The 144,179-nt window shown below is 45.8% G+C and overlaps 2 protein-coding genes across 12 annotated transcripts; one reads left to right on the plus strand and one right to left on the minus strand.

The window, feature by feature from the left end:
* Positions 1 to 39,563: 39,563 nt before the first annotated feature.
* Adra1d (adrenoceptor alpha 1D) lies at positions 39,564 to 69,789 on the plus strand. The gene is made up of 2 exons (XM_004840767.4): positions 39,564 to 41,692; positions 60,179 to 69,789. Exons 1-2 carry the CDS (start codon positions 40,576 to 40,578, stop codon positions 60,760 to 60,762), a joined length of 1,701 nt encoding a protein of 566 aa, XP_004840824.1. The 5' UTR covers positions 39,564 to 40,575; the 3' UTR covers positions 60,763 to 69,789.
* A 16,516-nt stretch (positions 69,790 to 86,305) lies between these two features.
* Positions 86,306 to 121,067, minus strand: Smox (spermine oxidase). 11 transcript variants are annotated; one of them, XM_087188698.1, is made up of 9 exons: positions 120,907 to 121,061; positions 99,162 to 99,181; positions 98,816 to 99,049; positions 95,080 to 95,306; positions 90,914 to 91,087; positions 90,008 to 90,767; positions 89,540 to 89,595; positions 88,938 to 89,098; positions 86,306 to 86,761 (listed from the first exon to the last, which is right to left on the minus strand). In XM_087188698.1, the coding sequence occupies exons 3-9, from the start codon at positions 99,021 to 99,023 to the stop codon at positions 86,512 to 86,514; spliced, it is 1,836 nt and encodes a 611-aa protein (XP_087044824.1). In that variant the 5' UTR covers positions 99,024 to 99,049; positions 99,162 to 99,181; positions 120,907 to 121,061; the 3' UTR covers positions 86,306 to 86,511. The 11 variants fall into 11 exon arrangements, with proteins under 11 accessions (XP_087044824.1, XP_004840817.1, XP_087044823.1 ...); XM_087188703.1 differs by lacking the exon at positions 99,162 to 99,181 and adding an exon at positions 87,169 to 87,258 and having other exon boundaries at positions 86,590 to 86,761; positions 120,907 to 121,067; XM_004840760.4 differs by lacking the exons at positions 89,540 to 89,595; positions 99,162 to 99,181 and adding an exon at positions 87,169 to 87,258 and having other exon boundaries at positions 120,907 to 121,067.
* Between the last annotated feature and the right edge of the window lie 23,112 nt (positions 121,068 to 144,179).

Below are 144,179 nucleotides of genomic sequence, written 5' to 3' on the forward strand. Positions count from 1 at the left end.
CAGCCCTCAAGAGCCCAGAACTGACACAGTTTATTCCATCACTACTGCTTCCAAATCTGAACCATGACCAAAGGGGAAAAAGCAGGAGCAGCAGGATGAAAAGCCATAGGAACAGGACGTCCTTTTCAGTGGCCTCTCCAATTCTGTCAGCAGCCTAGTCCAAAAGAGGCTTTAATTGGTCAAACTATGTGTTTTTCACTGAAAGAAAATGCCATAAAATAAAATATGATTCACATTTGGCACAGCGAGGTGGGGGTTGTCAGGCTTTTCAAGGGGAACTGAGAGAAGGTGGAGTGGGGAGGGCCCAGAGCCTCTCTCCCAGGGAAAGGGGGCCCAGGGAAACCAGGAAACATCCCAGGCCTGGAGCCTGTGCCTTGTGTCAGGCTACAGTGGCCAGTGCCACTGTCAGCTCTAAGCTTGCGAGCTGGGTGCCCAGGTTGACCTCACATGAGCTGCCTGCACCCATGGGTGAAGGAGAAGGTAAGGCACCTACAGCCTGGGAGCTGGGGCCATAAGCAGAGGAGGCCAGGGGGAGCTTCTGTCCTACCCAAACCTGGCCTCAGACCTCCAGGTCCCCATCCATACTCTACTTCACTGGCAATGGGGCTTGAAGACCAGGGAAAGGCTTGTCCCTTCTCTAGGAGGTTTTGATAAGAAGAAACAGAAGTGACCATGAGGACACAGGAAATCCACTATATGTATCAGATGACAGAGATGGGGTTGGGAGAGAAGGAGAGCAGGAAGGTGGATGGAGAATAGGTGGAGAGGAAGGCTTCAAAGAAGTAGAAGGGAGCTAAATGAGCTGGAGGCCATATGTCTCTGGTGACAGTGATCCCTATATTGTGTAATTCTCTCCAACAGCCTAGTGATGGTGTAGGAGTGGAAGTGGGTGTTTGAGTGGTTAGATGATTTTAGAATGATTTAGTGGAGGGGAAAGGAGACTAAGAATTTTTGAAGCCCCTCAACAGGGAGAGTGACCAAAAATATGTGATTCCCAATGACTTGGAGGAAGAGCAGACGGTGTGTATCTCCAAGAAGGGGGAAATTCTTTTCAAGAGAATTATAAAGTAAGTATACAAAAGTAAAACCTGGAAAAATCCAACACAAGTATTATTTTGGGTAAAAGTGACACATTACTCAAGGCAAAGAGGTGGAACTTCCTTAGAAGAACCTGAAGGTTAGCAACAATGGGTGTTTGCATGGGAACTAGGCTCTGGAAGACAGAATGGAAAAGCAGAGATTGAAACAGCTGAGTGGCAGGTGTGGGACAGGTTAGGGAAACCCCAGCGGCATTATCCTTGAGCACAGCTCCTGGCGAGTAAACTGACACCCAGGGCAATAGCTAGGAAGAAATCAGAATTCTTTACAAGTATATTTGGGGGAAATAATCATTTGGTCTCTTGAAAAAGTATGCTCCCCTGTTATTAGGTGAAAATATATAAGGTTCTTATTGGAAGACAATGAAGCACTTCACAGTTGTTATAAAGGAGGGAGGAAAGAAGTCAGGCATAATGTTCTCTATATCACAAGCCATAAATGCACACAAAATACCACTACAAAAAGACAGAGGAGAAAGAGGAGGGAAAGAAGGAGAAGGAGGAAGGAGGGGGGAGGAGGAGAACCCAGGGGCCACAACCCGATCAATTCAGCTTCCCAGTACATCACAAAAACCCAAAGTCAGTGTGAACCAGAGCAATCAAGAGCAGCTTCCCGGGGGAGGCAGGATTTGAGCAGATCATCCAAAGAAACATCAGGAGAAAGCTCACATCTCTGGTTAACAGCTTGGGCCAAGCTGAGAGGAGACACCTTCCTAAGTGTGAAAACAAATGCATTTTACCTGAGGTCTGAGGTGCTGTCCTCTGACAAGCAGCTTGTTCCATTCATAGATCCCAGGGAGGGGAGGTAGGGAGAGAGACCCCCGGGAGATGAAGCAGATGGAAATCTTGGGCCAGGGAAGAGGAAGAGACCACTAAGATGAAGCCAGAAGGAGCATGTCTGGGGCCAAAGAGGAACAGAAGATGTGCCTTGGGCCAGTGGGAGCTGTTACCCCCACAGCAGAGCAGGCAGCCCAGACGGGACACTGACGACCAAGTACACCACCTCACAGCTGTGCCTGAGGCCAGCCCTGGGAGAGGAGGCAGCTTGCCCTACACACTTGTTAATGTGTGGTCCCCTGCAAGTCCCAGAGCTGGCTCAGATCTCCTGGGATCTTGTCCCATCCTGATGTTTGCTTCACTCTTTGAACTTGGTTCTATAGCGGGTCTTATCCAAGCAAATGTGAAGAGGCTCTGCCCTAGCCCTCTGCCATGTAGACCTTATCAGGCAGTCATTCTCTCTCTCCCTCTCTCTCCCTCCCTCCCTCCCTCCCTCCCTCCCTCCCTCCCTCACTGGATGAGGAGTGCTAATTTGATCAGGGCTGGAGACAAGCCAACATCCATCTCCAGGCCTCCTCTGTCCACCATCAGAACAATGGAAGCCATAATGACAGTCCTGTCTATATCACAGGGCATGTTAGGATGAAACAAGGTAAACGTTGGGGAAAGCTCTTTGGGAACTTTCAAATGTTGTGAAGGTTTATTATGATTATTATTCATGTCTGATTTCGCAGCCTCTGTGGAGCCCCAGCTCACATTTTGTGCCCACGCGATGCCAAAACAACCAGTCAAATCCATCAAAAAGTCACTCAATTGAGTGGGAAAAAATGCAGACAGCTCTGTTGTACATTATCAACAAAATAAGCCACAGGCAGATCACTCAAGTTTTTGAGATCATGCAGTGAGTTTGTTCTAGGCACTGTTTTGAGTTTTTCTAGGGCTTTCACCTCTCATGAACCAAAAAAAAGTGGCAATGGAAAAATGAAGGTCCCCAATTGTTTGCCAGAAGTGAGCAAGGCCTCAGGATGCCAGGTTTATGGCAGGAGGCAAATACAGAAAATCTTGCAGGGGCCAGTGTCTCTCTCTGGACCCCTTGCTCACAGCTGGTCATAGGCCAGTGAATGTTGTCCTCTTCCAGAGAGGTCCTTTCTCCAGTAAGAAGCAGCTCTGGGAGGTCACTCCACAGGATAGAGGGGAAAGGACGGACAGCCAGCAAAGGCTGAAGGAAATTTCCCTGACTACATGGGGATGGCATCCAGAAGATAAGAACCTATGCATGAGGGGTTGGCATCTGGGGACATGAATGTCCCAAGAGGGTCACTTCAGAGTGACAGGGGAGAAACCCAAGCCAAGCAATCTTGCTCCATGTGAGCAGTTCCACTAAGCATTTTGCTGGAGGAAAAGATAGGATCTAATTTTTAAGAAGAGGTTGGCTGTCATCCATGAGCTTTATTTATCTAGGCCTCCCTGACACACCATTTTCATCAGTAGGTTTCTGGCTCTAAAATGATATTTCTGGATGAAGATGGAAATATATGTGAGTGAAAAACCACGTGGCATACTGAATTTAATTCTATCAGCTAACAGGTCCTTCCCCAGCACCTGTGCTTCCTAGTCCCTTGCCAGATGGGAGATGTGGAAGGCGAAGGAGAAGAGGGTGTCAATAATGATAAGACCAACAAATACCAGAGGGCCCAATGAGACCAGGCCATGAGGTAGTCATCATCAAGTGCGGGCTGGAGCTGTCCCCATGGTCAAGGTAGGTCTTGAGAGAATATTTGGAAGAGATTTTGGTAAGCATCAAAGCATCTCTATTTGAACATGTATTTTGCCAATGACTTTGAGTACAGTGTCTGTAACATAGTACATGTCGTCAGCATTCCACTTGTATCCCCTTAGAACCAACCATTTCCATGACTTTCAACTGCTACACCTGCAGCCCTCTCCCCAGGGCTCCCATTAGGGTGGCAAACCAATGGCATGGATGCCACAGTGGACTGTTTGTACCACGGAAAACTCTAAGAGGTCCACCATCACTGCAGGCTGTTGGGGCTCTCCTGAATGAGTAGGGTGCAGGATAGAAACGACAGGGAATTAGCACCCACTCCCAGCAGCCCACACCAGTGACTAATGAGAATGAGTGTGTAGATACCCCACTTCCATCACCCCATCAGTAGGAACTCGGAGGTGTATGTTCTGTACTGGGTCCCAAGAGCTCTTTAATGGGATTACTCATAGTAGTAACTGGCTTGAAAACACAATTTTATTTATTCCCTTCCCTTCCTTATTTTACATCCCCTCTTCTAAGCGGTGTTTTCTGGTACCATAACCTAAATAAACTGCTAGTACTTGAACTCTTGTCTCGAGGTCCACTCTTGAGGAACTCAAATTGAAATAACACACACTGGTATGTTTTTATTATTCTCTTGATTTTAATTTCCCTTTTTCAGACTATTTCCTCCTCCAAGAGGTTTAGGAAGTAGAAAATATTCTCATTTTTCAGATGATGCAGTTGAGACACTAAAAGTTAAGATAACCAGCTGAACCATCAGAATCACAGCAAACTTCTCAACAAAAACCCTCAAGGCAAGAAGAGCTTGGAGTGATGTATTTCAAGCCCTAAAAGAAAACAGTCTCCAACCAAGATTGATGGACCCTGCAAAACTATCTTTCAAAATTGATGGAGAAATAAGATACTTTCATGATAAAGAGCACCTCAGGAACTTCATGAATACCAAACCGGCACTCCAAAAACTTTTAGACAATACCCTAGGAAAAGACAATGAGGATCACAACCCCAGGAAAACCAGCAGAATGAATCCATTGGGTGTGACAAATTAAACACAAAGGGGGAGAATCCAACAACAACAAAAAAGTCATGACAAGGCTTTTAAAACTTTTGACTTCATCTCCCTAATGAGTGTATAATTCAATCTTATTATTGTACTGATTAGTATTTTTCTGATTCTAGACTTGCACACATTTCCTTGTGCTATGCTGGCTATTTATCATCTTCTTATGTCTACATTTTAATTGGGTTGTCTATTAATGAGCTCTAAGAATTCTTTATATATTCTGCTCATAGGTTATATGCATTGTAAATATGGTCTGTTTAAGGACTACTTTTCATTTTAATGATGTCAATTAAAGTTCTAAATTTTGATGGAATCTCATTTATCAATTGTTTTCTTTTATACATCATGTTCTTTGTATCCTAGGTAGTTCTTTCCTACACTGAATTCATAATATTTTCCCTTACAATTTCTTCTTAAAGTTTTATACTTTTAAGCTTTCTTATTTAGGTTCATAGATCCCTTCAAGTTATTTTCATGTATGGAAAAAAAGGGTTGAGGTTAATTTTTTATATACAGATACCAGGTGTTCTAGTGCCATTTGCTGAAAACACTTTCTCTTCCTCAGCTCTTGAATTGAGTTTATGTTCTATAAAATGTTAATGTTAAATAATCTTTCAAAACTCAGTGGATCAGATATGTGTGGTTCTATTTCTAGATTCTCTGTTTTATTCCAATGATCTATATGTCTTTCCTTACACCAACACTGCCTTGATTACTGTAGCTTTAGAAGAAGTCTTAAAATCGGGTGCTAAATGTCTTCCAACACTGTTTTTGTTTTTGGCTTTTCTGGGTCCTTTGTACTCCTACATTACTTTTAAATTTCAATATCCAGTTCTTCATTTATAGCAAGTATACACAGACCTGAATTTTTATATATACTTTGTGTTTTCTAATCCTGCTAAATTCAAATACAAGTTCTAGGGGCTCCTAGAGATTTCTTAGTATTTTCTCTGTAGATGATCATTTCATCTACATATAAAGATTTTGCTTCTACCTTGACAATCCTATCCTAGTTGTGTCATTTTATTGCCAGACTATTTTGGTGGGGACTAGGGTTCAAAGTTTAATGGACAGATAAAGAGTAAGCATATCTGCCCTTGTTCCCCACCTTAAGGAGAAAGCATTGTATCTTCTCCATTCATATAAGGCGTTCTCGCTGGAAGTATGGAGTACATGTCTTTAATCTGTTGAGAAGGTTCTGTTCTACTTCTAGTCTCCTGATAGCTTTTACCATGAACAGCTGTAGAATTTAGTCCAATACTTTTTCTCCAACTAGTGACAGGATCATATGGCTTTTTCCTTTCCTCTGTTCAAATGATGACTTTTGGGGGTGGATCTTCCAATGCTGAACCAACACTGCCATCCCTATAACAAAACCACTTTCTACATCCTGCCAGATCTGACTTCTAAGAGTTTGTTTTGTTAAACAAATTTTTATCTATGTTTATACTTTTTTCTTCTATTATCTTTATCCAGTTTTAGGATTAGCACAATGTTGATTTCCTAAAATGAGGGGAGAAGTGTTCCTTCTTTTTTCTGCTTTAATTGTTTGATATAATCTATCAGTTCAAATGTTTATGAGCCTGCTGTTGTCATATAGGTAGGTTTTCAAGCTAGGAATATACTTTCTTAATAGGTGCTATTCAAATTTTATATTTCCTCCAGAGTCAGTTTCACTAATTTGTCTTCTAAGTTACTTCTTAGAAGTTGTCAAATTTATTTCAAAAAAGATTTTTGTAATGTGCTTTCTATATCCTTTTAAATTCTATAAAATTTGTGGTAATGTCTCCTAGATCTGAATATTGTAATTTTAAAAATGTATAACTGATTTTGTGTAACAGGAAGAAAAGGTCTAAAAGAGCAGGGGAATTGGGAGGGGTAGGGGAAGGGAAAAAAGGGAAAGGAAAAACTATGAGAAGAGGAAAAAAATGGAAACAAGGTCTTTGCAAATAGGGAAGGGTGGAGGGGGTGAAGGGAGGGCAAGGGAAGGGGAAAAAAAAATAAGAACCAAGAGACTCATGTAAAGGTACAAGATCCCAATGATAAATGTAACTATATTTTATACCTAAAATGTACCAATAAATTTAACAGGGGGGAAAAAAATAACCAGCTGAAGATCATCTAAATAGTAAACAATCCACCTTGGGTTGCTGCCTCATGTATTTCTGTACCACACACCACTGCCTGTGGTCCTATCCATCTTTCTAAATAAGCTCTGCATACTAATTTAGCCCTAAGGTTCGTACTGCAGTATTCTTTGATTCTTTTTTTTTTTTTTGGTACCAGGGATCGAACTCGGGACCTTGAGCAGCAGGTGCCAGAATCACTGAGCTAAATCCCCAGCCCTGTATTGCAGTATTCTTAAAGGAGGGGTAGCTTCCTGTGGTGGCCCAGCCCTGTAATCCCAGCACTCAGGAGGCTGAGGCAGAAGGATCACTAAAAGTTCAAGGCCAGCCTGGGCTACATAGTGAGTTCCAGGCCAGCCTGAAGTATATAGAGAGACTGTGTCTCAAAAAACAAAACAAAATTTTAAAAAATGTGTGTAGAATGATACTTTCCAAGACTTTGTATCAAGATATAGATAATATATTCCTATTACCTCTACAGATGAACAACTTAGTGGATTAGGATTCTGGACTTCTCTGATTGAATAATTTTCAAAGTAGCAGAACACAAGGCACTTTCCTGTGGAGATTAATAAAGGCATAACATTTGTTATAGGGAAATACAGGTAAGCTAAGATAAATAGTTTATTTTTTACTAAGTTCATGAGCTTTGTAAATTCCCAAAGAAAGTACAGAGTCTATAGCACATCCCAAGAAAATGTGATTAAGGTATCTTTCTTTTAAAGAATATCCATCAGTCCTTCTTAGTCGCTTTCTCCTCACTGGGATACAATATCCAACAGCCACAACTTAAAGAAAGTGAAGTTTATTTTGGCTCACATTTTTAGTCCAAAGTTGGCTCCATGGCTGGAAGGCATGGTGGAAATCCCTGGGCGGAGGACAGCTCTCCTGTTCTGGCACCCAGGAAGCAGCTAATGAAGGGCAGAGCCAGGGAAGGAGATTCACTCTTCCAGGTCAGGCCCCCAGTGATGTGCCTCTTCCAATCAGACCCTGCCTCCTAGTGGCACCTATAAACTCCCATAAGTCAAAATACCTCCCAAAAACCCTACCAACGCTGAGGGGACATCTAGATCTAAACCCTAATAGTCTCCTAAAACTATGTTGAGTATAACATTCATTTAAGGAATGATGGTGCAGCATTTTCCCCACTTTCTTTATCAGGGAAAGATCTAAGTCCAGACCAAATTTCTCCTCTTGATACACATGAACTATGAACCCTTCTCCAGGATGCAATGAATTACCTTGCTACTTGTTATTATTTTTACTAAAATGCAGCTCAGCTCTTTGAATTATTTCTCAACCCTGGAAAGCATTAGTTTATGCCTTTGATTATTGCTTCCATCCCTCTGTGGTGATGGGCTCCACGCTTCTCTTCAGGAGAAGTTATTATCTTCTCTGTCACTAGTTGCAGCTCTTTGACCCATTCCATGGGCACCCTAGGAGATCTTGTTAAGTTTGCTCTCTCCATCACTAACTTTATTTTCTACAACTTCACTTAAGTTTTTTACTATACTCAATACATATTTTAACTCTGCTACTCCATTCTTGTCCTATTGGAATACATAGATGATACATGCTCAAGATGCAAAATTATAAAAAAAGGCAAACAGTGGAAAAATAATAAAAATAAATAATAAAGTAAGTCTCCCTTCCAACCTTGCCCCTTACCATTTATCTCCACGTAGGTATTCCTTCTAGAGATAAAATAGACATGAGTGTATGCATGTGCACACAAACACACACACACACACTATATATATATATATATAGTATCATCATATATTGTATATATATCTTTATATATGTACACACATATATCTTTATATATGATATATATAAAGATATTTAAAGATATATATGAGTTGTTGGAGATATAATATTTCTAGCAAATAAGTACATTTCTCAACCTCCTCCAGTTTCATGGTGTTGATTATGACATTTAGGTATGCAAATAACTGATAAAAGCATTTGTTATTTTTTGTGGCAAAATGGCAGCTCCAGGGCTGGTTAATTTAGTAGTTCGATGCAAGCAGCAACAACTCAATTCCTTTCATCTTTTTGTCCTTCCAGCCCTAGCATGTCCACTGGTCAATCTGGGTAACCTCATGGTCCCAAGATGGCTGTAGAATTTAAAGCATTACACCAGAAACAACTATTTCTAGAAGCAAAACAGTGATTGTCTTTTCTTTGTGTCTTTTTTGAAGAATATGAAGATAAACCTTCCTTAAGCCCCAGCAGACATACTTACTTTCCCTTGGACAGAATTGCATCTCTTGTAATTTTAAACCTAACACTGGATAGAAATACAAGATTTTCTTAATGGCTTTAAATAATCAGGACCCATTCCCTAGGGCTAGAGAAAGGACAAGCACAAGACTTGAAGATAGATGCCACAACCACCCCAAGGCTCTTTTAGCTAGGAATGGGGCAGGGAAAGAGGAGATGTTATACATCTGCCCCATGCACCCATGTTCATATCGGTTAGTCTCAGCCTTCCAACGGTGCCCAAATCCTCAGCTCAGTACTTCAGTATACCTCCCTTCTGGTGACACAAACCACTGCCTCCACACACCATCTCAAACCATTTTCACTGCACACTCCTACTCCTACACTTGCAAACTCCTCTCAAACATTCCACTTACCTCTTGCCTTTAAATTTAGCCGGCCCCTAGGACATTCCTTCCCCCAGAGCCCTCTTACTGCTTGCGCCCCCTCCTCTTTCAGAATCTCTCTCTCTCCCTTCCTCAGAATCCCAGTCTTAGGTAGTTTTCCTTGCTTTCTAGCCCTGATCTCCCTACTGGCTTGTTGAAATGCCAGATCCTTTGTGTCATGTGGCTTTACCACCTTCTCCTGTTCCTCACTACTATCATTCATTAACCTCCTGGTCACTTCAATTCATTGGTTAACAACTATAGCACCTAATGACATCTTTCCCTTGTCCCCAGTTCTTATGATTTCAACATCCACAGATAGAGCCTTCTTGAAGCCCTAGTATTGACACTAACACCTCCTTCTCTCCTCTTTCTTTTACCCAACTGTCCTCCAAGGTCACACTTTGGACTTTGGCATCTTACAAATAATCTCTGATAACTAGCTATTTTTTAAAAACTCTCTCACTTGATAATATTCAGGAAAATCCACATGTTCACTTGCTCTTTGATGCAGAAAGGTCATTTAGGATTCCATCCCAATGCTGCCCTAGCAAAAATATAAGAAGAGGTATGAACAAAGTAAGTTGTGGCAGTATTACCTGTTCCAAGGAAATATTAGAAACAACTCAAATACTCAACAATGGGGACACTATTAAACTACTTGCTGGAGTAGTATGCTGTTGTAAAAAACAACAAGGAAGGCCTCTTTATTTTAAAATAATCTCCAAAATATTTTTAGTTTAAAAAAGCAAAGTGCAAGAAAATGTATATAGCAAACTATGCACAGCAAAGGAAGGTAGGCCAAAAAGACTAATTTTTAAAACAGTTAACAATAAGAAAAAATATAGTAGACAGAATGCAAGGTTGGAATTCTGTACATATTCCATGTATGAAGAGCAGAGGTGCTAGGGATTGAACTCAGAGCCTCTGTGCTCTACTGTATATATACCCTTAGGCTCTCCGTGTAATTTTAAATACTTTAATTCTAAAAGAAAATTAGCAGTTTCTAAAAATGAACTGAAACACATGGTCTTGCTGTGTATAGTGAATAACCACTGTTATAGTTTATCTAAAATGTCCCCCAAAGTCTCTTGTGTTTGGAAGGTGATTGGATCATGAGACAGCTTTTCTCATCAGTGGATTCATCCATTGATGAGCTCAATAGCTGAATGTGCTGTTAGGAGGTGGGTCCCTGGGGTGTGACCTAGAAGGATATATTCTTGTATCCAGCTCTTCCCTTTCTCTCCTCTCTCTCTCTCTCTCCCTCTCTCTCCCTCTCTCTTTCTCTCCTTCTCTCTCTCTCTCTGTTTCCTAGTTGCCATGGTTGAGCACCTGCTCCTCTGCCATGCCCTGTGCCATCCTATTTCTGCCTTGGAGCCAGGCAACCACAAATGGAAACTGTGCACCAAACTAGACCTCTCCTGCTCTAAGTTGTGGGTGTTGGGTATTTTGTCCCAGTACTGGGAAAGTGATTAAGATAGTCACGTAGAGGATAGTTAATTAAAATGACTTAGAAACTGTATTTTGACCATGCATCTGAGTCACATCCTAAGGACAAAGAGAACACAAAAAAATCTTAAGCTGTACATAGTAGCTTTATGTTGGCAGTCAAGTTACTATGTAGTTTCCTATTGCATCTGTAACAAATTACCGCAAACAACAAAAATTTATAATCCTGCAGTTTTGGAGGTCAGAAGTCCAAAATGAATCTTACCACATTAAAATCAAGGTGGTACCAGGGCTGTGTCCAATTTTGAAGGTTCTAAGAGAGACTTTTTTTTTTTGGTATGGGGATCGAACTTGGGACCTTGTGTTTGCAAGGCAGATGGTGGAACCACTGAGCTAAATCCCTGGCCCAAAGAGAGAAATTTTTTACAGGTTCTAAATGCTACCCATAATCATTAGCAAGTTAATAATCAATAGCAATCTTGCATCTTTGAATCTACCAATAGCCAGTCTAGTCTTTCTAGTGCTACCCTCTCTCTGGTTCTCACTCCTGCTTTTGTCTCCACTTAAGGAAACCTATGATTATATTACGTCCACTTAGATAATTTTTGTCTTAAAGTCAGTTGATGAGCAATCCCTGTTCTATCTGCAATCTTAATTTTCCCTTGATATGTAACATAACATATACATAGGTTCTGGGCATTAAACATGGACACGTTTGGGGGCCTATTATTCTGAAACATATTCATATACATACTAGAATAAAGCAAATAACAAACTATGTTGAGGTTATAAAGGATAAAACTGATTTTTTAGGCTAAAATAAAAGAATTAGAAAAAGTCTTCTAGACCTAATTGACAGATTCAGTAGAGTAGCTGGATACAAGGTCAACACTCAAAAAACAATATCCTTCTTATACACAAATAGACTCATTGAGAGAGAAATTTGGGAAACAATTCCTTGCACAATAGCATTCAAAAAAATGAAATATCTAGGAATCAATCTAACAAAGGAAGCAAAAGAACTCTACACTGAAAACTACAGCACTGTAAAAAAGGAGATCTAGGAGGATATAAGAAAATGGAAAGACATCCCTTGTTCCTGGGTAGGAAGAACCAATATAGTGAAAATGGCCATACTTCCAAAACTACTGTATAGATTTAATGCAATGCTGATTGAAATTCCAACAATATACTTCACAGAACTAGAGAAAACAATCCAAAAATTCATTTGGAACCAGAAGAGACCTAGAATAGCAAAAGCAATTCTAAGCAACAGAGACATGGCAGGGGGTATCACAATCTGCAACAAAGCTACTGTGATAAAAACAGCACAGTACTGGCAAAGAAACAGACCTGAGGATCAGTGGAATAGATTAGAAGATGCAGAAACAACTCCAGACATACTCAGCCACCTCATCTTTGACGAAGGAGTCAACTACCCTCATTGGAGGAAAGACAGCCTATTTAATAAATGGTGTTGGAAAAACTGGATTTCAACCTGCCAAAGAATAAAACTAGACCCATATCTATCACCATGCACTAAACTAAGATCGAAGTGGATTAAACATCTAAACATTAAGACAGAAACACTAAACTTGCTGGAAGATAAGTTAGGTAGAACTCTTGAAGACATTGGCATAGAAAAAGATTTTATGAACAAAAACTCAGTAGCAAGGGAACTAGCAAAGAATCAACACCTGGGATCTCATCTTACTAAAAAGCTTCTGCACTGCAAGAGAAACCACCAACAGAGCTAAGAGACAACCTACAATGTGGGAAAAAAATTTTTAGCAGCTGTACCTCAGACAAAGTTCTACTATCTAGAATATATAAAGAATTGAAAAAAATCAGATCCTCCCAAATTCAAAGACCCAATTCAAAAATGGGCATCTGAAATGAACAGACATTTCTCAGACAAAGAAGTAAAAGCAGCAAATAAATACATGAAAAAATGTTCAACATCACTGGTCATTTGAGAGATGCAAATGAAAACAATACTGAGATGCCACCTCACCCCAGAAAGAATGGCTGCTATCATGAAATCAACCAATAACAAATGCTGGCAGGAGTGTGGGGAGAAAGGAACACTTCTCCATTGCTGGTGGGAGTGCAGACTGGTACAACCACTGTGGAAATCAGTATGGAGATACCTCAAAGAACTAGGACTGGAAGTCCCTTTTTTTTTTTGTATTAAATTCTTTTATTGGTACATTGTAGGTATACAACACAATTACATTTCTCATTGAGAATTATACCTTTACATAATGCATCTTGGTTCTTATTTTTTCCCCATTCCTAGCCCTCCCTTCACGCTGGAAGTCCCTTTTGACCCAGCTATTCCCCTGCTGGGGATCTTCCCCAAAGAATTAAAAGAATCATACAGCGATATATGTGCACCTATGTTTATAGCGGCACAGTTTGTAATAGCTAAAGCTTGGAAACCGCTCAAGTGCCCATCAACTGGAAACTGGTTAAAGAAAATGTGTTTTTTTATAAAAGGGAGTACTACTCAGCCATAAAGAACGAGAAACTGGAGACAGTTATATCTAAATGGATGCATTTTGAGGCCATACTTTTAAGTGAGATAAATAGGACACACGTGTAAATACCAAACAGTTTCTCTGGTGTGAGAAACTGAAAGTGTAAATAAGGATTAAAATTATTAAAATGAATAATTAATAATTTGAAATAGGAAAAAGTCCAAAGGTGTAGGGGTGGTGGGAAGGGAAGGGAAAAGGAAAGGAGGGAAAGGAAAAATTATGAGAAAAGAAAAAAATGGAAATGAAATCTGTGTAAATAGGGAAGGGCACACAGGCAATGGGGAAAAAATAACTAAGATACATCATGTACAGGTACAAGCACCCAATGATAAGTGTAAATGTATTGTATACCTAAAATGTACCAATAAAAGAATAAAAAAAGAATTAGAAATATAAAATCAAATAAATTTAAATAAAACTCTGCAATCTTTAACTTAAACTGGAAATTTCACATTAAACTTATGATTGATTTTTCTCTTCCCAATATTACATATGTATTTTCAAACTCCATCTACTGGAAAGGCATATGGTGGTAGTTTAACATATCCACAAATGTCTGAAAATGCTTTGACACTCGTTTCATCAAGACACTGGGTCTAAATCTCCTCCCTCTTTGAACCTGGGTTGAGAGATTCCCTGCCATCATCAATGGTGGAATATAATACAGTAGAAGTAATGCTTTGTGACTTCCAAAGCTAAAATAGAAAATGCCATATAGTTTCAGTCAGTTTCTCTTGGGACACTTGCCCTGGGAGCCTTCAGTCACACTATAAACCCAGGTGTGGTAAGGCTGCCAGGAGTAACGAACACAGAGAGGGTGAGGAAGACAGGGATGCCCAACAATCCTCAGCCATTCTAACCCTCATAGGTTTGAATCTTTCCAGTCCAGACAATGGACATGTAAAGAGAAGACATGAAAAGATCCCATACATCCTCACTAACTCTAGTCATGTGAGAGATCCCTCAAGTGAAAACCATCAGAGTTCAGATCAGCTACCAGAATTGTTATGAGGCATACAATAGTAAATTATTTGTTATTATTTTAAGTTTCACACTTGGGGTGGTTTATTATCTAGTGATAGATAATTAGACCAAAGCAATTAGCAGCTGCATTGTGATCTGTAAAATTAAAGCTAACCAGGACTCCTTGGAGAAACAACTAAATTCAGGCCTAAGGCAAGAGGTGTATGTAATGATCTTGGTATAATTTGGGTTTGCTCCATAGTAACAAGTTGGCACCAGAGCCAACATAAAGAATCCTCACTGCTGGCCAAAGACAGGACAATGACTAGTGTTTTGAAGCACATCAAAAAAAATTTAAGAACCCATGAATACTTAAAAAGTTTCTTTTAAAACTAATGGGATTAGGACACTATGTTAGCTGTAATAAAATACTTTCAGGAGGATGATGGAATGCTGAGCAGCAGAAAATCAGCCTCTCCAAGATTTGTGGTCCAGATACTGGAATACAGCAACACATGGAAGAGAAGAAGGAGGGAAGTAGGTCCTTGAATCCCGGCAAGGATCTGAAGCAAGAACTGGAGCCCACAGGTAGAGCAAATAGAGCGACCTCAATGCAGAAAAGGGAAATGGCAAATGGCATTTCTCCCTGAGCCCCAGCTCATGTAATGAGAAAGGTGGCTTGAGCATTCAGAAGCACGGTGAGTACAGGTGACTCCAGAGGCCTCGATGGAGAAACACACCAGTGGAACGGAGCAATGGATGTTGAGACCTGCAATGGCTGGTAAGTGATTCCAATTCAAATATTCAAACATCCCCAGAAGAAGGCTATTGGCCAGTTGCCATTTTGGAAAGGGGTCAACTGAACCCAGGACTCAGACCAGCTGTGGGTTGGCTCCATCTCGGGCCTCCCCGTATCAAGGCTAGGCACAGCCATAGGAGACACCCAGGGTCAGTGAGCCAAGTTCAAGCCAGCAAAAGGCATCTGGAGTGTTGTGGGTTGAACAACTCGGGTCCCAGCCTCACACCCAGAGACCAGGATCAGCCTGAAGCTTAGTGGAGTTGAAAGCCCAGACTTACTGAGATGTCCACCACCCTACCATAAATCTACTGCCCACTTACAGGGATCAACCAACATGGATCTAAGATCTGTCTGTACCCTTTGTCTACCAGTGACAGCAGAGACACACCCTGAATTGCTTTATTTTTCTTTTCCTTGTTCTTGGTTTTTTTTGTTTTTTTGTGGGGTTTTTTTGGTACCAGGGATCGAACTTGGGTCCTTGCGCTTGCAAGGCAGGTGGCGGAACCACTGAGCTAAATCCCCGGCCCAGTCCTTGTTCTTGTTTTTATATGAATGTGAACATTGTTTCTAGCTTTCTTTGTTGTTGTTTCATTCTGTTCTTGTTTGTTTCTTCATTCTTTCCCTCCTGTCTTCTTCACCAGTTTCCCAAAGCTTGTGTAATCTTTTGTTCTTCAACCTTGCTTCTTTTTTTTTTTTTTTTTTTGGCACTGGGGATCGAACTCAAGTCCTTGCACTTGTGGGGGCAGGCAGCAGAACCATTGAGCTAAATCCCCAGCCAGCCTTGCTTCTAATCTCTTTCTCTTCTTCTATTACTCTGTTTTGTCCTCTTACTCCTTTTAAATTTTCTTCCCTGAGGGTAAAATCACTCTACTGAGAGGATACTAGTATACTATATATAATTTCCTGGTTTGTTTTAGATTTTGAAGTATAACTACAAATCTTGTTCATATGGTTAAAGGTGGCAAATTAATAGCTACCACAGTTTGTCATTTCCTAGGCTGTGTGTGATGTTATTGTTATTACTGATTGTACTGTTAGTCAACGTAACATAGGTATTCTTATCAGTTGTTCTTCCTTGTATGCCAAGACTGAGGTTGCCTGAGGTTCATAAACAATATTATAGGTCAGTACCAAAGAACAAAAGGCTAGGCCAAATAGGCAGAAACTTCTCATCCCCAATAAATTAAAGAGGTAGAATCTTGCAACAGATTCAAAACCCAAAAGCCAACTACACTTGAAGACATCTCTGAGAAATAGTCATTTCCTAAGGAGTTCTCAATACTAGCGATACAGCTACCTACCATAAGCAATTTACAAGCATCAATGCAGAAATTAAACTTTAAAAAAAGTAGAAAATGAGAAGACACTGAAGCAAGATGCAACCTCAGACTTCCAGCTTGCCCAAGGCAAATCCATGGGGCAATGAAGTGGAACAATTCAAATGCAACCCACCTGAACTCTCTGAAATGGTAACAGCAGAAGTAACAAAGCAAATGAATGAGGTGTTGGAAAAATTAAATTACAAATAATTTCTCAGATAACTAAAGAAATGATGACCATAATGAAGGACATAGTGAATTTAGAATAGATACAGTTTTTTCAAAAATGAGTGAGCTTAGGAAAATGATAGAAACCATGAATCCTCAACATAGGAAAGAAGTGGAATCCATGAAATAGATTCAAACAGATATCCAGGAGGTTAAAAATTCTATTGAAAGTATACACAGCAGAATTAACCAAAGTGAGGACAGAATATCAGATCTAGGAGACAGGTTTGCAGTTAGAGATCATGAAAAGAAAATTTCGTAAAATAGCAAGTGAACATGAAAAATCAATTCAACAGCTGCTAGATGATGCAAAGAATAATAACGTAAGATTGATTGGAGTCAATGAAAAAACAAGAGATACTACAAATGACATTTTAAAAAGTTCACAGAAGTAATGGCAGAAAACTGTCCAAGAATGGAAAAAGAAGTTGACATACAGATAAGTGAGCCATATAGAACTCCAATTAGCTGTGATCAAAAAAAAAAATCTACCTCAAGGCATATAATAATCAAGATTCCAGAAATTCAACACAAGAACAGAATATTAAAGCTATTAGAGGAAAGAAACAAATCACCTATAAAGGAAAGCCCATCAGAATCACAGCAGACTTCTCAACACAAACCCTCAATTCAAAGAAAGACTGGAATAAAGTATTTCAACACCTAAAAGAAAATAACCTCCAACCTAGATTGATGTACTCCACAAAACTATCTTTCCAAATTGATGGAGAAATAAGATACTTCCATGACAAAGAACACCTGAAGAAATTCATGATCATCAAACCAGCACTGCAAAATATTTTGAAGGTTATTCTAGAAAGAGATAATGAAGACTACAATTACATGAATCCCAATAGAATGAATCCAGCAGGTAAGCAATTAAACAGAGGAGAATGAAAGGGAACCAACAAGAGGAAAATTATATGACAAGGATAAATCAATCTATATCATTTATAAACATCAATGTAAATTATCTCAATTCATCAATCAAAAGAAACAGATTGGCAAAATGGATCAAAAAACAAGATCGAACAATATGCTCTATATAAGAAAAACATTTAACTCAAAAATTCATAGACTGAAATGCAAAGCATGGAAAACAATACTCCATGTGACAGGAATCCAGAAAAAAGTAGGGGTAGCTATTCTATTTGCAGACAAAATGGATTTCAAGCTAAGACTGATCAAGAGAGACAAAGAAGGTCATTATTTCCTTGTTAAGGGAATAATCCAAGAGGAAAAGATAACAATCATAAATATATATGCTCCAAATACCAGCACACCCAACTGCATAAAACAAATATTAATAGATATAAAAATCAAATAAGCACTAATACAATTTAATGGGGGACCTCAATACCCCACTGTCACAAATAAACAGATTAAATGGACAAAAACCAACAAAGAAATATCAGAACTGAACCAAACCTTTGATCAAATGGACTTAGTAGATGTCTATAGAGATCCCCACAACATCAGAATACACATTCTTCTTGGCTGCACATGGGATGTTTTCTAAAATAGTCCCAATACCAGCTCATAGAACATGCTTAAGTAAGTGCAAACATATTGAAATTATCTTATGCATATTATCAGACGACAGTGTGATGAAATTGGAAATCAATGGCAAAAGAAACCACAAAAACTACATAAACACATGGAAATTAAATAACACCCTCCTAAATAACCAATGGGTCACAGGTGAAATTAAAGAAGAAATTAGGCAGTTTCTACAATTAAATGAAAATGCCAGTACAACATATCGGAACTCATGGTATGCAATGAAAGCAAACCTATGAGGCAAATTTATAGTGATGAATTCTCATATCAGAAAAACAGAGCAAGCACAAATAAACAACCTAATGTTGAACCTCAAGCTTCTAGAAAAAGAAGAGCAAGTCAAGCTCGAATGAAGCTTGTACAAGGGAGGAAATTATAAAGATCAGAGAAGAAATTAATGAAATTGAACCTAAGAAAACAATACAAAGAATTGATGAATCTAAGAGTTGATTCTTTGAAAGATTAAAAGAAACTGACAAACCCTTAGCCAACGTTATCAAAAAAAGGAAAGAAAAGACTCAAATCTATGCAATTAGGAATGAAAAGGATGAAATCACAACAAATCCTGCAGAAATCCATGAGGTCATCAATTCCTACTTTGAGAACTTGTATTATAAGATGGAAAACATGAAAAAAATGGACAGATTCCTAGATACATATGAATTTTCAAAGCTGAATCAAGAAGATATAAAAATTCTAAATAAACAATTTATCAGTCAAGGAAATGGAAGATGTAATTAAAAACTTACCAACAGGGCGGGGGATTTAGCTCAATGGCATTGCACCTGCCTCACAAGCACAAAGTCCTGAGTTCAATCCCCGGTACCAAAAAAAAAACTTACCAACAAAGAAAAGCCCAGGTCCTGATAGATTCACTGCTGAATTCTATAAGAAATTTAGACAGAATCTAATGTCACTACTCCTCAAACTCTAATGAAATTGAAAAGGAATCAATACTCCCAAACTCATTCCTGGAAGCAAGCAGTACCCTGATACAAAAACCAGAGAAAGATCCAACCGAAAAAGAGAACATATAAGCAAAAATCCTCAATAAGATATTGAAAAACAGAATGCAGCCAATCATCAAGAAGATTATATACCATTAACAAGATGAAGAAGTACAAACAGCAAATAAATATATGAAAAAATGTTAAACATCACTAGTCTTTGAGAGATGAAAATGAAAACAACACTGAGATTCCACCTCACTCCAGAAAGAATGGCTGCTATCAAGAAATCAACCAATAACAAATGTAGGTGGGGCTATGGGGAAAAAGGAACCCTTCTCCACTATTGGTGGGAGTGTAGACTGGTGCAACCACTGTAGAAATCAGTGTGGAGATTCCTCAAAAACTAAAACTAAAAGTTCCATTTGACCCAGATATTTTCCTTATTGGTATCTTCCTGAAAGAATTGAAAGTGTCATAGCACAGCAATATATACACACTCATGTCTATAGCAGCACAATTTGTAATAGCTAAATCTTGGAAACAGCCCAGATGCCCATCAATGGGTGAATAGATAAAGAAGATGTGGAGTTTTTTATATATACAATGGAGCACTACTCTGCTGTCATAAAGGATAAACTTGAGACATTTCTAGGTAAATGGATGCACCTTTAGACCATACTCTTTCGTAAAATAAATTGGACCCACATGTTGAAATATCACATTGTTTCTCTGGTGTGAGAAACCAAAAGGGTAAATAGGACCAAAATGTATAATAGATATTGGGAAATGGGAAGAAAATGTTCAAATGGTGTCTTAGTTACCTTTCTCATTGCTGAGACAAAATACCCAACACCCAAAGTTAAAAGGGGGAAAGGTTTATTTAGCTCACAGTTTGTAGAGGCTTAGGTCCATAATTGGCTGGCTTCAAGGCAGTGGGGTGGGGGTGGGGGCATGGCAGAGGGGCAACAGTTCATGGCAGATGGAAGGTAGCAAGGCATTAAGGGGCCTTAACAGCATCTTTCTGCCCCTTTTATTTTATCCGGACTACTGGAATTAGGGTGGTGCCAAATCAATCAGTGGACTGATTTAATAATCACACACCCTTAATCCCAAAGTCACACACTCTAGATTCAGCCACCTCCCAAAAGCCCTGCGACTGCATGAGGCTTTGGGGGAACATCTAGACACAAACCATAAGATATGGGAAGGGGAACAATGGAGGGACATGGGGGCAAGTAAGAAGGGAAGGGAAGAATAGAAGGAAAAATGGAAACAAAGCTTTTGTAAATAAGGAGGGAAAGAAGGGTTGAAGGGGGAGGAGGGGATTGGGAAAAAGAAGAATCAAGATGTATTATGTACAGGTGCAGATTCCCTATGATGAATATGATCATTATGTATATCTAAAATATACTAATAAAATTAATTTTTTAAAATACCTGAGAAAAGCAACTTTAAGAAAGAAAGGCTTACCATCCCAAGCTCCTAGGGCAGAGAAGCTGAGCTGGTTCCAGCACCTAGAAGGGAGCTCCCCCATCGCCATCCCAGGCTCCTGGGGTAGAGAAGCTGAGCCGGTTCCAGCACCTGGAAGGAAGCTCCCCCACCGACATCCCAAGCTCCTAGGGCAGAGAAGGTGAGCCGCGTGGGCTCCAGAAGCACCCCCCCCATGGAAATGAGAAGACACATAAACAAGCCTCAAAAACAGACTTCCAGATCACCTACAGCAACCCCGAAGGGAAATGAGGTAGAACAACCTGATACTCAACCACCTGGACTCTCTGAACTGGCAACAAAAGAGGATCTGGGAAAAATGAAATCAGAAATAATTACTCAGATAACAGCAAAGATTTTGCTCATGGTGCAAGACATAATAAATCTAGAGAGGACACAGATAAAAAAATAGAGGATCTGAGGAACATAATGGAATCCCAACATAGGAAACAAATGGAATCCATAAAACAGATACAAACAGATTTCCAGGAGATTAAAAACTCCATCGAAAGTCTGTGCAGCAGAATGAACCAATGTGAGGATAGAATTTCACATACAGAAGATAAGATTGCAATTAGTGAGGAGGAAAAGAAAAATTGCTTTAAAATTGTAAGGGAACATGAGAAATCAATCCAGCAGCTGCTAGATGATGCAAAGAAGACTAACATAAGGCTGATTGGAGTCAATGAAGAAAGAGGAGAGAATGCAGATGACATGAAAAAACTGTTCACAGAAGTGGTGGCAGAAAACTTCCCAAGGAGGGGAAAAGAATTTGACATACAGATAAGTGAGGCATATAGGACTCCAGCTAGTCTTAATCAAAAAAAATCTACACATAGGCATATAATAGTTAGGATTCCAGAAATCCAACAGAAGAACAAAATTCTACAAGCAGTGAGAGAAAAGAAACAAATCACATACAAAGGAAAGCCCATCAGAATCACAGCAGACTTCTCAATGCAAACCCTCAAGGCAAGAAGAGCTTGGAGTGATGTATTTCAAGCCCTAAAGGAAAACAGCCTCCAACCAAGATTGATGGACCCTGCAAAACTATCTTTCAAAATTGATGGAGAAATAAGATACTTTCATGATAAAGAGCACCTCAGGAACTTCATGAATACCAAACTGGCACTCCAAAAACTTTTAGACAATACCCTAGGAAAAGACAATGAGGATCACAACCCCAGGAAAACCAGCAGAATGAATCCATTGGGTGTGACAAATTAAACACAAAGGGGGAGAATCCAACAACAACAAAAAAGTCATGACAAGGCTTTTAAAACTTTTGACTTCATCTCCCTAATGAGTGTATAATTCAATCTTATTATTGTACTGATTAGTATTTTTCTGATTCTAGACTTGCACACATTTCCTTGTGCTATGCTGGCTATTTATCATCTTCTTATGTCTACATTTTAATGGGGTTGTCTATTAATGAGTTCTAAGAATTCTTTATATATTCTGCTCATAGGTTATATGCATTATAAATATGGTCTGTTTAAGGACTACTTTTCATTTTAGTGATGTCATTTAAAGTTCTAAATTTTGATGGAATCTCATTTATCAATTGTTTTCTTTTATGCATCATGTATTTTGTATCCTAGGTAGTTCTTGCCTACCCTGAATTCATAATATTTTCCCTTATAATTTCTTCTTAAAGTTTTATACTTTTAGGCTTTCTTATTTAGGTTCATAGATCCCTTCAAGTTATTTTCATGTATGGAAAAAAAGGGTTGAGGTTAATTTTTTATATATGGATACCAGGTGTTCTAGTGGTGTTTGCTGAAAACACTTTCTCTTCCTCAGTTCTTGAATTGAGTTTATATTCTATAAAATGCTAATGTGAAATAATCTTTCAAAACTCAGTGGACCATATATGTGTGGTTCTATTTCTAGATTCTCTGTTTTATTCCAATGATCTATATGTCTTTCCTTACACCAACACTGCCTTGATTACTGTAGCTTTAGAAGAAGTCTTAAAATTAGGTACTAAACGTCTTCCAACACTGTTTTTGTTTTTGCTTTTGTTTTTAACTTTTCTAGGTCCTTTGTACTCCTACATAACTTTTAAATTTCAATATCCAATTCTTCATTTATAGCAAGTATACACAGATCTGAATTTTTATATATACCTTGTGTTTTCTAATCCTGCTAAATTCAAGTACAAGTTCTAGGGGCTCCTAGAGATTTCTTAGTACTTTCTCTGTAGATGATCATTTCATCTACATATAAAGATTTTGCTTCTACTGTGCCAATCCTATCCTAATTGTGTCATTTTATTGCCAGACTATTTTGGTTTAGACCTATGTTTCAAAGTCTAATGGACAGATGAAGAGTAGGCATATATGCCCTTGTTCCCCACTTTAGGGAGAAAGTATTGTATCGTCTCCATTCATAGAAGGAGTTTTTGTTGGAAGTATGGAGTACATGTCTTTGATCTCTTGAGAAGGTTCTGTTCTACTCCTAGTCTCCTGATAGCTTTTACCATGAACAACTGTAGAATTTAGTCCAATACTCTTTCTCCAACTAGTGACAGGATCATATGGCTTTTTCCTTTCCTCTGTTCAAATGATGACTTTTGGGGGTGGATCTTCCAATGCTGAACCAACACTGCCATCCCTATAACAAAACCACTTTCTACATCCTGCCAGATCTGACTTCTAAGAGTTTGTTTTGTTAAACAAATTTCTATCTATGTTCATACTTTTTTCTTCTATTATCTTTATCCAGTTTTAGGATTAGCACAATGTTGAGTTCCTAAAATGAGGGGAGAAGTGTTCCTTCTTTTTTCTGCTTTAATTGTTTGATGTAATTTATCAGTTAAAATGTGTATGAGGCTGCTGTTGTCATATAGGTAGGTTTTTCAAGCTAGGAATATACTTTCTTTTTTTTTTTTTTTTGGTACCAGGGATCAAACTCGGGTCCTTGCGCTTGCGCAGCAGGCAGCAAAACCACTCAGCTAAATCCCCGGCCCATGGCATATATTTTCTTTAATAGGTGCTATTCAAATTTTATATTTCCTCCAGAGTTAGCTTCATTAATTTGTCTTCCAAGGTACTTCTTAGAAGTTGTCAAATTTATTTCAAAAACGATTTTTGTAATGTGCTTTCTATATCCTTTTAAATTCTGTAAAATCTGTGGTAATGTCTCCTAGATCTTAATATTGTAATTTAAAAAATGTTTAGCTGATATTGTGTAACAGGAAGAAAAGGTCTAAAGGAGCAGGGGAAGTGGGAGGGGTAGGGGAAAGGAAAAAAGGGAAAAGAAAAAATATGAGAAAAGGAAAAAAATGGAAACAAAGTCTTTGCAAATAGGGAAGGGCAGAGGGGGTGAAGGGAGGGCAAGGGAAGGGGAAAAAATATAAGAACCAAGAGACTCATGTAATGGTACAAGATCTCAATGATGAATGTAACTGTATTTTATACCTAAAATGTACCAATAAATTTAATGGGGAAAAAAAGAAAGAAAGAAAGAAAGAAAGAAAGAAAGAAAGAAAGAAAGAAAGAAAGAAAGAAAGAAAGAAAGGCTTATTTTGGCTCACTGTTTCACTGGTTTCAGTCCACAGTCTCTTGGCTCTGTTGCTTCTGGGCCTGTGTTAAGGCAGAAAATTATGGGGGAGCATGTAGTGGAACAAAGCACCACTACCTCATGGAGTACAATTGGCAGATTAAGAAGGAACCAGAAAGAAGGAACCAGGACAAGATATACCCTTCAAAGTGACAACCCCAGTGACCTACTTCCTCCAATGAGGTCCTACCTCCTAGAGTTTCCACCACCTCCCAACAGTGCCATCAGCTGGGGACCAAGCTTTCAACACATGAACTTTTGGGGGATATTTAAGATCTAAACCATTATAGATGCTAAACTGTTATTCTGGAAATTGATAAAGAAAAAAAATGAAACTTTGCATAAAGGCAAATGAATAGGCCAATTAAATATAACAGAGAGCCCAGAACTGAACCTATAGGTATATGGTCAAATGATCTTTGATTAGGCTGCCAAGGCCACCTACTGGGGAAAGAACAATCTCTTCAAACAGTGTTTGGAAAACTGGATATCAACATGCCAAAAAAGAAAGTAAGAACATTACATCTCACATAAATTAACTCAAAATGGATTACAGGCCTAATGTAAGACCCACAACTGGGGGCCGGGGATTTAGCTCAGTGGTTCCACTGCCTGCCTTGAAAGCACAAGGACCTGAGTTCAATCCCCAGTACCAAAAAAAAAAAAAACCCACAAGACCCACAACTGTAAAATTCCTGGAAGAAAACATAGGGAAAGAGTTTCATGATATTGGGCTTGGCAATGATTTCTTGGATATGACACCAAAAACATGGGCAACAAAACCAAAAATAGACAGCATTGTGCTTAAAGAGCTTTGAGGATCAAAAGACACAAAGTGTTTAAAAGCAGCCTAAAGAACAGAAGGAAATATTTGCAAGCTACATATTCAATAAAGGGTTAAAATCCAGAATGTATAAAAAAAACTTCTAGCACTCAACAAAATAAATAAATAAATAAAGCCAAATAACCCAATTTATTAAATAGGCAAAAGACTTGAATAGATATTTTTCTGAAAAAAGATATATAGATAGTCAACGGGCCTATGTAAAAATACTCAAAATCAGTAATCATCAGAGAAATGCAGAACAAAAATACAATGAGATACCACTTTATAGTCACTAGGATGACTGTTACGGTTTAGAGCATGAATGTCCCTGAAAGGCCTCATACTGTCATAGGTGGGGCTTTTGGAAGATAATTGAATCACAGGGTAATATAGCTGAACCACTTTTAGGAGGTGGGAAGAGGCAAGTCAGTGGGGGGCTGACCTGGAAGGGTAGATATCCCTTCCTAATTCCACCCTTCTTTCTCTTTTTCCTGGCCACTATGACCTGAGAAGCTTTCCCCTGCAGTAGGTCCTTCCACCTTGCTGGTTCTGTCTTGAGCCAGCCAACCATGGACTGAAAATGTGAGCCAAATAAACCTGTCCTCTTTAAGTCAGACTTGTCAGGTATTGTGTCTCAACAATAAGAAAATGACTAAGACAATGACTACTGTCAAGAAAACAAACAAAAATGAAAACAAGTGTTAGCAAGGATGTAGAGAAATTGAAACTCCTGGACCATGTTGATGAGATTATAAAATGGTGCTATCAATATGAAAACAGTATGGAAGTGTCTCAAAAGCTAAAAATAGAACTACTGTGTGATACACCAATCCCACTTCTGGATATACATTCAAAAGAATTGAAAGTAGGATTTTGAGAAGATATTTTCACAACGAGGTTCTTGGCAGCACTATTCATAATAGTTGCAAGGTAGACACAACCCAAGAGTCTGTTAATCCATTACTGGAATACTACATTTTATTTTACTTCAATGGAATATTACTTAGGCTTTAAAAAAGAAAGAAAATCCTGTCATATGCTACAACATGTATGAACCTTGAGGACACTTTATTAAATAAAATAAACCAATCACAAAAAGACAAATACTGAATTACTACACTTATATGAGATAATTAAATTAGTCAAACTCATAGAAATAGAAAGAATGGTGGTTACCACGGGCTAGGGAAAACAGAAAGGGGCGTAGAAAGGGGAGCGGTTATTTAATGGGTAGAGAGTTTCATACTTACAAGATGAAAAATTCCTGAAAATCCATTCCATGACAACTAAATATACTTAACACTACTGGACCATATGCTAAACTCATAATAGTAAATTTTATGTTATATTTTTACCACAATAAAAAAATGAGAAAAAAATTTTAAAAATAAAACTTCTACTTTGCTGCTCCTGTATAACTATATTTGAGAATAACCAAGCAATTGATGGAAAAAGTTCTTCATACAGCAATCACAGCTAATAAATCCAGAAGGAAAGACAGATTTAGAAAATCATGATTTCACACCCCTGATGAAATAATTAAGTAGGTGACTAAAGGCCACTCAAACCATTATGTAAAATTTGTGGGGAAACTTTATAGTAGGTTTGCCAGGCTGACAATTCTTGAATTCAGGATATTCTTAATATCTTAAAATGGGACAACTAGGTATCACAGAAGTCCTAATGTGATAGGAAATAGGCCTATGGGGTATACTTGCTAAAGAAAAAAGAAAAGGAGGAAAAATGAAAACAACAAAAAAATAAGCAAAAAATGAAATGTGTTCAGATCTGATGATGACACACATCTGTAATGCCAACACCAGCATGCAGACCAGCTCTGGGGGCTAGATCTAATCTGCGAGTGAGTGTGGGCAATTTGGTGATTGGGTGTCTTGGTAATTTTTATCTAGTAGGTGGGATGATTGAAGCAGAGCTAAAGTGTTGTCACTAGGAAAAAAAGAGTAAGCCAGGTGTGGTGGCACACACCTGGAATCCCAGCACTCTGGTAGGCTGAGGCAGGAAAATTGAAAGTTCAAGCTCAGCCTAGGCAACTTAGCAACTTAACAAGACTCTGTCTCAAAATAAAAATCTAAAAAGGAATAAGGAGTTAGTCCCGTGAAAAGGAACTGGGTCCAATCCCTAGTAGTAAAAAAAAAAAAAAAAATTGGAAAATGTCTAGACCAATATGCTAAATAACATCATGGGGTTGGGGGTGTGGCTCCATGGCAGAACACCTGCCTAGCATGCATGAAGTCCTGTGTTCACTCTCCAGAACCACAAAAAGTTAAAACTAAAAAATAACACCATGATAAAATGACTTCAGCAAAGGTGCACAGGACAGATCTCTGGAAATTCTCTCCTGTGGAAAAGTAATGAGGAAATCAGCAAAAACTTAAAAATTGACAGAATTAACTTTTTCAGAACTCCAAAAATTAATCAGTGTATTATTGACAGTATTTTTTCAAGAAAACGTTTTGAATCTCATTAAGAACATCAAGCTTTGTGACATTTTACTTGTGCTCATCCCATCTTCACTCTCCAAGTCCCCAGCAGTCTTAAAAAAGAAGAGGCCACATTCACCATGAACAGTACCAATCTGAAAACCATGAGGCATAGAATAGAGCTGGAGCACTTTCAAAACCTCAGTCCTGAAGAACTCATTTATTGACCTGTCTGGTAATTCCTTGGAAGATCCCATTTGCAAAGCTGTCTGTATTTGACTTGATTCAGTGCATTTCCAAGGTGAAAAGCTTTTTTTCCTGGGGAACATTAAAAACAACTAAACAACTAACTCACCTTCCAGGTTTCCCAGGTACCTCGCCAGCAGGTCTTCCTCTTCTGTGTCCCCACAGCTGGGTACGAACAGCTGTTTTTCTCTTCTCTATCTGCACCATCTTCCCAAGTGATCTCATCCATTTTTATCTGTCTGCTATCTACACCTAGATTAATGTCCCTCATACCCCTACTCAGGACTCCAATCTGCATATTAAAATACTTCCTCATGGATATCTCAGAGTATCTCAAACTTACTGTACTCATCCAATCTCTAGCCCTTTCTTACTGTTTATTTTTGAGACAGGTCTCAGGAAGCCATTAAGTTGCCCAGGTTGGGCTCAAATTCACAATTCTCCCACCTCAGCCTTCCAGAGTGCTGAGATTATTACCACCATGGCCAGCCCAAACTGTAACTCTTAATTTTCCTTCCAAAACTCCTCTTCTTCCCCAATAATATTCATGGGGGGGGTGAATAGCACCCCCCACTATGCAGCCAGTTATATAAGTCAGAAATTCAGAAGCCATCATTGAACCCCCCTTTCCCTCAATCATCCTTCATGTCCAACCCATCTGAAGTCTTATCAGATCACCTCCAAAATACATCTGAAATCTGTTCACTTCTCTTGCTGTGGAAGTTGCCATAGTCCTTCCCCAGATATATACAAGCTCTCTCTGGTCTTCAGTGGCTTTCCCTCAACATCTGGAACAAAACACAAGTCCTCAAACATGACCCACAAACTCTCCATGACCTGACCTTGTCACCCACTCTAGCTCCTATCTCAAAGCCTTAGCCTCTCCCCCTGTCTCCTTCTTGTGACTCTATCACAGCTCCGAGGTCATCTCTTTAAAGAGAGATTCTGTAAGTATGAATCTCAAGAAGCTGCTTCCACACTACATCAGCATGTTGGGTTTTCTTCAGCTCACTCATTACCAGTTAAATGCACTTTGCTTCCTTGTCTCTCTGTGCAAAAGCAGGAACTTCTCTGCTGTGTTTGCCACCACCCTATAATCTGAGAAGATAGCTAGACAGCGACTGGAGATTATGGATTGTTGTTACTCCCTACTCAACCTCTTAAGAAGAAGAAAATTCATTAAACATTTCAAAGGAACAAAGCCCCTAACATTCTTACCATCCCCTCATACATGTGACATCATAGCAGGTTGATTCTTAATACAATGGCAGGGGGCAATTCTGGCTGATTAGAGGAGGTGACACTCAAAGCAGCTTCTTCCCAGGTGGGATGACGCTTTTGTCACACAGCAGGAAGAGACTGCAGGCTATAATTTCTTCCTGAGCCCCAGTTATCAAAGCCATGCCACTTCCTTCCCAACCCTAGAATATGCCTAAAAGCACTCCCCCAAGAGACCAGGTGCAGCTGACAGAGGTCTCCTAATGCCATAGGAGATATTAGGAAAGTAGGAAGAGCATGATCTTAAACCAGACTGGCTAGAGGTGGGACTCACTGGGCCAGCATCACTGAGTCAGCCCTACATAGGTAACTCACCTTCAGAAAGAAGCTGCTGGTCAACCTCTTTGCCCTACTCTGACCATTTACCTGACCACCATCCAACCCTACACCTAACTCATTGCAGCTTGACTCTCATCCTGGTCACTGTCTGACCCTTGCCCTGCCCACAGCCTGGCCCCTCACCCTGATCTCAGATGGGCCCCTGTACCCAGCCACAAACAGACTTGTCCTTAAATATACATCTTATTTCCTTACCCAGACTGTAAATGCTCTGGGGCAAGATGCCAATATCTCCTCAGAGATATTGCAAATAGGCAATGGCCAGACCATATACAATCACAGAATTCTGACCCACCATGTGTCGCAACCAGCTCAGTAAGTCAAGCCCCTGTAGTATTCAGCCCAGAATAGTCACATGTTGTCAATAATCTCCATCTTCTCTATTTTTGCATTTGCTTTCAACTCAGGACTAGCCAGAGAAAGCCAAATGTGCTACTGAAACCAATCACATGGGATACCACTCTTCCCATTAGCCACCTTGGGGGTCTGCATGCCAACAACCCTCACTCACAGCATACTTGAAGCTTCTGACTCCCTGCCAAATGCAAGTGCTGGTAGCTGACTCCCTTACTATAGCAAGCTCTGAATAAATAGCTTCTGTCTGTTCTCATTTGTGAGGTACTCATTTATTTTTACACTCTCCCTGGATGTCCCACTGAGATATACTGCCCATTACCATGGACCACAGCCTTCAGCCAGATGTGGAAATTGTAGAGGATCCTTGTCCTTTGCTGATCATGTCTTATGAAATCCACACCAAAGTGTTAAGTCAGTACCAGTTTCCTTTGCTTTAGGTTCTCCACTATTTATTATATTTAGATTTTGTTATTGGTTCCTATTTGTCTGCATTTGCTGTCGAATTCACCATTCCTTTTAATCCCTTCTGTTCTTCCACTTTGTACTGTACTGTCAAAATTGTTTACCATGAGAAGAAGAATCACAGGGTAGAACACAGCCATAGACCCCACAGGAGCCCCACAAGATGGCCTCATAGACCAGTAAGTTTGTGATTCTTACTAGACTGGAATCTATTCAGAAAACTCTGCTGTGGGTCACCAATAAAATTGGGTAAGGTTCTCTTTCTATCTCAATCTTGTGTCCAGAGTCTTCTCTCTGGTTTTTTCAATCTCTCTGGTTTTCTGTAGGACATGCAAATTGTCAGGTCTGCATTTGGAGACAGTCATCTGTCAGGCTGGGGACCCGAAGCACCTGGGTCATCTGAATCTAAATCTCTTCTAAGGAAAACTCTCGAATCTTAAATATAAACTCAGAATCCCAATTATTGTGCCTATCTTGCTATGTGGCTTAATTTCAGCAAAGATTGTCTGGGGAATATGTGACTTGAACAAAATAGCAAGAGAATCTCCTGTTGGTCCCCTTCCTCTGGGAGAAGGACAATAGAGGAACCTGACTATTAGAGCCTTTTAGATCAAAGAGCTAAATGTCCCACTTCCCAACTGACCACCTTTATTAACAAAGACACATTTATACATCATAAACAGCAACAACACTGGAAAAAGATAACACCATTTTGCAAAAGAAAAACCAAGACAAAGAAAAGTCTCTAAATTTAGATCAAATGTCAGTTTTCCAATGAAGGAAAAATCACCCAATTTCCTGTCTTACACTTATACATCTAAGTAAATTACCTATAAATATAGATGATCAGCTTCATGAACCTAGTAGATACAGGTGCTACTCTTTCTTCAATTAACCCTACCACTTTTGCACAACTTATTCTTCCAAGTAAACACACATGTAGTATACATATGGCAAAAATTTCAAACAGCACATATGATTTCCCTATCTCCAAGCTCCTTCACTATAATATTTGGGCTCTTCTTAAATGACAGCCCTGAATCAATTGTTGACAATCTTTGCTGTCCTAAGACATGTCAGAGACACAACTTATATTTCAGAGTTCCCCCTTGGAATCATGCTAAAGCTACCCTCTGTGGGATGTTATAGAAGACAGCACCCTTGTTTGCTTCCTACCTTTCCTTGTGTCACAAAGCTTGCCAGTTTCTCCTGGCAGAATCACTGATTGTGGGTTCTTGTCTCAGGATCTGCTTCCAGGAAGCTAAAGATAAACAGAAAGCTTTTCTCCAGCTCAGTCCTATAAGAATTCCATTCCCAGCCAAGATTGCTTAAAAAGGACCAGATTTACTTTCCAAGTGAAGCAAATAAAACACTGGCCAAAATATATGATAAAATAGCTTTTGAGACACTGGGCACTAGGTAACTATGGACAATGACTCTGAGAGATAGAAAATAAATTATGAGTCCTAAAATTGCCCCCATATTATTGCCTTGAGAAAGTTTCCAAGCCAACAGTAAAGGCACCTGGGTAGAACCCCAAAAAGTCCCCAAGAAAAGAAGGCAGGTTATGGAGCACAGAGAGACCAGTGAAGCCAGGGTGTAGGGGAGAGAACACCAGATGTGAGTGCACAGAGAATCCCTATCACCATTCTTTCCTCCCTTTTCATCCCCAGCAACATCCTGCCTCTGACTGCCATTCCCTCCTCAGCCTCCTGTGATGGACTGAAGGAAGCTTGGGTTATTTGCAGCTACTGGCATATGAATGAATCTGCCATGAGCATTTTATGCATGTCAGTTGGGGAACATAAGCCTAAATTTCTAGGTCACAGCCTATTCGCCTATTAAACTTTAGTATGAGCTGCCTTGCAGTTCAAAATCAGCAAATAATTTCCTCAATTGCCAATGTCAACTAGGCCTGAAATCAAAATGACTCATTTCTCTTTGTATCAGTCAGTTCTGGCTACATAACCAACCACCACAAAATCTCAATGGCATGCAACTATACGTGTTTATTTCTCACTCACACATCTGCTAGTTGCTGGGGGTAGCTTCTTCACTCCAGGTATCTCATTCTGGTGCATAAGATGAAGATATAACAATCTCCTGGAATGTAGTATTCTCATGGTGATGGCAGAAACAAAAAGCATAAATCTAACCTAACCACACTAGCACATCCCAACCCTCTGGTTTCATCACTCAGCTAATGTTCCATCAGCCAAAGCAAGTTAGATGGCCTAGCTTAACACCAAGAGGCAGCAGAGACATTTATTCTTTCCACCATAAGGCCATAGAAAGAGTGTGGACGTACAATACTACTACAGGAGAATGAAACTTAGTGACCAATAATTCAATCTTCATACACTTATAGACAAATCTTTGCCTCAGTAACAATTGCTTATGGAAAACTCACACATGTAGTATGCTACAGCCACCTCCTTGATATAAAAATCCAAAGTTTGTTAGAATCCAGCTTCTGTTTAATCTCAGACCCCTGATGCAGCCTAAATTAACCTGTTACTTGAGCCCCAGGATTAGGTAGATCTATCCACCCACTGATGGGCCACACCATACCTAGGCAGACCTACCTACACAGAGATAGGGGTCATCCCATGAAAGGGCTTCCCAGGGAAGGTTCATGGCATACAAACTGAGAAGTTCTACTCCATGGACAAGTCACTAACACTGGGAACAAGAGTATGAACCACTGTATTCCAGATCCCTGTAGATGCCTCCGAGAAGTGCTCCTCCTAGGCAAACGATGCCCACTCCACCCTAGAAAGAAGAGGCTCTTGGGACATGTGAAAGCCCAGGCATTTCTTGCAAAAGGGCCAGCACCCTGAGACAGAGACATATGTTCTAACCCTTAGTAACACTTGGATGCACAGTCTTTTTTCATTCATTCATTTGTTTGAGTCATGCTTTTACTCACTGACTCAACAAACATTCACTGAGCAACTCCAAGATACCAACACTGCACTGACCACTGAGTACTAAAAGATGCATATATCACAGTCACTGAAAAACCTGAGCAGTTCATTACCTCCAGGTAAGACAGGTAAACAAATCATAAAATATCATTCTACAAATGAATAAATCAAAGACAAGGAGACACAAAGGAGGAGGTAAATGGGATTTTTGTGGACTCTAATCTCCATCCAGAACCAGATTATTATCATCATTCTACAAATGGAGAAAGAAATATCAGAGAATTATGCAACTAATCCACACAGGAAGAAGGAAAGGAGAATTACTGGAGTCCAAGGGATAAGTCAGGGACAGCTCTAAAGAGGGAAGGCTAGCCTCACTTCCTAATTTTTTTTTTCTGGGACAGTTGGGATCTTTTGCTTCCTTTATCCTTCCATTTCTCCTGGGAATCATTATCAAGGGAAATCCTCCTTTTTCACTGTCTTCTCCAGAGATTATATCTTGGCCCAGGAGAAAGGAAATGGAAAATGGCTTTGGGCCATTTTATTCATGAACTGGTAGGGTAACATCCTAGCAAGAGCTGTCTCAGACTCCCTAATTGGGATTGGAGTCATGCAATCCTGCCTGACCTCTCAAGTTGATTATAGACCACTTCCTCTAAATAGACTAGCTTATTTTAATTCTGTCTTAGGAAATCTCCTCATTAGCATTTGCTGCTCTATTTGGGGGTCAAAGAACTTGTCAGGTTAGCAAGATGTGTCCCTGAACTTTCTTTCCATCACCACAGAGATTCTCATATGATATCTTCCTCACTACTTCCTCACTTCTCCTAGGTTCCTGTTCCACAATGGATAATGGGATCTCAGAGGCCCAAGGAGATAGTAACTTTGTAGTTCACTTCTACTAGGAGGTATGAGAAATCTGTCATGTAAAAGGAAACACATTGGTTCATGGGATTAGCAGAATTACAAAGGGGGGGATTTTAGACACTGATAAAGGAAGCTGAGAGATTCCCAATGGCATAGGTTGGATCCTATAAAGAGAAATTCCTCATTTTCTATAAAGGTTAAATCAGTGGTAGCTGAGTCTCCAGTGCCATCCTTAATTTTCCTATTGCATCCCTCGTGCTGTCTTGTAATTAATTGTCACTGTCACCAGTATATTCCCAAACGGCATGCCATGCTGGAAATGTACATATTGGGCTCACCCTAGAAGAAATAGCCACATGAAAAGTCACCAAAGTGACTTTGACCCTGGGTAGAGTATTAACTGGGTGTTCAGAGCAGTCAATTTAGCCATTCTTTTCATAATGCACCCAGCAGGCATTGCCTAGCTAATGCCTAAATCAAGTCTTCCTAAGACTCTTGCTTTCCTGCAGCATAGACAGGCTGGACTGTCACCAAATCCATTCTCCATTCTTGGGAACTTGACTAAACCACATTTCCCTCTTGTATCTAAGTAGAGACATGGGACTGGTGGGCTTAGGCACACATTTCATGCTTGGCTTCTAAAATAGCCATATAATCCTCCACACTGTCCTTTTGTTCTTTGGACCCCAATGTAGACAATTTATATGAGGCCTATAGGGCTCTGGGAGAGTCTAAGTCTCTAGGAAGCAGTGATACCACTGCAATCTGGATCCCAGTCCCTCCCTGGAGGAGTTCTGCCAAGAGAGCTGCTCAAACAGGTATAATTGTGTTGGATTTTGACTAAATGAGAACGTTTTATTGACCTAAGCCACTGAAATTTGGAAGACTTATTATACCGTAATTAACCCCTGCCCTTAGAGTTTTCCACTCTAATGAATCTTCCAACTTCGTCCAATATCCTGCTTCCCAGCTATTCTCTCTACTGAAAAACATAAAAAGAAACAAAAGAATATCTCTTAGGAGCAGAAGAAAACACAGCTGCAAAGCAAAGAGTCCCCACCCAGCCAAGGGTCTCCAGAGCAGTGGGCTGCTTGCCAGGCATTCAATGGGAATATCATTCCACTGCTGCCCTCTACCATTTCCATTATAAGAAGAGTTACAGTCACTAAATTCCAACTCCATTAAGTCTGGCAAATATTAGTAAAAACAATCAAATCATAACTGGCCTCAAGTTTCCTCTAGCTTCTGTTGACATAGAGATGGGGCAGGGAGATGGATTACCTGGTATGTCCTTCCTGCAGAAATGACATCCTGATACTAATGCCCCAGGTACTGGGACAGAGTGGAGGCTTGAGCACCAAATTGCTGTTCTGAAGATGCAGGAAGGTTTCACAGAGTTCTTACTCTTCATTTAGTGCCCTTGTTGATTAAAGCATGTTTCTGGGAAGAATGGCACAATTAAAGAGATCAGGAAGGCTTAGGTTATGGGCCAGTCAAGGATATGGGTCAGCCAAGGTTATGGGTCAGGGTGTACCCATGGTAAGGTTAAAGGTCAGGCCAGGGCTGGAGATCAGTTTGTTGCTGAAGGATAGAACAGATGTCTATGTTCTTCACAGAGTCTGATTCCAGGAAATGGCAGCTTAAGCAAAGTTATCCAATGACATGGATGAATTTGTGTCATATTACTCTCTGTGCTCAACTCCCTGCTGAGATTCTGAGGTGGAGAAGCAGTAAGGGGACTCCTTTGGAATTAGATCCTCTTTGAAAATTTCATTGAAAATAATATCTGGGACCTCAGATAGCAAACCTAGATCAAACTTTTCCCCACGGCAAAGAGAAATTCTTCTTAGTGGGATTTTTACCATTTAGATGTGAGTGCCAGAATGGCAGGAACTTTGCTTTATTCAACAGTATATCCTCAGTACCCAGAACAGTTCCTGGCATATATCTGATGTTCCATTAACTTGTCTTGAATGAGAGAAGGTGGCACTGGTGGTTGGCCAGCTGGTGCCTACAAACGAGATATGTCTGTCACAATTCCCCTCTCCATTAGCATTGTTTCCCATTCAGCATCCTGACTCTGACAGTGTCAACCAAACTGTACCATATGCACAAGACAGAGATTGGTGCAGAATACCTTGATGTCCTCACAATTTCTTGTAGGCTTCCTTCAAGTCTGCTCCTTAGGGGCTAGAATCAGACTAGACATTAATTTATCAGTTGCAAGACAACCATTCCTTTTTCTTTATTATCACTTCAAAAGGGTCCCAAGAGGGAGAAAAGATGAATAGAGGTTCTTGGTGTTCCATCTTTAGCTAGGAGCTATGCTGCTGAATCACAAAAAACCCAAGGGCCAACAGCATCTTCAGACACAGGGCACCTGAGCTCATGATGCTGTGGGAGTGCCTTAGGGACCAGAGGGAGGCTTACAGGAAGGCCAGTGGGTCAGATCTAGGGTTTCATCCCTAATCCAACTAGAGCTTCTCCACAAATACCTGCTTGTTTGCACTGGAAGACTTCACTTGAAGCAGAAGTTCTTGTGCTCTGATCCCTCTTGTCATCCAATCCTATTTGCCTTGTATTATAAAGAAGACAACTTGGTCCAGAAATTTGCCAAAGGTTAGACTGCAGGTAACTGCAGAGCCTGAATACCAGTGTCTGCCTCCCAGGTAAGAGTTTCCACCTACATTACTGCTGATTTCCCCTTTGTGCCCAGGAAGGTTCTGCCATTAGAAGTCACACTTTGCCTTCCAAGGGCTCAGCTCTGATGGGCAAAGTTCAGTGGAGGGTTGATGAAAGGGAAAGGAGTTCACATCATATCACAATTAAGGCCACAACTGCTCTTCCCCATTCTTCTATCAACTGTGGCAAATAGTTCAACCAAAGGAATAAACCCGATAGCAAGTACTCTTCAGGTGAGGGCACTGACAGGTCACATTCAAGGCAGTGACAGAGACATCCCCAACATTTCCATAAAGAAGGATGGCCACGGGCCTGGGGATTTAGCTCAGTGGTTTCGCCACCTGCTGTGCAAGCGCAAGGATCCAAGTTTGATCCCCGGTACCAAAAACAAAAAAACAAAAAAGAAGGATGGCCATATGTCCATAGGCCAAGTCAAGGTAAGGAATAAAGAAGAATGGAAGATCATTCTTGACCCAAACTGCATTTAAACTCTCCTGAAATGTTCTCCAGGAAGCCCTTGAGCATGATTGTAGAACAGACTCTTGATGTGAATGCAGTGAGGATGCACCCGAGAGTCTGAGTTTCCAGACCCTGAGGAGGTCCTAGCCATTTAGGGAGGGAATGTACATCTGGACAGTGTCTATTCATGTATGAGATGCTCAAACACAAATTTCATGTGAAAAACGTTCCAGGTACAAAAGCCTCAGTCTTATACTCATTCACTTGTAGCACAAGTAAATCCTAGAGTTCCATGTGGCCCAGTCTCATGCTTCCTGGCATCACCTCCCAAACTAATCACTTTGAGAACCACCATCCCAGTAAAAAATAATAGAAGAAACAGGAAAGAGTCCAGCCCCACCAGACCAAGTGTTCTATGATCTTCAATCATTGGTGAGTCATCAATGAAATATTTTTAAAAGAGTAAAATGATTCTACTTAGGAAGAGCCGACATACTGGAAAAACTGGAAACATACTGGAAAAAGGCATTATTGGAGCAGAAATGAAAATTGGAATGAGGAATGATCAGGGCCTGACCTTAGGTACAAACTACAAAGAGAAGAGATGAATTCACAAAGTAAAATAGGCAAAAACTAATCAACAAAACTTTAAGATTGGCTAGTTTGGGGGCAGAGATGACCCAAAGGAGGAATTTAGGTTTCTAGCTGTAAGCAGCTGCCTGGAGGGTGGTTTCATTTTCATAAGGTAATAGAACAAGTTAAGGCTTTGGCTGTCCAAATGGTGAGTTTAATTTAGATCATATTTAATTTCAGGTACCCATGAGGCATCCCATGAAGCAAATACATGGATGTGGATGGTGTACTTGGAGAAGCATTGGGCTTTATTCTAGCCCCTCCAGTACTGAGACCTCCCTTCAGAGATCAGCTCCTCCACTCTCTGCTCCTAGCACCATATGTGCCTCTAATTTCCTTCTGGATTTGAGCTGGTACACGAAACTGACAAATGATTTCACAGCTCCTGCTCTCCATGTTCCTTCCACAAGAACTTCTGGAATTCTCTTGAAGACTTTGTGAGAACTACAGACACCTGAATTGGGGTAACACTGCCCCATCTCCTTTTAGGAGCCCTGTCCCACCTTCACCTCACCCTGCTGATAGAGATACCTCCAGCTAGCCTTCTCCCTCTCTAGACAAAAAGCAGTCACTGACCTTTATGTGACACCAGCCAAGTGGTTCCCTAGCACCCCAGCTCCAGACTTTGGGCTATGCTTCCTATTCTCAGTCTTCTTTGAAAACTGAGCAAGCCCAAAACCCAGGTGGACTCCATCACTCTATAAGAGGGCAGCCAGGCATGGACACTGGGCCTATCATCCAACACTCCCCAGTGAGGAGCCTCTGGCCTCCCCTTTCAGTACTCTCTGCCCATCTCCTTCAGAGAGGAAGCTCAAACCCAGAGTTACGCTGTAGGTCAACTGCCAGTTAATCCTTATAAGTCATATTGCTCTCATTTCAACTGGCTATGGGAAGACTTAACAGGTCCCTGAGGACCTTGGAAGAGCTGTGTCTAAGCTGTGAATACAACGGCTTTGGCCTTCTGGGCTAGTGGATGAGGAGAGAAGATTACCCATCTTTCAACATGTATCCCATTTTCGGCTTTCTCAAAGCCACTTCTGTCATCCAGGACACTCAGATATCCTGCCCCTGTGCCATCCACAGCCAGGGAACACTGAGGTCATGGCTTCGCCTCTCCCAGACAGCTCTCCAAACGGACCCTCGTTTGCCTGTATGACTCATTCTGCACCTACTGGGTGACACTGTCCTCCCTGCAGTCCCTCCTTCCTCTGTCACCAGTGTCCAGAATGGTGCTGTCACCTGACAGCAGCCTGATAAGGATTTTTGTGTTGGCTCAGTGAATTATCTCCACGTGTCTCTTCTTGCCAGTTCCGCTGGTCAGTGAGAGGCCTTCCTCCCCTTTCCTCTACCTGTGTGCCTGCTTCATACCGGTGTGACATCCCCTCTCCCCCCTATCCTCCCTGTGCAGATCCTGTCTGCCAAGCCTCCCTCAGCTGACACACCCAAGCACTGCCTAACACAGGTTAATCCATGTAACTGTCCCTCCGTTAGGTCGACACGACTTCTCATCTCACAGATGAGGAACTGAGGCACAAACACAGCTACTAAGGATGCAGCCTGGATATTTGGAGCCAGACATCTCTCCTCCCTCCCCAGTTAACCATTCTGCCAAGTGACCTTTCCCACCCTCCAGCACTTCAGCCCTCCCTCCCCAGAAGGAGGCTGCATTTTTGGAGAAGCAGTAAGAAGATTTATTCTGACATCTGATAGGGAGTAAAGTAACAGAGCAAAAGTTGGTATTATGTCGATCACTGTGTGGTGGGTAGAATCCGAGGGCTGCACTCACATGGTCTCTGGCCGCTTCCGGGGCTCTCTCCTCGCCACCGCGCTGGGCAGTGGTGCCTGAGACCGTGCCTCGATCAATGGACTAGGAGAAGGAAGGAGGTACATAGTTCATCCAGGTACTCTCAGGAGGCAACCCGCCGCGGCACTGCGCGGTCCAGCCCGCAGTCCGCAGAACCCGGACGCTTGCTGCTCTCTGGCGGCCGGAACCGGGAGACCTGGGAATCGCGCCTTCTGAGCTCCGCGCGCCCAAGGGCAACCGGCGAGTGACCCGGAGGCTGGAGAGGGCGGGCGGAAGAGGGACGCAGCTGAGGGCAAAGGAGGTGAGGGCCCAGGAGAGGAGCGGGTGGGGGCGCGAAAGGCACCGCGAGGGCAGAGGGCGGTCTGAGGCGCCCGCAGCGAGGCGTAAGTGGCCTCCGCTGGGCCGAGCGCGCACCAGCCCCGCAGCCCCTCCAGACCCCGGCACCCCGCTGGCCCACGCAGTCCCTTCTCCCGCGGAGCACGGCCCCATTCCTGGGCGCTGGCCGCCCCCTCCTCCCTCCCTGCGCCGCCCCTCCTCCGTCCCGCCCCCCGCGCGGAGTTAGGAGCGCCGCCGCAGTGGCCGCACCCGGCACCGCCGGGTCCCGGAGCCACCGCTCTGCCCACTCGCCCGGGAACTCTCAGAGCGGCGCGCGGCCCGGGGCCCCGCTCTTCCGTTCAGCGCTCAGCCGGCTCCAGGGTCCCCGGCCGCCCGGCCTGGCAGCTCCGTGCTCGGGCAGCCGGCTCCGCGTCCCAAGAACTTGGAAAAGACCCCGACGGATTGGCGCGCGGGGCTGGACCCAGAGCCCTGCAGCAATGCCCACTGTCCCCCTCCCTGCCCGCCGCTCGTCCTGCGCCCCGGCCCGGCCCCCGACGGCTGCGCGTTGAGATGACTTTCCGCGACCTCCTCAGCGTCACTTTCGAGGGACCCCGCCCGGACGGCAGCGCCGGGGGCTCCGGGGCTGGCGGCGGCGGGAGCGGCGCGGGCGGCACGGCGGCCTCGGAGGGCCCAGCGGTGGGCGGTGTGCCAGGGGCCGCAGGCGGCGGCGGTGGCGGCGTGGTGGGCGCGGGCGGCAGTGAGGACAACCGGAGCTCGGCCGGGGAACCCGGGGCCGCGGGCGCGGGCGGCGAGGTGAACGGCACGGCGGCCGTCGGGGGGCTGGTGGTGAGCGCGCAGGGCGTGGGCGTGGGCGTGTTTCTGGCAGCCTTCATCCTCACCGCCGTGGCGGGCAATCTGCTTGTCATCCTCTCGGTGGCCTGCAACCGCCACCTGCAGACGGTCACCAACTATTTCATTGTGAACCTGGCCGTGGCCGACCTGCTGTTGAGCACCACCGTGCTGCCGTTCTCTGCCACCATGGAGGTCCTGGGCTTCTGGGCCTTCGGTCGGGCCTTCTGCGACGTGTGGGCAGCCGTGGACGTGCTGTGCTGCACCGCCTCCATCCTCAGCCTGTGCACCATCTCCGTGGACCGGTACGTGGGCGTTCGCCACTCGCTCAAGTACCCGGCCATCATGACTGAGCGCAAGGCGGCCGCCATCCTGGCGCTGCTCTGGGCCGTGGCCCTCGTGGTGTCGGTGGGGCCGCTGCTGGGCTGGAAGGAGCCCGTGCCCCTGGATGAGCGTTTCTGTGGCATCACGGAGGAGGCCGGCTACGCTGTCTTCTCTTCGCTGTGCTCCTTCTACCTTCCCATGGCGGTCATCGTGGTCATGTACTGCCGCGTGTACATAGTAGCGCGCAGCACCACGCGCAGCCTGGAGGCCGGCATCAAACGCGAGCGGGGCAAGGCCTCGGAGGTGGTGCTGCGCATCCACTGTCGCGGGGCAGCCACCGGTGCCGACGGGGCGCACAGCGGAACTCGGAGCACCAAGGGCCACACCTTCCGCAGCTCGCTCTCAGTGCGCCTCCTCAAGTTCTCCCGCGAGAAGAAGGCTGCCAAGACGCTGGCCATCGTCGTGGGCGTCTTCGTGCTCTGCTGGTTCCCCTTCTTCTTCGTCCTGCCGCTTGGTGAGTGATCCCTCCCGCGAGGCCCTGCCCTTCCTCCCCAGCCTGTGGTTGTGCCATCCTGGCAGAGAAGGGGGACCCCTCACCTGACCTGGGAAGTTGATGTAGCAACTTGCCTGGTCTCTTACTTTGTAGAAGGAGAAGAGAGGCTCTTCGAACTTGGAAGTTTCGTTTTACAGCATACTTCGCTGTCTCTCCCTCTTTGTTGCCATTTACAAACCCTGGCCTTGTTTCACATTCCCAACTCTGACTAAAAATTCCGTGGAAATCTGTACAGACATCTGCCCCTAGTATGTGGGCATCAGTGTCTGTGACCCTCTATGTATTCCCCTTGCCAGAATAGATACAAGGAGTAGGTTGGCCAGTGTGTGTTCATTCGTGGGCAGCAAGCCCTGACCAGTCACCACGCACATCAGCAGACACCAGGTGCTGCCTGCTGTCCCCAACATGTATCTGCTTGGAAATTAGTCCGGGTTGGTGTCTGTAAGAGGGCTTGGGGCCCTTGCTTCTGAATCTCCTCCTGGAGTGGCTGGAGGAGGGGTCTGTGAGTGTGCGAAGGAAAGGGAGGGACAGATTCTCAAATGAACAGTTAATTTAGTTAATCATGACTTCTTACATTTACTGAGCCCATTTGCATTCTGGGGACCTTTCCTGGTTCCTTAACAAGTTGCCCTGCGGTTCCAGGAGGTGGACAGCTGTTCTCAGGGGCTTCTTCTCACCCCTCGAGGCCTCTCCTGGAAGCCCTAGAGCAAGACCTGGGGGCTGGGCCAGTGTAGAGAGAAGGGTACTGCTCTCTGGGGACATTTGCTCTGTGTCACTTTGTCCACGGTCCCTGCCACCTTGTGAAGCTGAGTCAGGGAAGAGACAATAGCCTCCCTCCTGCTGTCTGCAGGCCCTCTCCACACAACAGCCACGGTGACCTTTATGCATCATAAATTGGACGTGCCACTCTCCTCACAGGTCCCTCAATGCCTTCCCACCGCCCTGGGAACAAAATCCAAACTCTCTACCAGGGCCCAGCGAAGGTGGCCTTCAAATTTGTTATTGTCTACACCAAAATGGGACCAATGAGTGTTTATGTTACGACCACAGTTACGAACTGGGACCTCTGTCTGTCTTGCCCCCTGGTCACTGGATGTGCCTGTCACCCTGGTTTCTTGCCAAGCCTTTGGCTGTCTCAGGGCCTTTGCTCTTGCTCTTCCCCCGTCTGGACCACCCCATCCCCTCCTGGCTTACTCTCCATTCTTTAGGTCTCTGCTTAAATGTCCCTCCTCTTAGACCATCAGTCTCAAGTTGTGTCCTCCCTATTCTCTCTCTGAGAGCACAAAGTTCTCTTTCTTCACTAGATCATTAGTTATAGTGACATCTATGTGTGTCACTGGGTTTGGTGTTTGACTCCACCACTGGCCCTGACTCTCTGTGAGGGCGAGGCCCTGTTGACTGTGTCATCCCTGAGTCCACTGCCCTGACAAAAGTGCCTGGTGTGTGGGGAGCAATAGAGTGTCACAGTAAGGTCATGGCCTCTAAAGCCAGACAAGCTGGTTCAAATCCCACCTCTCCTCTTACTGTCTGTGTAAGGTCAGGCAAATCCCTTCACTTCTCTGTGCCACTATTTCATCATCTCAGAGTGGCGATGAGAAGAATGCTGGCCTGGAGGGCTGTTCTGAGATCCAGAGAGTTGCATATGTGAATGTGATTGTGGCATATAGTGAGTGTCGGGTACACTGGCACCCAGCTCAGGGTAAGGAATGAGTGAGTCCCCCACTTGGAAATCACCCGGCAAAGGCTGCTGTGGGGATAGAGTGAGGAACGTTCTGAAAGCAACGCACTTGGAGGAGGGAACAATTAAGCACTTAGCGTCCCCCTAACACCTGCCTCTCCCAGCCAGGATTTACAGCTCCCTGTGCTCCATCCCCATGCCCCATCCCTACACCCCTGCTCTGGCCTTCGCCAGCTGTGCCCCAGTCTTCCTCCCCTGCACCTGGTTCACACAGCCTCAGTAGGGGATGCTTGGCCTGTGTGTATGGAGAGCTGCCTCCCTTTCTGTTTTTTAGTTTAACTTCCTTTAAAATTTTAGTTACAAAATAATCCACAACTGAGAAGGAAATAATCTAACAAGCCCCATGAACCTGTAATCACCCATCTTGAACAGATGTTAACATTTTGCTATATTTGCCTTAGATCTCTTCCCCTTGCTCCTTTCAGGGGAACAGAACCTAGCTGCAACTCCCTGCCCTCCTCCCTTTCCCCTCTCTGCCTGTCTCTCAAGGGTGAATCTGACATTCATCATTCCCATATATCTGTTTCTACTCTTACCACAAATATCTGTATCCATAACAAAGTATAGCATTGCTTTACATGTCCTTAGAATTTATATCAATGGTACTTGCTGTGCATATCATCCTTCAGTTTGCGTTTTTCACCCAACATTACATTCTTGAGATTTATGCAGTTGCTGGGCCATTTTAACAGCAGTTCCTCTGAGAGCATTCTATGGTGCGTTGATCCACTCTCCCAATGAAAGTTAGGTTTTTCTCATTTTTCACAGTTATTGTCAGTACTGCAAAGGGCTACTTCTGTTTTATAAGGTCCAGATCACATGACCTTTTTTCCAGGAAATTATCCCTAAATTTCCATGACCTTGCTCCTTTCTGGCACTCACAGCTCTTTTTCAATCCCTACACTTCTGGCTCCCTTATACATGGCGAGGGGCCTTTGCCCAGGCAGACATGGCGTGGGTATATGTGTATGCAGAGTTAAGCTGTACACTTAGGACATATGCCCCAGAGCTCAGGGATGCTGGGAGCAGAATTGAGTGGAGTTGGCATTAATAAGCAAACGGGACAGAGGCCAAGCCATATTCCAGTCTGCCCCACGTGACGTGAAGGGCAAGTGGGAGGGTGGAGACTGCTGTAGGATCAGGAGAGGCTGTGTGGAAGGGAAATAGACAGGAGGTCCTGACACCAAGCCTGGGAGGGTTCTGCCTTTGAAAAACTAGGAATGTTCTGAGCAGCAGCCCTTTTGGGGAGATCGTGTCCTCCAAGAGGATGGCTTTTTTTTTTTTTTTTTTTTTTTTTGTACCAGGGAACGAACTCAGGTCCTTGTGCTTGCATAGCAGGCGGCGAAACCACTGAGCTAAATCCCTGGCCCAAGGAAGGCATATTTTGATATGAAGGTGCTCATACGTGGTGGTAGGAAGGATATGGGGAACTTGGACAGAAGGGACAAAGATGGGATCCTTTCAGGAGCATGGAGTTTAATCTCCCAGAAAGAAGATGGAGGGAGAAGAGAAGAGAGGGACTAGGGACAGAGCCTCAGGAGCACCTGCTTTGAAGGAACCAAAGGAGGTAGAGAAAGAGGCAATCAGGAGGGGCAGGATGGCTGCACAGGTGGCCTCTCCCTCCTCAAAGGTCCTGGTGGCCACACCCGATATGATGACGGTCAGAGATGGAGGGATTGGGAAAGAGCAGTATGTGTCTGCAAGGGCCACAGCAGGAGGGCCACCGCCCTCACACCTCCCCACACAAAGCCCAGTAGAAGCACCCGCCCAGCCAGAGCAGAGACAGCAGCTGGCAAGCAGCACCAACAGCCCAGGGGTACAAGCGCCTTAGGAGCTGGGTGTGGTGGCGCAGGCCTGTAATTCCAACACTCAGGAGGCTGAGACAGGAGGATTGCCTCAAGTTCAGGGCCCACCTGGGCCACATAGTGAGTTCAAGGCCAGCCTGAACTGCATAGTGAGGCCCTGTCTCCAAAAAAAAAAAAAGCCTTAGGAAAAGGCCTTGAGTCCCAGACGGGCATTGGCCCAGGGGACCATGGACTGCCTGCCATCTATAAACCAAAATACTGTAGCTCAAACCAGATAGTTGTCCTGAGTTGCAGTGGCCCCTGGGGACACAGGCACCAGATACCCAAAATCCTGAAGGGCCCAGAGTTGCTGGGGATCAACCTCCACATTTCTGGCTGCCCCTCTTTCCCTGTGAGGAGGGACTTCAGAGCGTAGGTTCCCCTGAGACTGATAGAGGGTCACAGAACAGGAGCCTTCTGTCATGTGTCTGACGCTGCAACTCCAGGCAACAAGGGGAGCTGCTGGTGCCAGAGCTGAGAGTGGACATATGACGTGCCCCTTGCCTGATAAGGAGGCACACCTTGCTCAGCCTTCCACGCTGATACACAGCTGAGCCATCTGCTCTGTGCATAGTGACTGCCTGTCCCCATCTGCCCGGAACAGTCCTACTTTGTGCCTGTTGACTTGCATGATTACAAGTAGTGCTTCCCTTTCAGGCTCAAAGGTGTTCCAGGATGGACAAAAGACAATACAGACACCAGTCCTGGCAGCCCTGCCCTCGACAGGCACATATCCCCACCTCAGCAAGCTGGCACAGGGCTGGGTGCCATGGAAAATCACAAGAAATGGTGCAAATGGTCCCTTCCCCCTAGCCAGCCTGTGACCTGATATCTAGAGCACCCCAAGCCAGCAGTGTGTGTATGTGAGGGCAGTAGTCAGAGATGCAGCCTGAGACTTCCCTGGAGGACCCCAGACAGGGGGTGGCCAGCACTGCTGCCATGCTATCAGGGTAGGCTGGCTGGAAGTGGGCCTGATTAAACTTCTGCGCCTGGGACCCTAGATCCATAAGTACCCCTTCCCAGTGGTGTAGGCCTGTCATTTGGTGTGGACATGCAGGTCACCTTCCCTGCAAGTGAGAGAGGGACAGGTGGCACCAGGAAACTTGGTCCCTGGCAAGCACTCATCTGTAGAAGAGCTTCCTGCTCTTCCAGAAGCCACCTGGGGCCACATCTCTCCTTGGAGTCTTCTTGGCGGCAGCATTTTCTGTTTGGCTTTGGCCTGCCTGGCCAGTGTCCTTAACCAAGCCCAGAGACTATCCCCTGAGACCTAAACACACACATGCATGCCAGCTTCACTTCCTGTCATTCCTGATGACCACTAGCTGGTCCCCCAGGCTTGCATTTATAGCTCCTTTTGAGGGCCAGGTCACTGGCTCCTGAATACCATCACCTAGGACAGCCGCAAAGGCTCAGAGCGCAGGGCCCCTCCCAAATGCACTGCCAGGTATACAAGCTATGCAGAGACTATGGTATCAGAGGTCCCTATACAGTCCAGCTGGTGTCCCAGGACCCCACTCCATCCATCTGCAGGCCACATGTGGACCTCTCTCCTGTATTTCTAGTTCATCTCTGTGCTGTCTCCCTGACCACAAAGACTGTTACCCACGTGCTTCTCAAACAGTCCATAGACTTTTCCACAGTTCACTCCCCTTTATCCATGTTCAGTACCTATCACAACCATGAGGGCCAAGGGAACTTACTGTGTAGGCATAGAAGAGTAGCCATATGGCTAGGGTGCCCCTGGCTTGGGAGACCTGAATGTATTAGTCTATAAGAAGAGGGATCAAGAGATGAGGTGAAGACCAACAAGAGGAGAAGAAAGAAATAAACTGTGTATCATAGACGGGACTACTGTACAACAAGGAAAAATAACAAAAACATGGGTGGGTGAATCTCATGGCCATTATACTGGGCAGAATAAGCCAGATTGGAAATTTAAAGCATATGTACCATATGTATAAGAAATTCAAAAATAGGTAAAACTAATCAGTGACAATAAATATCAGGGTAGTAGTTGCCTGTGTGGTGTGTGATTATGTGTGTGTGTGTGTGATTGTATATGTGTGTGTGTGTGTGTGTGTGTGTGGTAAGTGGTGGGTGTTACCAACTGGAAGCAAGTACTAGGTCCTTCTGTGGGGCTGGGAATGTTCTGTATCTTGCTCTGGGCAGTGACTACATTGGTACATAGATATGTAAAGTTACCAAGCTTTATGTTTAAATGTATGCATTTACAAATTTGACCGTCAACCCAACTGCCTTAATTAGAGCAAATGAAGGTAGGAGAGAGGCTGAGTCATGCTGTGGGACTGGTATCCAGTGTGGCAGGCACACTGTGGCGGTCAGGAGCAGAGAGTGGCTTAAACGGGTGTGTCTGATTGTTGGCTAGGTGCTGAAGGACCCATCTCCACAACTTCCTGGACCCTCGTAGGCATTTGCAGATGCAGGGAAAGAGGAGGAGGTGTTTTTTGTGGCAGGCCCTCTGTAATGATATCACTGTGCCCTGGCCCAAAGTCCTGAAAGAGAGGCTGATGTTAAGTCTCCTATCTGTGCTTTTATGCCACATAGCACATACTAGGTGCTCAGTAAATGTGTACAGAGGAAGAAAGTGGTGAAACTCAGGACCTCTTCACATCCTGTCATGCCAAGAGTCTGGGTGGCAAAACACAGCCTTCTATTTATTTACATTATGGTGGTATTATGGTACTTTATTTTTGTCTGCTTAATGTGAGATCTGTTCTCTTAATAAAATTTTAAGTGTGCATACAGCATTGACTGTAGAAACAGTGTTGTACAGCAGATCTCTAGAACTTTAGTCATCTTACTGAACTGAAACTTTATGCCTATTATAGCAATTCCTCTAAAGAATTGCAGGACCACCACTCTACTGTATGATTCTGTGAATTTGACTGTGCTAAGTACTTGATCTAAGTGAAGTCATGGGGTACTGTATTTGTCCTGTGATTAGCTTATTCACTTAGTGTAAATTCTCTCTATTAAAAGTCTACCATCCTGGGCCAGGGATTTAGCTCAGTGGTTTTGCCGCCTGCTGTGCAAGCACAAGGACCCGAGTTCAATCCCCGGTACCAAAAAAAAAAGTCTACCATCCTTAATAGTGATGGGTTGGGGGTTTGATCCTCCTTTACATAGCCTAAAAAAATTTAAGTAGTTTCCAGCATCTGTCAAGTAATTATTATGACTAAGCAATGGGCAAGGGTTCTTTGTGGAGTTTCTTTAATCATGGAAAGTTGCAAACGGATACATAATAGAGGAACAAGCATACTGAATCCCCGTGTACCTGTGATCTAGCTTCTACCCAAGGCTCATCTTGATTCATCCCAGCCCTCACCCACTTTCCCACCACTGAAGTTTATTTTTAATAAAATCCCAGATACCATATCATTTCATCTGCACGTTTTTCATTATGTATTTCTAGAAGATAAGAACTTTTTTAAAGGAATCACAATCCATTATAATACAGTAAAATAATTGTTTAATATCAGACATCTACTTAGTGTTCAAAGATGGCTGATCACTTTATAAATGTTTAGTTTGGATCAGAACTCAAAAACAGGCACACACATTGCATGTGGTCCATGCCTCATTAATTGTTAACTCCCCCCACCCCAACCTTTTTATTCCTTTAAATTTGTTCAGTGAAGAAACTAGATTGCTCATCCCCAAATGCATCCTACAGTCTAGAGTTTCCGTCCTCATAGTGCCATTTACCATGTCTCTCTGTTCCCTGTGCTTTCTGTGAGCTGATTTGATGAGATTCAGGTTTGGTGTTCTAGACAAAAATTCTCTTCGGTGATGTCAAGATTGATCTGGGTTGAGGTGCTGTCAGCCCAATCCATCCTTTGTAAACTGACCCATCAGCCTTTCACCTGCTGGCTTTAGAAGCCATTGTCCATAGCCTGGACTTTATCGCTTAAAGGGGTGATATTCTAATTCTATTATTTCTTCTACATTTATTCACTGGAATTTTACAAATAATTCACCATTAACTGTTTGGTTGAAATAGTGTCTGGAGAGGAGGAGAATCATGGATGTGTGTGCTCCTCATTATCTATAAGAAGAGGAATCAGTTCTCCAGCATTCTTTCAAAGGTGACCGATGAGGCTTTTTTAGTGCCACAGTAATGTCATAATTTTAATGCATCCATGCTGTTCTGACACCTTACAGACATTGCTGCTTTTGGTCTCGCCAGAGGACACTCATTCAATTTGGCTCCTGTGACCCTTGGCACAATGTGGAGAATCTTGAGCACCTCCTTGCTTCCTGGTCTGATGATACATTTCCAGCTCAGCTTCTACTTTTTTCTGCCCTGGAGCTAGAATTAGCCATCTCTCTAATGAGCCCTGGTCTCTTTTAGTGGAAAATAACAATTTGGAGACCACAATCTGAGCTCTAAGCTGCTTGTTGATTCTGAGTTGGTCACTGATCCAGTGGACAGAGGTAGAAAAATATGTTTTATTTTTTGTAGAAAAGAAAAATACACTGGTCCTGAGGGTGGGCTTTTGTTCTTGGGCACAGGTCCCACCTTCCCTGAGGATCTTGTCCTCTGCCCAACTCCTGCTATGTGTTTGTCCCAAGCATTCAGTGAACTGTTGATCACCCTGCCTCATTCATTAAAGATGAGAGTATTGGGGGTCACAAGATTTCTTCCCCAAGTTCATTTCTGCCCTGGTCGTCAGTATGATATCACTATACTGAGGCTCACCTATCCTGACTCCTTGACCTCCAGATTATAGTCACCTTGCCCTTCCTCCCTCCTCCTAGGCCATGCCTGAGTGCACATGCCCACCTTCATCTTCCTCCCCCTAAATCCTCAGTGAATCTCTGCCATCCAAGTCCATCTGCTTTTGTCCTCCTTCCTTGACTCTCATTGACACCTGCTTATTGACCCCAGCCTCAACAAAGCCCTTACTTTCCTGTCCCTCAGGTCATCTTTGCCTCCCTTCCTTGACCAGGTAGTCCATGATCCATCATTTCATCCTCTCTGACCACCTCTCACTCCTCCCCTCCACCTGCTCCCACTGGCCCCACGTCCTGAATCCAGTGTTCCTCCTCATGATACACAGTGGTTGCTGGCAAAGTTCCAGCAAGCATCTCTGGGATGGGGCTGAGTTGTAGTATCTTCCCATTTCCATGCTGTAGATATTCCCACTATGGTCAAATTCGAGGTACCAAAACATCTGTCAGCATGTGTGATTCCTGAAAATTGAACAACCAGCTGTCCTGAGCCAATGAAAACCAAGGTCTAGCCGAGTACTCACTGAAGAAAAACCACCCTTTCCACAGCCAGGGGTCTGCCTGGGGCACCAGGCATCCTTGGGGTCTCCCCAGAAGTCCTGCAGGTTCCCTGTCAGGTCTGACTCCCCTTCAAAGCTTTCCTTGCTAAGGGACCTTCCTCTAGCAGTTATTGCTCAGTCCTCTTCATCTCCCACCTCCTACACACACACACACACACACAGCAAACAGACATGTCTAGCACTTCTTTAAAGATGATTCACCCTCCATCCAATGCCCCCCTTGGCCCTCACCTTCTCACTGGGCTCTTTTTGCCCTTTCACCTACTTGCAAGAGTACCCCTTGCTACTTACAACCTCAAGGATCATTCTGATCTTGATCTTTCACCTGCCAGCACATCCACACTGCTCATCCTGCCATTGTCACCCCTCTGCCCTGCGCTGTCACCAGTCGCTACAAGATCCTCACACTGAGGGGCTCTTTCAAGCAAGCCCTTTCCTTCACTCACGTATGTCAGCTTGCCCTCTCTCTTCTGGCCTCTTGTCATTCCTTCTACCTCTCTTTTCCCTCCTTGCTCTTCAAGCTATGCCTTTTCAGCCTTCCTAAGATGCTCCTCTCCCCTCGGATTCATGTTTAACTTCCAGGCCACATTCAGCCCCTGAGGTCACAGCAACACCTCAGCCTCTCTGTGTAAGTTTCCTGTTACTGCTGTAACAAATTAGCATAAGGCTAGTAATTTAAAACTTATCTCCCACTTCTGAAGGTCCCAAGTCCTAAAATCAAACTCGCAGCAGAACCATGTTCCTGCTAGAGGCTCTAGGACAGAATCCACCTCCTCACCTCTCCAGCCTCCAAAGGCAGCTGCGTTCTGTGGCTTTCGGCCCCTTCACCTGGAAGTCAAGGGTTCTGGCCTCTGCTTCCATTCTCTCTTCTCCTTTTCTGACTCTGACCTCATGACCTCTTTCCCTCCTGACCCTTGTGATTGCTTTGTGCCCACCTGCATAATCTAGGTTCACCTCTCCACCTCAAGATCCTTAACCACATCACATCTACAAAGTCCTTTCATCCATGGAGGGTGACATTCACAGGTCCGGACATCTTAGGGGCCATTATTCCATCTGCCACTCTCCCACACTCTGACCACACTGTCTTCTTTTCTTGGCTCGCCTTTCTGCTCCTTGCCACTGCCCCCATCTTCTACATATTGGTAAATGGCATCTGTGTGCTTCCTCTGGAGCCCAGATGAGGACAGTGGACCTCACTTCCTCCCTTCCTCGCCCCTGGTCAGTGGCTCCAACCTAAACATCTTATTTTTCCATCTCCATTGTCCCACCTTTATTAATTAATCAGTGAACACATGAACCCTATGTGCCAGGCACTTGGTCCTCCTCACAGTCCTGTGAGGTACATGCTCTCAGCAGATCCATTTTACAGCTGAGAAAACTGAGGCACAAGGACATTAAGTGGCATGACCAGAGTCCTCCAAGTCATAAGTGCCAGAATGCAAACCAGAACTCAAGCTCGTTGGCTCCTCAGTCTGTGTTGCTTCTTGCCTGGATCAGAGGTTGGGCTGGGGTCAGAGTTAAGGGTCAGGCAGCAGCCATATTTTCAGCTTAAACCTTGCCCAACCCCTGGACACATCCCACATGATCCCTTCTGCCCATGAGGAGGTCCCAGCCACTGCCACTGAATGTGACTACTTCCTGTGCAGCCTGATCCACTTGGACTCCAAACCCAAAAAGACTCTGAGTCTACCCCTCAGGATTCCTGTCTCCCGCCCCCATGAGGCTGCTCCTCTGCACCCTGGGATGATGGAGGGCTTGCCTTTCCTCAATTTGGGTGGAGACCCAGGAAAACAGGATGCTGAGTGCTGAGAGCCAGCATGGAGCCCAGCAGACACTGCCCCAGCAGCTCACTGCCAAGACTCCCAGACTGTGGACCCTGCCTGGGAACCTTCTGTTCTGCTCAGATCATGACCCATTTGTCAGTGTGGCCCTAGAGCTAAGAAGCTCTGGCGTTGATCAGGGTCCAGTTTGGCTAAGCATGAAGGCCGTTTGGCAGAACTGTGGTCTTGGTCACTCAGAGCTTGGGTAAGATTAAATCGAGAAAGATCAGCAAAGAAATGACAACAAAGAAAAAAAGAGAAAAATGAGAAAGAGGAGGAAGTAGAGAAGAGAAAGGAGGGGAGAAGAATAGAAAGGAAATGGACAGGACCCATTGTAGGCCTTGGGGAGGCAAGGAGACACTTGAGCCCCACAGGCAGCCTCTGTGACCAGGACAGTAATTCTCTGCCAGCCCCAGGGGGCCCAAGAATCCTGAGGCAATCATGAGGCCCAGAAGGACTTCTGCCCTCTTCAGTCCATCTTGAGCAAGAGGAGCCTGCCAGTAACCCCTCACCATGGAAAATTGGCAATGCAAGGAATCCAAGAGCTTTGGCTTAGCACAGCTGGCCCCACAGTGCCCTCGGCCACACTTCTGTGTCCTCACACCCTCACAACCCATATAAGATCTGGATCCTGCCCAGGTCTCCTCTTCCTCATAGCCTTCCATGATAGCTTTCACTTCAAGGTAGCCTTATCCCTTGCCATCTCTTCCTCCCTGCCTCTGATCCAGCCATCCTAACTTCCTGGCTGTCCCTCCAACTTGACAGGTACCCTGATGCCTCAGGATCTGTGCTCATGCCCTTGCCAGTGCCTGGATTCTCTTTCTCAGATGGATACATGGCTCAGTCTCTATAGGGTCCTAGGTGTCAGCTCAATGCGCTTTATTAGAAGTCTCTCCGACCCTTTCTAACAAAGCCAAGAGGCCAGATGAGCAGCTAGAGAAGTGGGAGATAGGAAGGGAGTCTGGGGCTGGATTCCTACTCTTGTAGCCTTGGTGGGAGGAGACCTAAGAATCTAGGGTGAGGTGTTAACTCTTCATCTTTCAGCCAAGGGGTGGTGTGCTGTGGGTAGAAAAGGCACTAGTGGAGGAAGAATGTGGGGGGGGGCCTGGATGCAGCCTGAGAGTTCATGGGCGGGTACACATTATAAGGGAGGCTGGCTGTGAATTCTGACCGTCTGCCAAGACCAAGTTCCCTGGTGGTGGTGCCAAGAGAGTGCTGTCAATCACAGCCCACCCTTTGGCTACAGAGCTGTCTGTCCTCACAGAGGTGTGGCCAGTTTGCTCAGCTCCAGACAGGTCCCTCCCTGCCTCACCCTCCTCAGCAGCTCCTCCTGGACCTAACCATTCCTGTTCCTTAGGAGAGAGAACTGGCTTGTAACAATCCAGGCTGTAAGGAACCCCTGCCTCAGTTTCCCCAGTGATATGTGGCAGGCAGGCCCAGCCAGCATGCTACCTTGCTGACACAGGAGAGACCTGGCCACCAGGTGCCTGGTACCCTGGACACTAATTAGACTTTGACAGGCACCCCATGTTAGTCACCTTTATATATCCATGTGAATACCTGAGATGACTAACTTATAAAAAGGAAGGATGTATCCAGCTCACAGATTGGGAGGTTCCAGACCATGATGGGTTGGCTCATTGCTTTGGTCCACATCGAGGCAGCTCATCATGGCGGCCATGCTTGGTAGAGCAAAACCACTCACCTCAAGACTGAGAAGTAAAAGAAGAGGAAGAGGACAAGGCCAGATCCCATTATCCCTTTTGGGGACACTCCTCCAATGCCCAAAGGCCTCCACTAGGCCCCACCTCTTCAAGGTTCCAACACCTGGAAATAGCTCCATGGGCCAGGGCCAAGCATTTAACACACAGGTCTCTGGGGGCCACCTATCCCAATCATAACCACCTCAATTCAGGGAACAGAAGAAGGCAGGCAGGAGCAGCCAGGCCAGCTGACAGAGACTCAGTCCTTGAGAAAACAAGGACAAGGATAAGGAGCAGAGAGAAGCAGCAGGAGATGGGTGAGTGGTAATTTTCTGCCTGCGACCTTACCAACTGCCCTCATAAGTGGAAAAGGCAGCCATCCTATCCTACCTCTTGAATGGGGAGAAATGGACACAAACGGGGACATTCCTGTCCCATCTTTCCCATTAGGAGGCAGAAGAGTTCAGGTAGTGACCAAGAAATAATTCTTGGATCAAAGGTAGGGTCCAAGCAAAAGAGCTCAAAGTCACATCCACACACTTGACAAGTGCCTTGGATCGGGTTCCTTAGAACCAGAGTTTGAGATGGGGGTTCTTTTTACAAAGGAGTAATTGAGGGTTCTCAGGAGACTCCTGGGAGGAAGGCAGAAGCGGGGTGGGGTGGGGGGCGCTAAACCCAAAGGCCAGCTGGACTCCCATCACCTTACCCAGGACCTCTGGAGCAAAAAGAGAGCAGCACAGAATTGTGTCACTGGGGCACAAGGGGCCTGGCCTTCCTATCCCTTCATCAGCCTGCCATTGGCAGGGGCTGCCCCTTGAGGCAGACACCATCTTCACAGCTGTTGGAGGGTTTTGAGCAGACGGTGACATGACCAGATTTTTTTTTCACATCATTCTAGCTGCCAGGTTGGGAGAAGATGGGAGGGAGGGTACAAGTGAGAGAGGCTGTGGTAGTCACCCAGGCAAGGGGAGAGATGATGGGGCCCCATACAGGGCAGGAGGGCACAAGGAGCCAGGTCAAGGTTGAGTTCTAACCTCATCTCCATCCTGTGTGTCCTCATTCACTCTCTTGTAGCCACCTCAGCCTCATCATTGTTCTGCAGACTTACCAGCCCCCTCAGGGCCTTTGAACTTCTTGTTTCCTCTATGTGGAATCCTCTTCCCTCAGACTCTCTTGATTCAGCTCCTTACTCAAATGTCACATTCTCACCAGGTCTTTCCTAGCCACTTTCTTCAAAATTTATACTACCACACCTAGCCACATCACACACACACACACACACACACCTGTCTTCCTTCCTGGCTTTATCTTTTTCCTCTGCAGCATGTTCTTCTCTCTGATATCCTTCCACCTTCCTTGTTGATGCCACGCATTGCCAGTCTTCCCCAGCGAAATGCAAATGTCACACAGGCAGGGAAAGTGTGAAATGCCAGCACACACCCACATGGAGACGTGTGCCAGGCAGCTGGACTGCTAAGTCTGGAATAGGAGAGCAGTCTGAGCTGGGACAGAAATGTGAGCATTGTCACTCTGAAGCCAGTCTTTAAAACCATGAATGTGTATGACATTGCCAGGAGACTGCAGTGAACAGAGAGCACCAGATTAAATGAGGACGGAGCAACAAAGGAACTGACAAGGAGTGGGAAAACTATAGCGGTGGCCCCTAGGAACCACAGGAGAGATGAGTGGAACCTAAAGGAACAGGAGCAAGGTCAGAAGGCTCAGGGATCTGGGAGTGGGGTGTGGGGAAAGCAGTGGTTGACTGGTGATGTGCAGTTGGGGAGGAGGAGCAGCAGTGTGGGCTAAAAAGGGTGGTGAGACAGGATCACAGCCAGAGAGGCAGCAGCTGTGACAGGGTGAATAATAGACAGAGGACCTCCACACAGCGGGGAAGCCAGCCTTGGTGGGAGAGGGAAGAGGGTCTCCTTTCTTATCAAGAAGGAAGTGAGGGCAAAGGCTCAGGCCAGTGGTGGGGGCTAGACAGGAGAGCAGGCTGGCTGCTCTGATGAAGAAGGCGTGGCAGCCAAGCACATAAAGGGGGAAGCTGGGAGAACAGGACAGGGGAGAGAGCTGCCGGGAGGGAGCCAGGGCACAGCTGAAGTAGGACTTAATGTGCTCAAGGAGTGGCTCACTTGCTCCCTGATTGAGATCTGGCTGGATGAGTCCAACCTAAATTAAGAAGAATGTGGGTGTGGCAAAGTGGAGAAGGGAAGGAGTATTGGCTAAACTGAGGAGGAAAGAGGGGATAGGAGAAATCCAGGGAGCTGGCAGAAGGTCAGAGTGTGGATGACCAAGGGAGAGGACAGGAAGTTGTAGCCGGCTGTGGAAAATGGGTTTTAAGGGAAGAAATGAAATGCTCAGGCTTCTATCTTCAAGGGACCCTCACACCACCGCCAAGCTGCTGTGTGGAGAATGTGCTGTGGGGGCACAAGAGCAGGAGGGCTTGGGGGACAGATGGGCCCTCCAGGTAAACAGGATGGTGGCTTGGGCCAAGGCAGTAACAAGAAGATGGAGCAAAGTTGGGGGGGACTCAGGGGCTGTCAGGAATTCAGGTGCATGAAAGCCAGGGCGTGGTAGAAAGAGAAGAGTCCATAAATGTATCAGGCACCCTCTGTGAGCCAAGCATTTAATGACAGGATAAGCAGGAAACCAATCTTTATCTCCAGTGATTCTAGCCCTTAGAAGTAAGTGGTGCGGGGGGGGGGGGGGGATCTTCTGGGTCAAGAGTGGATGGTACAAGGAAGGCTTCCAGAAGGGGGCCCCTGGACCTGGCAGTACTCAGCATGGAGGAAGGGCATCCAGGAACACTATGTGCAAAAGGCCAAAGGCCAGACTGGGGAGCATGTCATGGCCAGGGACAGCCCAAGATCACTGTAGCCACATGGCTATGGTGCACAAAGACAGACATAAGACTATAGAGAGATGTTGGTGCCACAGAAAAAGGGGTGGTGCCAAGTGCCTGGATGAAGAGGTGAGAGCTGGAGGACAGGCATCCCATGAGGGCCTCCTTTGCAAGGACAGCTGCCAGATGAGTTATCCTTGCTGCAAGAAAAGCTGCAGACAGTGTGGGGAGTGGGTGAGGGAGCACACAGGGGCCAAGAAGGGGGTTGCTCAGGTAGAGAGACAGAGGGGCTTTGGCCCTGAGCCCCGCACATACCCACTGAAACTTTCCTATTGTCTTCATCTAATTTGTGTTGTTATAATAAAATAACTGAAGCCAGGTACTTTATAAAGAAAAGAGGCTTATTTGGCTCATGGTTCTAGCAGCTGGAAAGTCCAAACAGCCTGGCACCAGCATCTGACGAGGGCTGCCTGGCTGTTTCACACATGGAAGAGAAGGAGGAAGGGATTTGGCTGTGTGCCAAGGGGCCAAGTGTGTGTGGTGGCCTTGCTTTAGAACCACCAACTCCCGTGAGAACCAACCCAGGCATGTGAGACCCAACCCACACCCACCAGACAGCATTAACTCATTCATGAGTGTGGAGCCACTGCCTAGCTACCTTTCACTAGACAACCCCCCCCACCCCGCCTGCACCGTCTTAATGTTTGCACCACCTCAACATCCCCACACCAGGGACTAAGCTTCTTTGGGGGGAGAAACTGTATCCAAACCATGGAGTCTGTATAGGAGCAGGCAAAGGTATGTGCCAGCAGCTGGGGAGGGACAGGGAAGCCAGGCAGGAGAGGCAGCTGGGTGACCCAAGGGACTAGAGGAGGCAAAAGATGATAATGGCTGAGGAGGCATTTGTCCACTGATGCCTCACAGCAGGGCGTCATTACTGGGACAGTGCTCATTCTCAGGTTCTTGCAGCAGCTCCCCATTCCCCCCACTCATGGCACACAATGGGGAGGGAAATGCCCCCAACCCTCTGTCCCCCAGATATCCTTACAGGAGGCTGTGGGCACTGCGAGAATGCTAACGGCAGCAGTGGAGGAAGCAAGGCAGGGGTCGGGAGAGGCTGGAGCCCTCTGGGCAGAGGCAGTGGAAGCCTCAGACCTGGAGGAGAAGAGGAAAAGGCTCTTGAGAGCCCAAGGCACAAATGTCTGCATTTCCTAGGCAACACAGCTACACACAGTGGGCAGAGAGCCAATAGACAAGTGCTGTCAGCACCCCCATAGGCCCTAGACCTTAAGTGCACATGGGCCCACTTCTGCCTGAGCACCTGCCTGCTTCACTTTCCCAGGGATTCTGTCCATCTTCATCTACCCACCTAGCAGGCAGTGAGTGGAAAAGAATCAAGACCCAGAGGCAGCTGCGCAAAAACTAATAGGCATGAGTGTGTAAATAAATGCCCCACCTCCCTCTCCCACTGGTGGGGTAGCTCTGGCATTCATGTTCTACATAATCACCCAGAGCGCCCCTAGTGGGATTAAGCCCCAGTTCCTCGCATCAGCAACTAACCCGGTAACACATCTCTTTCCATTTGTCCCTGTGCCTTTTCCCCACTCCAGGTGTTGCATTTGAAACCTTGTCCCAGAGTCTGTTTCTGGGACAGCCCAAAGTAAGACAAAACCTTCAACAGAACACAGTGGAGAAATCTTGGGGCTATAAGGCTACATTTGAAGTCCAGGTCCTTCATATGTAAGTCATTCCCAGTTCATAGCAGGCTTTGCACAGATCAACTGAGCATAAATTAGAATATTAATGTTCACAACAAGATCTAGGCTGTACTATAAAATGTCCTGTTGCCCACCAATCTAAATAAAAATGATGCTGGTACTGGTGCCCTTTGGCCAACTTCAAGCTCGCCACTGGAAAGCATAGTCCACTGATTTGTCATCCTGGGCTAAATATAAAAGAATTGTAGCCTGAGTCACAAAGTTATTTTCAGCGCCCAGTCTGACTTTGCAGCCATTGAGGGATGCTGTTCTTAAGGACCACCTTCCTGGAGGCTGAGGTCCACTCTGGTGGTCCCCACATGTCAGAGACTGGCCTACCCCTTTCCCAGGAAAAGTGGGCTCCTGGACACATCCTGACTGATGCTCCAGCTACCCCAAACCCACCATGTCTCAACTGTTGTTTGTGGCCACTTTTTAGAGGTAGAAACTATATCCTTTCCAAGGACTGTATTTCCCCCTTTCTTTCTTTCTTTCCCCTCCACCATCTGTCCCCAATACAACTTTCTGAGTTTACCCTGCAGGATATTCCCTTGGCATCCTCTTGCCCACCTGTCCCTTCCTCTCTTCCTCTGTCCCTTGCCTCCCACTGACTTCTGCCCATCCTGTGAGATGCCTAGAAGCTGTTGCTGAGCCTGGGCTCCCTCACTTTATGTACCTACTGAGCACGACTATTGGCACCTGTGTTTCAATATCTTGTCCATACTGCTGCCTAAGGATCAAGGGCCATGTGTCAGTATTCTCACATCTAAAGCCCAGCACAGTGCTGGCATTGGGATATGCATTGGTCAACAGTGACATTCGGTGTTCTTATTCCTTCTGTGCTAGGGACCACTTAGGCATCTGGTGAAGCCTGTGGCTTCCTTCTGAGTTATGCTTTCAAAAGCATCAAATACAAAAGATTCCAAGTGAAACTGACTTTGTTGAAAAAGTTGTCAAAATATTTTCACATGCAATTTGTGACTTAGTGAGAAGTGTGCTTTGATGTCAAAGCATTAAACAAGATCTAGTGGTGAGTTCTAATGCCTGTCATTTCCAAATAGTGAAATACATAGAGGATATTTCAAAACATCTGCAACAATTGAATGGGATAGGAAAATATCTGCTGGAGCTGCCAATATTGCCCCAGTTTTGATCTACAAAAACAGCATGGTTTTGCCTAACTCTTCTCTGGTTTGTTGTCTACCCTGGTTCAATTTCAGGGAGAAGGGAGTAGATGTGAAAATGCCTATTTTCCCCGTCCAAGTTCACGGAGCTCCTGAAGAATATGTGGGAGCCCTTAAGGAGGGATCCCTTAAGAGCACCTAGCGGACGCTTTGGCCCTGGCTCGGGGAGGGTAAGATGCTCACCCCTTTGTGCCCAGGGCTCCCCGAGGGAGCAGCTAACCGTCTGGGTCTCTGTTTTCAACAGGCTCTCTGTTCCCGCAGCTGAAGCCGTCCGAAGGTGTGTTCAAGGTTATCTTCTGGCTCGGCTACTTCAACAGCTGCGTGAACCCTCTCATCTACCCTTGCTCCAGCCGCGAGTTCAAACGCGCTTTCCTCCGCCTCCTGCGCTGCCAGTGTCGCCGCCGCCGCCGCCGCCGCCCTCTCTGGCGCGTCTACGGCCACTACTGGCGAGCCTCGACCAGCGGCCCGCATCCCGACTGCGCCCCCAGCCCGGGCGCCGCGCCCCCAGGGGCCCCGCTGGCCCTCATCGCGCCCTCTGCCCCCGGCACGCCAGAGGTCCAGGCTGCGGTCTCCAGCCATCGAAAGCCGCCCAGCACTTTCCGCGAGTGGCGGCTGCTTGGGCCCCTCCGGAGACCCACGACCCAGCTGCGTGCCAAGGTCTCCAGCCTGTCGCACAAGATCCGCTCCGGGGGCGCGCAGCGCCCAGAGGCCCTGCGCACTGAAGTGGAGGCCGTGTCTCTCGGAGTCCCCCAGGATTTGGCAGAGGGCGCCACCTGCCAGGCTTATGAAGAAGCTGACTACACTAACCTCCGGGAGACTGATATTTAAGAACGCCGGAGCTAGGCTGGGGAGTGTGCTGGGGGCGGGGCGGGGGGGGGCTGGCTTTGTTCACGAGGCCTGTGTGGATCAGGGACTCGAAAACCGATCCTGTGGTGGCTCTGTGGCTTCCCTAAACTACTGGGACTGGACTTTGGGGTTGGAGCCCTTGAAGGCTGGGCAGTCATGGGGCCCCCTGCTGGACACAGGTGCCCAGAACTCTTTTGCTAGGAAGGAAGGGCTGCAGGATCCGTGAAGCCTTTCGGCCCGTTCCCTATTTGAGAAACTGGTCGGCCTGGCCTTGAAGCCTGCCCCTGCCCCTGCCCCTGTCCCTGCCCCTGCCCCTCGGGAGGAAGAACACGGAGGCCTTCTCGCCGCCCCCTGGGAAATGGTCAGTGGGGCCAGGCGGCCTCGGTGGTCACATTTCTCTTTACTGCCGACTGGAGGAACCCAGTGCACCCGTCACCAACCAAGTTTTGATGGCATATTAGATGGCTGTCGTACAAACCTGTTGTATTTACCCTGGGCCCACTGCCCTAACCCACACTCCCATGATCCTCCCTGCACACCTGTCACCTGGTCCTGCCCCTTTCCTTCCCCTTAAGGGGCTTACTGTTTACACTCTGTACATAGCTCATTGTGCCTGTGCCCATCACTTCTTGCTGGGATTCCAAGCTGCCAAATGGGGAGAGCTTTATTTGTCATTTTGAAACATATTTATTGGTAAGAGTACTTATATTTTGTCCAAACTGTGCAAACTGTTCCTCTTTAGCTTATACTCCATAAAAAACTTTTTTTCTAAAAACTCTAGGCCAACAGGATAGACTGGGTCTACATTGACCTTTCTAGTTTCAACCTGTTTCTTTAACTGATGGCTGTTGTCCTTCAGGACTTTTTGCATAACCAAAGGACCTGGAAGTCTTGTTGGCTTTTAAAATTTGCATGATTAGTCTTGGAAACCAAATAGTAATTATAAGCACAAATTTTCCTTGTCAGTCTTCCCACATGCATCTGTGATGTTCTGAGGGCCTCTGAAGAAGATGGCCATCAGTTAAATTGGTAAATGTTATTTTACACGAAAAAAATATACAAACCCAAGTAGACAAGTATACATGGATATTGTGAGAACCCATACCTGGAAACCAGGTTTGTTAGCTTTGAGTAAAATCTCATTCCTAGGGATTGTGGGCAAGTCAGTCTTCAGCTAGATGACACCAACCAGTGACGATTGTGTCCGGTGAGCTCTGAGGAGGAGAGCTGGATAAACAATACCTAGGGGTGCCTGGGGTTGTTCTGAAACTGGAAGAGCCAGCTGCTGGGGCCAACATGGACAAGTACTGTAAGCCAGGTTTCTGGTCCTGTACCAAGGAGGTAGTCTAAGTGAAAGGTTACAGTAGTTTCAAGCTTTTGATGCCAGTTTCACAACGTTAAAAGGGCAGGCAGTGCAGGGCTTAGAAGCAGACATTTCACACGTGGGTCTATAACAGGATCTGAGCTTGCCCATCTGGCTTCCCCCAGTCCCCCAGGCACAGGAAAGGAAGTTTGTGGCAGGTTCTGAGACACTGCTGAGCACACCAAAGAGGACCCCACATTGGGGCATATTAGCTGCCCTAAAGCTAAGGGACAGCTCTTGCTGTCTTTTCACAGAGGTTGAGGCCATCAGTCAAGCCGGGGGTTAGTGACAGGACAGGCCCCACTGGCAAGTGATTTGACATTGGCCTCCTAGGCAGGGATAACCCAACTTGTTTCAGTATCAGTCTTGGGTTTGAGAAGAGTCCCTGAGTCTCTTTGGGCAAGGTGAACATTGTCTTCCACATGCACGATAGTTGAGTCCATAGGTGGTGGCTTCATTCAGAAGGTTTGCGGGAGGACTCCCTGCCCAGGATAACCCAGTAGAACTGGAGGCAGGAGGTGCCAGCTTGCTCAGCACTTGCTGCAGGCATCATGATCATGTGCAAAACATTCCTAAAGCTCAAGCCTCAGCCCTGTCCCCAGACATAGAGACTCTGCACACAGCTGCTTTCTCCTGCACCCTCCACACTGGGCACTGAGCCTGCAGGCAGTGCGGAAGGGAAGGGAGCCCCAAAGAGGCCACGTGGTGGCAGGAGCATCTGGGACCTTGTTCTGATAACCAATAAAACACTGCTGCTGACCTTGCTGTTGGGAACTGACAGGCTCACAGAGTGGCCAGGAGGAGTGGAGGGAATAGCAACAGCCCTTCTGGAGAAGGAGTGTTGGCAAGTGATTTCAGGAACTGGAAGATGTGAATTCGCTGCACCATTTCCTGGGTCCCAGCTGCCTCAGGCCCTTCTCTTAGAGCTGATTAGAGGGTGTTCCTGAGGTGCACGTAAAAGATGAGGCCATTGCCTTCAGGGAGTGGGAATTCCTTTACATAATCTTCAAGGGATGGGGGCCTGAAGGAATCTGGGAGTAGATAAGTATGTTCCTGTGAGATGTGACAGGGACCGGAGCAAGCTTCCAAGGACACTGGCATCTGCCCAAGTCACCTTCCGCTATCCTTAGCCTCATTCCTGCTCCCACCCAGGACCCCAGGGGTAGTCTGCTGGGCTCTTGCCACCCATCTTGCCTTGCTTCTCACACTCATCCTCAGACCAGGGCCACTTTTACAAGTCACCTAGGACCATCCATTTCCCTGGTCTCCTCCCCTGCATCGCTGCTGCAGTCCACACTGGTGGCCTCAATCCAGGCTGGTGGCCACCCCTAGCCTCCTAAAGTGGCCACTCCATGCCTCTGGGCCATGCTCCTAGGGTCTCTTCTGATCTGCTGACCACGCTCCTTCTGCCTTCTCCAAAGCTCCCATCCCTGCCCTTCAGTGTTCCCTGGGGTTTTAGTCCCCTTTTTTCAACTTTCCACATAGTCTCCTCCACTCCACATCCACTTGAACATAAATGACTCCCAAGAGACTGTCTATAACTCAGGATGTGTGAGCTCTTGGGTGACCCCTAGCACCCTAAATACAAGCCCTGGGGCAACTGGCCTCTTGCAAAGCCCCTAAGCCTGTCCTACACTCTCCACTGTCCATCTGCCAGAGCCTTCTCATCCTCCCAAGATCTCCTTTTCAGATCCCCTGCTCTGAGCTAACCCACGAGCGTCCTGCAGTGGCCTTGGTTACTTTCATCCTGCTCATTCTGGACTAGAGCCCATGTATGGCCCCAGAGAGCCACTGCACCATGAACTTCTTCAGGAACACCCACTTACCCTACATACTGTCCAGTTCACCCAGTCCTCTCCTCTGGTGCCCCATTTCCCCTACAGGTGAAGGCACTGCCCCACCACAGTCAGTCCCTCTGTCCCTCCTGTTTAGGGTGCTGACAGTTTCTGGGGAAAGATTTGGGACCTCCGTCACCCTACCCTCAGTGACCTGTCAGAGCTCCAACTCCTCAAAGCCCTCTTGACCCTGATTCTATTCCAGTCCTGTTATACCCCCAGGGGCTACATCCACTTGGAAAGTAATTTCTTTTTTTTTTTCTTTCTTTCTTTCTTTTTTTTAAATTTTTTGTGGCTCCAGGGAAGCACAAAACCAGATGCTTCTAAAGGCTAAACTGGTCCCCCAGCTTTCGGCCTAGCCTTTTCGGCCTAGCCTAGGGCTCCCTGGGGAGCCAGGTGGACCCAAGTGACCCTGAGAGGTGGGGTCTTTAAGAAGGGGGGTTTGGCACTGCTTTCCAGTGGTCCAGGCTGGACTGCTCCAACTTCCCTTCTCCCACCCTGTCCCTTGTGGGGAACAAGGAAACAAAAGAAATGCTGAAAGCCTCCCCTCCCCCAGGGAAGGTACATTCTGAAACTGCTCTGGTCTAAGGGAACTAAAGGAAGACTGCAGGATGCATTTGGAATCAAGAAGAAACTCAGGAAATGGGGCCTCTACAGGCTGAGCTTTCAGAGGCAGGAGCCAGAGGTAAGGATGCATTGGAAACATCTGCAGGAACCTCAGCTGTGACATTTGTGCGTGTTTCTTTCACTAGTCACCATTCACATGACTGCCATATTGTTTGTGTCTATCTCTTTCTGGTGCCAGAAACCAAAGAAGGAACCTCAGTTCCTTTTCCTGAGAGAGAAATCAGAATGGTCCCATTCCTCATTTGAGCCAACTCACAGAAGTCACGGGTCACAGGCCAACCTAAGGATTGGCAGATTTTGAGGCAGATCTACCAGTAGGGGCAGGCAGGTAGGAGTAATATGGGTCATGTGGTACAAAGAACCTTTGGGAGACCAAGTGTGAGAAGCAAGTTTCTCAGAAAGAAGGGGAGCAGTGCAGACAATGATTGACATCCTAGCACATTGGGTCACCTGAGAACATAGTAAGCAATAGGGAATTTGATCAATAGCTGCATAAATCCCAGGACATTCATTTTCTCACTTGACAAGTTACAAGGTAAATCTGTTGCCAGAATTGACAAACTCTATCTGCTTCATTATTTTTGTTGGATGGGCTTCTGTTCTCTGTTGCCCTATGATCAATGACTCCGTATTTCATTTGTTGTTCATGGCAGAGAACAAAGGAGAAGAGGTTTGGCTCTAGAACCTGTCTCCTTCCATCAAGCTATGAAGAGCTTGCCCAGAGCCACCCTCCACTCAGGGTCTGATTGGCCAGAACCAAGTTACATGGCCACCCTGCTGGGAAGATTAAGGAAGTAAGTGGGATTGGTTTACAGCAAGGATCTGAAAAATTCCACAGGCCCAATTCAGCCCACCACCTGACTTGTTACAGCTCACAAAGAGTGGGAGGAAAGTTGAAAAATTATATTTCATAGCTTATAAAAATTATATGAAAGTTAACTACATAATATCTTCAATTTGGCTCCTTAGCCCACAAGGTAAATTTTACTATCTTGAACTTTACAGGAAAAGTCTGTCAACACTTGTTTTAGGGCAATGGGGATCACTGATTGCCTCCTATTGGGCATAGTGCTACCCTGAACCAATATCAGGATCCTGGCAACAAGAGCCCTCAGGGAATGGATGTGCAGGCACCTTCAGGGTCTGCTACATGTGTCATCAATGCATTTCAAGCTTGTATGCAGTTACTTAATCTGCAAACAGCATAAACTAAGCCACACACATACACAAACACACACACATATCAGGACCCTGGTCCAAAGAAGTTATTCTGGAAGTCCTCTGCCTCAAAGACATCTTCCCAGGTAAACCAAAAGTGCCAGATTTTGGAAGAAACCTGTGAAAAAGAAAAGGGGCACCAGGAAATGTCTAGCTAGTTGTGCCAAGGTGCTGGTCCTCAGTATTACAGCTCTAGAAAGCAGGCCTAGTCACATACAAGCTAATGCATACTGCCTAACTCACAGGGAAGTGAGGTTGGTAAGCCCAAGGGCAACATGCTAATTTTTAATGGGAAATTTAACTTGATGATTACAAAAATCCAGTGTCCTCATGATAATAAATGAACTTGATGGGAGCCCAAATTGTGGACTGAAAGCCACTTAAAGAGCTGAAAGGCAGAGCCATATAGATAATGGAAAAACCTTAGGCCAAGGTACCACTTCCTGGTACATCCTGGCTGGTTCTATGATATCTCCCTCTCCATCCTCATGTTTCATGCCCAGCTCTTTCATCTTGCTCTGTGTATTCAAATTCACTTTGCCTGTCTCTAATCTCATCTTTCATGGGTCCATTCAAAGTGGAACCCACAGCAAACAGTATTGAAAGCTTTCATTTGCAAACTCTGAGGGAGCATTTTATCATCACCCTAATGGACAAGCCTACAAGGGCGGAATGCCTGGATCTCACAGAGATTATGTGCATAGTTCCTCCTGCCCCAACAGTGAACTAAACAAATAGGGCCTAAGTACCTCCTGAGACCCTCTGACCAGCCAGTATTACCCAACCAAGAACAAATGGCCAGGTGAAGTCATTGAACAATACATGCATTTGGTAATATTTATTGAGCACCTACTAAATGGAGATACATCAGTGTACAAGAGAAAAATGACTCTGCCTCCTCTGTGAGTTCTCGTTCTAGAAAATACAGGAGCAATAGGTAGTAAACAACATAATACATACAGTAGGTTATATGGTGATAAGCAAAGAAAAAAAAAGGATGGGAAGATTGCACTTTTAGATTTAGTACTGCAGGAAGTTCTCAGCTAGAAAGTGATGTGTGAGAAAAGGCCTGGAGATGGTAATGGAGATAGCCATGCAGGTCCCTGGGAGAAGCATCAAGGCAAAGGGGACAGCAGGTGCAAAAGTTGACTTAGAAAGAAACTGGCATGTTCAAAGATTAGCAAGGAGGTCAGTTACTATGGCAACTGCAGTGCTCCAGGCAAAAGATGAGTGGCTTTGCCAGAGGGATGGAGGTAAGTGTGATGGGAAGAGGTGGATTCTGGGAGATTCTGAAGATGAAGCTAGTATCTCCATGTGCCATACCTACATTTAGCAAACCCTTCCTGGGTTACAATCTAGACCTACCTGGCTTATTAGGAGCCCTTAAAACCTCAGGAAACATTTTTCAAATCAAAAACAGTCACCTCCAATTTAAGGTGGCAAGTAATTTATAAGAGCCTTTCCCTTAAAATACCAAGGAAGACCTAAAATGAGGATAAAAATTCAAAACAAGTCTTAAAAGTAAGGATATCAGCTACCCATTTGCAAACAATAGGGACCCCAAAGTGAGGAAGTCAAATGGGAACCCTTGCCAGAGTTTTGCCCTTACTCAGTCCCTGCACATGCGATCAAAGGCACTACTGGCGGGGGTAAGAAAAAAGGCTTGATGCCTCTCCACTGTATAGACTCCCACCTGCCTCCAACTCCAAGAGGTCCTTCCAGTCACCAAAGCGCTGCCCAAGAACTGCTTTATGAGCAGCTGAGGACAGAGCCATGATGCCTCATCCTCCTGATCCCCTTCAACAATTTTCAGTGTTCACCAAAGACTTTGTGGTCATCTGTCTGTCCAGATTTATGGGTCTGGGCTCCAAAGGGACCTGATGACCACAGTAAGGTACTGTGGTTTTTCAGATGTTTCCTTTGATGGAAGAGGAGGGGCCAGCAGCTCTGAATTTTAAGAACAAATTCTCTCTCATCAGCAAGAAATAAGCATTGACAGTAGAAGAAGGTCTTTCCTGAGTCTGAGGGAACTGAACTAAAAGAATATCCACTGGCTTCTGTTTCCTGTAGCTCCTTGGGCCATAGTCTGGCCATGAAAATGTATTCTATGGGCTCAAGTCCTTGGCTCTCTCTTTTCAGGCCTCTTTTCGAGGATGAGCTCGTGTTTACCCTGGGTAGCTTCCCTGTCTTTCAACCATTGCCCATTCTATCACCAGTGCCCAGAAATATCCCTCTTGGGCTGGATGACTCCCCCCCCAAAAGATGTATCAGCTATTACTGCAATAATTCTGTGGCACAAGTCACCCTTCACTTCAAATTACAACAGCAAGCATTTTTCTTGTTGTATCTGCAGATCTGAGGTTTGGTTCTAGGCTTTTTTGAGTTCAGGTCTAATCTCTTTTTACCCATATTCTCCTTGAATCATCAGTTACCTAGGGTACATACTTCTTGTGACGAATGACAAATATACAAGAGACCAAAATCAACTGCACACAAGTTAAAAGCTTCTGCTCTTATAGCATCATAGCTGTTCACATTCCATTGCCCAAAGCAAGTCACATGACCAAGACCAAAGTCAGTGGGCTGGAAAATATACTCTGCTCCAGGGGGAGAGGAAATGACTGAATATTTGCCAAACAGATTTTCAATGTATCACAAAGTGACTGGATATTCTGGCAGTTAGCCTTCTAGCCTACTCCAGCTCCCTCCAGGATCCCCCAAGGTGAAACTAACGGCAGAAGCCCAGGGGTATCCAATAGGACCAGACTCTACAACTGATGAGGGCTTACTTGCTTCCACCAAGCAACAGTTCCTAAATGAAAGCAGGACCACAGGCAGGAACAGCAACCCTGTTCCTAAAAGAAAGCTAGGTGACTCTCAAAGGTATAAGTGTGAGGCAGCAGGGTCACATCCAGAGGCAGATATGCTACTGGCAAACAGACTGAGGTCACAACCTGCATCTCTGAAACCTCTTCTACTTACTCTACCCACTGCTCGGGGTCTGGGGCCCTGGCTTTGGCTCTAGGGCCTCCTCTTCAGCTACCCCTTCAATTCAACCTTCTAGGCAGCAACTGGGCCTCTGCAACTTCATCCCAAGCCTCAGTACTCCTCTAACTTCTGAGGTCGGACAGGCAGGCTCAGCATGCGCAACTGCCTTCTACCAGCGCATCAATGCTATGAAACAACTCTAATGTCGTACAAGAATAATATTTCTTGCTCAAGTGTCTGGGGGCACCTGGGCTTGGCTAGGCACTGTTGTCCTGGGCTGGGCTCGCTCATGTGTCTAAGGGCTGCTCTTTGCTGAGGTGGACTGACCCTGACTAGGAAGACTGGTATGACTCGGGTGACTCAGCTCTGCTCCACAGTGTCTCTCATCCTCACCAGCATAACCCAAGCACATTGTCATGGTGATGACAGAAGAGCAAGAGCACAAGTAGGACACACAGAGCCTATTGGCATATGTTCACTTCCCCTCTACTCTCTTGGCTAAAGTCACATGACCAAATAGGACTCAAGAGGTGAGGAACAGACTCCACCCCTGTATTCACTTGTAAGGGCTGCCATAAAAAGCTACCACAGACTGGGTGACTTAAACAACAAATTTATTTCCTCACAATTCTGCAGGCCAGAGGTCCAAGATCAGATGTTGACAGGACTTGTTTCTTCTAAGGGCTCTCTTTTTGACTTGTAAATGCGGTATCTTCACATGGTCTTTACATTGTATGTGTATATGTCCTGATCTCCTCTCTGTATATGGACACTGGTTGTGTTGAATTAGGGCCCATTCCAAACCTTAGTGTAAACTAATTGCCTCTTTAAAGACCTTGTCTCAAAATACAGTCACATTCTGAGGTACTGAAGGTTAGGACTTCAGTGAATATGAAGCGGGAAACACAATTCACCCTATAATGACCTCATTAGCAGGAGCAGATAGGAGGTCACATAGAAAAGCACGCAGATGCAGGGAAGAGAGAAGTACTAAGTTCACTTTTGTCATCTACCTACCATAAGAGGCAACATCAATCTAGCTCCTGCCCTAAACTGTAGCAACACTGGTCCAGATTGGGTGATGCGCTCCTGTAGCCTGGAACAAGGATCCTTTCCACCAAGCCCCAGGTTCCTCCTGTCACTGGGGCCCAGCTCACACCAATTCTGTGAGAATTACATAACATCTTGTTGTACACATGCTTTGAAGATTTTAGGAGCTGCGTGGAGAGACTGTGGTTTTCTGACCTAAATAGAGGATGTTCAAGGACAAAGGCAAGCTGCAGATATTCTCAAAGCATAAATGAATCATTCTTTTAAAAAATATCCTCTGACAGGGCTGGGGATTTAGCTCAGTGGTTTTGCTGCCTGCTGTGCAAGCACAAGGACCCAAGTTCAATCCCCAGTACCAGAAAAAAGAATATATGAAATCAATTCTCAGTGTTCATTAGATATGAACAAAAGATAATCTGTTATAATTTACTCAGACTAGGTGCTTATTTGTTACCAAAGCAGAACTTAGTCTAAGGTAATACAATAAGATAAATACTATCCTCAAAATACAAAGAAATCAAAAGTAATGTTATTAATGTAATTAACACATTGACAGATCAAAGTAGAAAACCCTAATAATCTCAGTACATGAATAAAAAGCATATCATAATGTTTAATATTGATTCACAATCAAACACACACTAGATATAAAAGGAAATTTCTTTAACCTGATAAAACATACCTAGAGCAAACAGCATGCTTATCAGGAACTTCAGAAGTAGTCTCATAAAAGAAAGAAAGCTGTGATCCTATGCCAATCTTTATGCAACACTGTATAATTATACCATAGTTAATGCAATTACTATTTCCTAACAATAGCACAATAAGGAGGAAAAGAAGCAATAGCTAAAGAAACTTGACTATTAAAATTTGCAGATATAGGGCTGGGGATTTAGCTCAGTGGCACTGCACCTGCCTACCAAGCGCAAGGTCCCGGATTCCATCCCCAGTACTGGAAAAAAAAATTGCAGATATAATCCTCTATCCAGAAAACCCAAGATAACTGACTGATAAATAGTTCAAACTCAAAACAGGTTTGTGATTTACCTGAGTGTAAATAAATATCCAAAAACTAATAGTCTTGTGTTCCCCAGCAATAATCATTAGGTGACATTTCAAACTAAGTCAAGGATTTAAAAATTGATTTTGCTGAAAAGCACTGACTCTCCACATGGACCTACAAATGCCCATGGGTAACTAAACACATCTCTGCCTTCATTTTATGTCTGTTTCCTTTATTACCCAAAACTTGGAGTCAGAGTCCCACTTGGCTCGGTATGTAGGCATCTTAATCACTTAAGAATTCTGGCTGAAAACTGATTTATTAGCCCTAAATTTACCTAATCTATCTCAACCCCCTTCAAGACTGAGGACACCAAGATAAGAGTGACTAAGATGTTCTCAAGATACCAGGGACATTCAACTACCAGCTTTTAAAATGTCCTGTTCCAGACCCTCTAGAGCCTGAAGTCTCCAGTCATTGCCCTAACCCTGCAGTCACTTGGCTTCCAGCAGGGCCTGTGCAGACAGATCGCTCAGGATGAGATCTCCTCTAAGCAGGAGCAACCATCTCGTGGGAAGCAGATTGTCTTCTTGGAAGTCACTCGGAAGAATTAGGACAGACATAATGATCAACAGGACCCCAGCCCACCTCAGCAACCCCAGTTGGCCTTCCTCCTTTGTTTCCTTCTCCATCTGTGCTCTGTCTCCTTCAGCTCTTATCCTCAAGCTGAAGTCCCTTCCCCATCTTCTCTTCCTCCTCAAAGCTTTTGCCTATAAGCTTGTCCTCTGTGCCTCAGTGTTAGTTTTACTATCACTGAAACAAAAGATCCTTTGAATATGGTATCAGAATCCATGAGGAAAAGGTGATTGCACACCAAGTGACATGTGAGATGGCCAGCCAATGGCAAGGAATAAGCAGCAATTTGGGTCCCTACCTCAGATGCCACAGAACATCTCAACAGATGCAGAAAATCTGCAAAACCCACTATAAATCAGGAGTCCCATGACACTTGGATAATTAGCTACATACAATGACTCACAAAACTCGGGGCAACATTCTCCTGGCTTATTACATTATATTACGTTAGAATATTATAAAGGCAACAGACAAATAGCCAGATGAAGAAATGCATAGGGCAAGATATGGGTGGACATTGAGCTTCCATGCCCTGTCCAGGTACACTGCCCCCAGCACCTTCACATGTTCAGCAATCCAGTTCACCAGACTTTATCCCAGAGGGTTTTACTTTGTTTTGTTTTTTGCTTTTTTTTTTCTTTCACTACTAGAGATGGAACCTAGGGGCACTACCTCTAAGCTACATCGCCAGCTTTTTTTATTTACATTTTCTTTTTGACACAGGGTCTTGTTAAATCACTGAGTTGCTCAGGCAGGATGTAAACTTGTCATCCTCCTGTCTCAGCCTCCCAAATCCTAGCATTATAGGTGTACACCACAACACTTGGCTACCAAATGTTTAATAGAAGCTTAATCTCTAGCTACCTCCCTTTTGTGGAGGCTGATGGGTAGGACTGAAAGTTCCAACCCTCTAATTTTCTAATCACTTGGTCTTTCTGATGACTGGCCCTATCCTGAGAGTGTCTAAGGGCCTACCCTACATCAAAAGCAGGTGTGATCAAAAGGTAATCATTATGAATAACAGAACTGGAAAGTCTAAAGGCTTTCTGAGCTCTGACAAGAACCAGGGACAAAGACCAATATATTCAGTAGTCCCCCCTTATCTGAGATTTCACTTTTCACAGTTACCCCAGGTCAACTACAGTCCAAAAGCATTAAATATAAAATTCCAGAAATAAATTATTAATGCTTTAAATTGTACATAGTCATGAGTAGCAAGATGAAACCTCACACTGTCCTGTTTTGTCCTGTCTAGGACATCAATCATCCTTTGTCCAAGGCAGCCATGCTGCATATTTTACGCCCCCCATTAGTCACTGAGTGACAGCTATCAGATTGACTGCTCCAGTAGCACAAAGTATGTATTCAAGTCAACCTTGATTTAAGAATGGCCTCAAAGCTATTGATGCAAAAGAGGACATAAAACATGGAAGGAGAGATTAACTCCAGTACTATATGGCAACAAGGCAAAACACATGGAAGAAACTATAGTGTATATAGAGGGCTGGCAATAATTCATGGTTTTTGGGCATCCACAAGAGATCTTGGATCTTCCATGGATAAGAGGGGGAAGGGATACTGCATTTCATATTATATCACAGAACCAAAAGAAACATGCTACATGGAATCTGGTATTCTGGAACAGGAAAATGAGATTTAAGAAAAACTTAAGGAAGCTGAATAAATGATAAGCCTTAGTTAATAATTATGTGCAAATATTGACCCATTAATTGTAACAAATGTATCATACTAAGGTAAGATATTAATAACAGGGAAATTGGGGGGAGGAGAGATACACTATCTGCTTACTTTTTCTGTAAGTCTAAAACTGTTCTAAAAAATAAAGTCTATTAATACAAAAAAATGATAGACCTGAAAGAGTAAATACACAATTACAGTTTGAAACTTCCATCCTGTTCCTTCAGCAACTGATGAACTATACAGGAAGTCAGCAAGGATATAGAACTGAACAACAGCATTAACCAACAATATTGAATCAACATCTACAAAACTCTCTACACAACAATAGCAGAATATACTTTCTTTGCAAGCACTCATGGATCATGTAGCAAAATCATATACCAAATCCCGGGCCAGAAAATAAACTTCAATAAATTTAATAGAACTGAAGCATTTTCCCTAGCCACAGTATAATCAAACTAGAAATCAATAACAGAAAGACAACAGGAAAATCTCCAAAAATATGAAAAGGAAAAGCCATACTTCAAAAAAAACGCTACAAATCACAGATAAGCCTCAAGAAAATTTTTTAAATTCAACTGAGGCCTGGGGATGTTGCTCAGTGGTACCGCACCTGTCTGGCAAGCACAAGGTCCTGAGTTCGATCCCCAGTACAAATAAGTAAGTAAATAAGTAAATAAATAAATAAATAAATAAATTCAGCTGAGTGAAAATAAAAATATAACTCATCAAAATTTGGGGATGCAGTATAAGCAGTGCTGAGAAAGAAATGTATGGCACATGATTCTTCTATTTGAAAAGAGGAAACATCTCAAATAACCTCCCACCTGTGAAACAAGAAAAAAAATAGCAAATTAAGCTCAAACAAGCAAAAGGCAAGAAATACTGATAAAGAAATACTAATAAAATACTAAAAATAAAGAGTAAAAAGTCAATGACAGGGAAAACAGTAAAGAGAAATCAGTGAAACAACAAGCTGGTTCTTCAGATGAGTGGATAAGGAAAATGTGAGGTATATACACAATGGAATATTATTCAGCCATAAATAAGACATAATTCATGTCACTTGCAAGAAAATGGGAACTGAAAATTATCAGGTTAAGCACAAAAAGTTAAATATTGCAAGTTTTCTCTTGTATGAGAAATCTTTACAAAAGGAGGAATGACAGGAAAGTAGAAGGTACACTTTTAGAGATGAAGAAGGAGTCAAGGAGAAGGAAGGGAGAAGGGGGTAAGGAGGATGAAAACAATCAAAGTATGTTAGATGCATTACCAATATACCAAACAAATCTCATTGTTCTATATTATTAATGTGTGCTAATTATTTTTTAAAGCTGGTTCTTTTAGAAAGATAACTTTTTTTTTTGTACCAGGGATCAAACTTGGGATCTTGCACTTTCAAGGCAGGTGCTGGAACCACTGAGCTAAATCCCCAGCCCTGAAAGCTGCTTCTTTTAAAAAATCAGTAAAATTAGGCTGGGGATTTAGCTCAGTGGTTCCGCCACCTGCCTTGCAAGCGCAAGGTCCAGAGTTCAATCCCCGGTACCAAAAAAAAAAAAAAAGAATACATTCTGTGTGGCTCCAATTGTAGAAAGTTCAAGACAGATAAACAAATCAAAAAATGATAGTGTTTGAAGTCAAGGCCTTTGCAGAGAAGTAGGAATGTGTGTCTGGGCAGTGCTGTGGTCTGAGTGTGTCCCCCAAAGTTCACATGTTGGAACCTTAATCCCCCAGCAAAAAAATGTTCGGAGCCTTGTGGGAGGTGTCTGGGCAGGGACTAACCCTCATGAATGGGTGAGTTGTGGCTCTCCTGAGAGTGGACTGTTCACCCTTCATTTTCTCCCTCTTTCACACACACGTCTCCTCTGCTTTCTGCCTTGTGTTAAAGCAGCACAAGGTCCTCGCTAGAAGCTAGGCGGGTGTGGGTATCTGATCTTACACCTCTGAGCCTCCAGAAGTGTGAGCCAAAAGGAATCTCTATTCTTTATAAATCACCCAATCTGGGGATTTCTGTTACAGCAACAGTTAAGTGGACTGATGGGAAGATTCACAAAAGGGACTCTGGTAGTGTTGGTGATGTTTTATATTTTTACCTGTAGGGGTACAAAATTGTGTACCCTGATAATTCATTCATCAGGCATTTCTATTCTGAGCAATTCTCTGTGGACAAGGCTTACTGTTTGCTGGTTACCAACTTGCCTGAACCTAGTAAGACAGAATCTGCATATATGCAACAAGATAAATGAGGTGGGTTTATCACAGGCAGACAGGCACAAGGGACAACAGAAGCTTGGGATTCATTGCAAGTGGGTCCCCCAATGCTATGCTGCTCAGGAAGAGGTGAGGTAGTCTCATCTGTACATGCCCCACTTGTATGGTAGTGGGGGACCCCAGAAAACAGCCTGGCTTTGTTTTGTAGCCCAGGGCAATGTGAATGAAATACAGCCTGAGAGGGGACTGGAACAGAACTCAAGGGAGCTCCAGCCAGTCCCTCCTCATCTCAACTTATTGCATTCCCCACACCTTCTACTGTTATTCTGAGAACCACAAGTCAGCAGAGCACAGGTGGACCAACCCAAGGCCACCTGGCTGCATGCCATACTGCAGGGTAATAGTTCCTAATCCAATTCCTGTGATGACCTGGAAGGCAATCTTCACATCTTTCGGGCACTGCTAAGCTTTTTTATTGAATTGTGGTGGTGTAAAAATTAGAGGTGGACAGCCGAGGATTTAGCTCAGTGGTGCCACTGCCTGCCTCATAAATACCAGGTCCCGAGTTCGATCCCCAGTACCAAAAAGAAAAAAAAATTAGAGGTGGAGAATCTGTTGTAATATAACAACTCCCCAAGGACATAAAATGGCAAGTTTAAAGAAAAAGAAATTGAGGCAAATTGTCCAAACAGTTACTCCTGAAATGTGGAATAGCCCCTGAAATCAGTTAATCAGAGGGCCTTCCCTTCCCTGACCTCTTTCATGGAGAAAGCTGATACCTTGGCTAAGGACCCTGTACACCACCACAAACCTTGTTTTGCAAACATCCTCCTTCCTGAAGGTACTTGTGTGATGGGTTAGTAGAAGAAAAAACCTTTCAGTGTTGAAAAACCCACTGGTTAGAGTGGGGACCATGCAGGTAGGCAATCTTCGTGCCTTTCAGGCACTGCTAAGCTGATGGAGCTATGACCCAAGTCTGTCCTATGATAGAGGTATGGACCCATCTAGGGTTCGTTCCAATCCTACACGTAGAGCTGGAGGAGATAAGCTTGGGGAGTCAGGCTCACCTGACTCAAAAGATGAAAGCCCATGTTGGAGTTATCAGGCAGGAGCTGCTGCCAACACTGAACACAGCACGGCTGATTCAAACAGATCCTGATGTGGCCCTGGGCACCCACGGCTTTTAAAGCCCCCAGGTGATTCCAATGTGCGTCCAGTATGGGAACCATAACTCTAATGTAACCAGTGGTCAGACACCATATCTCAGACTTTATTGTGCACTTGAATCACCATCTGGAGCTCTTATTAAACACACATCTCTTTCAGAAAGTCTGGGAAGAGGCCTGGGATGCTACAAGTTCCCAGGTGAGCCTAATGCTACTGAGCCACCAGCACATTTGGAAAAGCAAATCTCTAGACACACAAAACAATCCAAGTCCACCCAGCCGTGAAACACTAGAGGCACTGTTGGGAAGACCTAATGCCTTCAAAGTAACTTACAGACAGCAGCTCCCTAGAAGAAGGAGTGACCTGGGAGTTCTAGCGGTGAATGACGAGGGGAGTAGGGAAAGAGGTGGTTAACTCCTGCTCTCTGAAATGCCTGAGGTGCAGCTGACTCTCCCCATCAGGGAGGCAGTCACTACAGGTCGACCCAAATGTGCACACAGATCACCTAAGGATTAAGATGCAGATTCTGACTCAAGTCGGAGGTGGAACCTAAGACTCTACATGCTGTCTAATGAGTTCCAGAAGTCCCAGTCTGAGGACCACACTCTGAAGAACAAGGGTTCAGGCCTTAAAGCAAAGATGTTTCATGAGGGCACCACACAAATAAGCCTGCACAAAATGGAAACAAAAAAGAGAAAGAGAAAGCAGATTGTTCAGTGTAAACTCCAGTCCCAGCATCATTTAACCCACCTATTTGGCCAAAGCCAAGAATGGATGGCCATGAGGGGCCAGGGTAGAAGATGGAAAGTCAACCCATTGAGAAGCAGGGATGGGAATGTCAGCTACCCCTGGAGTGTCCCAGGGCCTGGACTTCCTAAGCCCTGGCCGGTGAAGCGTGGTGCTGGCTGGCTGGTACCTGTGGTGGCCTCAAGCACACTTCAAGCATACTTTGCTCAGGACAGTTAGAGGTATTTTTGTTTTTGTTTTTGTTTTTGTTTTTTGCAGTGCTGGGAATTGAATCCAGTGCCTCAGGCATGCTAGGCTGTGCTCTACCACTGAGCTACAACCCCAGCTCTTCTAAGAAGGCTTCAATAGAAATGAGAGATACAGAGCCCCAGCCATCAGCTACTGTGAGATTAACTAAGAAGAGGTTCCCTGCGTTTTCTCAGGTCAGGCTATATCCACAAGACAGGGGGACAGAGATGGACAGTGACCCAGTGCCAATCCCTGCAGAGGAGCCAGGGAGAAACATCACACTTCCCACCAGGGCAGAACATGGGAGTTTGGAGCTGTTACACTCTGAACTTCCAAAGCTAAACCTACTCACACTCTGTGGCCATCAGTTTTTCTCCTGGGTATGTACCCAATAGAAATATACTTATCTCTCCACCAGAAGACATACAGAATGTTCATAGCCACTCATTTTTTAACTTTATTTTTCTATAGTACATATTTGTCATATATATTGATCACATTCATAAGGAATTTGTACATGTGCATAATATATCTTAATTTCTTCTTTCTTTCCCCATTCCTCCCCTCCCTTCAACCCTTCTGCCCTTCCCTATTTATATAAGCTTTGTTTTCTTTTTTTTTCCTTCCATTATTTTTTCTTTTTTATTTTCTTCTCTCCCCCTCCCTTTGTTCCCATTCCCATTTGAACATATTCTTCCCACTTCCTAATATCTATCATCCATTATGCTCCTTATTTAGCCTTTGAGTTTTTCACACAAGAGAAACAATGCACTATTTAAACTTGTGTGTCCAATTTATTTCACTTATGGTCTTGAGGTGCATCCATTTTCCAAAAAGTAACTCCAGTTTATCTTTCTTTACGGCAGAATAGTACTCCATTGTATATAAAAACCACATTTTCTTTATCCATTCATCTTTTGCTGGGAATCTGGGCTGTTTCCAATATTTAGTTCTTATAAATTGTGCTGCTCTCAACATGGGTATGCATATATTACTGTGGTGTGATGCTTTTAACTCTTTCCGAAAGATACCTAGAAGGGGACAAACTGGGTCAAATGAAACCTCTAGTTTTAGTTTTTCAAAGAATCTCCTTGCTAATTTTCACAGTGGTTGCACCAGTCTACACTCCTACCAGCAATGGAAAAGGATTCCTTTTTCCCTACAGCCTTGCCAACATTTGTTATTGGTTGATTTCTTGATGGTAGCCATTCTTTCTGAGGTGAATACTGAATCTCAGTATTGTTTTAATTTGCATTTCTCAAATGACCAGTGAGCATTTTTTCATATATTTATTTGCTGTTTGTACTTCTGCATCTGAGAGATATCTATTCATTTCAGATGCTCATTTTTAGATTTGATCTTTAAATTGGGGGGTATGATTTTTTTTTAGTTCTTTATATATTCTAGATGTTAGTCCTTTGTCTGAAGAGTAGCTGGTAAAAATTTTTCCCATCCTGTGGGTTGTTTCTTCACTCTATTGGTGTTTTCTTTTACCAACTCATTGTTTTTAATAGCCAAAAACTTCAAACAAATCCAATGTCATCAGAGTGGATATAAAAATCATAGCATATCACACAATGGAATATTATTCAGCAGTGAGAAAGAACAAATGCCTGCTATACAAAATAAAATGGATAATCTCAGGGACATGACTATAGGCCACAGAAACTAAATATAACAGTATCTTTACAGCAAGTAGAAAACTGTGCAAACTAAGGCCCTAAAAGTCTCAATGGTGGTAATAGTTTGGATCTGAAATATCTCCCTGAGGCCCATAAGCTTGGTCCTCAGCCTGTGGCACCACTGGGAGGTGGTGGGAACTTTAAGAGATGAAAGCTGGGTGTGGTGATGCATGCCTGTAATCTCAGCACTCTGGAAGGCTGAGGCAGAAGAATGACAAGTTCAAGTCCTACCTGGGCAACTTAGTGAGACCCTGTCTTAAAATTAAAAATAAAATTAAAAAGAGCTAGGGGTGTCACTCAGTGTGAAGCCCCTGGGTTCAATCCCCAGTACAAAAAAAAAAAAAAAACCACAGATGGAGCCTTTCGGGGAAAGTTGGGTCATTGGGGATGTATCCTCAAAGCAAATATTGGTACCCTAGCCCCTTCCTGTCTCTCTGTTTTCTTCCCAGCCAGGCTTGCTCTACCACACCTCCTGCCATGATGTGCTACTTCACCACAGGCCCAAATGCAATGGGTCCCCCCTAACCATGAACTGAAACCTCTAATGTCATGAGCCAAAATAAACTTTTTCTCTTTATAAGCTGATCATCTCAGGTATTTTGTTACAGCAACAGTAAGCTAACACACCCTTGTTGAAGGTAGTGACTGAGAGAGGCACAAAAGACATTTCTGTTTCTTCATCCGGGTGCTGGTTACAGGAGGAAGTTCAAAATCCATAAAGGTGTACACTCATGATCAGTGTACTACAATTATATTCCAATGGATGTTTCTTTTTATTAAATGGGACCTTATTTTGTCCCCATGAGAAAGCCAGATTTCATGAGATACAGTAGATATATTCATACCTAAGATTTATTCCTTGCATCTGTATTACTGTGTCCACACATATAGGTATTATATACACAACCCAGAATTTCAGCTTTGCTTGGGGAACAAGATATGGTCATATGTCTTATTTGTTTATTTGATTTCTTAAACGTCTTTCTTTTTTTAATTAATTTTATTGGTACATTTTAGGTATACAACACAATGACATTCATCATTGGAAATTTGCACCTTTACATAATCTCTCTTGGTTCTTATTTTTCCCCCTTCCCCTGCCCTCCCTTCAACACCTCCATCCCTCCCTATTTACAAAGACTTTGTTCTTATTTTTCCATTTTCTCATATTAATTCCATTCCCTTCTTTCCTTTCCCCTACCCCTCCCACTTCCCCTTCCCCTTTGCCCCTTTTCTTCCTATTTCACATTATCTATTATACCTTTTAGTCCTTATTTACACTTTCATTAAACTTCTTTCTTGAAGGCGACATAATTAAACTTTCTCAGAACAAAAGCCTGGCATATAAAAGAAAATTATTAAACATCTGATAGATGAACAAAAGAATGAACAAAATATCTCATCTTAGGGGTCAACAGGGAAGCCCTGTAGTTTAATATTGTTTGTTTGCTTGTCTGTTCATTTGTTTAAATTCTAAAAAGCTCAGAGAATCTAGGACACAGGTTCTCAGCGCAGCAAGAGGGTTGTGTTCCCACATGGCCACCAAGTGGCGCCAGAGGACGTAATTTTAGTCCAGGACGTAGTTTTAGTCCATGCCGTGTCCTTGCTTGCAGGGACCCAGGTGGGATTAACACCAGGTCCCTCCCAACTGTGTGAAAGAGGAACCAATTTGGCCCTTCGTGTGTGTGTGTGTGTGTGTGTGTGTCTGTCTGTCTGTCTGTCTGTCTTGTCTGTCTTTCTGCAAGCTGAGGATTCCCAGCAACAACTACTATGGTGAGGAGGCAGAAAGCACAAGTGTAGAAAATGCTACCGTGAGGCTTGATTAGCAAAGGAAGATAGCAGCAGCAAGAGGGTGTGTAATGGGAAAGCCATGAGCATATTGAAATGGGCATGAAAAGTGTGGAAGAGAGAGATGGAGTGGAGGAACAGGGCAGAGTCCCTGTACTGGGGGCATGGGATGCATGGGGGAGGGTCCCTGAGGAGACGCAGAACCACCCCTCCCATTGCCTCAGAAGGGAGTCCCACAGGAAGGGTGTGAAGGCTGGAGAGTTTGTCGATTGGGTGAGGAAGTGATGTCTAGGTGGCTTTGACTTTGTCTGAGGCTGGAGTTGGAGGCAGTGTCCAAGGTCTAAGAGGAGAGAGCAAACAAGGGAAGCCCACAAGGACTGCCAACCAGCCCTAAGGGCGGGTCTCCAGGGTGGCACCATGTCTTAGTTATTTTCTAGTCACTGAGACACAATACCCAACACCCACAACTTAAAGATGGAGAGGTTTATTTTGGCTCTCAGTTTGTAAAGGTTTCAGTTCATGATTGGTTGCTCCAAGACAGGGCAACATGGCACAGGGTCCTGGCAGAGGAGAACCAGCTCATGGCATGGCAGGCAAAAAGCAGAAAGAGAGAGACCAAGGAGGAGGGAGGGAGACAGACCTCCCAGGCCACGCCCCAGTGACCACCTCTCCCAACAGGCTTCACCTCCCAACATCATAACCGGCTATAAACTCATCCATGGACTACTCCACTGGTGAGTATCACACACCCATGATCCAGTCACCTCCCAAAACCCCACCTAGGAACACAAGAGTTGGGGGGGGGGGTCTAGATATAAACTAAAATAACTATATACCTGGCATCTTCATTCACTTGTTCATTCATTCTGCCAGTGTTGTGCCCAGCACTATTTTGGACACACTGGATATGGGGCAGGGAACAGAGAACTTCCACTGTAGTAGTAGGAGGAGCAGGCAAACCCATAAATAAACAAACACACACACACACACACACACACACACAAATTACATCAGACAAGGGCTGTGAAAAACTAGGCAGGAGAGATAACACAAAATAGGGGCTATAAAAATGTGATACTTGGGGACTTCTTCAGAAGTGACATCAGAGTAGGGATCAGAAAGCAATGAGGGGGCCAGGAATTTAGCTCAGTAGTACCACATCTGCCTGGCAAGCACAAAGTCTTGAGTTTGATCCCCAGTAAAAGAAAGAAAGCAGTGAAGGAGGAGCCTTGCAAATATGGGGAGTGGGGGGCTCCAAGACAAAGAGGACAGCCAAGGGCAGGGAGAGGAGAGAGGGGCAGAGGTGGGAGCCAGGGGACAGATCACATGGGGTGTTGGACATCACCTTTGGTCCCTACTGTGACTTCTGTCAGTAGAACCCAGGGAGAGAGCACGGCTACACTGACAGCTTACCCTTTTGAACATACTAAGGAGGGCTGGTGTGGAAGTTGGGACCCCACTCACCTAGGAGTCTCCTGCAGCCTTCAGGGCAGAGATGCAAGAAGCAGCTCAGAGAGGTGCGAAATGGTCGGATTTAGGGTGTTTGTAGGGAGGGCCAAGAGGAACTGCTGACAGCAAATCTGATGATCAGATGTGGAATGTGAAAGAAAGAGGAGTCAACACTGACCCAGGTACTGACCCCAAGCCCAGTGGTGGCACCATTTGCTCCCATGGAGAAGACTAGGGGTATAATACAATTAGATCTGGGGAGGAGCAGAACAAAAAGTTCTGCCTTGGACACACTAAGTCCACAGAAGGAGCCTGCAGGCAGTGTTCTACTGTTTAGTTTGCTTCACTTTCTTTATTTTGGCCAGCAGGTGTGGCTGAGTGTTTTTCTCCAGAGTACCTGGTTGTGCCCCAGACATAGCTATGCTTGAACCATGGCTGGGATTATGCTAGCTGGTGTTAAGAGAACAAAGGTCAAGAGAGTTGAAAGTATAAAAAAGAGACTGAGTGAAGTGACAAACCAAATGTAAAACCCCAGTTCCGGAACCAATTTTAAATAGTCAAGACCTATCACAAGAACAACCTAATCCAAACCAAATTAACCAAAAGGAAGGAAGCAATGGCTTGTGGCACTGGAAAGGACACTGTAGTAGCTCACAAATGAGAGGAAAGACATAAAGTGACCACATGGCCTTGAACTTGGATAGACAGATGATTGTGTGATCCCAAGTGCCTCATGTTATGGCAGGGAGGCAGTAGCAGATTTAAGACAAGAAGGAGCAGTTGGGTCTATAGTGAAATTGGTAAGAGGACACCCAACCCAACAAATTAAAGTTGCACAAACTCTGAGTTTGCAGATAAAATCTGCCCAACACCTTTCATTTCCTTTGAAAACTCCTGATTTGACAAAACCATTGTCAAACAATCACCACTAGAATCATGGGAAATGAGAGCAGCTTTTGTATTCATCAAACTTCAGTCAAACAGTATGAAACAGGGCAGTGACCAACTCCTTTCTTGGATGAGGTTAGATGTCCTGGTCACCTTAGCAGGGCAACAACTCTTCCTGTGTGTTCATGGCTGGATTTCCCTACAAAACTCAGGAGCAGCCTCAAGAAAACAGCCCAGCCAGTCATTATGAGAAAACTCAGCCTCTTGTAACTACCATTAAAGTTAGGCAGACCATTAATTAGACAAGCAATTCTCAAGAGCTGAGCCAGCAGCCTACCTCACTCTGCATCTCAGGGTCACCCTTGAGTGCATCCCCAACAGGCCCAAATAAATGCAGGGTGACTATATAGTTTGGCTCTGGAAAACCCCCAAAGGCCCACTTGTAGAGCTTGGGAGATAGAGGAAGCTTTAGGAGCTGGGGCCTAGTAGAAAGATGGGTCATTGCAGGTGAACCCTTGAAGATGATATTGGAACTCCAGTGCCCTCCTGTCTCCTTGCTTCCTGGCCACTATGAGGTGAACAAACCTCCTCCATCACACATTCCTGCCACGGCGTATTATGCCACCCTGAGCCAAAAGCAACAGAGCCAAGCAAACTATTCACCTGCCACCAAACGGCAGGAGCAGAGAGAGACCGTGCCTGTGAAGGACCCCAGGCCCTCTGTGGCATCGTCTGAGGCTTCCAAAAGCCATATCTGAACACTTTGACCATGGATTCCCTGACACCCACAGCACAGAAAACCATCCAACCAATTCCATGCAGAATCCCATGCAGGGAAGAACTTTTCTCCAAGTGAATTCCACCAGCCAAGGGGAATTGTATGGCATCAGTGCTGGCCTGAGCAGCCTGCATTTATAAAGAGCCCCTTGGATTTCAACCAATGCCTCAGAAACTTGGTTGCTGAGTGATATGTAACTTGTGTTCCTGGTACACCTAGGAAGCTTCTGAGGGGTTCCTGCTCTTCCTTGTTCTTCTGCCTCATCTCTGCTGTTCTGGACAAAATGCTACCCACATTATGCAATTACATGTGGAGGCAGCACAGTGCAGGGGTGGCTGCTTTCGCAAACTCTCCAGGACCACCCTCCATACTTGTCCTCACCTGTGAGTGCCAAGGGTTCCCCTTGTCTTCCTCCTGGAGTTGTTTACTGCTGCCTCTCTAAGATGTTGGGGCCCTGCACAGCCACACATAGGTCTTTCACGGAACCCCAGTTTCTTCTGCCATGAACCGCTCACCACCTCCCTGCCATGGCTATAGCTACAGAGAGGATGAGGGACACAGGGAATGGATCTGATAAACAGTGACATGCTGTAAAACAACAAAATCAAGGTCAAGCCTTATCAGCAGGCCACCAGTAAAGCGTAAGTGGGTCCCTCCTGTCTTTATCTGCTCTCAGGATGTGTTGTCTCTGCTGTAAGGAGGAAGTAATCCAGGCCAACACAACCACACTTTGAGCTAGGAGGGTGGGGATGGTGTCTGTAGACTCTAAGATTTAAATTGAGTTACATATACATAAAAGTACATAAACCTCTAATGCATAACTTGATGCATTTTTACCAATGTATGAATGCATTAGCTCCCACTAAATATCCCATCCGCTCACTGCTAACACCATACATGAGTTTTGCAGGTCCTTGAGCTTTATATAAAAGAAGTCATCCAGGACATAGCCTTGTGTCTGGCTTCTTTCAGTCAACATTTCTGAGATTAGTCCATGTTGTTGCAACTAGCCATTTCCTTTACTCTATTGCTATGCCACTAAATGAATGCACTACAGTTCACCCATTCTTCTGTCAGTGGTCATCTGGGCTGTTTCCAGTTTCCAGCTATTATGAACTCTAGGGCTGTGAACATTTTGGTACATAGTTTGGGTGGGCATCTGCACTCTTAGATTTCTCTTGTATGGAAACCAGGAGTGGAAATGCTGGCAGACACACAACCAGCCTTAGAATATGCCATGGAGCCTCCCGTATGGCTGTTCCTATGCCCACTTTCTCTAGCAATGGCCTGGGATTTTTTTTGATGCTACTAGCCTCTTTTCTCACCAAGTACAACACAAAAGAATGAGCATGTACTGTGGTGTCAGGCAGATCTCAGTGCGAGACTAACCCCTGCCACCTACCTGAGCTATGCTGCACACACTAATTAACCCCTCTGAGCTTCACTCATCCTGGGGCTCACTACCCTTCTTGGCTGGCATTGGTGTCCATTCCAAATCCAGAGTCCACATGTCAGGTATTTGCAGGAAAGAGTGAACACTCTTTCCCTCCCTCTCCCCGACACCTAGGGCCCCCCAGTATGCAGTCACCCAGGCAGCATCCCCAGCCCTCTCCCCAGTGGAGTCCTTCACAATTCCTGTGTCTATGACCCTGAGAATCTGTTTGTTACTGATTTGTGTCACAGGCTGCTTTTGTGCATCCCACTTCCAGGAACAGGGGAGGGTGAGAGGTGCATCTCTGTGTTGCATCTCCATTGTAAAAAGCAGCCTCCTCCAGGGCCAAACCCACCACCCACAGCCAAGGGCAGATTAATAGCGAGCACATCAGACTGGCATGGAGCCACAAGAGGGGTTCCCACCCATGGAACTCACCTTCACTCCAAACAGCTTGTCCTCAACCAAGCTCTGAGAAGTCAGGCAAAGAGCCAGAAGCAGGCATGGCCTGTCCGGAAGGAGTGGGCTTGGGCAGAGACCCATATTCTGGAGAAGCCTCTGAACAATCACAAATAGAGTGGGGTAAGGGGACGCCCCCTCCGGTAAATGTGGGCACCTTCCCTTCTGGGGCCACAGCCAGGCCATGGCTCCCCCCACCATCCCCCACGCCAAGGAGGAATGATTAAAACATACACACAGAGACCAAGGAAAACCCAGGGGCGAAGCCAAGGAGCTCAGGAAGGATCACCTCTTTTATTATCCCAAAATGCAAAGTATTGAAGGCACTTGCAATAACAGGGGTAGGGGTGGGAGAAGGACAGGAATGGGAGGTCAGTGTCCCAGCACAGAGGTAAATCAACCGCCCTGCCTAGTTACCACCTGGCCTAGAGAGAAAGAAAAGCTACAAGGCCAGGTCTGAAGCCAGCTAGGGTGTCTAGCTCTACGAAAGATCAAAATCCATTCTACAGAAGATTAGGAAGTTAGGAGCACACAGGGGCAAGGGCAGGGGCCAACAGTCCTGAGTTAGTGGTTCTAGGAAGAACACGAAGCCCTCAGGGACCCTGCTGGAAGAGGTCTCGATACATCTCGATGAGACGAGCAGCCTCGCGCTGGCCGGACAGCAGAGCACCGTGAGTAGTGGAGTAGTACTTGCGGTGGGTGGCCTCCCCCGAGAACAGCACCTGCATGGGCTGGGTAGGGGGTTAGAGGAGCTGAGCTCCCTGTCTGCCAGGAACCCCATTCCTACTGCAAAGCAGAGCGGGGGCCAGCCGCAGCTGGATGCAGGTATTGCTACTTCCACACGCTGAGGAGCTGCCACCCCCTGGCCACCTTCCCCTGCTCCTTCCCCAAACATCCAGGCCTCAAGACTCCCTGTCCAGGGGCTGTCACAAGCCCTGGCTCTGCAGTCTCAAAGGCTATGTGTGCCTCTTGATAGTGAACTGGGGACAAATGGATTAGCCTCCCTAAGCCTTGATTTTCTCCTCTCCCCAATGGGTTGATGCCACCTATATCTGCGGGTGGTAGGGATTAAATGAAATTACATTTCTAAGTGCCTGGTAGAACATACTCAGTAAAGTTAGGTGGTAATTTAACAAACCTTTATGGAGCCCCTACTAGGGTCCAGAGACTGTTCTGGAAACTTAGATGATAAAAGGTGACCAGGCTGCTGCTTTGTGGTGCCTCTGTGCTGGTGGGGAAGCCAGACACGAAACCCAATTACTAAACAGCATCATACAGGCCATAATGCATGTGTGGATGAGGTGCTGAAAGCTCAGAAAAGCAGCCCAGTGCTTGAGGATCCCACAAAGCTTCCCAGAGGACAGGATCTTTGGACTGATTTGCAGAGGATGCTGGATGAAATGGGCAAAGGACATAGGGACTGAGGGAAGAATGTAGGCAAAAATGCATCACATGGGAGGACAGTGAAAATTCTGGTGCACTCAGGCTCAGCCTGGAGAGATCAGGCTGTCTACCTGAGGCCTAGCAAAGTTCAAGTCCTTGTACCCCAAGCCTGCACGTGAACTTCATCCTGGTGTCTCTCACGCTGCCTGTGCCAAGATCCAGCACAGATCCTGATGGAAGACAGAGGGTTTAACCCAGCTGTCTGCAGGTGAGGCCGAATCCCACCCACAAGGAATCCACAGAGGCGGCTCAGTGGAAAGGGCTGAGAGGCCTGTGCCCAGGTCCACCTCGCTCCTCTTTCTCAGTAAGAAAACCCTGATTTCCAACTGGGTCCAGTGTCATCCCAACTGAAATGTCATGGCCCAGCCTCTCCAACAGCGTGGTACGGTCACATTGCTAAGTTCGGGCTAAGGAGCTTCAGGTGTACTGTTGCTTCGGGACTGTGTCTCAGCCCCGAGGGATCACCCTCTGTGTTCAGTGTTCCTCCTCCCTCCAGCCTTAGATGTAGATGTAAGAGCCAGAGCCTCTGCAGCCCTCTTGGACCACAAGGTGGTCCTGGAGAAAATAGCCAGGGCTAAGGGTGCCGGGTTCTGACGCCTTCCTCCAAATTTCCTTTTGTGTATCAGAAGTAAACCTCTGTCTGCTTAACCCAGTTATTTTCAGTTTGCTTTGCTTTTTGTTAATGCACTAGTCCTGAGGCAGATGACAAGAGCTTTGCTTTTTATGAAAATGGTTGTGGCAGCAGCAAAGGCCTCTCTGAGGACCTCTTTCCTTCTCCCTGTATGAACAGCCAGGCAGACATAGTGCACCTTGGTTAATAAAATCTCCTTCACCAATTAACCACGAATTATTTTAAATACAACTCTGTTGGGGCTTTGACATTTATTGTATGTGTTCACTTAGTGGAGAAAACTCAAAATCTACTTTATTGGAGCAAAAATATATATTTCTCTCTGATCTACTATTTCTTATGTACAGCTGCCATAATTTTGGGCTGGGCAGTGTTCTCAATTTTATTTCCTAAAATATACTGGGAAAACATTTCCATTGAATCAGTGCTGTCCAACAGAACATTCTATGACACTGGAAATATTTTGTAGCTTCATAATCCAATATAATAGCCACTTGCCACATGTGGCTACTGAACTTAAAATGTAACTACTGCCTCCAAGGTATTCCATTTTTGATTCATTCAAATTCCAATGAATTAAATTAAGTGTGGCCAATGGCTACCATACTGGCCAGTTTTCATAACCCCAAAAAAGCATTTAAAGTTTTTATTTGGTTCCATTTCTTCTTTCATATGTTAAGTGTACACTGTTGCTTGTTTTCTACCTACTCCATCCCTGCCTGTCTATAGTTAGCACCTCCTAGTGAACACTACCTACCCCAGCCCTGAACCAGACACACAAAACTCCTACTCACACCCCGGGGCCCATCCTCACTGCACGCAGCCCCACTCACCGCGGTCTTGGAGCTCTCTGTGTAGGGCAGCGGCTTGGCCAGCTTCTCCACGTCTGCCCCACTTGAGCCCACCTGCGTGTATGAGTAGGAGCCTCGGAAGTAAGGGTTGCTACCCCAGGCCGAGCGCAGGATTCGCCGAGGTTTTGGAATGTTGGGGTTCCCTGTTGGGAAGTCAAAAGAGCCAAGGGGAGGGAAGGTAAGAAATGACTGCATATAGAAAACACCCCAGAATGGACAACTGCACCCCACCTTCAGGGCTCCAGGAAGACCAGGCTCCAAGGACAGGCATGGAGGAGGGAAGGAAGCTGGGGCTCTAGCTGTGTACCCACACTCATCACTTCCTCGTGAACACCAGCAAAACACTCCAACTCTTGGGGCTTTCTGTCTCTCTGTCTTTGTCTGTCAGCCTCTGTCTGTCTCTCTGTCTCTCTGTCTCTCTCTCTCTCTCTCTCTCTCTCTCTCTCTCTCTCTCTCTCTCTTCCAGTGCTAGGGATGGATTCCAGGTCCTTACACATGCTAGGCAAGTGCTCTGCCACTGAGCTACAGCTCTAGTCCTTGTAATTACTTTTAAGACAGGAAATTTAAGGGGAAAGGGGTTATACCTCAGCAGTAGAGCACTTGCCCAGCACACATGAGGCCCTGGATATAATCCCCAGCACTGCAAAAAAACAAAAAACAAAAAACCAATCATGTTTCTCCTTCTAATGTCAAGAGTTCCTTGAACTTCTTCTAGAATAATGGGTGGACAATGCTCAACTAAGAATCACAGAGCAAAACACAAATCCACCTCTTAGCAAGACTATGAGTAGGAAATGAGTGACTGGTGCCGATGCCTGCTTTTACCGTTAGCCCTGAGCAAGAGGAGAGATACCAAGCCCATTATCTTGAGTGTTCCAAGTTCAAACTGGGAGATGGTTCAGCAGTTTGGGAGCCAGAGGCCAAGCATGGTGCCTGCAGTGGCTCTCCTGTGAGCACAGCCACTTCATCTCACAGTCTGGGCAGGGAGAGCTGCCAGGTCTAGCAGACGATGACAACTGAGGAGGGGGCTAGGCAGGACAGGCGCAGCACACCTGTGAACTGACGCAACATCTCTGTGCAGATCTCGGCCACTGCCTCGTCATCACACCTCTCCATGACAAGGGCCTCCTCCCCACAGATCCAGCCACTCAGCACATGGCCATAGCGCTCAGGGGGGTAGAGGACGTCGAAGCCACAGATTTTGCGGTACCACTGCTCAGGTGGGTAGGTGAGGGTGTGGCTCTCAGCCTCATCCTCCCACACAAACTGCAGGCTGTTGCACTCAGGACCCCAGAAGGGCTCCTCAAATTCAAGGAAGATCTTGTCAGTGGTGCCAATGCCCAGGCGGTGGATGGCAGCCACCTTTTCTGTGGGCAGGCCCGGCTGGAAGAAGCTGGTGTACTGCCTCTTGAGCACACCCAGGGACACGGTCACAATCACGTGGTCTGCTGGGATCACCTCGCAGTCTTCGCACTCCACCACCACCGGCCACTGCTCATCCTCATCCCATCCATGCCCCTGGGAACTCTCTCCACTCTGGTTGTCCTCCCCTGTGTCGTGATTGTGGTCACCCTTGTCCCGAGGCTGGATCTCAGGACCCCGGGGGCGGGCAGAGGCCTGGTCCCAGTGAATACACCGGACAGGTTTCCCCAGCTGGATTACATGGGCCGGGATGCCCTCAGCCAGCAGCTCCACGACCCGCATGAAGCCTGAGGGGATGACGTGGTGGGCACCAGGGATCTCGGTCCACTCCCCGAAGGCGCTCAGGGATACTTCGTCTATGCTGTGTGAGCTGCTCTCACAGCTTTCTACCTGCAGGAGGACCAGAGAGAAGCCAGATGACACTAGCATCAGCCAGACAAGGAACAAGAGCTCTATACAGCACAACCCTCCACTGACCCAGTGCCCCCCAGAACTGTCTTCTTCACTCTGGCACCTGTACTCCACAGCAAAGTTACCTTCAGGTACTGCTGCATCATGGCAAGTTTCAGGCGCTTGGTGGTCTCCGGGTCATCAGGCTCATCCCTGACGCGGTTGCGCACCTCCTCCCGGGTGAACACCCCAACGCTGTTCTGACTCTCCGCATTGACTGGTTTACCATGCCGGAAGAACTCCTGGGTCAAGTTATAGACCTGCCAGAGAGACCCAGGACACTGAAAATACACTACCATATTGCACTTACCACCCCAGACAGGGGCCTGACGCAAAAGTCACCAGTTTCCAGGTGCCTCGGCACTGCAACCCCTGAGCTCTGAGGGAGGCTTCAGCATGCCAGAGGCTGCAAATCATTTCTGCAGGCACATTTCAGCAACAACTCCAGCCCACACCTCAGTGACAGTGATGATTGGTCCCTTGGAACAGGGTACTTCTGCCTCCCCTGCCTACCTATAGGTAGCCCACCAAACACCTCCCCCAAGAAGGTGAGCCATGCTGGGGGCAGGCCCCACATTCACTCAACACGCACTTACTGGGCTCCATGCTAGACATGATTTGTGCAGTGAGAAGAAAGACAGAGCCCCCAGCGTCAGCTCACATTCAAGTTGGCTGTTTCCACAGGACCTGCTGTGATCAGAAGGAACCTAGGGTGTGCGATCAGCCCAGATAACTCAAGAGACTCAGGAGATGGTGGGGATGGCAGAGAGAGTCAAAGATGAGGAGGGGGCGATGCACTTGGGAAACTTAAAGTGGGTCAGTCTTGGAGCAAGGAGAGAGAACGCTGCAAGAGATGACTTTGGAAAGGCAGGCAGGGACCGGGTCACGTCAAGGACACTGGACTCAACCCAAGGCCTTGGCATCCCTGAAAGACTGAGATCAGGAAGGCAGCCCGATCCCCACCCACTACTGTTCCTCCCAGGACACTGGCAAACATGGGTGCCTTGGCCGAACCAATGTGGCTGAGCTGACTGGTGGTGTGAAGAGTTGGGATTTGGTCATCACACAATCATGGGAACAAGGTCTGCCCTGTACCCCAGCCTCGGGACAGGTCCTGGGAACACAATGTGAAGGAAGGTAGCAGGACCAACTGCTATCACCACGCCCACCCCCACCAGTCCACTCAAGGGAAAGGCCTCCTCCACATGAGATAGAAACATGAATTAAGCATGCCTCTGAAGTATAAATTACACAGAAGGAAATGAGTTAAAGTGTTTGTTTGTCTTCCCTGCAGTCACAGGATGCTGGGTGTTCAGCCTTAACTGGAATCCTCAGCAAATTCCGCACACTGGACCAATGGCAAGGAGTCAAGCTCTCAACTTGTCTCCTCCTCCATGGGTTTTTCCTTGAGCGATAAGCAACATGGCAGCGAGTCCTCAGCTCATGCTAGGGAGAGGCCCAGACACCCAGCTGAGGAGTAACAATATAGGCCGGCTCTGTGGTCCTTTGTGCCTGCCACCACCTGGGGCAGCCTTAGCTGAACATGGGTATATCATGTGGATACCCTGTTCCAAGGTGTCCTGGATTAAATAACAACTTCCTGATATGAGCCCAGAGCAATGGGACAGGTCTGTGGCAGAGAATACCACCCCCATTCTTATTAGGCACTTTTCATTAGGCTGAGTCCTCTCAACACTAGGAAGGAAAGTAATGGTCAGAGAGGCTTAATCACTTGCTCAAGATTACACAGCTGGCCTGGGATTTAGCTCAGTGGTTCCACCACCTGCCTCAAAAGTGCAAGGTCCTGAGTTAGATCCCCAATACCAAAAAAAAAAATTACCCATCTAATAAATGAACTTAGCCATGTAATTCTGAACTTGTAGAATTCATATTCAAATCAAGATAGTATTCCTAAACTCCATATGAGGGCCAGGGATTTAGCTCAGTGGTTTTGCCGCCTCCTGCACAAGCGCAAGGACCTGAATTCGATCCCTGGTACCAAAAAAAAGTGAACTGTATCTAAACTCCATATGACACTGCTGTACACATTCATTTGTTACAAAATATAGTATATTCAAACGGGTGGCTCTTCAAAGTCAGCACCCTCAGAGGCTGCTTATTGATCATGAAGCCACCCTGGGGCAGGGCTTCACATGCTGAGAACACAGTTCTGAAGAATGGCCTCCAGTATTGGTTAAAGGGCCTCACGAGGAAATCCTGACCTCATGGTTACACTTCCTCCTTCAGACTGAAAGCATCACCACCCAGATCAACAATCCACTTTTTCCACTCTCTTTTACAGGACTCACACTCTCATCTTTCAAAAATCAAGCTGACCAGAAGGTAGTAATGATCTACCCTAAGATGTGGTATACACACCCAGCCATAAAAAAGGATAAACTTGAGTCATTTGTAGGAAAATGGATGGATTTTTGAAACCATAACACTAAGTAAAATAAATCAGACACAGAAGGTAAATATCACATAGTTTCCCTAATATGAGAAACACAAAATATAAATAATTTAAAAAGCAAAATAAAAACAAGATGGAAGAAAACAGGGAGGTGGACTCTGGAGATGAAAAGGGAGTCTGGGGAAGGAAGGGGAATATGGGGAGTGAAAATGTTCAAGGTGCAATATGTATATGTACCAAAAGCCTGGGATACACGCAATTATTATGTATCACAAACATACACTAATACACATTTTTAATTTTTTTTTAAAAGAGAATTTAAAGAACAAGTTGTAGTCCCTGAACATCATTCTCAGGAATCATCCATGCTTAAAGTTCACAACAGCCTGGGAAACAGGGGGAGACCAGGAAGGGCTACTTTGAAGAGTACAGGTTCTCATCTGATCATTAATGATTTTACCTCTTTGCACATGAGTGAAAATGCACAATAGCACAGAACTGCCCACAACATTCCTTGTCAATGCCTAGACACAAAACACTGAGTGAGCTAGTCTTCCACAAAGCAGGGACCAGCCCAAAGCAAGAGATTAGAAAATGTACAGAGAGTGCCTGCTAGCCCATCAACTGATCTGGAGTACAGGGTCATTACCTTACAAATGACAAGCAGTCACAAAACAATGACTACACATTTCATGGCACCTTGCTTGTGCAGTGCAGTTCACAGCACCACTGAGAGAAAGTAAAAATAGTAACTTATTAAAACCCAAAACAGTTCAAGGAGATATTTATAGTGGGGAAGGATGCCATCACTATTTCTATTCAACACTAGAATGAGATACTAACCTTTATAATAAGGTAAGAAAAATAAATAAGCATTCAATACAATAAGCACTAGTATAGAAACCTCAAATTAAATATTTAGTTTTTTAGTATTACTAGCTGCATTTCAAGTGATCAAAAGCCTCATTTGGCTAATGACTATGCTACTGGACAGTGCAAGTCTAAAACACTTCTGTCACTGCGTCAAGTTCTACTGGACAATGCTGGTCTAAGGAGTACAAAGAAAAAAGAATTCTCATTTTTTGTATAGGATTATATACATAAATACTAGAATGTTAATAGAATATAAATTAATATTAACATGTTATTAGAATTAAAATAACAATTCAGCAAAGGAGTTAAAATCAATGTATAAAAATCAATTCCATTGGACTGGAGATGTGGCTCCGTAGTAGAGCACTTGCCAAGCCCGCATGAAGCCCCAGGTTTGATATGGAGCACCACAAAAAAACAGAAAAAAAATGAAATCAGTCTTATTGCTATATACCAGAAACAATTAGAAAATAAAATTTTTAAAAGATTAGTTATAAGAGCACCCAAAAATGAGCACAGCAACAACAATCACCACCCAAGTATTTTGTAATAATTCTAACAAATGATGTTGGAGGCCTTTGGAGAAATATTTAATCGTACATATCAATAATCCCTTCCCGGGCTGGGGATTTAACTCAGTGGTTTCGCCACCTACTGCGCAAGCGCAAGGACCTGCTTTCAATCCCCGATACCAAAACTGCTAATAATAATGATAACAATCCCTTCCCATGGGGATGTAGCTCAGTGGCACTGCGCCTGCCTGGAAAGCACAAGGTCCTGAGTTTGATCCCCAGTACCACACACAAAAAAAATTAATAAATGCCTTCCTAGTACCTCTCTGCTTGTCATTTTCATTTTATCCTCAAACTGTTTGGCTCAGAGAGTGCAAAGACACAAGCAGGATCACAGAAGACCCACCAGGTCCCCTAACGCCCCGTGTGCCCCTTGCCCCGCCGGCCCCCTCACCTCGTTGTATAAATCGCTGAATTCCTCAACCACATCCTTGGGGATCCTGCGGCTGCGGTTGGTAAGGTAGCAGGCCACGCCATTCTTGGAGTAGAGGCTGATGCGGCCCACGCTGCGCTCACCATCGGTTGTCTCTTCCAAGAGGCCGTTGGCTTCTGCTAGATGATAGACAGGATTCCCATGGGAGCCATGGATCCAGGTGGCTCCCAGCTCAAAGGTGGCGTGTCCTGATGGTGACAACAACAGGCCCTTAGAGGGGCAGGGACTGCTACAGGCAGGGCCGGAACACAGCCTTCCTGCCTTCCTCCAAGAACATCCTCCCGCCTCCCACGAGGGCAGGAAAGGGCTTAAGAGTCCCCTGAAGGAAACCAACCAAAGGCTTCAGGGGAAAGTTCCCAATGAAACCCTCTTTACAGCTGAGATGAATGCCATGCAGAATGACTCTGGAATGTGCCCAGAGCCAGTTAGAAGGCTCTCCTCTTCCAGTCACACTTTCTTCCAAGGTGACACCAGATACCAGACCCCCATCCTCCCAGGTGCCTCCCCAGCCACGAGGAATGCCGTGGTCACCTGGTACAGCAGTCCCAGTGAAGCACCAAGGTCCTCATCCAGCCCTACTCCAACTCCTCATCACCCCCTCAACCCAGAGTCTAACCCTTCTCCCAGGCAGAAAATGGTCCCCCCCAACACAGTCTAGGGCAGAAGAGACAGGGCCAACATCCCAATTTGGAAGACTCCTCCCCAGAGCAGCCAAAAACAGACCTCCAAGAAAAAAGGAGCTCTCAAATCCTTTGGCACAGGGGCAAAAGACTGAGAGTCTGTCTGGGGCAGGGGCCACTCCGGGGTTCAGGTTGAGACAGGCCTGGGAACAGGTTCCACTTCCTCATCCAAGGGACCAGGCCCCTGCCCCATGCCTCAGCCTCAATTTCCTCATCTGATGCTGCAGGGACTGTGACACATTTATTTCCTTCCCTGCCTGGCTCCTAAGAAGCCGAAACAATGCCAGGAGGATAGATAGACACATTTTTTTAGTGTTGTGTTTTATTTGTGCAGGCCTGGTTCAAGATATATGTGGTAAATTTCTTGCCAAGATGGTCACAGTAATTCCTTCTACCCTTGTACCCACACCCCTTGACAATGTGACTGTGCCATTACTCCCACCCTGATGTGGGGGTCTGTTTCCTAGCCCTGGAAGCTGGGCTGGCCTTGTGACTTGCTTTGATTAACAGAATGTGGTGAAAGTGATATTTGTGGCTTCAGAGCCAAGGCTTCCAGAGCCCTCATGGCTTCCACTCTCACCCTCTAGGATGTGACGGCCACGGAAAGAAACCCAGACATATCCTGCTGGAGACACATGGCCCAGCCAAAAGCCCATGCTACCCACAGACATGTGGGTGAGGCCACCTCAGATATTTTAACCAACATCAGAAAACCTTTGGGGGTGCCCTACAGGGGACCCAAGGAGGGGCCAGCAACAGACCCACTTACCTGAGTCCTAACCACATTTCTGACAAGAATTTGAGCAAATGAAAGGATCCTGTTTTAAGGCATCCCACTTGGGGGCAGTTTGTTATGCAGCAATATGTATCTGACACATTCTAACAGTTAGCACTATTAGCCCTCACCCCAAGAACTGGGCATGCACTCCTGCTTTTCATGCCTTCCTTCCTTTTCCTGGGCTGCTTCTAATTAAACTGCCAGTTACTAAAAATATCCCCATATACACATACATGCCAAAAACAAGAAAAAATGCAACCTTATGCTGCCAGTAAGACAGTAATTCCTGGTGTCTCTGGAAGAGGCAGGGAGGTACAAGCCCCTTTGACCAGGAAAAGTGGGCCAACTGGAGGGCTCAAGTCCAGGCACTCTGCCTGAGGGGGTACCTGGCTGCCACTGAAGATACTCATACACCAACCCTCCTCCAGCTTGGGGCTCCCCAAAGTGTCTGCTCAGCACTCTGAAGAGGAACCTGTTCCAGGCCAAAGCAGGAGCTCTAAGTCACACAACCACTGAGAAGCCCCAAAGCAAGGTCTCTTCCTGCCTCGGGATACTCAGCAAACAGGCAGAGGTGAGCAGTGCGAGATCAGGAGCAAAGTCAGCGGTCTACTTCTTTCTATCCTCAGGCATTACCAGGAGGTGGGGACCCCAGAGCAAGCCCCTCTCCCAGGGTATTTCTTGCCCTCTCCTATATGGCCAAGTCTGCCACCTTTGCCACATCTGTGTATCCAAAGGACCCCAGGCACCATCTCCACATTGACCTCATAAACACTTTGTGACTTCCAGCCTCTGGCCCTCAACTCCTGCTCACTCTTTCCACCGACAAGTTCAAAGCCATCATTTCATGCTGTGGCAGGTCCAGCTGGAACAGGGCTCTCAGACCTGCGCGTCGGCACACACGACACAGGCACGCCCACCCTTGCCTGGCATGCTCTCCCTCTCCGTGCTGTTCCTCACACCTGTCATTTCGCACCAGCCACCCCTCCTTCTTCCCTCCACCTCCCGACTCCCACTACCACCATCACCCACCTGCACCCACACCTGTCCACAAACCTTCCTACCCAGCCTCCTGCAGCCTCCTGCTGGGACCATCATCTCCCTGGCACACACAGCATAACTCAGCTGTCAGCTGCCACTGTGGCCAGCCCATCTGTCTCCTGTTTCTATATCAGACAAAATGGCCCTGCCCTTCCCCAAGGCTCCCAGCCAGCTAACCAGGTGTTAGCAAAAAGTCCCAGGGCTTCCATGGGCTGCCCCAGGGTTATGGGTACATTGGGTGGCATTCTCCTCCTCACTGCCAGCAGACATTCCAGTGTGTGCCAGGGGAGGAGGATGCAACTTTGTACGCACCTTCGAGGAGCTGCTCTAGGGAAAGCTCTTAATGTGATCAATGTTTCTGCAAAACGAGAGGTCATGTGGGTCCTCACCTCTGCCAGTCTCAGCCTGACCACTCACTTCTCTGAGCAAGTGAGCACAAAGGCTCTGCCTGGCCTTGCTGGTTGCAGTGGGGACAAACTCACATGCAGTCTCCTCTAGCAGGACCATGTCACCCACACACTGTAGGCCACCATGTGTTGCTGTATGGGGTCATTTTTATAGTCTTTACCTGCTCAACCCCTCACTGGTCAGATCCACCACTGGCTGGGAAGCCATGACCTCTAACTGCATTTCATGTAACATATCTCCTGGCATTTCTAGGACCTCTAGCAAAACCTCCCCACTCCAGGGGCAAGTCTCTTACTGGCTGCTTTCTCCAGCGTCCTCATTATCTGCAATCTGAACAGATATTCACAATCTCAAGACCCAGTCCATTGATCTTGAGAAGGTCCCAAATCCCCTTCCACCTCTGCTAACCTAAGCTCCTACTGCCCAAGGGCTAGCACTCTGCCAGGAAACAGTAGTTCACATTCAAATGTAGAATTCTCCTTCTGTGATATAGAAACTGGCCAGCCCAACACCAAGAAAACTTGCTGCTGAGTGTCTCCTCCCTCCTAAGCCCTGTGAACCCTGGTCATGCACCAAGTCAGCATTCTCCAAAACTGGAGGTCAGGGCCCCACCATGCTGCCATCAAAGGGCTGCTGCGGGGGTAAGGAACTTTCTGGAAAATTCCCAGTCGGGTTGCATGATGGAATACTTATTTCATAGAAGGAGCTCAAAATAATGAGATTTCTGGCAGGACTGGGAGTTTACAGGATAAAAGGTGCCCAAGGGAGGTGGCTTGGTAAGGGTCAAGCTTACCGAGTTTCACGCTTTGCACGCGGCCTCCGATGCGGCTAGAAGCCTCGAGGACAGTGACATCTGTGAAGCCCTGCTCCAGAAGCGCTTTGGTTGCAGCCAGGCCAGCCAAGCCAGCACCAATCACCACAACTCGAGGCTGTCCCCTTCTCCGCAGGCCACAACTGAGAGGGTCATCCGCACTTTCGCCACTGGATTCACAACTTTGCATACCGTCCGCACTCACCTCCTAGGAACCTGCATGAGAAAGGTGTCATGGCTTACCTGCTCCAAGGCGCCTTCAGGAGCTCCCACAGGCACTAGGCCCTCCAGGGGGGACAGGAAGTCCTCTGGCCTCCTTCCTAATGACCTGGACAAGAAAAGCTATCTCTACAGGATGCAGAGAAGGAGGGAGGGAGGGGAAAGAGGGAGAAAGAATGAGGAAATAAGAAAGGAAAGGAGGAATATATTTGGGTTCCCCTACCGGCAGGCAGGAGATGCAGTCCATACTAAGCCCCTGCCATCCATCAATCCCACCCCCAATCTGTTAGGCATCTTCCCTCCCCACAGTACCCAAGAGGTTACCAGTGAAGAGAAGACCAAGGCCAAAGTCAGGAGACAATGACTAGCTCAGCCCAACATAGTGCTGTGGGCCAATCTCTGAGTGCTCATACAAACCCCAGGATCCTCACACATACCCAAGGGCACTTTCACAGACCCCGAAGTATTTGCACCAGCCCTGGGGTGCTCACACCAACCCCAGGATACTTGCACACACAACACTGGCCTCTGCTATCTTTTCCTTGCCTATCTGTCTCTCTGTCTCCGTCTCTGTCTCTGTCTCTCTCTCCCTCTCTCTGTCTTTCTCTCTCTCTTCCTCACCACTTCTCTTCTCTTCTGGCTTTATCTTGGTCTTTCACAGCCTCAAGGAAGCAGCAATTTGATGGGAAGGACTAAATCCCACCCTTCCCCCAGAAAGTGCCACAAGGCTGCTATCTGATAAGCCTCCTATTCGGCTATTCCGGGTAGGCTGTTTTCCCCAGCCACCCAGCCCCTCAGTCACCACAAAGCAGCAAGGATCCCAGGAAACAGTGGACCATGAGGACCCATGGCACCAGAGCCAGACATCAAATTGACAGTTACACTAAGCCAGCTTGCTCAGAGACGCCAGACTAGGGAGGGCTGATGCCAGGAGGCGAAGGGGGCGCCTGAGTTCAGCCCTAGGGCTGGAAGATACTACTCTTTATTCTCGGAATGATTAGGAGGTGTCTGGGGACCATACTGGGGGCCACTCAGCTCTGATCCTTTCCCTGTTGTTTCTTCAACCTAAGCAACTTGGATTCCGATTGCTTTTGCTGAGATCTGAGTAGCAGAAGTTGCAGAATCTAATAGTATCCAGGATCTAGCAGGAGAACAAATGCAGCAACCCCAGGACAAAGAAAAACCTGTCATCTGCACCTAAGAGCTGAGCATGACCCTTCCTAGTACACAGCAATCCATTCCAAAGAATACATCCAAGAAGCTGGGCATAGTGGTGCATGCCTGTAATCCCAGCATTCTGGAAGGCTGAAGCAGGAGGATCACAAGTTTGAGCCTAGCTTATGCAACTTAGCGAGTTATTGAGACCCTGCCTCAAAAAATGAAAAAGGGCTGAGGATATAGCCCAGCACAAAGGCCCTAGGTTCAGTCCTCAGTACCACAAAGAAAAGTATGCCAAAATACAACCAAATAGACATGCTAAAGAATATCCACAGTGGTTTATTCATAATAATCAAAATGCAGAAATAACCCAAAGGTCCATCAACAACAGAATAGATAAAATACAATGTGCTATATGTACTATATTCCTATAAAGGAATATTCTTGAGCAATAAACACAACTAAACTACTCCTATCGACACAGATGGACCTCAAGATATGACACTGAGCAAAAGAAGCCAGGAAAAAAAGCACTCCATTTCCACGAAGTTTAGGAAGAGGTAAATGGAATCTGTATTCCTATAATAGAATATTCTTTTCTTTTCTTTTTTTTTTTTTTTTGTACCAGGAATCAAACTCGGGTCCTTGCACTTGCGCAGCAGGCAGCAAAACCAATGAGCTAAATCCCTGGCCTCTATAATGGAATATTCTTGAGCAATAAACAGAACTAAACTACTCCTATCTACACAGATGTACCTCAAGATATGACATTGAGCAAAAGAAGCCAGGCAAAAGAGCACTCCATTTCCACGAAGTTTAGGAAGAGTAAATGGAATCTGTGAAGACAAAGGTCAGAAGACAGGCTACCAGAGAGCACAAATGACTGAGAAGGGTCAGGAGGGAACTTTCTGCAGAGGAGGAAATTTTATCTTGATCTCAGTGGTAGTTACAGAACATAGACGTAAAGACTCATAGACCTGTATTTTTAAGATCTGTGTAGGGGCCGGGGATTTAGCTCAGTGGCGCCGCACCTGCCTGGCAAGCACAAGGTCCTGAGTTCAGTTCCCAGTACAGAAAAAAAAAAATCTGTGCAATTCACTGCATGCATGTATGTCTACTTCATTACCAAAATACTTGCTCTTGCCTTCTAATCCAGCCATCGATGGATCAAAGGCTGGCACACAGACCTCCTTCTCTGATCTGCCTACTGAGGTTTCCATTCTACCTGCAACAGTGTCCTCTAAAGTTGATTCATCACAGGTTTAGCAAACAGTATTTTTTCAAAACAGGCTCAGGCCAACAGGATGCTTCTGGCATCTCCCACCTACCCCTTCTACCGACCCACTCCAATTCCAGGGCCTGGACAGAAATGCCAATCGCCTTCCAAATGCCCAGAGACCCAGGGTGGCCATCTGGTGTTCCCTAGATGACCGGAAGGTGGCGCCCAAGTCCCGGAAGCTCTCTTAGGCAGTCTTCACTTTCAGGAGCAGAGGCTCCCAGCCTCCCCTCCAAGAAAAGCTGTGCCCAAGCTTTCCCAGGGGATTAGACCACTGGTCCTGTTAGGTCCTCCTCCACGCTCCCCTGGGTGCATCCCAGGGTCTTGTGGGTCAGGGCTGGCTCAGTCCTCCCTCCCACCCTTTCCCTCTTCCCTACCCCAGGTTCTCCTAACTGCGGACTAAATTTAGAGGTGAGGATGTGGCTGCCCGCACGCGGCGGGCTGGGTCAGCGATGATGCCACCGGATGTCTGCCAGCCAGCGCGGACGCTGTGTCAGGTTTGTAAACACCCGGCGTGCTGCTGTGCAGGGCTCCGCGCCAGCTGCAGTGACGCCACCGCTGCCGGGCACCCCGCGACGACGTGGCGCCGCTGCCGCCCCGCCCCCACGCCCCAGCTCCCCGGACCGCCCCCCACAGGCCACCCTCTTACCCAACATCATTCACAGTCCAGAGGTGTGGGTGGCTGCGGTGTGCACAACCTTACTGATGGGACCTCATCTTACAAAGCTACTGTGGAGTCCAGGGTAACAGGCATTAAACTGGGGATCCTGCCATCACAGAACCCACCGGACTCCCTAGGGCACCACTTCTGAAAACCAAAGGACTGGATAAGCCTGGACAGGGGGAGGAAGGCTTGCTGCCAGCTACCTAACCTCCCCACTGCCCCAGGGACATGCCCATCAAGGCCAGATTGTCCTTGCTACACTGTTGCAGCAGTCAAGTAAGGACCCATGTAGCTATCACAAGATTGTCAGCCTTTTTCAAGGGCCTCATGTAAGAAACTAATGTGTCAAGTCCTCTAGGTACACTAGACAAAGCCTTGTGGAATGGACCATGGGAAATGTGGGCAGGCAATGGTTTTTAGATGACTGCAGAAGGCACCTCAGCTCCCACACTAGGTCTCAGAGACCTTGCACTCACAGAGACATCCCATAGGCAATGTCAGGTAAAATCCTGACACTGAATGTGTCAGTGGGGGCTTCCTGGGCAACCAGCCTCACAGGACAGCCAACCTCACAGTCCTGACCCTTCCATAGGCCTTATCTAGAACAGCCCCATCAAGTCCCTGGACCCCAAGAAGCTAGAGGAGCCCCCACACAATCCATAGAGGGCAGAGAAATGAATCTGCTCCGAGACCCCCTTATCAGCTCCTGGAGTCAACACACCCTGGGGTCCAACTGAAAGCAAGAAAGAAGACACCTCCAGGGACACCCACTGTGAGCCTCCAGTCAAGCGGACCTTTGGGTGCCCTATTCTGTCCAGCAGGGGAGGGGATAGAGCAATGTGTTTCCTGTTGGTTGGTATAATCTTTTCCCATTTGGATTTTCTTTTTAATTTATGAGAAACTGTTTTATTGAGGAGGAAGAATGATTTAAATGGTCCTGGGTGCCTGCCTGGCCTTTTCTCGCCTTGGGGAAAGCAATAAATAAATAACATCCGTTTCTTGATCTGTATGCACAGGAGAAACAGAACACCCTGTACTTTTCCCGCAGATAAAGGAGAGAAGAAAAAAGTGCTGGCTCAGCCAGGCAGGGCAGGAGGGAGGGAGGGGCAGGGTAACAGACACTTGTCTTCTTGCTCCAGCTTCCATGGCAAAACGGGGGTAGGAGTGTGGGGCCTCCTGCCCAGCACCTGCAGCAGAGATCCCATGCAGCAGATTCCTATGCAGACCAAGGTCCCAGGGCTTCAAGAAGTCAGGCCAGCTTGGGTATGAGTGACCCCCTTTCAAGATGCCCACAGCCTCCTCCCACCACGTCTTTGATCCTGTCCTCAAGCCACATCCTCCCCACTTATCCCTGGAAGCACCATCCAGACTGGGGTGCCCAAGGAGCCAAACTTGAAAGAAAGCAGGCTGGAGGCATGGGCAGGCTTCCCATAATCTGACCCTGGAACATAATTCATCGATTCATGAAGCACCTACCATGTGCTAGGTGTGAAGAAGGTCTCGGCAGGTCAGCCCTTTACTCTGGATCCAGCTGCTTTCTGGCTTGGTTCTCATTCCTAGACACCCAGTCCCCTCCCACACAAATACACACAGACTTTCAACTCCACCAGTCGTAGGCCTCCCCAACCCAGCCTACCTAAGGCCCTCAGACAGGCTACCTCTAGGCACACCCTTTTGGGGGTGCTGTGGTTGTGTTGCTCCCTTACTGTTTCCCAACGTAGCAATTGCTCTGAACTGCTGAGTCCCTTCCAGTGACTCTGTATGACAATACCCCCAACTGGCCCCAGGACATGGACATCTCACCCAAGAACTCCTTCTGCCTGGTCTCTGTAGTAGGGCCAGGCTCCAGGCTGGACTAGGGACCCTTTGTCCCCAGTGAGTCACCAGCAGGAGGCTTGAAGGCCCAGCTGGGTGTGGGTGCCCCTTCCTCATCAATGGAGCCTCAGCCAGTCACTTTACTCCCAATAGTGGCTACTGCAACAAAACAGTGTGACAAGGGGGTAGCCTCCTGGTGCCCACTCCTTCAAAGATTCCCCTCCAAGACACAAAAAAATCTTATTCACCCCTAGACCTCTGAACACAGGTCACTCCCAGGGTATGCCTGCACCCCATCCTTTTCTCAGTGCCACCTCCAGATGAACTTCCTGACCCATTTCCAGGAGAATAAGGTCCAATGGCGATTGACCCACCCACTCATTTCACCTCCCGGGGCTCGAGGCCCAAGATGTGCCTGCTGAAACACTTCAAAATGGGCCACCTCTTCCAACCAGCCTGCTGCTGGATCCTCTAAGGCCCACGTTTGCTCAGGGGAGACCTAAGGGATGTTACACCTCTCTGTCCAACAGATATAACCAGTGCCCCTAAGGGCAGCAGCCACCCTAACTCCTGAAAGGGACCCTCTTCCCCTTAGGCTTCTAACAAGAGGAAAAGGAGACACAGGGAAGTTGGGGGGCTGGTCCAAGAGACCTGTCTCTGGACAGCCAGGCAAGTCTGTGGAGGGATTTGGATTCTTGAGGCCCCCCAAACAATGCAATTATTCTTCCAATGTTAAAAAAAAAAAAAAATGCCCAGAAATCCCAGACCAGCTGCTTTGCATAGTGGTGCAGACAAAGGGGCTCTGTGTCTGCTTCAAGCTCCTCCCACCCCTCTGCACAGGGAGGGGCCACCCAGACTCCTCCCAGACAGACCCTCCCCAGCCTCCTCAGCCAGGCCAGTGAGAAAATAAAAGGGGCAAGAGGCAGGATCCCTGAGCCAGGCAGGGCCAGCCCTAGAGGGGCAGAGTGGGTGTCACATGAGGGACAGAGCAGAGGCAGCCTGGGAGGCCAGGAGATGAGAAGGAAGAAGGTAGCCCAAGACCTGGGTTCAGGAACCAGCAAAGTCTCTTCCTTGCTTGCCCAGTGACCTCTAGAATATCTGACCTCGGCACCCCACTTGGCCAACACCTCTGAACTCACCCCTAAGTCCCAGCATCTGTTCCTCACTTCTGGGCTCACTTGTCTTAGCCTCCTCTGACACTTGGAGCCTGCTTCAGTCTTCATGCTTCCCCATCTGTAAAATGGGGTGGGTCAGGCTCCCTGGCAGGATTCAATGAGACCTCACAGGTAAAAAGTGTGGCCACTTGCCAGGGCCACCTCAGGGAGACAGGAAGAGGGAGGAAGATCCCCCAAAAGACCACAGGTTGGAGTCACCAGAGCTCCATTTCATGTAGGAGAACCCCAATCTTGATCTGAGCTCAGAGCCCAGGCTCAGCCCCAGACTGCACCTTGACCATGACATCAGGCAACCCACAAGCTGTGGTTGAGATTCCCAACCTCATAAGGTCTAGGTCCAAACCCCCTCAACCCTGACTCAGCCTCGCCACCCTACCCAACACTGAGAATCAGAGATGATGACCATTAGCCAGCTCCAGGTTTATGAAAGGAAAATGGCATGAGTGCCTCATCCTACAGATCACCACCATGGCAGTGCCCTCACAGGACCCATCTTCCTGCCTGGCACCTGGTCTTCTCTCCACGTACAATGTCTTTGCTAGCCACATCGCTTCCCTAACAGTGTAAAGTCCCTAAAAGCACAACTTTAAAAGACTTTGTAAGTCAATTTCAGAAGCAAAGAAGGAAGCCAGGGGCAACCCTTGACTGGGTGCATGGCAAGTGGCCAGGAGCGGGAGGCATGCAGGAGAGGTGAGCCCTGGCCACTGTTTTCCTCAGTGCTCTGCCCAGCAGGCTAGACCTACAGAGAGCCCAGGTTAGTTATTCCAGGCTGCTCACATCTGGGAGGCACAAGGCAATTTCACAGCTCCCTGCAGGAACCAGGCCAGGCGATGACACAATTAGAAGCCCAGCTGAGGGTAGAGCGGGGGAAGAAAGCTTAGGACAAGCCAGAGAAAAGATAGGATCTTCCCACAGGCATAAAAAGCTCAGCTGGGAACCTCGATGAACATCATCGAGGCTACAATTCCTCCCCATACAAGTTCACCCCAAGCCTACCCTATAGATCCCCCTTCAACAATATCAGTGAGTGGATTATATTCAGACGATATGTTAGATCAGAGCTGCTCACCATTGCATCCGAGCACCTCCCAGAAACCTTTCCAACTCAAGCCAGCCCACCAGCTCAGCTCCATCTCCAGCCCTGAGCTGCTCACATCCACAGCCTGGTTTCCTACCTGTGTGTGCCCTCCATAAATAGGACCCACCTGTCCCCTCAGATCCCCAGTTCCACAGGTAGGCAAGCCCATGGCCTCACCACTGCTGGGGTCTAACAGGATGACCACAATACTGAGTAGTCTCTGAGAAGACCACTAACCAGTGTGGCCTTGGGGAGAATCCATTAGCAATGGAGCCTCATTTTTCTATCCATGAAATGGGGACAATCACTGCCAACCTGAATAAGGACCACCCTGACCCCAGGCCCTATTCACCAGCTGCCTGTGTCCCCAACAAAGTCTACTGAAAATCCCTCTAGCAGCTCTCCGGATACCCTACGACCTGAATTTCCTCTCTGACCTGAATCTCTCTCTAGGAAGTGCACAACCACAAGATGTAAGATGGACCACAGAGTTGGTCACTGACCTGGTGAACTACACCGGTACAAAACTGCCCTTGGGGACAGCAGAGCAAGCAACAGGCAGAAGAGGGCCAGTAGGGGATGGTGTTCATGGCTGCTTGTCCCTCTAGAAAGGTCTCCTGTCAAGAATGAAACCCAGACAGGAAAGACCAGCCTCAAGACCAGGACACTGACTCTGTTCTGAGGTGCCCAAGTCACCATGATCAGTCCCCAAGAAGAGACATCTCTCTTACACACATGCCATCACAAAAGCACACTTCTGTATGTTTCACTTGATAATCCAACTGAATAAATAGTCCCCTCCTTTGAGAATGTCTATAACACCATGATTTTCATGTAGGTTCTAGGGCTTGATCATCAGCTTCTGAATACCAGTGATTTGAATCTCCACCACTCTCAGGGAGACCTGAGCCTCAGTTTCCTCATCACTAGAATGGGTTGAGCATAACAATGCAGACCAAGTGCTTAGCTGAGAGACCAGTGTGTAGCAACAATGGTTCCTTATATTTTCCTACAGGTCCCAGCCTGCATACTAGTGGGAGTTACCACGGGAAAGCCTAAACCAAGTGACCAGATGTGGGTGGGGCTAGGGGAATTCCAGGTGTGGAGAGGTCACAGACCCTCCTGTATGATGACTCCCAAGCAGGATCGTCAGGTCTCAGAGCCACCTCATCCCACAGAGACACTGCTATGGTCTAATGGCAAGAGAGGAACAGGGGACTGGAGAGAAGGGTCAGCCCAGTACCCACCTGCTGGGGGAAGCCAGGGCCACCAGGTAGGAGTTGTAAACTGCAGGTGCAACAATGGAACAACCTGTGCAGTCACCAGCTTCCAAGATGACTTCCATGACACCTGCTTCCTAGTATTCATGCCCGCGTGTGGGCCCCTCCCAAGCTGGCCTTTGTAGCTAAAAGAATATTGCAGAAATGATGGAATGTGGCTCCCAAGACTAGATTATAAAAGACATTGTGGCTTCCACCTTGCTCCCTTGAAGCACTTACTATGGGGGATGCCAGTCACCGTGGTGTGAGGACACTCGAGCAGTCCCTTGGCGAGGAACTGAGCCTTCCCACCGACAGCCAAACCATCTGCCAAGCAAGAGTGGATCATGTAGGAAGCAGATACTCCAGCCCAGAGCCTTCAGATGACCACGGCCCTGGCTAGCATGGTGACTGTAGCCTGAATGACAACCATCCAGCTCACCTGCCCCCAAATTCCTGACACAGAAGCAGTGAGGACAATAAACACTTATCGCTGTTTTAAGCTACTAGTTTGGGAGTAATTTATTACCCAGCAATAGGTAACAAATAGCAATTCTCTCCTCTACACCCTTAAGGTGGAGGTCCCCAGGTAAACCTCATCCCACTCAGTGTTAGCCCCTTCTTTTCTGAAAGGCGGGGCTAGAATAAAGTAGGCAGGGAGCCTGACCCAGACCTGAAAGCTTACAGGAGCCAAGTGACAGGAGCTTCTTCCCAGCTTCTTTTAGGGCCCTATGTGATGCCAATGTGCAGCCAAGGTTCTAGAGCAGGCTCTAAATGCAGAGGCTAGGCCAGGCCAGAGATACTCACATCTTACTATACAGGAGGAGGAGGCTGAGACCACAGCAAGCCAAGCAGTAGCCCCCACCCCCAAGCTGGGACTCCAGCTGGGGGTATCTCTCTAGTCTCCCCTGCATTCCCTACCCATAATGCACCTCAAGCCAGCCAGATGTCCTGGTAAGTCCTAACTCACCACTACACTCATCCATGTCCTCCTCCCCTTTCTCTCTGTATCTCCAAGACCTGCTCAGGTCAACCTGTGCAGGGGCTCTAGCAGGAAAGGTCCCAGAGTATAGACTAGGGTCAAGCTCTGAGTGCTCTTGGAAAGACTTTTCTTATCTGTAACATGGGAATCACCACCACATCAGCCCTGGGTCCCAGCTCCACATCAGAAGTCTTCAGAGAGACCTATACTTGTACGTTTTGTATTCCTCAAGACTCAGCCTTGCCTGGTGCTGCATTTGCCTCTGGAAAGGAAAATGGATTAAAGAGACAGGACTGCCCTGCAGCTCACAGCCAGGTAACTCAAAAGTATAGCAAGCAAACCTGGCATGGCAGCGCATGTCTCTAATACCAGCCAGCACTCTGGGGAGCTGAGACAGAATGACAAGTTGGAGCCCAACCTGGGCAACTTAGCTACTTAGGGAGATTCTGTCTCAAAATTTAAATATTTTTAAAGAATTTATAAAAGAGCTGGGGATGTAGCTCAGTGAGAAAGCCCTGGGGTTCAATAAAAAAGGGGGGCACAACAAACAGTGATTACAATCATAATAGGGAATTTAAGAGAGGATGTGAAAAGGCACCTAACCAATTTCCAAGAGAGAGAAGAGAAAGCTCCAGGCAGGAGGAGCAGCAAGCATGAAGGCTCAAAGGTGCTGCTTGCAAGATCAGCTCTTAATCTCTCAATGCTGAGACCAGTGCAACCCCCTCCACACACACATCCAGAACTCTGACCTGGTCCCAAGCCCCAGGGCCCATAAGATCTCACTCACCTGACCTCCCCTTTGTAGCTGCAGCAGCTGCCCAAGTCAGGGAATTGGGGAGTCAGCGTCCTAGTCCTACCTCTGTGGGGGGGGGGGGGACCTCCCCCATCCACACCCAAGCCTGCCCTTAGGGTTTGGAGGGTGCGCCCCACCCCATGCTTCCCAGGAGTGAGCCACTCTGGTAAACTCTATGCAGCAGCACCTGGGGAACTGAGCAGGATGGCCCTGTCTGCTAGAGGGCACCAGATCCCAAAGGCAGCATCACTCTCCCAAACCTGAGAAAGGGAAAGAAGCAGGCAAGTCACTCCACTCAACAAACAGCTCAGGCACTGCAGTCTCGGTGGGCTGACCCTAGATGGGTTCAGAGTTTGGACAGGCTCAGGACACACTGGTGGAGAAGAGGTGTCTGAGCTCCATTTCAAAGGACCTGGGGCTAGGGTGTGGTCAATCTGAGGAGACTGAGGACAAGCAAATTTCAGAGAAAATGGGGGAGGCATGCAGAGGGAGGTAGGAGAGGACAGATATTTCATCCATTCAAAAAGGCTTAGTAAGTGCTTCTCTGTACATTCCTACTTGGAATAGACTGGGGCCACAGGCCTCCCCTTCCAGGAGCTGACCGGACAGGTTGACAAATGCCACACAGAAATCAGGGCAAGTTGCCGTCTGCCTGCATGGAGGTCAGGGACAGCCCCTCTGCTAAAGTGACCCTGGAGCTAAGAAGGGAGAGTACTGTGCTGACCTCCTGGGGACTTGCTGAATAGCAGGATGTGGGGCGAGGAGAACGGCGGGATAACTGAGTGACCAGTTCTGAGCCCACTGAGATACACTCAGGCTAGCTCTATATCAGCTGGCAGCCCCCCTTTGCCCTTTCCAGTAGCCTATGGTGGCAGAAAGAGGAAAACAGGCTGGATATTTTGGTGTAGACCATACAGGTGGCAGGTGGGCCCAAGTGGTCTCATTCCTGAGCCCGTTCTTGGTTCTCTCCTGGGGCCCTCGCCAGCCAGGCAAGCTCCTCCCAGCCGCCTCCCCTCACAGGGTCCAGCAGGCCCTCAAAGCCAGCCCCTCTGCATCAGGCATCACCTGCAGGCCCAGCCAGACCCACCCTAATGTGAGTCAGCGTCCCCAGTGCCACCGAAAGCACAGAGATCCACACAGAGGAGGCACTTGACACCAAGGAGGTATGAGCTGGCAGATGTGGGGTGGCTCCCCGTGGGCCTTCTCCCCCTGCTGCTGGGAGCGGGGCTGCAGTGCCGGGTGAAGGAAGACAGCCCAGTCAGCACTTTCCACCGGCTCTTTGAAAATCACTTACAAGAACTGAGGCTGTGGGAGTAGCTCAGCCCGGGCACAGTTCCCCTTCCTGGCCCCTTGTGACTCTGCACAAAGCCCTACTGTGCCTGATCCAGCCCTGGGAGGTGGGGGTCTCCTACAATCCTGTCACCTGTCCCATGCTCCCTGCCTGCCAAGGGACCCAGGAGTAGCAATAGCAGAGCCATGAGGTTTGCAGGGTCCAAGGAGCATGTGGAGGGAAGGGGGTTCTTCTCCACCATAAACCCTTTTCCAGCAAAATCACTTGTCTGGTGACACACAGCTCAATGTATCACAGCCAGCCAAGGCTGCATACGTGATCCCAAAATGACAAAAGGAAAGCCTCTCCAAAACATCAGCCATCAGAAGAACCCCAGAGCAAAGGGCTATTGATTTTGCACTCCTGGGCTTCTCCCATCTGTTGCATAATTTCACACTCAAATGTCCTCGCTACCCATTGTACAGATGAGGAAAGGGATGGAGGCCACCAAGAGGGAAGGAGGGCCACAAGCAGGGCTGGTTCTGCTCAACCCGTGTTGGGTTCTCAGGTCCTATTCCACCTCCCCAGCTGGCAGCCCCAAGGACTGCCCTCGGCTTGGCACTGACCTCGTCTTGCCCCTCCCCACATACACTGCACACATTGTTCCAGGCACTTGGGCTGGCAGGAGTCTGGTGGCTTGCTCCAGCTGCACTGCCAGGACCTGGGGTTGCCACCAAAAGGCCACCTGCCTCCCAACCTGGGTCCTAGCAGGGTGGGTTACAAGCCACACGATCTCTCTCCCCCATGGGGCTGGCTTAGGCTTGCCAGGCACACACATGCCAAGCCATACCCCTTTGCCCTTGTTTTCTTCTACCATAAATAGGACCAAGGATTTGATGCCACTGCTTTTGCCAGCATAAATGAAAATTCGAAGAGTAACTAACTCATGATTCCTCTAGAAGATTCTTCTCTTTCACTGTCCCAAGACTGTCCCCTCCTGGTGACTTCAGGGTGCCTTGATTATGCTCATCCAGTGATGCACAGGACCAACCAGGAAAGGGCTCCCTACAATGTCCAGACCTGAAGCACAGCCCCCCAGCAAGCAAGAGCGTGAAGGTCTGCCAAGCCAAGGGTGTTCACAGCAGAGCACATGCGTGGGCCCTGGGCCTGTGATTTAATCCATAAAACACCTACAGAGCTAACACAGAGTTTGGACAATAAATTCTTCAAGCCCTTCTGTTAAGTTCAAAGAGAAACTTAATAACTCACCAACTTTTGAAATAAAAAACTGACTCGTCTTAACATTCTAATTTCATCGTTATCACTATTTTTCACTGAGCATATCTGCAGTACAGAGCACCTTGCTAAGCACTTTCCCCAGGAATATTTCAATCCCTGTGTTGATAACTGCATGCTACAGGGAAGAATCTGACATAATGCACCCCAAAACTTACTCAGTAAATTGCTAAGCCTCTCAGGTCTCACTTTTTTTTTTAATCAAATGAATGTATCTAGTTCACTGTCCTTCCTTGAGCTACTTTTTAAAACTCCAAACCTTTTCAGATTAACTCACAAAGTTTTGCATTGTGTATGATCTTTTTAAATGAATTTTCTAAAATTAAAGACAGTAAGAGAGCACTGTGTGTTTCACAATGAAAGGCATCATTTTCAACCCTCTCCGAAGAATGCCTGCCTGCTGGTGGTCCTGGATGTCTCCGGCTGAGTAACCCTAAAACTTAGCTAACTTGGGGTCTAGTTTTTGCCAGCCTACAAAGAGTACCACCCGGGCCCCAGGATCAGGACTGTGGAAGGCTGGACTGGCTGGAGCTGGAGTCTGGTTGAGGGAGGAAAGGGCCTCAGGCCAGATGTTCGGAATTTGGGTTTGACCCTCACTGTTCCACGTGCTGGCACTGGTGGTGCCCCCATCTGTGAAAGGGGTAGTAGCCCAGGCCTCCCAGAGCCATGTGGGGAAGTGAGGAACTCTATCTGCCAGGGCTTGACACACAGTTGGCAGGGGCTGGCTAGATTCTTTGTTCTGTTTTCTAATAAATTTCAACTCATTTCCAAGTGCTTCTTCTCTTGGTCTTAAATCTCACAGAACCTCCCCTAAGAAGCAGGGGATCTGGACTGAGGGGCCAGGATGCTACACCCCTCCACCCATCAGGCCACCAGCTCCCCTTCAACCCACATGCTTTTCTTCATTCTCCAACCTCCATCCCAGGGCTCAGAGAGAGAGTCCTAGACTTCCACCTGTTTCAGGAAGAAAGAACAAGGGGCAAAGAAGGACATGGAGTGTGGTCGGGCTGGGTGAGAAACCCCATGCAGGGCAGGTGATGGTCACCCACACCAGCCCATTAGCACCTGGCATTGCACCATTCTAGTTCCTTCTCCCACACTGTCTGAAATGCCACACCCAGTCTCGCTCCTGAGCTGTTGAACAAAGAGTTCTCACACTGCAGGGGAAACCAGATGTGTCAGGGGAAGGGTAGGGTGGCCTCAACTGTCCCCACCAGCCTCAGAGGAAGTAGAGAAAGAGGCAGGTACTCTGGAACTCTCCCCCTCCCACCTCCTGCACAGGCTAAGTCCTTCCAGGAAGGCAATGGGGTTCGATTCCTAACGTTTTGGAACTAAGATAAGGATAAGAATCACATAAGCAACCTGTCCCTTCCCCCTGCCTTGAGACACAAAGGGGCACAGCTACTAGGGGGAGGGGGCTGCACATCTCCATCATCACTGCACACCTCTGCCATGGTTTCTCACTAAATCACCCCTCTGATCATATCGAAAAGCTTCAGTGGCTCCCTAGGGCCTAAGCAATGAAGGCAGGTCCCTGATGTCTCTACCTGCCCTCAGGCTGCCAGTCTCCTCCAGGTACCCACCAGGTACCCTCCAGGAGGCCAGTCCTCACTACCCTCACCCCAACCTTTCCTCCTCATTCAAGGACTGCTTGGTCCAACTAGTAGTCCAAGCCCAAGCCTTCAGCTGCTCTCTCCTGACTTTTATGCCTCCTGTCTCCATGATGACTGTCCCCTTCCTGAAGACACCACTGCCATCATTAATCACACTAGAAAGAACAACCAACCAGGGTTCAAGTGTCTCAACAACCAAGAGAGGTGATATTAACTCCATGGTACAAATAAGAAAACTGAGACACACGGAGATTTACCTTCTTTGCCAGAGGTCACACCCCTACTCTGCTAACCACTGAGATGGAAAACTCAGGGAGAAACTGTAAGCTGAGGAAGTTGGCAGGGAGGTATGGGAGGGAGGTCCTCCCAGAACCCTGAAGATCCAGGGCCTGGCTACCCTCAGATCCTGGACACCAGAGAGGTCTTTCCAGGTCCCCTTGTCACTTGCCCACCAAAACAGAGCAGTGGCCATGAGAACCTAGGGCTGGCTCTGGGCCCAGGTCCCATCCAGCCCAACTGTCCCTCTACAATGTCCTTGACTCCCACTGACTGTCCAAATGTGCCTGTCCACCTCTTGAAGGAAGCTGTCCCTCCAGCTGTCCTTTCCTTGCTGGCACTTCTGGGGGTTCCAATCACTCACATCTGTGTCTACCACTGAGTACCATCCTTCCACATCTGCTCCTCCCAACACATATCTTCCTGGTCGGTGGGATATTATTAGGAAGTCTTCGACAAGAGATTCCCTTGGTTGAGTCAGTCCGGGAAACATTAAATGGTTTCTTTTCTACAGGACTTGTTAGCATTTTTAATTCTCACAACTTCACTTTCAATCTCCCATAGGATAGTAGTGGAGCAGATGCGTTGGTTTTCACTCTTATTTGTCTCCCTGAACTTTGAGGTTGCTCAAAATGTTCTTTTAGAAATGCTGCCCCCTCCCGCTCCTCACATCCAGACAACCTGGCCCTGGGGCAGGGACCAACCAGGGATGAGACTGGCTCGGCTTTGACCTCCTTTGAAGAGCCAGGTAGGACCCGTGGGGAACTCAGCCTGAGAGAACATCAACCCCTGCCCTGCCAGCCGCCCTGAGCACTGCCCTCCTATGGGTATGGTGGCTGCTATCCCCCCAGCTGGTGTCCAGGGGGACCTCCACTCACTGCCACCCTCTGATCCTCAACCCAAACCATGTAGAGCCTGGGCAGCAAGGAGCTTTGAGAGACACCCAAAGCAAGCCGGCCAGTTTTTCCATGCAAACAACTCATCCTACTCCATGTAAGCATTAACATTAAACCAAAACTAAAATGTGTTAAGATGCCACTTTAGGAAGAGGCAGTGCCCCAAGCAACACACCCTATTGCCACCCCTCTTGGTTCCCCAGAAAGAGAAGACTGACTCTCCCAGTCCACAGGCAGGAAATAAGGAAACAGGCCTCAGAGGGGCACAGACACTTGCCTGTAGTGGCCCATCCGGGGCAGGGCAGAAAGAAGCATCCAGGGCCCCCAACTCCCAGGCACACTGGGGACAAAACCCCAAAGGCGATTCAAGTAACCATTAGCGGCAGCACTAGGGACTCTCGAAGGCCAGGGTGAGGGAGAGTGCACACACGCCAGGACGATGGCCCTCAGCTAAGGAGGCTGAAGGCTTTCTAAAGATGTCACAGCTAAGGGCTGGAGTCAGCTGTTTCCCAGATCTCTAGCCCTGCCCTGGCTTGAGGAAGGGTGTTCACCCCAGATTGGCTCCCTGCAGCACTGGGCTCTGCTGCGAGCAGAGATAAGGTGCCCTACAGGCTATCTGCATGTCATCCTGCCCAGGAACAGTCACCCGAGACACCCCCTTGTGGTCTTGGAGGCTAGAAATCAGGTCTGCATTCCCACCAGAGACCCAATCCCCCTGCAGCACACGCTGCCAGCCCCTCCTCCCAGCAGGGTGTTCCCTGCAGTCTGCATCCTCTGCCCTCCTCTCTGTCCTGCCCCAGCTTCACCTGCACCCACAGGCCCAGGCTGCTCGCCACAACTCCCCTGATGCAGTCCACAGGGACTGAGATGGTTCTCTTCACCTCTTCCAGGTCTCACTGGAACTGCACCTGTCCCTCTGGACTCTGTTCTGAATCTCACTGCACAAAGCATAGCCCGTGGACCCTGCCCAAGAACCTGTTAGAAATGCAGAGTCTTGGGCCTCCTCCAGACCTGCTGAATCAAGACAGGACCAACCTGAATTGTAACAAGCTGCCCAGGTGATGCATGTGTGTACAAGACTGAGAAGCACTTTTATAGACCACTCCTCTAATCAAGTCATGGCACTCACAACCTCTAACCTTCAGTGGCTCCCTGGAGCCTAGTGCAAGTCCAGACTCAGCAGCTTGGCAGTCAAGGCTTTTCCCAGCCTGGCTTCAACCTTCTCCAGGTCTGGGTTCCCTTCTACCTCAGGAATGCCATTCCTTCTTCTGTGGGCCACGGCCACCCAGGACTGAAGAACCCTCTCAAAATACCACCTCCGCCAGGAAGCTGGTCTGAACTGCACCTGGCAGGGCTCATCTTATTTCCTGGACAGTGGAGACCATGTCCTCTGTTTTTACTGGCTCTGAGCACCAGGCTGGGACACAGGACATGCCAGGTGCTGCTGGCAGCTAACAAGGCCTAGTGTCCAGTTGTCAGGAAGTCCACCCTTAGCTCTAGTCTGCCTGCCTCAAGCTCTGTCATAGCCTTTGCTTTAACTCAGCAGACAAGCCTTACGCACTAAGAACAGGCTCTTCCAAGCACCTTTCCAAAACCATGGGGCCTGGTAAACTTCCAACAGCAGTGGGCTTGCTCTGTGCCTTAGTTTCCCCAAATGCAAAAGACAATGCCCAATGACCCTGCCTCCCTCTCCTGATAGGATCTGCCCAGAGAGAGGAGCAAAACACCTAAACGCTGGGGCTCAGGATTTGCAGCAAACTGACCCCATCCCTGTGTAATCAGCAAACCCTTCCTCAGCCAGCCAGCCAGGTCCCCAGGAGGTCCTCATGACCAAACAGGAAAGCCTCACAGGGTAGAGCTGCCAACCCCTCTTCCCTGTGCCCTCAGCTCCCCTTCCTGTCTATGCTGGTCTGTAAGGAAGAGGCACTAGTGGAGTAACCTCAAGGTGCAACCTGGCCTCCACAGCCACCAGGGAACAAAGGAAAGAGGTCTTCGCATTCCATTTTACAGACAACAAAAAGAGTCAGGACAGGCCATGAGTGAAGTGGACTAAGTTGTTTCTGTTTCCCATTTTTCTGTTCCCCCAGCTTGGCTCCCACATTCAACCCAGCCCAACCCACACCCCAGCCAGGTTTCCCAAGAGGATGCCAGCTGCAGAGGCCAGCCTGCTAGGAGGTGGGGATGGCTGCAGGGGCCTCTGGGGAATCCTCCACAGGACAGCATTCTTGATGCAATCTAACCAGGCCAGCTTATACTGACTTCTCTGTCCCCTCCAGGGAGGATGCAATTTTAAGGCAATGACAAGAGCAATGCTAAACCCAGAGGGGTGACATTTTAAGAGTTTTTGTGCTGACAACAGCTGACCTCCCAGCACCCCGAAACCATGGTATGTATGATGCCCAACTATGTTAATGCCTGGTCCAGAGCCCCTCTTAGAAGAAAAAATGGGACACTTTTTCAGATAAACTGGGCCTTCCATTCGAGCAAGGACCCTCCTACCTTAGAGGGTATGACTTCTCTCCTACTTCCTCAGCCCCCAGCCAGGCACCCCTGGAAAGAAGAAAAGCCCCTTGCTTGCTAAGAAACCCTCCGGTGACACATATCTGAGCATCATGAAAAAAGTGTCAGAGTGGACTAGATTAGGACCTCCATTGCAGAGTCAGGATGCTTGGGTACAGGCCACACAATCACTATGAACTGTAGGACTGTGCCTCAGACTGCCGATCTACATAATGGGAATAAATCCGACCCTCTAGAGCCATTAAGATTAAAAGGGTTCATATTCACAAAACCCTTAGAATAACACCTGGCACCCAGTGAGTGTACCAGGGCCTATCCTCAGTCTCTGGGCCTCTGCCAGATTTCTCCCACTCGGGATGCCCTCCTTGTTCCCTTATCCCAGCTCATAGCCTTTCCCAGGCTGGACAAGAAGCCCCCAGTTTCAGCACAAATCACGGCATGACTTCAGTCCACCCTCAGCTCCCCTGCCAAGGGCCCAGCTACCGTTCTTCCCAGATCTGAGGTCCCTGGGCTCTCAGCCCTCCACTCTGACAGTACCAGCCATGTGACTTAACACTCAACTGTCTCCTCTGTGCAAACAGGAGAGCAGTGGGCACCCAGTCCCCCAAGAGGAGGGGGGTCTACAGAGCAACCCCCACAGCCCCAGCTGCTTCTTCTTCAAATCTCTGCACCCCAAGGCTAGGTATCCAGCAGCCCCCAAGAGAATAGGCAGAAAGCAATCCCAGAGCATCCTCATCTCCTAGATTAGAGAATCTCCCATACAACACACACACACACACACACACACACACACACACACACATATACACACACAAACACTTCTGTTGACCTAGCCTGGATTTCTATCAAAGAAAGCAAAGGAAATCATGTACCACAACCCACAGAGACCAATGCAGACTGTACATGCCTGGGCCCCTCCCCCCAGTCTCCTCTCAGCTCTAATACAGGCCTGTCCTCAAATACTCATACCTTCTCCACTTCCCTTTTTCACATCTCCCTGACTCCCTCAGATTCTTGCAGCAATCTATACAATTGGCTTTTGGGTTTTGTGCAAAGAAAATCAAAAGCTTTCAGGTCACTTGAAAATTAAAGAGACTCCTGTACCATCTCTTTCTGCCCAGCTAAAACCCCATCCTCCTCACCTGACTCAAGATTTGCTGAGCATCAACTACCTTCCACGCACTGTGCTAAATGCTCCTGATACAGCAACAGGCCATTCAATCAAAATCTGAGGCCTTCAGAAACCAAAATAAACAAAGTCAAGACAACTGTAACAAACAAAAGTGAACCAGATGCTATGATAAATTACAGGAGAGGAGGAGCCTTCTACCTATCCTGGGAAGGTATTTGAGGAAGGTATGTTTGATACCTGAAAAATAAAGAAAATAGACGGCACAAAATGGCACTGGAAAAATCTTCCAGGCCAAAAAAAAAAAATCTCCCAGGCAGAGAAGACAGCCCAAGCAAAGGTCCTGGGGCAGGAAACAGCTTAGTGTGTTCAAGAGATAGGCATGATTTTCCATATGTCTGATTTAGGCTGGGGAGGTCAGCAGTGACCAAACTGCGGAGCGTCTAATGGGCTAGGGAAAAGCTTTGAGATTTTACTCAAGTGCCACAGGAAGCCATCTAGGATTTTAGAAGAATGATACGATCTAATCATTTTTTCTATATTATTCTTGCTGCTCTCTTAAAATAGATCAGAGAAGGACACGTAGGGAGAGTGTTATCACTACTAGCGCATTCAGGAAAAACTTAAAAAGTGGCTTAGCATGGGGCAGGAAGCCCGGGGCAGTAACATTGATAGATCAGAGCGCGGAGAACCAGCCTGAGAAAGATCTTGTGGAAAGCACCAAAAGGACTTCCTCTTGGGACTGGCTGTGAGGAAGGGGGTGGGGAGCCAATGCCACCTGGTTGCCTGTCTAAACGTTGAGTAGATTATGGGCCACATTGAGAGGACAGAGCCTGGAGAGTACAGTCAGGGTTCTGTTCCGTCCACATTCAGTTGTCAACAAGGGCATCATAAATCATCAGGTGGTTGGTTGTTGGATAGAGTGTCTGGGGCTGAAGATAAAAATCTGATGCTTAAAATGGGGAGAATGAAAACATTTAAGATCTGTGTATTAATAAGTTAATGCTTGGGCTGGGGATTTAGCTCAGTGGTTCTGCCGCCTGCCTCAAAATCACAAGGTCCCGAGTTCGATCCCCAGCACCAAAAAAAAAAAAAAAAAAAAAAATGGAGCAATAAGTTAATGCTCGATGTTTTAAATCCCAAGAAAAAATGAAAACCAGGGGAGAGGGAGAGGATCAAGGGGAAGACAGAGTCAGGTGAGAGGACAGAGCCCTGCTTCCAGCTGAGTGAAGGGACTGTCCCAAAAGAAGACTAAGGAAAGGGCAGCCAGTGCGGAAGAAGAAAACCAAGAGAAGCCAAGGAAAGGTACTGGTTCTGGAAGGACCAAGCTTTCAAGGGGACCAAGAGAGGTGGGCAAAGAGCTGCTGGCCACACACCCTGACTGGGCTGTTTAGGGGAAAAGGGGGCCTGAGCCAGGTCAAGTGGGTTGCAGAGCCCTAGAGATGCATTCTAAAGGAGCCAGTGGTGGTAGCGACAGAGAAGCTCGGCTGTCAATTAAGTGGAACTCTGCCTGGAAGATGAAGAATCAAGGCAAAATAAAATGACTATAAAATGGGGGGGGGGCTGCTCTTACACTGTCGGGAATGACTCCAGGGGAAAGAAGTCACTTCCAACATTGGCGAGAGGGGCGGTAACAGAAAAACTGGGGGTGAGGGTCTTGGAGCAAGAATAGGGTGCTCCTGAAGGGGTAAGGGTTGGCAGCAGGTAAATGTGGGGACCGGCCTGCCTGCCTACCTGCACACACTGCTACATGCACGCCAACTTGCCCCTCCATTCCTGCCGGGTCCTGTTGACCCCAGGCACCTGTTGCATTTGCTCCAGCCCAGCAGGGCCAAGTTTCCCCCACCAATTGGAACGCGATGTGCCACCACCAGCAGGTTCTGCGAACAACCTGTAGGCACACTTCACCATCCGTACCAGCCACCGTGCCTATCTCAGAGGGCTGTGCCCCTTCCTGGGACTCGCGGGGGGGGGGGGGCGCTCACCTGCTCTACACAAGTCCCCGCCCCCAGGGCGAGCAGAAGCTCCCAGACTCCCCCGCCTCGCGAATTAAGCGCTCCTGCACACCCTGCCTCGCCTTCCGAGCCTGGCCTCTGCCTAGCGCGCGACAGCCCGTGACCCCTCTTTGGAGAGCTGCTCCCCATTCTGCCCGAGCTCTCCAAGGAGACTCTCACCCCCGGCGCGTGGAGCCCGTATACAGGGCCGTCCGCCTGTCCCCCGACCGCAGTTGTGGCCCGGAGCCTCCTCTCCTCTCCCCAGCGTCCGCCCTCCGGGTCACCCGGCTTTGTCTGCTCCCACTGAGCGCGCCCGCCGGGCGCCCTAGGAGTTCCCTTCCCGCACGCAGCCCTCGGGGTCCGGCCTCCCTCTGGCCCCGCGCCCGGCTTTCAGCCCCTGACCCAGGCTCGCCGCCACCTTCCCCGACACCACCGCCCCCCACCCAGGAACCAGGGGTCGAGGCGCCCACCGCTCCCGGCGAGCCTCCAGGGACCCAGCGCGCCCGAGCCCGTGCCCGAGCGCTCCGCGGGCCTCCGGAGCCCCCCGGCTGGCCGAGCCCTCGGGGGCTGCTCCGGGTCCCTGGCCCTCCCGTGGTGGCCGAAGCCCTGCCGGCGCCTGGGCAAGGCTGGCGCCGGGGCCGGAGAGCGGACGCGCCGCACCTTTCCCTGCTGAGCCGGGGAAATGAGTCTCAGGCGAGTGCTCGGCCTCCTCCGCCTCCCTCCTCCGCCAGCCGCCTGGCTTCCTCCTCCAGCCGCCGCCGGGACCGTAGGGGCCCAAGCCAGCCGCCGCGGCCTGTGTGGGGCCCCGCTCCGCCTCGCGTCCCCAGCCCACCCCGCCCGGCCAGCGCCGGCCCGGCCCTCGCTCCGCCTCGGGGCCGGGACGTGCCGAGCTCCGCCCCGCCGGCTGCAGGGAAACCCGAAGCCACCGGAGCTGGGACTGCGACGTCGTTACCTCTGAACCCAGGTCCCGCGCCCCCACCTGGGAGCGCACCAGTTCCTTTAAACTGAGCGTCAGCTTACCCACTCTTCCGCAAAAGAAGCCTGCCAAGCCCTAACCACCGGCGCTGAGCATAACCCAGAACCGAGGCTGTCTTCGAGACGACGCTCAGAGCCTAGCCTCAGTTTACCCAGGGAGTTGGAGGGTCCTTTTGAAAGGAAGGGGCAACCCTCTGTCTCCTCCCTGAGCTGCCAGTACTCGCGCTGGCCTCCACAGGGTCTCATTTAGGGATCAGAGGGCTAGTCGCCCCAGGGCCACTTCCAGTCTGGGCAACTTAGTGATTTACAGAAACCGTGTCTCAAAGTAAAAAGAAGGGCTGGGGATGTAGCCCCGGGTGAAGGCCTTGGATTCAATTCCTAGGGCCAGAAGCTAAGCACGGTGGCGCAGGCTTGTAATCCCAGCACTCAGGAGACTGAGGCAGGAGGATCACTGGGAGTTCAAGGCCAGCCTGGGCTACATAGTGAGTTCAAGACCAGAGATCTTGTCTCAAATAAATAAATAAATAAATACACACACCTAGTGCCAGAGAAAAAAGAAAAAGACCTAGGTCGATCTGCCAAGTCTGCCAGTATGATTCCTGCCATAGTCTATAGCCAATGTAAATCCCAAGACCAACCCAGATTCAAGAGAATAAGTCAACTCTACCTCTTGAAGGAAAGAGTGGAGTTACATATTTTCTAGGACTGGCATCACAAAATACCACAGATGGCTCAGACAACAGAAATTATCTCACAATCCTGGAGGTTAGAAATCTAAGATCAAGGTGTAAGTAGGATTGATGCCTGCTAGGTGAGAGAATCTTTGGCGCCTCTCTCCTGACTGCTAGTGGGTTACCAGCAATCTTTGTCATGAAGATGGATCATCTGCATATGAGTTCTCCCTGTGTACATCTCTATCTCTCAAGTATCCTTGTCTTGTGAGAAACTGGTCACATTGAACTACAGCCCACTCTAATAATGTCTGTAAATATTCTATGTCCAAATAAGATCAGACACTGGCTTACTGGGGATTAGGACTCCAACATATCATTTTGGGGGAAAAACAGTTCACTCCAAAATAAATGTACACACAAGACTGGAAGGAACCTTGGCAGCCATCTTTGCAGATAAACTACCACAAAGCAGAAACCCCTGGGAATACCTGGCTTTTATCTTTAAGAACAGATTCCTGGGACGTGGAGCCTCAAACCAGGGCCTAGAATGCTAAAACCACCTTGGGTGTAGGAATAACCTGTTTTTCTTTCAAGGGACCCAGAGGAGGAGGATGGAACAGATTCTCCCTCCTAGGCTTTTTTGTGTTTTTTTTTTCTGAGTCAGGATCTCACTATATACAGCTCAGGTTGGCCTCAAACTTGCTTCACTCAGCCTCCAAAATGCTGGGATCACAGCCATGCACCACCACACCTGGCCCCTCCTAAGCATTTCACCTTCCTATTTAGTGTGCAGAGAGGATAGGAAGCGAGAAGCCTGGAAAATTTTGGGTGACCTTGGGGATTCCAAGAACTCCCTCAGATAATGTGGATAATATCGTTTTGTTCACTTCCTGATTTGCTAGCTGATGTTCTTTGTATGTTAGGGCCCTTGTGCTCAGAGGTTAGGATTGGGTCCTAGGCAAGCACCTGGAAAACAGAGTGGCATCTTTCCTCTGACAGTGAGAGGGGTGCCTCACAGAAAGGACTATCAGCACCATCATTTGTCCTCCCACAGGCCTGCCTGCCACCAACCTACCACCAACGCACCCTGCTTCCCCAACTTCCAGCCCAAACCTGAGCAGTAGCCACTGCACCTGTGCAGTGGGAAAACCAGAAAAATATGGAGTTGTCTTAAATCATGTGAATGAAGGAGCGATTCCCTCATGAAGATGGAACAGAGAGAGGATGTGGGACACAACACTCCTCAGGCCCCTTGCCTTATCTGGACCTAACTCCCTCTTGCAAAATAGAAGCACCAGATGAGGTGCCTTCTAACGTTACCCCCTCCAGGCTTGTCTGTCCCCCACCCTCCAAAGAGCTGCCTGCTGGGTACAGGTTTCACCTGGGAGATCTCTGCTGACTGAGTCCTTAGCCATTCGGGGCATGCTGAGCCAGCCAAGTCACAGCTCAGAGGTGACCTTAACTCCTAGGACTGCCCCAGACATGGAAACCAGCCCAGCCAACCTTGGCTCCTGTGGGGCAGACTTAACTGCTCATGGCCAGGTGTGAGTGCTGTGTGTGGCAGAGTCCTGGTCCCCACTGCACCCTGGGGGGCCATGGTGGCCAGGCTTGCTGACCACAGCCAACTGTGTCAGTGACAGGAAAACAGGATGAGCTGAGGGTGCCTCCACAAGCAGATACTGCTCAGCACATAAACAGGAAAGGAAACAGCCCACTTGAGGGCTGCCTCTACCACCCATGAGGTGGGAGACAAAAGGAAGAATGAAGGAACAGATAGGGAACAATGACAATGAGGCAAAGAGGCAGTGAGGTGAGAGAGAAGGAAGCCAGTGCTGACAATCAAGGGGTGCAGAACCAAGGCCTTAGAATGCTGTTTCCACCAAGTACTCTAGGTCCCCAAAGGTGTCCCCTGGTGGCCTTTCATACCAGATCCCCTGCCTCCCACTGATCACTCTGGCCCCAGCCACTGGCCAGCCCACCCTACATCTGACCTCCTGTCCCAGAGCTCTCTTCTCATCCCGCCCCTTCTCTCATGGAGGCCTCTGTATCTGCCTCCACCCACTGCCAGGGTACAGCTCAAAGATAAAACCATCCCCAGGCTCCTTTTTTTAAAATTTATTTTTATTAGTACCTGTTTATGATACATAATAATTAATTCATTTGGGAGAATTGTACATATTGTGCATCGCAATCATTTTTATTTCCCTTCACCCCGTCTACCCACTTCTGCACAGAAAAGTTCCAAAGTGTGTCTAGCTCTAGCCAGACTTATTCCCAGAGGGCTAGGTTTATATTCACCCCTTTTGGGTGGCTACTATATCTACAAACCCCATAGGTTACCCAATTTCTCCATTTTCATAGAGGGACACGAAGCCCATTGTTGGTCTACCCAAAGCCACTAAGAAATAAGGAACAAATTCAGCCTCCTGAATCTTAACCTTTCAATACCTATCCTCTTTCCTGGTCCACTTGCTGCAGATCTTTCTTGGCCTGTCTTGGTGTAATCATGTCCTGATAGGAGCACCCCAGGGCCAGTGACTCAGGTAGGGGGAGGCTGGGGCTGCCAACTTCCTGGGAGGAGCTCTTACCCATTAACAGACCAGCCTGAGTCACTGGGAGGACTGGAAGATCCTGGAGGCTGGAAGAGGCTGACTCATCCTTGTCTTCATTTCAGCTGAGAAGGAAGAGGCCCCCCACATAGAACAGCCCATTCATTGCTATTTCCCAGCAGAAATGAAAGCTGGAGTGGAACCATATGGAAAGATGGACCAGCCCTCAAGAAGATCCTCGGGACAACCCTGGGAGAGGTGACCTGAGGAGAGAAAGGAGACTCCAGGGTCCTTTCAGAGCACTGCAGACAGGAGTGACGACCCATAAAACACAAAATTCAGTATTCAAATTCAGACTCAATAGAGATCTGTTTGAAAAAAATAATGTTTGCTTAGCAAAATACTCTTTCATTAGAAAGATTCAGAGTTCCTTTAAGTGACACCATTCTTGGCGATTTCCAGGATTTGCTTGTAGAGAAGAGAGATGCCACCTACCTCATTCCCAGCCTCTCAGCTTTTACAATTTTCAGTCACCTGAAGAGCTTGTGAGAAACTTCAAGAGTTCTGCCTCACTGCCAGAGTTCCTGGCAGAAGGTCTGAGGCGGGACCCAGCAGTTTGCATTTCTGAGTTCCCCGGCACTGCTGAGGTTGCTAGATTCTGATGCTCCCTTTGAGAAGCACTGATAAAGTTAGACCCAACCACCTATGTCCCTGCACACACCCCACAGAGGACTGGCTGAGGGGTCCAGCTGGGGAAATCACTGTGTATTCAGGCCACAAGTCTCTCTGGGGCACTGCTCTGCCTGGCAGCCGCACTGCTCCTGGGTTGCACCTTCGCGTGGATCCTCACACCCCCCAACATCCCGTGTGCCCAGCCCAGCTGCTGCCCTGTCTTCACACTTCACCAAGGACATGGAAGCCTGATATTCCCACCACCAAGTCTCCAACTCCACTCATTTTGGGTCAACTGCTTCTCCCAGGAGACGGAAGAGGTATCTTGCTCCCACTGATTGTCATTCACCCCATTTGCGACCCTCCTCCTTCAATTCTCCCTTCTCTCCTATTTCTTCCATCACTCCCTTTCCTATTAGTACAAACTATCTTCCAGTCTCTCTCATCTAGAAAAAATCAAAGGCTGGTGATGTAGCTCATGGTACAGCACCTGCCTAATATGCACAAGGCCCTGGGTTCCATCCCCAGCACCACAAAAATTGAATGAACAAACAAATAAATAAACAGCATATAAAGACTACCCTAAACCTCCTTATCTGCCTCAGCCACCACCCCACTCCTATGTTAATAGTCACAGCAAAACTCCTTCAAAGCGCTATAGACAGTTACCATCACTGGTTCCTCCCCTCCCTCCCTGCTTGGGGCTGGCTTCCTACTGCAGCACTCTGCTGAAACTCCAACAACTCCCACATTGTAAATGAGTGGTTCTCACCTCCATCAAGCCTGAACTGGCCACTGCCTCCAACTGGGCGGCCTTCTGCTCTGATCCTACACTGTCCTGGCTTCCCTTCTCCTCCCTGGACACCCCTCCTCTGAATAAGTGTCTGGGTTCTGACCACTTCCCCTCCCTACGCTCTCTCTAGCTTCATGCCTCCACCATGGCATCTGCTAAATCTGCGTCTCCAGCCTTGATCATTATCTTGGTCTATTTCTTGAGCATCTCAGACTTGCCATGGCCAGAATCAAACTCTTGACTTCCCTTGCCCAACATGTGTGCTATAATAGACATAATATAAATGTACTATTTTAACCATTTTAAGTGCACAATTCAGTATCATTAGGTATCATCTCAATATGTCCTACCATTTCACTTTCACTTCTAGAACCTTTAATCATCCCAAACTCTCTCTACAGTAACACCCAACTGCCTCCTAAGCCCCTGCCCTGGTAACCTCAATTCTGCTTTCTGTTTCTATGAATCTAACTATTGTGATACAAGTGGAATCACATGATATTTGTGCTATTATGGCCACCTGCTTTTTCCCTCCCTCAAATTCTACTATCTCCAAATTGTACCAGAATTATTTCCCCAGGAAATAAAATTGGTGGTTACAAGTCTTCTCCAAGGAGGTTTCTGAGCTGCTGTTCTATTGTATTTTTTTCAGGCATGTCTGTTTCATTGTTTAAAATCTTTAAATACAGACAATAACATAAAGTAACCAAGAAAGATATAGCACCATCATCTTACTTCTCACATTTGATCATTGCTAACATTTTAGGTCTTTTCCTCTGTCATTTTTAAATACAAGACATAAAACATTATAAGTCAAATCATAATCCCCTTTAAATCCCTACTGCCACAGGCTATAATACATACATCAAATATGCATCTGTTTAATCTATTTTTGTAGTTTAACCTCATATCATATTTCACCTAATCTGATCAGCTTCATTAATTGTATTATATACTATTATTTAAGCCTACTTAAAAAAGAAAAATATTGTAAATTGCACTATAACACAGTACTTTCTAAGCTTGGATTTTATTTTCTACTTATTGAAAGAATCCTGATATATATAATGTATATATATAGTACTATATGAAATCAACGATACCCTTTTAAGATGAAATCTGATTTCACAGATTTTTAAAAATTGTACATCCTAAATCAATGAATTATGATTTATCACTCTTATGTACACATAAGAGAAAATTTAAGCAAAATAAAATTAGTTAAAATTTTATATCAAAAGCTCAACTCTTCTGTGTGACTTTTTTTGAGTAATAGACTTAGTATTTTGAGTTATACAGAAAAAGCTGAGTGACAATTACATGATTCTCGTATACTCCCTCACCTCCCTCCCAATCTTCCCTATTTTTCCACATTTTACGCTACAATTGGATATTTGTTAAAACTGATGAGCCCATATTGACACATTATTATTAATTAAAGTCCATAGTTTACATTAGCATTCACTATTGGTTTACATTTTATGGTTTTTAACAAATGTATAACTTTTATCTTCTAATGTAATATACAGAACAATCATTTCACTGCCTAAAAATCCCCTGTGCTCTTCACGTTCATTCCTCCCTCCTCCTGAGCCCCTGGCAACACTGATCTTTTATTATCCTGGTGGTTTTGCCTTTTCCAGAATGTCGCATATTTGGAATCTTGTAACATGTAACTTTTTCAGTGTGGCTTCTTCCACTTAGTCTCCAATGGTTAAATAATGCTCAAATATTCTTGAAATGTCAGTGTCAAATCATTCTGCTGGTTATCACTGTACTTCTGGTGAGCTTATTCCACTTTTTACTAATCTTTAAATATGTTTTCTGAAGGAGAATGCAAATGTCCTGAGGATCCCAGAGGTCATCTTGTATCTCTGTATGAATAAGGAGAGGAAATTTGAGACAGAGGAGAGAAAGGTCGACTGTGTTTATCTGATCCTGGGCTTCTTGGTAAAGTAGGTGGAAAATTCACCAGCTAAGAAGAGGGAGAGGGCTGGAGGGCACAGTGCTGAGAACTTGGCTCAATCACCACCAATGTGTTTGGTGGGGAGGAGGTGGAGGGTGGAGAGATGCAATGAACATTTTCTTTCCTGTCAAAAAGAATGAGATTGAAAAACACCCTGAAGATTTCTTTTTTCTTATTTTTCTGGGTTTTTTTGGGTTTTAGATTTTTTTTTTTTTTTTTTTTTTGGTACCAGGGATCAAATTTGGGGCAGCAGAACCACTGAGCTAAATCCCCGGCCCTCTTCTGTTTTTTTAATGACATAGTTTACATATAGTATATGTAAAGTGTACTACCCTTTTCAGAGTATGTTTCTGTAAGGTTTTGTTTTGGCTTGATTTTTCTTTTGAGAGAGAGGGATGGGGTCTTACTGTGTAGTCCAGGCTGAACTTGAATGCACTGCATAGTTCAGACTTGCCTCAAACTCAAGATTCTTCTACCTCAGCCTCCCAAGTCCTGGGATTACAAGTACACATAATCATACTCAGATTGGTTCTGCAAGTCTTGACACACTGTATAGTGATGTTATCACCGTCATATCAATATATCAAATAGATTCATCACCCCAAAGTGTTCTCCCTTCCCCCTTTGTAATAACCTCTCCCCCTCCCACAGCCTCTGGAAACCATGCATCTATTTCCATCCTTATATTTTTCCTACTTCTAGAATAAATGGTACTTAGTATGTACCTTTGGAGTCTGACCTCTTTCACTTAGCATAATGCATTTAAGATTTTTTTCTTTTTTGAGGTCAGGTCTCCCTGTATAGTCCAGGCTGGCCTCAAACTTGCAGCAATCCTCCTGCCTCAGCCTACCAAGTGCTGATTGGCATTCATTTATGTTGATGGGTGTATTAGCTGTTTATACATTTTATTATGGCATAGTACTCCATTTTCTGGATCTACTACAGCACACACACATGCACAGTTGAAAGACATTTAGGTTGTTTTGGGGTTGTAAGTGGGGTTCTGATATGCTGTGGGCTCCTTCTAGAAATTTTTTGCCAGGTTCTTATTGTTCTGAGCAAGAATAAAAGCGGTGAGGTTTTACATTTATTAAAGGTAGAGGGAAAAAGTATTCTCTACAGAGTGAATGTGGGCCAATTAAAGGTAGGAAAAGAAGTACACTCTGTAGACAGACAGCAAGCCACTGAAAGAGTTTACAGTGGCCATGAGGTTAATGGCAACTGTCTTTTATTTCTCCCATTCTGACATTAGATCCGGGCTATCCTATCAAAATCCTGCTTGATTTCACACCAAAAGAATTGAAGCTAGCATTCCGTAATTGGTCCCAAGTGCATGGCTTGGGCACATGTGTCCTGGATCTCCGTGATTGACAGGTCATCCCCACTTTCCCAGCTGCTTTGCCACACCCTAACCTCTTGCTTCAGAGAGATTATGAATGAACATGCTATAAGCATTTTCATACAGAGTCATATGTGAACATAAGTTTTTATTTCACTTCGATAAATACAATTCTAGAGTTGGACTGTTGGATCATGTTGTAGTTATATAATGGCATCTCATTGTTGCCTTAATTTGCCATTCCACAATCATGAATGATGTTGAGCATCCTGTCAAGTGCCTTGTTGTCATTTGTATGTTGTCTTTTGTAAATTGTGTTACATCTTTTGCCTATTTTTAAAGAGTTACTAGTCTTCTTATAATTAAATTTGGGAATTTTTTTATATTCCAAAGTTTTAAACCAAAAGAGCTTTGAAATGATTCCACTATGTGTTCCCTTTGTCACATCTTGGGGAGGGGTGTACACCACACCATGCCATAGCACTAGAAGACACAGCTATTGGGATCTTACCAGGATGGTAAACTCTCGGCTTCAGTAATCAATTAAAGAGGCAGAGTTTAAAATAAAAGAAGATGGTTTATTTGGAAAAGAGTGAAAAACAAAAGAAGATAGACAGCTACTCTGGAAGACTACTGAGCATCAGAAGTAAATACTTAGCTCTTTTTTATTTAGGACTAGTGATTTCTCCCATCCTCCATGTGGGCACTTGGAATTTGTCACCATCTGATTGGCTATCTGGCTCTTTGATCCTAACCTGAGAACCTCTATCTACTTTCTTTCTGGCCATTTGATTTTTTTCCTGTCCCTTTGTTATTGATGGGGAGGAGATTTATAGAAAGGTAACTTAGTTAATGACCAAGCAAAGGTGACATGTATATCTGGTACAGGCATAGTGATGCTAAAGTAAGAATATACATATAAGTATATATGTATATGTGTGTTTGTTATATACTAAATAAAAGTTCTTTGGTGGCTGCCCCCTTATCTCCTTTGCATTTTGTCAGAGGTGGGTGAGGGGGCTAGTTTCCCTTGGTCTTTCATGTTTCTGTTAACTCTTTCTGATAAATTTCCATGGAAACTGTGCTACCTGGTGCCTCCTTGGATGTAGTGTGTGTGTGTGTGTGTATGTGTGTGTGTGTGTGTGTGTGTCTCTCTCTCTCTTTCTCTCTCATCTTTCTAATTGCTCTAACTATAGACTACTTGTGGAGGTAGAAGCTGCCCCTAGAAGAGTTCCCATTAATTTTTAGTAAAGCCATCTTTTCTCTGCCTACAAACCACCTTTCCATACACCTTTAACTTATATTTTTCTTTCTTTGGTTTCTATCACATATTTCAAAATAAAGTAGTTATAGGGCTGGAGATTTACCTCAGTGGTTCCACCGCCTACCCCACAAGCATAAGGACCAGAGTTCGATCCCAGGTACCAAAAAAAAGTGGTTATAAAGTCTTTCTGATGGTATTAAATGTTCTAACTTAAAAATTACTTTGTTCTCAGCCCTCTAAAGCATTTGGTAGCAGTGGTTTTATTTTTCACTACAGTAGCTTCTGAAAGTTGATCAAGTGGCAAAGCATGAAAAAGGGGTATGGTGTCAAAATGATCTCTCTCTCTCCCTCTCTCTTTCTCTCTCTCTCTGTCTCTCTCTTGTTCTCTTTCTCTCTCTCTCTCTCTCTTGTTCTCTCTTTCTCTCTTCCATTTGCATCTTAACCTTCTGTCTGGGTTCATTTTTCTTTAGTTCTTCTAGAAGCATATTAGATGTTTTGTTTCATTGAAATACTTCATTTCACTTTTTCCTTAAAGGATGTTTCAGCTGGGTATAAAATTCTATGGACTTTTCCCCTCAACGCACTGAAAATATTATTCTCACTTCCACTGCCACCTAACTAAAAGTAAGCTGTCTTCTATCACCCCACCTGCCAGTTGCTCTTAGGAAGTAATGAAATGTGGGCCAGGGATTTAGCTCAGTGGTGACACTGCCTGCCTTGCAAGTGCAAGATCCCAAGTTCCATCCCAGGCACCAAAGAGAAAAAAAAAAAAGAATTAATGAAATGTAGTAAGACAAAATTGAAAGCATTATAAGAATAAATTGACAATGATCTTACTGTAAATTTTAACAAACTTCTTTTAATAATTAAGAGACAAAGTAGATTAAACATTTTCAAAGCATATAGGTGTTATAACAGTTAGATTAGTAAGCATGACCTAAAAGACATATATAGAATTTTTCCTCAGTAAAAGAAACAAAAAGCCTGACTCTCCTCAAAAGCACATATAATAATTACAAAAATCAACTACATAATAGACAATTGAACAATCTATAACCAATAGCAAGGACTGAACATCATAAATGTTCTCTTAATATAAAATACTTGAATTATAAGTCTAACAAAAAATAATTTAAAAACCTACATTTATAAATTATTTAAAATACATTTATAAGTCAGTTATAAATTAAAGAATAAAGCTATATAAAATTGAGCAAAAGAAAATGGCAGAGTGCTGATCAGTAGCAAAATTTAGCCTCTCTGGGATCTGGAATCCAGACACTGGAAGATAACAACTTACAGAAGAAAAAAAAGAGAAGCAGATTGCCAGGAATTGGGAAAGAACTGACAGGAAAAATTAGAAGCTACAGAGAAGTTAGAAAGATGGACCACAGTGCAAAGAAGAGAAGGAAACAATTTAGACTCTCTCCCCAGCTCTCCTGGCTCTCGAGGCTCACAGAAAGGAGAGCTGGGCTTCTCAGAAGCAAGGTAAGCGCTCACGGTTGGGAGATCCAGGGTGAAATGCAGTGGAGCTCATGACCCTTGTAAACTGCAAAAACAGCACAGCATTTTGCTCCAAGAGGACTCCTTCTACACAGTGGGCAACAGCCAGAAAGGGATTGTGGCCACTCACCACATCAGAGAGTGCTTGATCAGGTGCCATTGTGCAAAGGGTTGATTAAATCTTGGGAGACATCCATGGACAGGAGAACAAGCTAGAAAGAGACCCCCTGAGAAGTTTAAACTCAGGCCACGAAGGACATGGGTCCCACCCCACCCCACCTCACCCTCATGGTGAGAAGCTAGTCCTGGCTTGAGTTGCCCTCAGAAAGAGCTGGGTCTGAAAGTGCCTGCTGCCCCTAAGTACTTGAACCCTTGCCCTATTGCTTACATCCAGCACATATTTGAGGTCTGATAACCTTTCCTGACCACTAACATCAAGGACAAATCTTGACATGAACATTGTCACAGCCTGCGGTGAACAGAGAGGCCTCTGGAATAGGGGCACACCTCACAGACCCATAGACTGTAAGGCTAGGCAGAGAAAATTGTGACTTGATGGACACTAAAAGTGCAGATCCTAGAAGGAAACCACTCATTCAAATATATGAGGAAAAACTTTTTCTTCTTTATTTTTGGACTCATTTTTTCTTTCTTTTTTTATTATTCTTTATTCTCTATATTAATTTTTTCACTTTTTTATTCTCTTTCTTCTTCTTCTTCTCCTCCTCCTCCTCCTCCTCCTCCTCCTCCTCCTCCTCCGCCTCCTCCTCCTCCTCCTCCTCCTCCTCCTCCTCCTCCTCCTCCTCCTCCTCTTCTTGACAGAATTCTACTCTATGTAGTTTAGGCTGGCCTTGAACTCAATATGTAGTCCAGGCTGGCTTTGAATTCCCAGCAATCCTCCTGCCTCAGCTTCCTGAGTGCTGGTTTTGCAAGCATGTGCCACCATGCCCAGCACCTTTTATTCTTTTATCTTCTATTTCTCATTTATTTCTCTTACCTTTATCTAATTCTATAAATACCTTTCTACTCCATAATAGGAGACTTTATCTCACTTTTCTCTCTTCCTTCTTCTCTCCTATTGTTTAATTTTTCAAAGTTTTCTTCTTGTACTCTTTCATTCCTAACCCCCTACATCTTCAATACTATAACCATTAAGCTTTATTCATCTTTAGGCAGTTAATTCTATGTTACTATTGTTGAATTCTTTTCTATCATCAATGGAGATAGTTATTGCATTTAGTAGACATATTTATGTTTACTAGACATATTTGCTTTATGTTAATATTTGGTTTGTGTGATGGTTGAGTGATTGTGTCAACTTGAGAAGTTTGGTTAAGAGAAGCTTAGCTAAGTCGGCTCAGCAATTGCACACCCTCGGGCATGGGAGATCCATCCTGGGGCACCTCGGGGCTTGGGTATAAAGGGGAAAAGAGGAAGGATGTGGCTGCTTCTGTTCCTTTGGAGGAACTCCCGTCCTTGCCTTGGAAGTCATCTCCTGCCTTCCAGCATAGACTCTTCAGCCTTCCATCACAGACCCATCGGCCTCCTGATACGGGGACTCACACAGGTCACTGCAGTGAGCTCCAGACCTTCAACTAAATCCTTTGACCTCCTGTCTGCAGACTGACCCTCTGGATTCTTGCTTATTCAACCCTGTGGGTGGCCATTGAAAGCCAATCTCGTAACTTCTTATATATTTATATATCTTGTGTTATATCTGTTTCTCTAGTAAATAGACTGACTATACAGACTGAGACTGACTGATACAGTTTGTCTTAAGATTTACACTATAATAGATTTCTAAGGTTAAGGATTGTATATTATTTGTTCCTATGGTATGTCAATATTCAGTTTGTCTTGAATGATTTTAATGAGGCTGATTTACTTGATATTGCCAGAGTCACATAGTTGTTACTATTAATAGGTTTTCTCTGTATGCCAATAACCAAATTACCTTTGTGACATTAACAACACTGCAGTACATTCCAAGAGAACTGGGTGCTGGGCCAGTTACACTGCATGCCCCCCTCATATTAACAGAGGTGATCAGGTCTTGGGACAGAGGTAAAGGACTATTGTTAGCCATGCCCTGAGTGCATTACTGAAAAACAAACTATCTAAAGAGATCTCTGAAGTAGCAACAAAGTCTTTCCACTATAAGCAACCACATACCTAAGCACAAAACAAACAAAAAACAATAGAAACATGAGAAGATAAGGCAACAAAATACCTCCCAAAACTCCCAGCTGCCCCAAAACCAATCCACAGGGCCTTGAAGGGTAGGAAAGCAAAAGCCACATAGCCAAATTATTTGAAAGGATAACAGAAGAGATTTAAAAACAAATCAATGAGGCCCTTGGCAAAGAGGAGATTTTAAAAAACAGAACAATGAGGTGCTCAGTGGGCTCACCGAAAGTATAGCTAAGCAGATAATGGAGATAGTAAACAAAATAATCAGGGAGCTTACCGAAGACACAATAAAAAGCTAAACAAAATGATACAAACATAGGGCTTGGATTTAGCTCAAGGTGCGAGTTCGATCCCTGATACCAGAAAAAAGAAAACCATACAAACATAAATGACTTCTTTAGCAAACAACTAGAGTACATGAAAAAGTTCCAAACAGAAACCCAGAGGATTAAAAATTATTTTGAAAATATGAGCAGCAAAAATGACCAATATGCGGTAGATAAGGATGTTTTCAAAGACCGGTTACTCAGAGATACTGTACAATAAAAACAAGAGAACATGAAAATGGATTCAACAGCTGCTAGATAACACAAAGAACACTAAGATTAATTGGAATTAAGTGAAAAATCAGAAGACAGCAGAAAAGGCATAAAAACCTATTTATAGGGCCGAGGATTTAGCTCAGTTGTTCTGCCACCCGCCTCACAAGCGCAAGGTGCAGAGTTCAATCCCTGATACAAAAAAAAAATCCTTTTATAGAAATAATTACAGAAAACTTTCCAAATACTGGGAAAGAATTAAAAAAAACAGATAACTGAGGCATATAGAACTCCAAACAGCAACAAATCATCAAAAGATCTTACACTCTGACCAAGTAGGCTACATCCCAGGAATACAGGGATGGTTCAACACACACTGATCAGTAAATGTAATATACCACATAAACAGAAGCAAGGACAAAAATCTTATGATTATCTCAAATGATGCAAAAAAATTCTTTGGCAAAATCTAACATCTATTCAAGATTTTTAAAAAAACAACCCTGAAGAAAATAGAGGTAGAAGGACTTATCTCAATCTGACAAAAGCCATTTCTGACAAACCATTGATCAACATCATGGGGAAAAGCTGAAAGCTTTCCCTCTAAAATCATGTACAAGACAAGTATGTCTTCTATCACCACCTCTGTCCAAGTTAATTCTCAAAACATTAGCCAGAGCAATCAGGCAAGAGAAAGAAATAAAAGAAATATGTAAAGGAAAGGAAGAGGTCAAATAATCATTTTCAGATGACATACTACTCTTCATAAAAGACCCAAAAAATTCAACCAAAAACTCCTAAAATTCATAACCAAATTCAGTAACTTAGCAGAATACAAAGTCAATAAAAATCAATAATGTTCCTAACATCAATAATAAACTCACTGAAGGGCTCGGGATTTAGCTCAGTGGTACCATGCCTGCCTGGCAAGCGCAAGGTCCTAAGTTTGATTCCCAGTACCAAAAAATAAATAAATAAAATAAACTCACTGAGAAAAAAATTAGGGAAACAATACCTTTTACAATAGCATCAAGAAAAATTAAATGCCCAAGAATTAACCTAACCAAGTAATTGAAAGACTTCTACAAAGGAAACTACAGAACTGGGCCAGGGATTTACCTCAGTAGTTCTGTCACCTGGCTCACAAGTGCAAGGTTCTGAGTTCCATCCCCAGTACCAAAAAAAAAAAAAAAAAAGAAAACAAACTACAGAACTCTGAAAAAGGAAATCAAAGAGGACATTAGGAAATCAAAAGATAACCCCAATTGCTGGATAGGCAGAACCAATATAGTCAAAAGGGCCATAGTTCCAAAACTAATGTACAGATTTAATGCAATCCCAATAAAAATATCAATAGCATTCCTCATGGAACTAGAGAAAACAATCCAAAAATTTATGTGGAACCAGAAACCTAGAATAGCAAAAGCAATCTTGGACAACAAGAGCAAAACAGGAGGAATCACAATTCCGTACTTTAAGTTATACTACAGAGCCACAGTGATAAAAAACAGCATGGTATTGACAAAATAAAAACACACACGTAGATCAATGGAACAAAATAGAAGGATGCAAAAACAACTTTAGGGCCTTCAGCTACCTGATCTTTGCAAAGGGGCCAAAACCTTATGCTGGAGCAAAGATAGCCTCTTTAACAAATGGTGCTGGGAAAACTGGCTGTCCACATGGCAAGGATTGAACCTAGACTTGTATATCTCACCATGTACTAAACTAAAGTAAAAATGGATCAAAGATCTAAATGTTAAAAACACTTATCTGCTGTAAGATAAAATAGATAAAATTCTTGAAGGTATAGGCATAGGCAAGGACTTTCTGAACAAAATCCCGGTCGCATAAGATATAACACTAAGAATCAACAAATGGGATCATATCAAATTAAAAACCTTCTCCACAGCAAAGGACATAACAAAAGAGTGAAGAGACAACCTACAGAATGGGGAAACAAATCACCAGCTATTCATCGGACTAATATCTGGAATACATGAAGAATTTTTTTAAAACTTAGACCCCCCCTCCCCAAATAAAAGACCTGACCAAAACTGGGCAACTGAAATGAAGAGACACTTTTCAAAAGACGAAATACAAATGGCCAATAAATACATGAAAAAAATGTTCAACATCCCTGGCTATTAGAGAAATGCAAATTAAAACAACACTGAGATTCCATCTTACTCTAGAAAGAATGGCTATCATCAAGAAATCAGATAACATGCTAGTAAGGGCTTAGAGGGGGGCAGAAAAAGGAACTCTTCTTTATTGTTGATGGGAATGTAAACTAGTACAAGCATTATGGAAGTCAGTGTGGCGGTTCCTCAAAAAACTAAAACAAGAAATTCCATTTGACCTAACTATTCCCCTCCCATATATCTTTCCAAAAGAGTTAAAAACATCATATTACAGAGCATATATATGCATACCCATGTGTCTTCATTACTTCCTCATTGCTGAGACAAAATACCTGACACTCATAAGTTAAAGGAACAAAGGTTTATTTTAGCTCACAGTTTGTAGAGATTCAGTCCACAGTCAGCTGCCTCCAAGGCCGAGTGGCATGGTAGAGGGTCATGGCAAAGGAGAAACAGTCTATGGCAGGGCAGACAGAAAGCAACAGGCAGTGAAGCAGCAGAATCAAGCCTTCCTTTCTGTTTCATCCCATCTATGCTACAAGTGTATTGGATGGTGCCACCCACACCCAAGGTGGTCCTTCCCATTATCCACACCCATAACTATGCTAAACCAAATTTACTTATCACCCTTAATCCATACTCCTAGATCCAGCCACCTCTGAAAAGCTCCACTTATGAGCACATGAGGCTTTGGGAGGACATCTAGATATGAGCTATAACACCATGTTTATAGAAGCACAACTCACAATAATTAAATCTTGGAAGCAGCCTATATGCCCATTAACAGATGAATGGTTAAAGAAATTGTATTTATACACAATGGAGTACTAGTCTGCAATAAGGAGAATAAATTTGAGTCCTTTGTAGTTAAATGGATGCACCTTGAGACCATAATGTTAAATGAAATAAATCAGACAAGTCTAAATATAACATGGTTTTTCTTTTATGACAAACCCAAAATATAAATAAAGAGCAAAATAAAAGATAGATAACAGGCAAAAAAAAAAAAAAAGATGGACAGAGAGGAAGGAAGAGTAGGAGGAAAATTGCACCTGAGAGGGAAAGGAGGGAGCAAGGATGTAAAAAGAATTAAGATGCATTATGTATATGTACTATCTTCTCATAATGCATGTAACCATTATTGTATTGCAAACATGTGCTAATAAAAATAAAAAGGGGATAGATGGAAAAATCTTCATAAAATCATGAAATATTACAAATATGAAATTATAGTAATAATGTATCTTATTGGATATAGCAGCTGCTGTCAGTGAGTACTCCAACCATATTTCCCTCTGATGGATAAATATGCACATTATCCAGCTGCCATAAGTGTCAACTGCTGAAAGTTCATGGCTGCCCCTTCCTCAGAGCATTGCCCTTAGTGGATGGGAACCCCTCACCTGAGAGGGTGTGTTCCCGTCCCCCACTCCCACCACAGGCTGTATCCAACCATTGACCCAAATAAAGATACAAAGGTCCTGCCCACTTTCCTCAAGGTGAAACCAATTCGGTGTCATGCTCCAGAGCATCCCATGGAGTCAGGCCAAGGACAGACTCCAGGTGCACACACATCCTTGCTCAGCTCCTTCCTCTGCCTTGTCTAGCTTCCTCGGCTCCCTTATTCTAAGCACTTTCTCCTAATACACACACACACACACACACACACACACACACACACAAACTTCCACTGGCCCTGCTTCTGGGAAGCAGGACAAACAGTACTGTGAAAAAAGCTGAAAGTGATTGAGCTTCGCAGCCAACATTAGACATAAGAGAACACACAATAGAATACATCTGGAGAAGGCAGAGGAATGAAATAATAAGACCTGGAAATTGAATACACATAAAACACAGGTGAAAGAATGCACAACTTAACAATATTAACAAATAGAAAAGACATAATGGTAGAAAAACCCAGAAATTTAAACCATAAGGAATTATAAACTGAGAAGACATTTTGCTATTGAATTTTAAAACATATATAAAAAAAACTTCCATAAATATATGTCTACTCACAAGTGACTCAACAGTAAATAGAAACTTAAATAATTTTGTATTCATTTGGAAAATTTAATCAGGAGTTTAAAGGTCTATCCATGAAAAATTAGGGTTATGGTTTTATAGGCAGTTTCTTCAAAGCATTCAAGGAACAGTTCCTCCCAAAAAAACTGTTCCAGAAAATAAGAAAATGATATGCCCAATTCATTTTATGAGGCTAAAAAAACCTTGATACCCAAACCAAACAAGAACAAAATGAGAAAGAAAAGTCACAGACCAGTATCACTTATAAACATAGACATAAATTTTCAGGATTCTACACACTGTATTCAGAATATATTCAAAACACAAATACATCATGCCCCAGTTAGATTTACCTCAAGAGTTTAGAAATGGTTCAACATTTAAATGTATTAGCTATTGTTATGGCTTGGGTTTAGATGTGCCTCCAAAGCCTTATGAGGTCTTAGGTGGGGCTTTTTCACAGGTGGCCTCAACTAGAGTGATTGATTCACAGTGCAATGCTAAGCCCGAGGGCACTAGGATTAAGGACATGAGTGCTACCCACCCTAAGTAGTCTGAAAAAGATGAAAGGGGCAGAAAGACACTGTTAAGGTTGCTTGTTGCTTTTGCTGTCATGAACTGTTGCCCCTCTGCCATGCACCACCCTGCCTTGGAGCCAGCTGATTATGAACTGAAACCTCTACAAACTGTGAGCCAAATAAACCTTTCCTCCTTTTTTTTTTTGTTTGTTTGTTTTTGGTACTGGGGATCAAACTCGGGTCTTTGAGCTTGCAAGGCAGGCGGCAGAACCACTGAGCTAAATCCCCAGCCCCACCTTTGCTCTTTTAACTTTAGTTGTTGAGTATTTTGTCTCAACAGCAAGTAAAGTAACTAAGACAACTATATACTTCTTCAATTAAATTTTTAAATATATGAGATTATCTCAAATGAAGAAAATCAATTTTTTAAATTCCCAGGTATCTAGAAACAAAATGGAATCTCCTAGACCTGGTAAACAATATCCACCAAAATCCTTTTTTAAAAACCATAATTAATGGATAAATATGACATTTTACCCTAAAAATTCTGGAATAAGGCAATGACTCCCACTGTAACTGCCTCTATTTTCCTTGTATTAGAAGTCCTGGCCAGCTTTCTTCTAAAAGTTCAGGAAAACCAACTTCATATAAAAAGAAGCAGTAGAAACTTATCAAGGCCAAATTCCATCCAACATTATTATAAGAAAAAAGAGAATAAAGAGAGAAATAACATCTTTCTTTTTGAACACAAGCCAGAAAGTTGTGCCCACAAAACAGATTTTTAAATGTCATCTACCATATCAAAATGAGCTAAAACACATTGGAAAATTATATAAGATCTGAAATAGCAATATAAACCAGAATAGGAAAACTTAGAAATAAAGTGAGAGTATTCAAGAAAGAATTGAAAACAATTTTTTAAAGTCATGGCAGAAATGAAGAATAAACTAGAATGGATTCTGGTAAATATTCTTTTAAGGGGACATCCAGACAATCATCTCACTGACCTGGTCATATGGAAAACAAGGTCATAGCTGGGCAACTCGGAGCCAAGAAAAGACTTCTATTGCTATAGAATAAAAGGAAAGTGGAAAAGATTGGTATAATTTAGTAATCTTTCTAACAGTCCACTACTTTGGCCATCATCACAGATACTTAGGTATTTATAAGAAGTGATTTTGAAAGGTATCTTAAGCAAAAACTGAGACTAAGATCCCAAGATCTTCTCAAGACTTACAGGAAGGGTTCCTAGCTGAGTGTGGGCACCTAGCTAGCAGCAAAGGCCAGAACACAGCTGTTGCCTTTGTATCCAAGTCAGTAATTTTATGGGACCTCAGAGCAGCTCCATTAAGCTGAGTGAGAGATATTCTGCCAGTATAGAGAGTAATGGATGAAGATTAAGGATTTTCAATTTAAAAAAACAAGAGGGCCAGGGATTTAGCTCAGTGGTTCTGCCGCCTGCCTTGCAAGCACAAGGTCTCGAGTTTGATCCCCGGTACCAAAAATAAAAATAAATAAAAATAAAAATAAAAGATATTCTTTGAGTGAGGTCACTGAAACTTTAAATTAAGTGTGAACAAATAGGCCTGAAACCTTCTAAGGATTTGAAGGTGCTGGATTACCAAAGAAATTTCAAGCCTGATCTGCTACTCTTAAAACAACTCTGGTCCTCCAGACCTATGCCAGCTATGAAAGCTACCAGAACCAAGAAGGGTACGTACTTCAAAGCCCACTTTACACTGAGAATCCTTAATCTCCAAGAAACAATGCCAATGTCAAAACAGAAATGAACAAGGCCAAAAGGACTGGCCAAGGAATTCACCCCATTGTCAGAGTGGAGAGTTTCATGATTCCTGCCCACCCAGCAGAGCTTGAAGATAGCTGTGGACCAACTGCTATGTGGGCTTCCCATTCTCCTATTTGTCAAATGAGAGCCTCTTTTGTTGTAACTGTCTTATTTTCACTGTAGCATTGTACACATCCCCACATGTGGTTACAGGCCAGGTGACTGGTCTTTTATTTTGCAGAATGTTGAATACAGAGAAGTTTATCCGGTCCTGATGGAGAGAGCCATACATGCCCCATAACTCCTGGACTTGGAGCTAGAAGCATTATTGGGATAGGGCTTTCAGGTCCTTGGGGAGAGAACAAGGGTTTTGCTATATGTGGTGCCATGGAAGTGCCTTTCATTTGACCATAGGTGAGGGAGAAACATCTCCTTGTCTCCTCCCAAGAAAGATAAATCCATACCAAAGTACTTCTAAAGAAATTCTCTCTAATTTCCACCTGTCTCTTTACCTCATCAACTAATTGTGTGAGCCAGGTGGTGGGGCCTTCTAAGGTTCCCAAAGATGGTGGTCAACACCTCTTTCCACATCCCACTGCAGCTCTAAGAGGACTTTCTCTTGGTACCAAGATTAAGATGGGGCTGCCTATTCTCTGAAGTCCTCTGTTGAAATCAAGACACAGTCTTGATTTTAACATCCTGCCATGTTAGAGGGAGACAAACAACCCCACAGAAGCCTTCAAACCTGGGAGATATTTTTTAACCATGAACATAAGGCTAAATTAAGAATTTCCTCTGTGGGAGGGAATGTTTGGAGGGGATCATTTAATTCCAACTCTTTTTTCATGAATGAAAAAATAAATAAATAAAAAGTGTTCACCACGAACATCCTGCAAGCTCGGAAATTCCAGTTAACTAGGCTCTCAAATCCACTTCCTGCTGCAGAAGGAAGATGGGTTCCGGTCCAGATATTCTGGGCCCAGCCTTGGCAGGTTTCCCTGGATGGTGTGTTTATTTGTCAGTTGCCACATCGCTCCTCCACCCCTGTGTCCCATTGCAGCTTTCCTCTTCTCTAACTGGATCCTGAGGAACAATGGAAAATGGCAGATCCCATTTCAAACGAGTTTCTTATTCTCTATCCATCCACCCATCTACCTCTCATTCTCACCTGCTTCCTGTTGCACTCTCATGCTCTGAGGGTATCTCCCTGCCTCCTGCTGTGCTTATCACACAAGCCCTTGGAATCTTACCTCTGCTCTCATCACTTCCCTGTTCTTATAATGACACCGGCCTCAGTGGACCTTTGTACATCCTCCTCTGATTTACCCTCTTGAGGATCATTTGACTCACTAACCATTTCCTCCTTCCTTAGAAGCGTACTCGCTTTCTTTGGCACCAGCTCCTGTCTTTCCTCTCACCTCTCTGGAGGCGCCTTCCTGGTCTTTTTCTTCCAACAAACTCATAAATGTGGCTGTTCCTCCAAATTGGGGGCTTAGCCTACTTTGCTGAAGCCACACTTTCTTCTAGGAATGGCTTCATTTGCATCCATGTGCTAATCATTCACAAGTCCACAGACCTTTCACATAAACCCCCTCTGCTCTTAGGTGTGAGCCCCAGGCATTTCCAACAAAGCATGAATGAAAGAAAGGCCATGTCCGCATCCATCTGCAAAAATTCAATTTTTAAAAAATTAGACTCAACAGGGCCGGGGATTTAGCTCAGTGGTTTCGCTGCTTGCTGTGCAAGTGCAAGGACTCGAGTTCGATCCCTGGTACCAAAAAAAAAAAAAAAAAAAAATTAGACTTAACAAAGGCACCAATATCAACACAGCTGCCCAAGGAAGAAACCTGGGAGCTTTATCACAGTTTTTTACTTCTCCTTCTGCTCATGCTCCTGCATCCGGTCAACCCTGGACTCGATTCTAGCTCCCTAATTACCTTCCTCTTGAGTTTGAGGTGTGACCGTCTCCTGGATAACTACTGCACCTCTGACATATCCCCATGCCTCCACTTCTGTCCTGAAATCCACTCTCCATTCTGTACTTCATTCATTCAAGCAATATTGTGAGAAGAGAAATTTTTCTAACATGAAAATCTTGTCCTGAGATACCTTCCACCAACCCCAGTAGGCCCTTGCCTCTGCACCTCCCATCTGTCCTTCAGATCTCACCTCAGAAGTCATTTACCTCTCTGAAATATTTTTCTGACCACTCTTACCTTGGAAGGTTCCCCTCTGACACCACCACCACCACCAAATCCCTGGGCAGATGGAAGCACTTACCACAGAGAATAAGACTGGGTTTAGATCTCTGAGTTTTTCTACCCAGAAAATACTGAGCAAAAACTTAGATAACAAAGTAGGCTATTACTTAATAATTTCAAGGAAGGCTTTGTGGAGCAGGTGAGGCTTGCAATAGACTGAACCGATTAACAATCTAGCGGATGAGGTGGTTCAGAGAAATAGCCCTGGAGGGAAATGGCCTTGGTAGGGAAGGTTGACTGTGTGTGCTCCTTTCTGGTGGAGCACTACTCGGAGCCAAAGTCAGTGTCAGGCAGGATGACAGCTTTGAGATCATAACCCTGGCCACTAGAAGTCACTGTTTTGATCATATCAAGATCTGAAAAGAGCTGTCCCATGAAAGTACCTATGCTTTTGACCCAGCAACCCCAGTTCATGCAATCTACTCTAAAGTTACATCTCCACAAATACAGTACAAAACAATGTATTTCATTGCAAAATTATTTGTAATAGCAACTTATCAGAAACAACCCATATGTCTAGGGGCCGAGGATTTAGCCCAGTGGTTCCATTGCCTGCCCTGCAAGAGCAAGGACCTGAGTTCAATCCCTGGTACCAAAAAAACACACAAAAAAACAAACAGAAAAACCAACCCATATGTCTATCTACAGGGGGCTGGTTGGATAATCTCTGGGACATCTACACATGTACCAGATACATCCCCAAACAGAAGAATGAAGATGGCACAATCCACTTTC

This window comes from Heterocephalus glaber, unplaced genomic scaffold, assembly GCF_053883595.1.
Source record: "Heterocephalus glaber isolate CG9 unplaced genomic scaffold, H.glaber_assembly_v1.0 deba00001532, whole genome shotgun sequence".
Lineage (NCBI taxonomy): Eukaryota > Metazoa > Chordata > Mammalia > Rodentia > Bathyergidae > Heterocephalus > Heterocephalus glaber.

What these genes read in the sequence shown, in the direction of transcription:
- Adra1d (XM_004840767.4), top strand. Translation starts at nt 40,576, where the DNA reads ATGACTTTCCGCGACCTCCTCAGCGTCACTTTCGAGGGACCCCGCCCG. An exon ending in CTTCTTCGTCCTGCCGCTTG is followed by an intron (nt 41,693 to 60,178) that starts GTGAGTGATCCC and finishes TGTTTTCAACAG; the next exon opens with GCTCTCTGTTCCCGCAGCTG.
- Smox (XM_087188697.1), bottom strand. Translation starts at nt 99,023, where the DNA reads ATGCAAAGTTGTGAATCCAGTGGCGAAAGTGCGGATGACCCTCTCAGT. An exon ending in CGTGCAAAGCGTGAAACTCG is followed by an intron (nt 95,307 to 98,815) that starts GTAAGCTTGACC and finishes TGTCACCATCAG; the next exon opens with GACACGCCACCTTTGAGCTG. An exon ending in TGATGCAGCAGTACCTGAAG is followed by an intron (nt 90,768 to 90,913) that starts GTAACTTTGCTG and finishes GTCCTCCTGCAG; the next exon opens with GTAGAAAGCTGTGAGAGCAG.